Below are 117,275 nucleotides of genomic sequence, written 5' to 3'. Positions count from 1 at the left end.
TGATGTGAACAGCAACCACAAACTCTACTGCTAAGCCATCTGAAATTTCCAACACGACATTACAGTAGAAGCCCACTGCATCAAGAAGAGTGCAAAAAGCAGAAGGAAACTGTAACATACGTACTTTTGTTTCTTCTATGCTTGGGAGTGGTGAATTCAGAAATTTTTCTGTTAATCTTTTCCAGCTTGCTGCTTTTCCCAGGTCAGAATGAACTATCAATTTTTCATGTATTCTAATAAAAAAAAAAAAAAAAATACAAGTAATGCTTCAAAAAAAATTAACTAATCCATTATTAATCCATAAACACATAACTCACCCTTCTATAGTCCTCTCTACTTTATGACTGTTCACATCAAGAAAACGGTGAAATCTGTATAAGAAATCTGTATTAGAATATGCTTGATAAGGCAACTTACGTCAGAAAGAAAATAAAGTCAATTTACACGATGGCAATTTTTTTTTAATCTTATTTTCTGTTTAACAAAGCCTGCTTAATTCAGCAACATCATTAAACATCAACAAAATTTAATCTCCGTGCCTCTTATCTCAAGGAGGATTAAGGGCAATCAGCCTTAAAGACAGAAAAATGGAACGCAGCTTAAATTTAACCAGCAATTCCAGATGAATGGAAAATTACTGCAGTAACAGCAAAGTAAGTAATTAAAGTATGTCATCAGTTAAGTCAAGCAGAGCAAGGAAATAAAAAAAAGTTACTGTCAAAGTCATCTGTGTCAAACACACAAATTATCTGGGACCTGCACCACAAGCACAGGCAAAACAAACACCCACATGGAAAGGTCTGTAAACCTAAATGAAACTCCTCTGTAAATGGCAAAGGACAGTGCCGAAAAGAAAAGACAACCTCATCCAAACAAACAAAAAGATAAATGACCAAAAGTAGCATGTATAGGGATAAAAAAAACCCCAAACTTGTGAAAGGTACAATAGACTTCGCAGAAGACATCGAAACACAAATAAGATTCCTCAGTTAGGAACAGAGGGAGAAAAAACAGGAAATGGGATGTAACAGCACTGAGCACATGAGCAAGATTCAAGATACCAATAACACAGGCCTGAAAGCTAGCCTAAACTCATATGACTGCAGAAAGAAATGAAAATCATTGCCTCTGAATCAGAGGCAAAAGCCAAGTTTAACCAAGCGAATTTGGAAAAAACAATCTAACGTCACCTCACGGTCAAGGTAATGAGCTAAAAAAATCAAACTGCAAGCCTAATAGCAATGCTTTTTAATAACATCATTGAACAATAAAGACATGCCTGTATTTAGGAAACGAAGATGAACCTTTTTGTTAACCACGGATCTACTCGCCTGATTTTAGCTGCATCTAAGGCTTCGGAATAAATACCAGATAGAACAACTAGAAATGACAGTAAACAGTGGCAAGCACAAGAACTGGAAGACTTAGGGGAAAAAAAGAAAAGAAGAAAAAAAAAAAAAAAAAAATGGCTGGAAAGAAAAATTTAAAAATCTCATCCATGGCAAAGATAAGTTATTAAGGAGAAAGAAAGTTATTAATAAGAATCATCAGAGGTTTTGAGAAACTCTGGGGCCATGAGCGACATTTAGCCTCAGCATGACCACTGTTACAAGCAATGCTTCTGATGCGGCTACATAAGGATTAAATGTAGTACTGTGCTATGTAACACAAAATACTTCTGGTAAATAAAAAAAATCACAACGGGACAGCAGTTACACCATATTCCCACATTCCCAATGCACACAAGTGGCCTGAATATCTATCCAAGCTGAACTTGTCAAGCCTCCGCACTGTTGTCCAACAGCCATTCACTGTTCTGTATAAAATAGCTTTATTTGAGCCTACGAGGTGCTGATTCCCTGCCTCACTCAATGCAACGCAGTAATGCAACTGCTTACTTAAAAACTGGATTTAAATAGCAATAAAGCATGGAGCTTTTTTTTGCATAAAGCTCACCAAGCACATATGGCCCGGCAGTGGCAGCAGCCAACTGGTGGTGAGGGAAACTGGAAATGGGTCATGTCAGGAGTGGCAGCAGACAGTGAAACGGTGGTTGTGATAACTGAAAAAGCAGCGTGGGGACGTTCAGTAGGAACTGCCTTGCACTGTAACACAATGAAAGGGATGCTGCCAACGCAGGAGTACGGGAGGCAGGTTAAAATACACCATGTTTACGACAAGCTCAGATGACATTCGGCATCAGCAACGCTCCAGGCCGGCAGCTCGCTCCCCTGCTCACCACGCACAGCCATTACTCTTCATTCCCCTGCAACCAACAAAACGCTGCCCGCTGAGGCGAGGCCGCCGAAGGGCACCTTCTCCCGCGAACAGCGCAGCAGCGGCTCAGCTCTCCTCCGCAGCCGGCCCATAGCGCAGCCCACAAACGAGCCCCGGGGCCTTGCAGCGGCGCTCCTCAGTCCGCGGGCGCTGACCTGAAGTTGGACCAGGCGAAATTCAGCGCCGTCTGGAACCGGCCGCCGCCCGACTCCTCCTCCTGCTCATCCTCCTCCTCGGGGAGGCCGGTGACGCTGCGGATGAGGGCGCGGACGGTCCGGTCCTGCTCCTGCTCGAAGCGGCTCCGGCGGCCGGGCGAGGCTAGCAGCGGGGCCGCCATCGTCGCGGCGTCGGAACGGGACCTCCGGGAGGCGCCACGGAGCCCTCCTGCCGCACCTCTCGCGAGATTTCGCAGGGACTCCTCACGAGAGCACAAACCCCCCGTCAGTGGGGGGAGGTGGGAGTCAGGCGGGAAGGGAGTGTGCGCATGCGCAGGGCGGGAGGGGAGGGTGAGCGTGGACGTGCTGAGTGGTCGTGTGGAAGTGGGAAGGTTCCGGGGTGTGAAGGGCTCCGGGTATTGTTGCTGAACGGTTCAGCGAGCGTCGGTTGTCTCAGGGTGGTTGCCACCACAACCACAGCTCCGTGGTCGGCGGGTGTCACTTGTTCACAGAAGCATAACACAGGGTGGGTCATTAACTGCTGAGTAGCAATCCTAATAAAGAGTCAGGGCTGGCCCACGTTACATAGTTCATTTCAGTAACCCAAAATTGCACGGATCCATAGGGTTTGGAGGGAGCCTCTGGAGATTGTCCGCTCCAACCCATCTCCTGTTGGGCCTGTTTTGGCAGTGAGGAGGGTCTGAAGTCAGAAAAGCGTGCTCCACCACAGAGGTTTTCCCTAGGGTTTTGTGCACAGCGTCTCATCATCCGCCCTGTTGTCATGAGCAGTAAATTGGATTCCAGCCTTTTCATAACCTCCCGTGTCCCCAGCAGGTCCAGCTGTCAGTGAGCTGTCCGCAAGCAGCTGCATCTGCACCTCCCCAACCAAGCATTGCTTTGCATAACTAGAGAAATCCACTGTGTATATTCTGTAATAGTACAGGGTTATGTGGAAGGAGTGGAGTGATAAATCAGCTTCAGTTTTGTCCTCGTTCTGTGTTAAATGTTCACAGTTATGGCACTGAGCAGCCTACAGCACTTCTGTCCTTCACAGTAGCTTTGTAGCACAGCAACAGCATCCTGAGCATGAGCTTCCTTCTGGAAAGCAATCATCCGAATCAGAGGGAAATGATTACTGACCTTTTACTGCAAGTCCTTCCTTTACTGCAGCTGTCATGCCCCATATCCTTTACCGTTAGATTTTGTTGTGCCTGATTTCACCAACAAATACTGGGTGTAACCTTTCCTCTCTCTCTCTTTGCAGTGAAGAGGAATGACCTTCTTCTTTAGCATTACGACATTGAAACTGGCACAACCAAAGGACCAGCCAGTGGGTCACAGTGAGCAGTAAAAAGGGGCCTTAGAAAGAAGTGTCCCTTTTTAAAATATACACAATTTATCAACAGAGCAGTACAGCTTTTACATTTTGTTGATACATTTAATGTATTTTTAAAAGGGCATTTCTTTCTGGGGTGTTCTCTTTTTGTTTGTTTGTTTTGTTTTGTTTTCCTGTGAAAATACAATAGTCAGTGTAGTTTTATATTCCCGACAACAGGAAAATAAGATTGAAATTCTTACAAGTTATATTAAGGAGCACTGGTGCATTTTTATGTAGATAGGCTAAATCTTATGTTTCAGAGTACGTTTGCAAGGAAGTGATGCTCTCAGTGCACCTACAGGCAGGAAATTTGGCATGAGCCTGAGCTCAGATGGGCTCCAGGGCCTTTCCTGTAAAGCCTTAACTTACCAGATACTCAGAGGAAAATCTATAAAACTTCATTGTTGTTCCTCTTTCTTCTCTGATATTACATTTCTTACTCTACATTAGAAGCAGCATTTTCACTTTCTAGTTGAACAGCATTAGCCAAGCTGTATGCTGAGCCATCATCGTTTGTGCTAGGTCTATGCAGTCAGTGGTGTATATCATAGCAATTAATGGTTGGAATGCTATGAACGGCATTTAAAAAAAGTTATTAGACATTAAAGCTTCAGATGTTCTTTATACAACACTGCTGTGGTTTTTAGCCTATCGCCTACTCCTGTGTGCTTAAACATATCTGTGCCATTGCTTTAGTTGTTGAGAGGGGAAGTTCCAGGCTTTGCAGTGACTGTGGCATGCATGTGTCTTCTGTGCCCTTTGTGGTATGCTACGCTTGGCAGCCACCCACTCGACACACCATCAGAATAAAAGGGATTTTCACGGGGAGATTCCAGATCTTGTTAGATGCCTCATGACAAGCTGAGTCCCACAAAACACAGGCTTTAATAACAACACTGTCTGAAAGATTTCCTGCGTCCCAGCTGCCCTGTACAAGTCCTTTCCCCTCACACCACACCCTCAATTGCGCTGTTTTTGGAGCTTCACAGGGAGCTGCATCAGGGGATTGGTCTCATTTAAAAAATAATCTTGTTCTTGTTTTGCAAGGAGTTTTAACCCAGGCCAAATTGCCAATCCCTTCCATTGGAGGTGTCAAGAAGAGAGGGAAGAACCACACACCCTAAAGCCTCCAGGCAGTAAAACTAAACCCTCAGTAGCTGGTAAATCAGAAATCTGTAGCTGGCTTTCAAAACAGGATACAAGGGCTGGGACAAATGTATAACATCTGTGCTCCCTCAGTCATAAAAGGTTTTAATGCTACTTTTTTTTTTTTTTTTTTCCTTTTTTCTTTTTTTTTCTCATCATAAACCTCATTTTCTATTTTTGACACTTTACAGTAGCAATGCTCGGTGTCTGTTTTCAACTTGGGGAAGGAGTACTGGGCAGAGAGAGGGCATGAAGGCCCTATCTAAAAGAGATTTCAACTTTTTTCTAGTAAGATTTAAAGCTAGGAAGCTTAAGAGCTGTCTGTCCAGATCACACTGCTATGAACTAGAAGTATTTCTTTCAACACTTTCCTTGATCATAGAACTAGGTCATATCTGTGAGGCACATTTCTCCATATAAAGTCATATAAACATCTGTGTCCAGTTACGTGCTGGAGGATGAAAAAGCAAGTTTTAAAAGTTTTTTGCTTTAGAAGCAAGTTTTGTTGAAGGTGGTTTTGTTTTCTTTTAGTGAGATTGTTGTGAGTTCTCCCCTGCTTTTCAACTACAACTGACAAGCTAATTTGTCAAATAGGATTTGAAAGCAAAAGTACTGTATGATATGAACCATAACAGGTGAAATCCTGACTCCAATGGATAATTCATCAGCTCAGCTAAGTGAGGTCCTCAGTTCATCTAGTTCCAATCCCCTGTTGTGGTCAGGTCTGCAATCTAGTTTGCCCAAAGCCCCACTTAGCCTGGCCTTAAACAATTCCCAGGGCAGGGCAGCCAGTTTCTCTGGGCAGCCTGTGCCAGTACTTCACCACCCCCCGAATAAAGAATTTCTTCCTAACATGTAATCCAAACCTGTCCTGGTTTAGTTCAAAACCTCTACCCCTTGTCCTGTCGCTGTACTCCCTGACAGAACCCCCCTCCAGCTTGCCTGTAAGCCACCTTTAGATACTGAAAGGCTGCTATACAGTCACCTTGGAGCCTTCTCCAGATTGGGCAACCCCAGCTCTCTCAGCCTGTCTTTACAGAAGAGGACTTCTGATCATCTTTTTGGCATTCCATATCCTTCTTGTGCTGGGGGCCCGGTCTCCTGCAGTATTCCCAGTGGTGTCTCACAAGGACAGAGTAGAGATGGACAATTACTTCCTTCATCCTGCTGGCTGCTACCAGAAAAATATGCAATGAATTCCAAAGGTCTGAAGGAGAGCATATTTAAAATACTATGTTTAGAGAAGTATTTAATATTTTAAGGTGCTTTTTTTTTTCTTTTCATTCTCAGTGTATGTATAGAAATAATTATTTAATAATTAGTTGGAGGAGGTTAGAGAAAATAGATATTTATCATAAGTAAGATGTGGCTATATTTTCCTTTAATAATAAGCATAGGTAGAATGAGGCTAATCTGAGTGCTGAACTATCATTGTAGAATAAGGTCTGCCTTTACGGTCTTGCAAAAATCAATCTGGATGACTCCTACCAGAGGAGGCTCTAAGCTCTTGGAAATTAGGCAATGATTTGCACCAGAAGCTGCACAAAAAGTATCTCAGAAGAGCAACAGGAAGGTGGTGTACCTGATCTTTATCCTTAACAGGAAGGAGGTCATCTGATAACTTTCCACTACAGTAGTTTTTTAAGCACGCTATAACCTCTTACTCTGAATTCTTCCTCTGGTGGAGTTTCACAACAGAGTAAAATGTAGGACAGATTATCAAAAACTGCTGAAACTTACTTTTAACTCTTGTGATTTACAATTGCTTGTGTTTCCTGTTTAAATAGACATTCCAGGACAGAAGTTAAGCTATCATAAACTACAGATCCAGCAGTCTTTTATGCTAGACTGATAAAGATTTGGTATAAGTCCTAGAGGGGAAAAAAAAAAAAAACAACCTGTAATTTTTAGCAGTCATAAAAAGATGTAGGAGTGCAGATAAGGGTGCTGAACTGACTAACTGGAAAAAAAAAAGACAGTGGGATAGTAGGGCTGATTGGATGAATTTCACATCATGTCAAAGTCTTGCTAATCTTAAGAATCAGTATTTCATATGCAGGTTAAGTTTCCACTCGTCTGTTATTCAAGTTATTCATATTGAAACGGAATGCATACTGCAAGTCTTCTGATTACACTATTAACACCAGCTTCAAAAAGATCATTGTATAGTTCTGATGCACCTAAAGCATTAATTTAACTACACATAGAATAGTAGATAAAATTCTGACTTGGTGTCATTTTTTCTTACAGGTCTTGCAGGACAGTATGGGCCAACAGCCTCCCTTCAGCTATGCACGTTGTTGAAACCAAATCAGACTCATAAGCTTTTCCTTGTCAATTAACCAAAGCACACAAACATGTGACACAGCGGGTGAAGAAAGAGCTAGAAGACTGATACTGTGACTTAAGACTGGGAACCTTAAAGGATGCACCCAGCACACAGAGAAAAAAATAAAGCAAGAAAAGCTGAGCAGAAGACTTCCAAAAAGGGGAAGGGGAAAAAAAGGCTGTAATGCCTTGTGCTGTAAAGTCACAGAAGACAGAAATCACGTTGTATACCAGGTCACTTTGCACTAGCAACAGCAAATCCTTGCTGGAATACTGAAAAACCTCCAGTGTTCCTGAGTAGTTACACTTCAACAGTTACATGGCAGGTTGGTGAAATTTTATTTGGGTGCAATGCATTTTCCTTCACTGATATAATTCCAGAAGGTCACAGAAGCTGCCAGTCCCCACATTTTCTCACCTGTTTGTGAACAAGGTTGAGGAACCATTCTTTAATTTTCTATGGGAACTGCACTTGTTCTTCACAAATATTAACAAGTATTCCAGTTTGTGAAGTTTGTCACAGTCATTTATGTTTTGTTTCTGCGTTCTTCACTTTTCCTATCCATTAAAGCTATCAAGCTTTCTTGGACAATTTTACCATATGCTGCTTTCCTGCTTGCTAAAAAATATACACGTTTTCTCTTCTTTTTACCCTTTCCAACTAAAAATATTTTGTTCTTCTAGATCAGGTTGTTTTTTTTTAATGGTAAATGCACTGATGTAAGTTTCCATCCCTGTCAGGTCCTTCTGGGAGCACGCTGTTATTCTGTTCCTGTGTTCAGTGGTATCAACTTAATGTACCAGTACAGTTGCTTAGTATTGTCTGCTGCAGTAATGTGAAACCTATTTAAGAAAACAAAGCAAGACTGTGATAACAGGTTATTCCCTTGTACAGGACAAATACAACACCCAAACTTTCAAGTTAATCTAAGTATCAGTCCATAGATTTCACTTAAAAACACAGGTGTGAAGGGACATACAAGGAAAACAAGCCAAATGAAGACAAAAGCATCATGCATTATCTTCTCTTCATAACACACAGTAGTTGCCTTACACTTCTTGAAGACCTCTGAAATTTTCTAAACTGTCTTTCCATGGAAAGCACCTCCTCATGCCTCCCTGGAAAAGCCTACATAGTTTTCAGTTATTTCCAGACTTGGAATATCACTTAGATATCACTAATATCACTTAGATGAATCTGTTATTAGTCCTTGGATGTGCGAGTATTCAGCAAATCTGATGTCACTGTATGCTGGAATAAGAAATGCCTGATTAATGCAGAAATACTTCCCACTGCAAGCTGTGGAATCAGCATTGTTGAGGGTGTTTCTTTTTATTCATCTGAGAAATGTAATTGCAGTAGGTAGCTGGGGCTTCTGTGGTGATGGCTTTGAAGCTGATTTCCAAGCATAGCATGGAAGAAATTGAAGAGTTAAATTAAAGAATAAACAAAATATGAGCAATGAATTTCTGTTTGTCCTTGAGCTGAGAATTCCTAATGAACACACAGCAAATGATGTAACTGCTATATAATAAGCTGAATTATGTCAATGCTTTATTAGGAAATCACTAGTAATTGTGTATGATTTCAAGCTGGATTAAAGTAAGTTGATATAATTGGAAGCAACTGTAATTTTACATTTCAGAGAATTACAAGAACACTACAAGTTTCTTTATGTGAGCTGGCAGCAGAGGTTAAGTCAGTGTTCATACCCAAAACACAGGTAATATCTCTGTTTAAAAGAAAGAAAAAGTGACAGCTCAGGAACTACCATGGGCTTTACTAAGGTCTGCAAGGATGAGAGAGAGTTAAGATGGTGAAAGTAGGCAGACCTCAAAACAGTCTAAACAAATACAGCAGCATGATCCTAGGAAAATACATTTTTTGTGGGGTATTTGGTGAAAAGGAGCTTGGTGATGAAAACTGACTTGATTTGTCTGATGTCCAAGAGAGCAGAACTTGCACATTCTTGTTAGTATAGCGAATTGTACTGGAGATGAGGATCCTTCATGATTTTTCTTTTTAGAATCAATCAATCTACATCACATAAGCCTTTTTCACTGGTAGAAATGAAATTGATGGATGCATATGCATCACTATAAAAGTAGTTTTTGCATGAGCTCATGACTGCATTTTTACAGATAAATTAGCATTTGCTTTGTGCCTTACAATATGGTTAGCTTACACATTTTGCTGAGCACAGCAAACATCCCTTTTGACATGCTAAGCAACCATTTGGGAGCTATGTGTTTGCATCCAGCTCATCTAAAACTGAGTCACAAAAAGTAAAAGTGTTAGAGGGCTGTATTCCCGGGGAGAATGTCTATTCAGTTATTTATATGATTTTCCATATGGTTTCACCCACAATGACTTCTCATAGAATTCCTAAAAGGCACGGTCAAAGAGGGATGATTTGGAAGAGTGGTTTTTCAGCCGTTACTTCAAGTGATAAATTCCAGACAACTCTATAGGAGTCTAAAATTTTTTTCCTCACCTAGTGCCTTAGAGGATTTCCCATTGCATTTATGCATTTCCCATTGCACAGAACAAGTCTTAATGCTGAATTACATACTGGGAGCCAAGCTGGCCTCAGCAAGAGATCAGTTTAATCTGAAGAATGTGATGGACTTCTGCCAAAACACAAAAGAAAGCCAGGCACCAAAAATTACCTGTAAAGACCAAGCCAGTAATAAAGATTGAACTTAAGAATGTGAAATTAATGAGGGAAACTGGTAAAATGTCAGGTAAAATAGAAAGCTTTTAACATTCTTAAAACTACTATGAGTAGGTGGCCCAGTTCACGGAAATTACATACGAGGACAAAAATCACTGTTGTCCACTTTCAGAATCTGGCACAACTATCTTAATGCTGTTGGAAGCAGTACAGGCACTGACTCAGAAAGAACTACTAAAGTTTATTGCTAGAAAAGAAAGAAAAGAAAGAAAGGAAGGGAAGGAAGGGAAGGCAGGAAGGAAGGGAAGGAAGGGAAGGAAGGAAAGGAAGGGAAGGAAGGGAGGAAGGGAGGAAGGGAAGGCAGGGAAGGCAGGGAGGAAGGGAAGGAAGGGAAGGAAGGGAAGGAAGGGAAGGCAGGGAGGAAGGGAGGAAGGGAGGGAGGGAGGGAGGGAGGGAGGAAGGGAGGGAGGGAGGGAGGGAGGAAGGGAGGGAGGAAGGGAGGAAGGAAGGAAGGAAGGAAGGAAGGAAGGAAGGAAGGAAGGAAGGAAGGAAGGAAGGAAGGAAGGAAGGAAGGAAGGAAGGAAGGAAGGAAGGAAGGAAGGAAGGAAGGAAGGAAGGAAGGAAGGAAGGAAGGAAGGAAGGAAGGAAGGAAGGAAATAGCAATCAAATGGTATTTTAAGTCTATTAAAAACAAATAAAAACAGGAAAGGTGAAGTTTCTTGTCGCAACTTGCTACAGGAGGCCTTTATAGGGATGACTTCTATTGCTTAGGTAGTGAGTTTAATGCAAAATAACAGTGATCGTTTGTTGTAAATCTTGAGCATGTTTGGACTGGTTTTGTCTAACCAAAACGGTGAATGATTAGGTTGAATTTAGCTTTGTGAATATACAGTTGATTCACGAAAATCTACTTGTAGATAAATAAAACGCAATGAAGCCCTCCAGAACGTGCTGCATTTCTGGAAAATTTAACACTTCTAGGCAAAGTTGAATGCTGTATTGTCTAGCAAGCATGGTCATGACACTAGCATTTAAGTGGAAACTAATTCAAGTGGAGAGAGTGAGTAGACAAGTCTCCAGCAATCCATAAGTAAAAGACAAGCACTCAGAGAATGTTCCAGCTGTAACTGAGAACCCAGTGCAACTGCAAAAAGCCAGTCACTTCGGAAAGCATGAGAGAAACTCTCATGAAATGGGGAGCACATAAGAGCAGTAGTAAAGCAGCTTAACAGGAAGCTGTAGAAGAAAGAAGAACACCAAAACAAACCTTATGAACACAAAGGCAGAAAAAATATCCTGAGCTCTGCAGAGCTGCTAAATAGATGATGAGAAATGGCTGGAAGGTATAGAGCCGCCAGCATGTGCCACTGACGGCCTTCCTAATGTTGAAGTGTGGTGCACATGACCTAACTGCGGTATTATTTCTGCAAGACTAGCCAGAAAGAAGGTAGCCATAGTGAGTGCTCGAATTTCTTTGGATAATTTAATTACTGTGAGTGCTTTGATCTGTTAGAAATATGGAAATCGTGTCTGTTCTTCAATAAAATGTCAAACTATATTGCTACGTGCATTCAAAAATGTCTGAATATACGTATAAAGACAGTATTACTGAAAGAAAATAATGTTACTGATCTGTATAGGCAACGAGCAGTGAGTATCTAAACAATAAATAACCTTCATAAATTAAGAATGTCCCAGAAATACATGGTTTTGATGCTGACATTGTACTTCTTGGGTGTGGGGGCATGGAAAACTGATAGATTTATTCCAAAGTACATACAGGAAATCCTCAGAGAAGAATCATTTTACAGCACCAAGAATTCTAACTAGGACAAGCACACATCAGCATCAAGGATAGCAGGAAGATGTTGACAGACACATTTAGGACACCATCAACATGACTTTCATAACAAGTGGTTATTTGGATGCCATCTGGAAATCACAGAGAGGGAGGTGGATAAGCTTCTGTCAAAGTTGCTGTCTATTTTTCCTGTTATTTTCTGTGTTACTTCCTGACTGTGATTATTTTTATATAATAAGAATTCTTTCAGCCATACATGGTCTTATCACACTCCTAGGTGGAGGAGTTCTGAAAGTGAAGGGCTTTGGGGAAGCGCATGTTTAGTTCTGAAGGCTTTCAGGGAAGGGCTTTGCCACCATTTGTTGGGATGGATCTTAACAATTCTGAACCACCTTTTTTGCTGCCCTTAGCAGTAGAAAAGCTGTAGAAAGGTTGTGGCCTCCAGAGCATATTGCAGTTTGTTCTAATGGTCAAGTATATAGTATATACTATAGTATAGTAGTGCAACTAATATATTGATATTAAGGCAAGTCAATCCTGTCCTGCCTAGTCGTGTAAGTACGACATTCCTTCTGAGCCTGGAACACCTGCATATTTTCATTGCTTTCAGTGGTCTCACTTTTTCTTTATGACACTGAGATGAGAATCCAACCCTTTTAAAGAAGAGCATTTCACGTATTCCCCCCCAGATTCTTGCAGTCCCCTTCAAATTTGTCATCAGTCAGGAAACATGGATCCTGAAAGCAGTAATCAGGATGATCCCCAACTCACCATATTTAGTCTTCATCTGAAGCTGTATTTCTTGATAGCACTGAAATGGTTGTCAAATAAGTAGCTGTTGAGGTCTGCACTACAGAAAATTTATATGCTTGGAGCATCATAAATCTAGCTCTTAATTACCCTATTTGTCAAAAGGGATAGATTTGCACTAGGCGAGTGAACTGCCTATTGACAATTGGTCAATAACAGAACACAGGCCACGTGGCCCTGTCTGACATCTCAGAAGTGCCACAGCAGATCAAAAGCTAATTCTGGCTCAGACCACGCTTCACAAACTGAGGAGCCATAAATTAATGCCCTATTTAAAGGAAGTGTCATGGCCAGAGCATACCGGATGTCTCCAAAAGTGCATTTATATTCAGCAGTTGGCAGCACCTAGAGAAATTCATGAGAAGAGCTTTGCTGTAAACAAGTTTCTAGCACCAGGGGATAGTGCCAGGGCATACAGCTCGTCAAGGGAACCAGCTCTGTGCTCCAACAAGCTGCAGACGTGTCCCATCAGCTCCCAGCTGAACAAAACCCGGAGAGGACTTTGGGAATCAGGCCAGTGACAGACAGCCAGTAAAGTTTGTTGCTGCTTGTTTGCTTTTTATTTGTTTTCCGAATCTACTTCCTAGTTTCTTAATTCATTTTACTTTTCATCTGGTCATCTGGCAAATGTCATCTTGTCTGGAAAATACTTTCAGCATTTGCTGGCAGTAGCTCAAGGTAGCCTGTCTAAGGGGCTGAGGAACAGAACAAAAGTCCACTAAAATTGCACCTTTGTATTAATTTGTATTAAAGCAAATTATGCTTAAATTGTCCTTCTCTTTTCTAGAAGAAAGTAGTAAAGCAGGAACTGTGAAAAGAGAGGAAAAGCTGCCTTCTAAACAAATCAAAGTAGGACAGAAACCAGCCTAATCCTGGCTAAATAAAACGTGAAACAACCAAAAAAAGAGAGAGAAGAGGCAGAAAGTGAAAAACCGGAACAAAGAGCTACGAAATCAATCAGCAATGCCATGAAACTGTTGATGAAGCAAAAGGCAATGCACTGAGGCAGCTTCCAAGAACTGTGAAACCTAAATAAAAATGCCAAACATCAAGAAATGAGATGATTTCACATTTGAAGGCAGAAGTAACTTTTTTCAGGTTACTAGAAACTTGGAGAAGTTCTCATCACAAAAGGGTCACCTGGTCACTTGAAGTTTTAACAAAATACCCAAACTACTATGGTGTTCAAGACAGCAATGCTTATACTAGGATAACAGGAAAAAGGCTGAGGAGTGATTCTCCTTCCTTAAGGCGAGTTTCCACATAAACCAGCAGGAGCTTAGCTCACTAATGAGCAGGCTGAGATGTCCATCTCTCATCTCACCCCTGCTTTCTGTGTGCAGGGGAGTCAGAGAGAGTCTTTCTGGAAGCAAGAGGAGCATCCTGCATCTTTCAGTCTATGGCCATCAACTCAGTGTGAGTCAAAAATACAGGTACTTCCTTGTGTGCATAGAAGATATGCAGAAAGATATTTGGTAAAAAGAAAACAGACACTTAGAAAAGGCTCTTAGAAAATAGTGAAGTGCACAAACTATGTCTAGGTGTATTTAGTAAAACAGGTTTTTTCAAGGAAATACAAATAGAAACAGATTGCTCTGAGTTGAAGGGTACCGAAAGAAGTAGAAGAACTGGACTCCGTTCCTTTGCACTTAGGAAAAAATGTCTTAGCTGGAAGAGGCAAGTGAATGATTGAAGGCTCACTGGAAAATAAGTAGGAAATGGCATACTGGACAGGTGATAAGATCTTTCTTCCTTGCCTACCAAGAGCTTTCTTGGTGTCAGCTGGACTTGTTTTCCTTGACTTGTATATGGGCAATACACAGTACCTGATTGATTTAGTTGGCAACCCTGCTCATGTCAGGTTTGGAACTGGATGATCTTTAAAGTCCCTTCCAATCCAAGCCATTATGTCATTCTATAATTCTATAATTTGATGACCTTTTGATTCTTTAAGGATTCCTAGTAAGTGAACATTGGATCTGAAGATGCATGGAAGAAGGTCTGCCATCATCCCTCAAAAGAGATTTTAAAATACTTACATGAACTAATTCCATTTGTATTCTAAATTCATAGTAAAGGACTATTCAGATTCAACCCAATTTTTGTGGGTGAAATTTTAAAGTTCCACAGCAAGTAGGAAGAACACAAAGAATGCGTAGAACCATTCCAGGACTTTTTAAAAAACAAATGCAATGAACAGACAGTGGGCTAAACGTGCTCAGATTAGATGCTTCCTGTGCGGACATCAGCTTCAGCATTAGTCACCTTGGGTTCTCCTTGAAGCAAATGGAGAACAGCAGATGTTTCTGGGCATGAGTCATCCTATTTGAAAGCTGATATTTGAACTAGATAAAACAAACACCACCTTGATATTGCCAATTTCTCTCTTTTGACTGTAAAGGGTGGACGGGGTGATCAGCTCAGCTGTATATGCTTTCAAAATGGATGAATAAAACCAACTCAGAGAAGTGAGGAATGGACGTCCAGAGGTCTCTTACAGCTTCCATCATCCTGAGATGCTGTGAAGCCCAGGCAAAAGTGTCTACATGTAAAACTGGAGCAGACAAAGGCAGCTATCCCCAAGGCCTGTACCCACACCAGTTGCAAGTCCAGTCTTTTGCACATTTGAAATGGTAACAGGACAATTATGAAGGGTCAGTGATACTACTGCTCCATTTACTCATCTAAGTAAAAAATGCAAGTTTTGACAAAATTGTATGTGCATATGCTCCTTAACAGATTGCCAGGAAAGGAAAACTTACTGAAGGGACTGATTTTATTGATATGAGGATCTTTGTGCTGTCTGCCACTTTAAAGAATGGATAGGCATGAACCTGCAGCCCTTTTTGAGCTGAAGAAAGATTTTACATGATGAGAGTTATCCAGTTACTAAGAAATTGTTTTATTATCCTTGTGTAGACAGAGCAATAGACACTGAACTGTTGTCAGATCTGATGAGGAATGCAAAACGCCTGGGGATGAGCTACATAGGAAAAGGGAAGGATGGAGGCCTGCGACTAAATTGGCCAATTTTTGAGAAGGTTGTGATGGCCAGAGTAGCAACAAGCAATGGAAATGTCACCTTGTTTGCCAGAAAGTCTCATTCTCCCATTAATTACTGAAAATAGATTATCTCGATCGTCATCTCAGTGCTGTTTATGAGTCAGAGATTATAGTGGGCTGGGAGGGTGTGAAGAATTATGGAGGTGTGGAGGAAAAGTGCTCCTCTGTGACTGCTGTCAAATGCAGCCCGTAGCTGCCACACAGATTGCTTGCACAACAGAGGGAAAGAAACTCCCTTTGTAATCATCACACAATTTGTTTTTCAAAAGTCTCCTTCTCTGGAGATATTCAAGTCTTGCCTGGACTCCTACCTGTGTGACCTGGTGTAGGGAACCTGCTTTGGCATGGGGGTTGGTCTTGATGATCTCTAGAGGTCCCTTCCAACCCCTACAATTCTGTGATTCTGTGAAAATTTTTTAGGTTTAGAATTGCCTTGAGCTACGGTTGTCATAAAAAGAAAAAAATAACCAAAAAAACCACAATACCTTAGAATGTAATCCATACTTTTCCAAAACAGCACTAAGTACAAGCAAGCAACCTGGATAGAAGGGCGTCCACGGCAGCATTCATGGCATAGCATCCATAGCATCCTTTGGCTAATGGCTGTGCAGATTAATTTGCTCAAGTAATTGGTGCCGTGAGCATCACTTCTGAGTAATGAGAAGTGAGAGAGGACAGAAGCAAAGCTGGAGGCATCCCATCAGAATAAAAGAATACTGCATCACGAGAAGGGACATGATCACAACTTCACAGCTCAAACCAGAGTGACTGGGAGCTTTCCCTCTGAAGGGTCTACAGCTGAAGAAGGAGGGTTTATACATAGCAGAGTGCAAGGATGGAAGAACAGTTCATAGAATCAAAGTCAAGAATGGCTTGGTTTGGAAGGCACCTTAAGGATCATCTAGTTCCAACACCTTGCCTTGGGTGGGGTTGCCACCCTTTGCCTTTTCAGCACTTTCAGCTGAAAAAATTTTATCAGTAAACATGAGGAAAATGTTCAGGAGTTAAGAGAGAGTACAGAATTTGTTTCTCTAACTCCCTCACCCCCAGCAAATTTACATACCACACTCAAGAGCTGTATCCCTCTCTGGGCTGTGAGGTATGCATTCGTCTCCACAACATGGGTTTTATCTCTAGTGTGGTTAGCATTCTTTTCTAATCCATTTCCCAAAAAATAATATTTTGCTATCTGAGCAAATTTTGTAATGAGGCCAGGAATGTGGCTGAGAGGAAATTGAGGAGAGAAGGAGTAGAAGGGAAAACAAAACATAATTCTGATGATTATTGAAAGCACACATCTACCTCAGGAATGGATAGTGAGAGATGAATGCATTCAGTTGGCACTGACAATTGTATATTTAACCTTTCCATTGCTTTTTGATGTCTTCAGCTCTTGAGGAATCTGATTCTCCAGTACGCTATGCATTTTTAGATCAGAAGCTCACAGAAGGTGACGCGTGAATCTTCCACTGTACTAAATGAAGCAAGCCAGCCTATGAGGCAAAGGAGTGAAAAAATGAAACAGTGCTGTTTGCTCGAACATTTAAGGTTAAGCATGTTTGATTTCTTTGTTCCTCACATAAGTATTTCCTCATGTTTACATCCCAAAGAAATAGAGCTGGTGTGAGCAGGCAGCCGACATGGCCTGTCAGCTCTTCCACGTCCGAGGTGCGAGGTGAGCTGAGGGGCTGCAGCAGGTGGGACTGCATGGGCAACAGGCAGCTCCGAACCAGGAGGAAGATTTAGAAACACACAGTGCTGCACACAGCATCAGCAAGGATGCAGGGAGGAACACCAGTGATGGTGAAACACACTGTCGTGTGCTGCAATGCCTGCAGAATATCTGCCACTGAACAAGCACAGCTTTGTAGTAGTGGCTGGTTTTCCACCTCGTCCAGAAGCACCCCTCTATCCATGTTTAGTGATTTCTCTCCCTCTGGGATTTGCTGTGCTGCTGTCAGCAATTCCATGGCTTGCAGGTGCCACATCACATTCACACATTCTTGGCATTCCAGCCCTTTTCAGATGAATGTGAGGCCTGACCCCTTCTCCCCAGGAACCCTTATGCACACCCCTCCAGACCCACAGAGCTGCTGTCTCCCATCCTCTTGGTTGAGCTCAGATTTACCACTGCAACCCCTTACTTCCAAGCAAGGATTTATTATTATTCTCTCTTTCTGTGCTGGGTGAAGTGGCTTTGGGCTACAGACCCCCATTGCTTATTTAAAAAAAAAAAAAAGTGTTGTTAGGTGCCTGAATGGTGATCCCCTGCCTTTGACACTGCAGTGAGTTCTGCAGAGGTTACCCTGCATGACTGTTGCAGATCAGCAGCAATGGCAGGAGCTGTACAGACCAGCCCTGTTGCCCCGTGACCCATTTTGAACACACAATCACTGATTCATGGCAGCAATCTCATTATGGACTTCTATTTTTTTTGAAGAACTGCTGAGCAGCGGATAACAACATATCTTCAAGTTAAATCCAGTTCAATAAATAGTGCAAAATTAAATCATTCAATGTCTGGTGTGCCTTGAGCTGTACTTAAACTCTGTGCATGATTAACAGATTAGAATGAGAAAAAAAGAAGCTTAATCTGTCTGCTGCAGGGACGCCTCTATTCCCCTGTGCTGCAGATTGCTGCGTCTCTGGATGCTGCACCAGCCAAGGTCTGCCCTTAGGTCTCAGCAGATGGTGTGGCCAGAGGAGCACAGCATTTCCAATTTAGCCTAAGACCTGAGTGTTGTGTGTGTCTTTATAATGAAGCAGTGACACGTGTCCTTTTCAATTCTTCTGAAGAGGTATATCTGACTGTGCTGATTATATTTATTACAACAGTGTTCGGGGTGAAGATCAATATGAACACTGAGAAATAAGGCCAGGAAAATAACCTGTCCCTGGCCATGAAGTACTTCAGTACAAGAGGAATGGCATCCAGATGTCCTGAATCCTATTTGAATGCCTTCCCTGTAACAACACACTGCCCAGAATGTGACTGTAGGTTATCCTTTGAATTAGTGCTCTGTACTGGAACACTTACAAAGCTGGCACTCCCTACATTTGTTTTCTTAAATCAAGCCTTTTGAAAAGGCTTCATAACTGTATGAGTACACCACTGCACATAAAATATAAGTACCTTGATCAGGTTAACAGAAAGCCCAATCCAATTGTGCCTAATTTTCCTGGTGTGGTGGGAGCACATTTCACTTCAGCTGAAGCAGAGAGGGAAGAGTATTTTGTGTTTTGCATGTACTGATATAGCACTGATGGCTGAGAGTATCAGTCACACATTGAGATCATACTCAGAGGTCAGGAATATCACCACGTAATCTTCAGCACCTAAGTAACCAGCACATCACTAGCTCCATTTGCATTTCCTAATAGCAGCTCACAGAAATACAGGGACATATCTGCCAAACAAAAAAACGTGCTGGCTTATTCACATATTTTTAAACACACAGAAAATAAAACACTGCTGTTCAAGGTGTTTTGCAGACTGCTCTGATAGAGAGCCAGTGGGTAGGGAGCAGCTCCAGTTGTCTGTGACTATTGGCACCTTCCAACTGCCTGCAGAACCACGATACGGTTCTGAGCTGTAGGTGGTGCGAGCTCCCATTATCCATATCTGCAGGCACCATGCAATCCCATGTAGGACTGGGACTGGGTACAGATAAGGTCTGTGGTGTGCAGTTCACGTTTCCACATCAGTGAACACCTTCCAAATGCTTGAAGAACCAAGACACGGTACAAGCTAGGACTGTGCGTTTCTCTTTATTCTTTGATGACTGTCATTGTAGAAAATTGCAACGCTATTCAGCTGAGTGATGAGGAAGAAGAGGACAGGAGCATGCCATACATATGGCTGCCACATCACTAGGGCCGGTGCCAGGAGCTGCATGGGGCTGAGCCCTTGGAAATCTCAGGAGAAGGGTGTGGATGACAGAACAGTAGAACAACAGAATGGTGTGGGTTGGAAGAGACCTAAAAGACCATCGCGTTCCAACCCTCTTCCAGAGGAAGGGTTGCCAACCACTAAATGAGGCGCCAGGTCAGGTTGCCCAGGGCCCTTTCCAACTTGGCCTTAATGTCTCTTTTGCTCATGGGTAGTTCTGGGCACCCTGCTCTGGATGGCCCTGCTGCAGGTGGGCCCTGAGGGCTCTGCCAGGCTTTGCCATCCTGTGAGTCTGTGATTCAGGCATTTTCTACCCAAGTGTCAGAACAAATTAGAAAGTTGCCAGCAGAAGGGATTTTTTGAAGGAGCAGCTGTATTTTAATTTAGAAAGTTTAATTTATTTCAGTGTCACGCCCTGAAACACCCATGTGGGCCTAGGAGCCAAGTCAGACTGTGTCCTTGGTACAAAATCCCAGTGGCAATTAGCACACGCCAGCTGCCCAACCAGGGTGGGCTAATGAGCACTGCAACATGGTGGTGGCACATTACTTGCAGCTGCTGAGACACTGAGCAGGCTGCAGCATGGGCCACCAGAAGCTCACAGAACATCAGCAGAGAACATCAGAGAATATCTGGCCAAAGCTGCAGGGAGGTCCCAGCCATGTGAAGTGGCTTTGTTGAGTTGAAAATTGTAGAACTGTGAAAAAAATAGAAGGGTGACACTAACGCCACAAGTGAAGGTGAGAAAAATTCCCCCAGATTTAACATCACTGTAAACCATTTCATAAAGGCAGCCCCTATGCTTTTTGTACATCTAAAATCAACTACAGATCTGAGACTGTCAAGTGCTCTTGTTTAATTAAGGGCTGCAAAGATTGCTACTGAAATGATTTTGGTGTTTGTATTATAAAGGCACTGTGGCAGTAATATGAGAATAACATGAATATCCTGTCATCATAGCAAAAACCCCTCACAGCAAAAACTGAAGGGAGTTCTGTAATTGAGCCTGTGCTTCTGGTGCAAAAAAAAAAAGAATAGTTCTGCTTTTCTGTTCAGCTGCATCTCGTATTTACTCACTAGAATTCTCCAGTCCTAGCCTAGGTTTCTTGATCAAACTCAAAGTCATGTTTAGAGTTTATATAAAGAATGCTAATCTTGGAATTAACTGGTTGGTTTTTGTATTGAATTTACTGCACTGGGGATAGCATAAAAATAATAAAGGAAAAGATATAAGACCTGGCTTCAATTTCATTTGAATTTTAATTGTTTTTATTGCAACTTAGCTTTTATTTTAAGATGCAGCATAGCTTTGGTGCCATCTTTTCATGACTTAATTTTAGTGTACGACAGCCTCTACGTACAGTTTTCTGTATCAGAAATATGTAATAATTCACATTTCTCTCAACAGGTGACGTGTTACATGAGTACAGAAAGGCTGAAGGACAGAAAGACAACAAAGCCATGTAGCTTGGTGTTGATGCCAGTTACTTTCATCATGAGACAGATGGAGGCATCACTAATGAAATCAGGAAAGATGTTACATGCTTTATGCTTTAGCATATCATGGAGAAGAAACTGTGGTCAAGGCAGCAAAATGCCTCAGTCCTGCAAAACGCAAGGTTGGCACTCAGGTCACAGGGAGCTCTTATTTGGGTCACATTGGATGGAAAACAGGTTTCCTAAGACAAACACAGATAATTTTAATTAATTGTTTTTTTCAGGAGCTATTTAAAGAGAGATTCCATTTTTTTCAGGTCTCCCACAGGATAAAGATAAATTAACCAAGTAAATAGATACAGGACATCTTAGACCCCAGGCAGAACATTTAAACAAACTAATCCATTTGACTTCCTTGCAGAGTAAATATCATGTTCCCTAGCCATCATATGGACCCTGTGGAAGGCAGTAAAGCTAAATGACTGAAAAGCCTTGGTTTACAGTGCCCTACAATAGACCTTTTTGTCAGTGCCGTAAGGTGAGATACATCAAAACCCAGAGTACTCCTGGGTGGAGAGAATTGAGGCTGTAAATTAGGGAAGTTAAAAAAAAAAAGTCTTGAAAGAAAAGTGACAAACAAAATAGGTCAAGAAAGGCATGGAAACTAAAGTTTCCCAAAGTGCCAGGCATGGCTCAGAGCAATGCCTGTGATGATTGGCAGTGAGAACTGTTTTTACACCAAGGATGCTAAGAGAAGATACACCCATGTGAATATACACATTCATCAACTGTATACTAACCCTGACAGTAATGCACTGGGCATTTCTGTTCTTTTTGCAGTTATTAGCAAGCACAGGTGGGAGAGCCTAAGCCATAGAGCAGTGAGTCAGCTCAGATGTGAATGGGTATCCAGCATATCCCTCAAAGTGCCTGGTGGCAGAAATGAAAGCCAATAGCACAGAAAAACGTCATTTACCAAGTTCCATACCCTGAGAGCACCCACAGACCTCCCTGTGCCTGCCTGCCCTCCTGCCCAGGGCCCCGCTTCAGCCTAGCCCAGGGCCATCTGTAGGACACATCCAGATCAAAGGCATCCTGCCTGAGCAGCATATAAGAATGCAGATGGATGCTGCTGTGGCAATGATTTCAAATACTTAAAATATTTGATAATTTTATTAACTTTTCAGGCTTAGCAGTGGTCTTACTTTGTTTTCAGGAGGTATTTCTTAGCAGATTGAAGGGGAAATATAAAAAAGAACAAAACAACACGCAAACGAACAGTAAAACCACAAAGCATGGCAATTTGTCAAAACAAGATGTAAAACAGGGGCTTCCTTCCATTTCACCCCAGTATCAAAACAGATGTGGAAAAGCTGCTTTTGGTGGAACAGGGCTCTTTCCTGGGGCTGGGGACTGCATCTTCACCAGGAGGATAAGCAATGTCTGTAGGCGAGAGGGCTAAAGAGAGTGAAGGAACGACAAAGTTTCTTGAATTCAGAACGGAGGCATGGGGAACATTTTAGTATCTGCTTGGCTAATGATTGTCATGGACAGCAAACTGGAGCAGCTGGATTTGACCCATCCGATCCTACTGCCATTAATGCCTACACACTTTTCTGCATATAACCAAGCCCAGCAGCTAATGCATGATGCAGGAAGCCTGCCTGGGTAGAGGATAGTTCCAGAAGCTGCAGAGATCAGGTTTTCCCAGAACGTTTCTTTAGACAACCCAAAAGCGCAATGGGCAGGAATTTATCCTGAGTGAAGAACATGAGGAGCATTGCAGAGATTACACTGAGACCAGCCTGAATATAGGTGATTTTATTTGAGCTGAACAGATCTCATTAATTTGCACAGGAACTCTGCAACTATATGCAACTTTTCTGTCATCGTTGTTCAGCTGGAACATTAGTTGCACCTCATCTGTCAACCAACTACTATATCCTGTAATTATATAATGACCTTTTACTTTGTGGTTTTCTTCTGCTCACCCAGTTGTTCAATGAGTTGAGTTTGTGGGTTTGCTCTTCATTTTTCCGATAGGTATGGTATGAGTGAAGATAATGCGAGAGCAAAAGAGCAGATGACACCTGTACTAATGCTTTAGTAAAATCTGTTAAGACAATTCTCAGTGTTTTGTACAGCCTGAAATTGCATTAAACTGTCTACAGAACTAAAGCAGCATAGAGCCTGACAATTGAAGTTTGCACACAAAGAACTGCCTTGGGCAAATTTAAGAAGTCCATCCTTCACGGCAAATTACAGTAAGCATGTTGTCCTCCTCTGTGTTTTCTGCCAAGGTGCTGATACATACTGCAAGTTTTACTTCTTACTGCCTCTTCAATTCTGACTACACAAAGCGTGGCTATCAAATGCCTGATATATTGTATACTGTCCATGAAAGTGTTGAGTTACAAAGCACAGAAGACCTACACGTATTTTGTAGCAATAGCTGTCAGAGGAATTTTTGGAAAAAAAAAATCCCCTGTTAAAAATAGTCTCAATTTTTTGCTTGACTGAACTGTAAAAGATTAGTTTCCCTAATTATACAGACACAATGGTTTAACTTGAGTTGCAAAAGCTTGCTGTTATTCTTCATCAGCATCTCTAATTCAGCAACAGCATGTCTGCAACATTGAGAGAAAACAGAAAAAGATTTGTGGTTTCTGCCATTATCAGTCATGGTATCAAATCCATGTTAGTGCTGAGGTGAGACCCTAAACATGTTCCTGCTAGAATAACTCTTGTTGAGCAGATACTGCAAACTGTGGGGCACGGAGAGGCTTTCAGGAGCTGCTGGCTATGCATGCAGCAGATGCTGGGCTGCAAGGTTACTCTGTTGCTGTTAATGGGATAATAGGGCATCATGCTCTGCTATGAAGAACCTTAAGTACCTCAAATTAGACTCATTCATGGAAATACTCAAGCTGTATTAGCATTGAGTTTGAGCACAGAATACGTGCTCATTCTTTTTTCATTTCTACTTAACTGGTTTTCCTGAATTTCTACTGTAAGAAATAACAGATTTCTCCTTTGACCTTCCTGTTGAACCTCCACCAATACACATCTTGCTTTGCTTTGCCTTCCACCTCCTGCATTTTCTTGTTCTGTTTTCTAATAGCATCTTCCATCACTTTCAGTGAGGACATAATCTTCCTTCCTTTCTTACAGGAAGAGGAGCTCACAAGATCACTGATGTCAGAAAATGAATAATTATTTTCTTTTTTAAAACTTTCTTTATGACTCTACCAGTTCTCAGCCAGTACCGTAGCCCTTTGCTACAGTCTCTTCACCTTTCTGCTACTCCTTTTCTCTCACTTTCCACTTTCAGCATCTCCTCTAGTTCTCCACCTAGTCTCCCCAACACCCTGCAGTATTTCAGGCCTCCTGCAGACTCTGCCTCTATTCTGCTTCAGGGAAATTCCACTGCAGCAAACCCCCGTGCTGATCCACCTGGCTCTCATGCCACCAGGCATCCTGCTACTCTCATTGCACTCCTTCCTAACCATGACCCATTAGGACTGGTCTTGTATGCAAAGCATGTAGTGCCTCACATGTTGAAACTCCTGATGACAAAGAACCTTCAAAAAAGTAAAAAGAAGTTACACAAAAACATTGTCCTAGCTTGTTGGCTTCCTTAAGCTTTGAAAGCTGTCATTAACTACGGGCTTCCTTTTGGCTAAAGTCTGTAAGTGACAATGTTTGCAAGCATAGTGCTCATTAGCAGCCAGGATGTGTGAGGCCAATGCTCCTCTTGCAAAGCACATTTAATTTTATCAGATAATCAAGCTATTTTTAATCACAAAGTGCTCTTTCAAAATGACAAGAGCATGCATGATCCAAAAAATGAACAGATACAGAGGCAACTAGTTCTATTTTAAAACCTCTGCTGAGAAGATAAAAATGATTCTGGGGCTGAAGTGCTGTGTTCCAACATTTACAGGCTTTCTTGTCAGTTGAAGAGCTGTGGGAGACGGAAGAGCAAAAATCAAGTTAGAGAGATAATACACAGGAAGCCAATGCTACATCAGGTTAAAAACAGACAGCGCTTTCAGTGACAAACTTGGAAACCAGAATGGAAATACTGCTACACTAAACTAGGCAGAACACATCTACTCTGTCCCTCTTTTTCTTTGTAAAATAGCATGAAGCAAAGAATTATCACCAAGAAGTGGCAGAAGTCAGATGCCAGCCAAGCTGCTTCATGTATGAACAAAGAATCTGTCTGCCTTTCTCACACACTGAGTTATCACGCTCTTGGAAGGAAATGAAGATCATCTATTTAAATAGTGTCTGTATGAATCATAGGAAAAAAAAGGTTATTGGGGAAGATCATCCCCCTTATCACCACTATTAGTGTTGAAGACAGAACAAATTCAAGTCAAACTGAAAGCCAAGACAAGCCTGGGCTGACCTCCTCCCAGCTCTCTGAGGTTCTCAAGCTCTTTTAGAATCCTAAGTTTCTTCACCAGAGAGTGGTCAGGTACTGGAACAGTCTTTCTGGGGCAGTGGTCACTGCGCCAAGCTGGAGTTCAAGAAGCATCTGGGCAGTGCTCAGACAGATAGTCTGATTTTTGGGTGGCCTTGTGTGGGGAAAGGAGTTGGACTTGATGATCCTTAAGTATCCCTTCCAACAATACTCTATGATGCTAATTGTGGTGGGATTCCTGCTCTCTCTCCACTCCAAAAAGGCTCAAACCTAAAAGAACTGAAGTGACCATTTTCAGGATGATCCTGCTTCAACACAGGAACCCCTCTATGAAGGCACAGGACAAAGCATTCATTGTGATTCTTTTTTTGGTTTGATAGTCTTTCAAGAACTTCCTATGTTTTTATATTAGTGAAAACGTAGTCTGTGGTAAAGTGATTTGTGCCTTCTGTTTTCCAGAACAGTTGTCACAGACGTTTGTAGTCCATTGTCTGAAAGTTCAGTGCAATGCATGTGTATTTTTATTTCTATGGTCTTTCATAGATCTGGCAGGCCATCTTACTCCTACATGTCCTACAAAGGGCAACTTCAGTAGCTACATTTTTCCATTTTCATCTGCATCTTGGTAATTTCATAAATCCTCCAAAATTATTACCATGCCACACAAGTCAAATGTGCTAGAGCTCCTTGAAATACTAGATGAGCACATTCTTTGCGTAGGTCAAGGTTTTTCAGCAAGTCCATGGCCTAGTATTGACAAAAGTGCTTTTATTCTGTCATCCTCCTGTACTTAAGAAATTCTAAATGAAATTCTGGCTGTAACACAGCAGGAGATGATGCTTAGACTGATTTAGCTTGCTGTTTAAAAAGCCCAAAGCCACAGTGAACCTAAATAGGGAAATATATGTTGGGGCAGAATTTCCTTTCAGATTTTTGTACATTATTCTGCTCTGGAACCCAGGAGTCTTGTTTGGCTCCATCTCCTCACTCAGCACACTATAAACTGTGGGAAGCCAAGTCTTTAACACTTACTTAGCAGAGGAGAGTGTTAGCAGGCAGGTGGCTGGCTCCCCACCTGGGTAGGGCAGACAGACGACTTTTCTTCCGCATCACTTTGTATCCCTCTTATGTAACCCAATAAATCTGAAATAAGGAAGGCCACCAAGATGATCAGAAAGCTGAAGCACCTCTCCTATGAAGAAAGGTTGAGGGAACTGGGTTTGTTTAGCTTGGAGAAGATAAGGCTTTGAGGAGACCTCACTGTGGCCTTCCAGCACTTGAAAGGAGTGGGAATGGCTGTTTACAAGTATGGATAGTGATAGGACAAGGGGAATGGTTTTAAACTAAGACATGGGAGGTTTAGGTTAGATATTAGGAGGAAGTTTTTCACAGAGAGGGTGGTGACCTCTGGAGGCACTGGAACAGGTTGCCCAAGGAGGCTGTGGATGCCCCATGCCTGGAGGCATTCAAGGCCAGGCTGGATGTGGCTCTGGGCAGCCTGGTCTGGTGGTTGGCGACCCTGTACATAGCAGAGGGGTTAAACTAGATGATCATTGTGGTCCTTTTCAACCCAGGTCCTTTCAACTATGATTCTGTGATTCTCAAATACATATATTATACCTACACATGCAGGCAGACAAATGCACAGCAGTTATAAGCTCTGTATCTATACACTTTCACTGTACACAGAGCATTCTTAGAACATTCTTAGAACATTTCAGCCTGGAGAAGATAAGGCTGCGGGGTGACCTCATTGCAGCCTATCAATACCTGAAGGGAACCTACACCCAGGAGGGGAGTAAACTCTTCAAAAGGGCTGACAACAGCAGGACTAGGGGAAATGGATCCAAGTTGAGGGAAGGAAGATTTAGGTTGGATGTTAGGGGGAAGTTCTTTACAGGGAGAGTGGTTAGGCCCTGGAATGGGCTGCCCAGGGAGGTTGTGGATGCCCCGTCCTTGGACGTGTTCAAGGCCAGGTTGGACGGGGTCCTGGGCAACCTGATCTGAATGTGTACGTTTGGTGGCCCTGCTAGGCAGGGGGGTTGGAACTACATGATCCTTGAGGTCCCTTCCAACCCGGGTGATTCTGTGATTCTGTGATTCTGTGATTCTGTGAATATCTATAGGTAAGGTGTCATTTCCACACAGCTATGTGTGACGTTGGTGATTAATGCTATGCCGTGTGCCTCACCACAGGTGAACACACAATGCAGAGACTGCTCTGGAGGTGAAAACATCATGTATGTGAGAGCTGTGTTATTGTGGCTGAATTTCACTGTGTGCCTTGCTTAAATCTTGTTCTTTTTCTGGGACACCATCCACTGCCACGCAGTTGGCAGGACAGGGATGTTACTTTCCTGCCAGATGCTCACCTTAACCAGGAACACGGGATTGGGATCCACCTGTGAGCACCTGCAGGTGTGCTGCACATTTTGATGCCGAGTGTTGGAATTAAAGCACTTGAATCACAGAACTGCAGGGGTTGGAAAGGACCTCTGCAGATCATCTGCTCTGACCCCCAGCTGCATGCAGCAGGTTCCCACGAAGTCAACATCTCATTGACTTCCATCTCGAATGAAGAGATGTATTTAATCTGTTCTTAGCAGCCTAAAAGAGGTGACATCCTAAGCCTGAGGAGGTAGCACCGTGTCCCCGGGTAGTTAACCAGACATGGGTACGAGGGGACACCAGGAGGTCCGGACGTGCCGCGGCGGTGCCCACTTCAGGCACAGACGTCCGCGCTCAGCCGCCGCGAGCACCGAAACAAAAACGCGGCTGAAACTTCTGAGACCCACAGCAGACTGGAAAAGCCGCCTCTCACCCTGTCCCGCCTCTAAATAGGCATTCGCACTCTTCCCATCGCTGCGGCGCGCTCTCTCTGGACAGCTAACAGAGCCCGCAGAACCCAGCCCGCCTCCTCAGCTCCTGCCGACACTCCCCCCGTGCTGAGGAGAGCGCCGCAGCGCTCCTCCCGCCGGACGAACGTTGGGGCAGCGAAGAGGCGGCGAGGAGGCGGCGAGGAGGCACCCCGCGGCTCGGCACAGTCCCGAGGTCGGGGCAGAGCCTCAGGCGGGTCGGCGGGGGCAGGTGCGGCGGTTCCGCGCGGCGCCGTGAGGCGGCGGCCGTGGCCGGCGTGCCCGTGGGCGTGCTCCCGGCGGGAGGGCCGCCCCGAGCCCACACCCCCGCCGCCGAGCGTTCGCCTCCTTCGCCGAGAGCCGGCGCGGCGGTAGCCGCTCGCTCTCGGGCCGCTCCCCCCCGCCATGAAGGGCCGTCGGCGGTGGTGCTGGCGGGGGGAGCACCGCCGCTTGGCGCTGCTGCTGGCGCTCTACACGCTGCTGCTGCTGCTGCTGGTGCCCTACGTGCTGGACTACGGAGCCCGGCGGGCGCGGGCGGACGAGGAGCCGCTGCTGCGGCGCTGCCCCAGCCTGGAGGAGGCGCTGAGCGAGTGGGGCTGGGAGCAGCGCCCGCCGCCGCCCGGCGACGAAGACGACGACGACGAGGAGGCGGCGGCGGCGGGGAACGGCAGCGGGGCGGGCAAGCGGCACATCTACCTGCACGCCACCTGGCGCACGGGCTCGTCCTTCCTGGGGGAGCTGTTCAACCAGCACCCCGACGTCTTCTACCTCTACGAGCCCATGTGGCACCTGTGGCAGGCGCTGTACCCCGGCGACGCGCTCAGTCTGCAGGGCGCCCTGCGCGACATGCTGCGCGCTCTCTTCCGCTGCGACTTCTCCGTGCTGCGCCTCTACGCCGCCCCCCCCGCCCCTCGCGACCCGCTGGGCGCCGCGCCGCCCGCCGCCAACCTGACCACGGCCGGCATCTTCGGCTGGCGGACCAACAAGGTGATCTGCTCGGCGCCGCTCTGCCCCGCCGCGCCGCGGCCGCGCCGCGAGATCGGCCTGGTGGACGGCGCTGCCTGCGAGCAGCGCTGCCCGCCGCGGGCGCTGCGCGAGCTGGAGGCCGAGTGCCGCAAGTACCCGGTGGTGGTCATCAAGGACGTGCGGCTGCTGGAGCTGGGCGCGCTGCTGCCGCTGCTGCGGGAGCCCGGCCTCAACCTGCGCGTGGTGCAGCTTTTCCGCGACCCGCGCGCCGTCCACAACTCGCGCCTGAAGGCCAAGCAAGCGCTGCTCCGCGAGAGCATCCAGGTGCTGCGCAGCCGGCACCGCTCCGAGCCCCGCGGGCCGCCCCGCCCGCAGCAGCCTCCGCTCCCGCCCGGCCTGGGGCTGCTGGGCGCCGGGCGGGCACCCGCGCAGCACCGCGCCGAGTTCTTCCTCGGCGGAGCGCTGGAGGTGATCTGCCAGGCGTGGCTCCGCGACCTGCTGCTGGCCCGCCGCAACCCCGCCGCGCTGCGCCGCCGCTACACGCAGCTGCGCTACGAAGACCTGGTGCGGGAACCCCGCGCGCAGCTGCGCCGCCTGCTGCGCTTCGCCGGCCTGCCCGTGCCTCCCGCCATGGAGGCCTTCGTGGTCAACATGACCCGCGGCGCTGCCTACTCCTCCGAGCGGCCCTTCCTCATCTCCGCCCGCGACGCGCGGGAGGCCGTGCACGCCTGGAGGGAGCGCCTCAGCCGCCAGCAGGTGCGGCAGGTGGAGGCGGCGTGCGGCGAGGCCATGAGCCTGCTCGCGTACCCGCTCAGCGCCGGGGAGCGGCGGTAGAGGATGGATGGAGATCCTCCGGCAGCCAGCGAGGGGCGAGGAGGCCGTGTGTGGCGTGGCCGTCGGGCGGCAAGATCTGAGCGTCTGCTCTGAAGGAGCGTTGGGGACGGCCGCCAAGCTTTGAGGGGGCAGCAGGGATGCGCTTCTGAGAGTTCTGAGGTGTTTGGTAGGAGAGGTCCTCACTGGACGGCTTCGAGCTCCAAGGCCTACTGGACATGAAACTGACGTGCCAAGAGTTGTAAGTTCTTAAAACTTGTATTAAATTGATAAAGACTTTGAGCAAACACTCAGAAAACTCATGCAAGAGCATCGCCCTTTCCAGAGCATAAAACACATCTGGTTACACACTGTTACAACACGTGAAGAAAGTATTTGTGGAACTCCCTGTGGGATTTGGCTGCCCATGCCTGGCAGGAGCCGCTCTGCCTATGGTCTGATTACCCTACAGGCACTGCCCGTACCTCCCTCAGCTCCCACCTGCAGCTGTGCCCTCCGAGCACTGGGAGGAGCAACATGAGCATTTGTCTGCTTCTGTGTCTTGAGGACATCTGTTCCAGAAAGTCTGCACTTTTCTAAACTAGACTGTAATCCTTTTTTAAAGAGAAGTGTTCTAAGAAACTGATAGGTGTGATACCAGTGGCGAACGTGCTTTTTGCAGATTCCTTTAGAAGTGACATTATCTGGGAGGTGAATGCTTGACATTTCCATTTTGTTTTCTCAATCAGCTGAGAGAATGCCTTTCTATCCCAGCTTCCTGGCTGAGACAATGAGCTGCACAGAGCTCCCATGCTCACATCCCCTCCCAGCGATAACATCCTCTCAGCTGTAGCTCTTGCATGTGGACAGAGCAAACGCTGCCACACAAGGCTGAGCAATCCATCCTGGCAAAAGAAGTCCCCAACTAAAAGTCTGTATTTATTAAAAAAAAAAAAAAAAAAAAAAAAGCAACACATCCTTAAGTTTCATTTTGGGTTTCCAGATGTTGTTTTCCTGTAGATGTTCTGGGGTTCGTATGAGGAGGGTGTGCATGTGTGTGCATGCAAGTCTCTTTTTTTCCATTGCTTAATTGGGGACAGAAGGTTGAAGATTTGTGGGCACTCACTGTAACTTTTTAGGAACTGCTCTTGCGTCTGTTCTGATCTGACAGCAGCTAAATGGTACCTTGGGAGTACATAAGGCTGTGGAGATGCTGACATAGAATCCTCGAGCACAAAGTGAGAACATGAGCTTCAGATGGAGGATAATCCAGGCTCAGAACAAAGCTGTGTTTATATAGAGTGCTGGAAACAAAGGCAGAAATCACGTTATCTTACAAGACACGTTTGCATTGCATTGTAGTTTTTCATGCTTTGGGTGTTGCGCTGTAAAACATGTCAGTGTGTTAGGGCCAACTGTAATTTACTGTAGCTCTTTTTCTTCCTTGGCCTTCCCACCCAAGAGCAGTGCCATTAGCATTGACACAGATGCAATCAGGAGCATGCTATTTGTGCTGGTCTGCGTTCAGCAAGTTGCAGCCTAGGAACTGTACGGTGCAGCTGTTAAGCACTCACTTCACTTGGCAGAGAACCTCATCGTGCCAGCTCAGGATGCAGTGGTGTGACACAAGGAGCTGTGGGAAACACAACCTCAGGTTCACTTTTACTGGTTTGTTGTGAGAAGTGTTGTTGTCCAACCAAAATTCATGCTTATTGCTGATAAAATCCACTAATTGTAAACTAGTCTGTTTTCTGAAACAGTTCCCACACTAGACAGATGTGTTTTCTGTATCAAGATTTATTTTTTCTCCACAGAAGTTTCCTGTTCTCTTTGTTAGTGGTTCATTCAGTTTTTTTCTCACCCCAAGCTGTTCTCCTAAGACCCGATCTAGTTCTTGTCTTTTTGTGTGTGTGTGTGTACCATGAGAAGGGATCTGTTCTGCAAAGTGTATAAAAATACAGCAAGTGCAATTTCTGTTTTGTGTTCAGGGCATGAGAGTTTATTAGAAGGCCCTGTAAAAAGATCAGCGGGGAACAAACAAAACTGAAAAATGAAGAAGTAGCAGTGAGAGTGCAGGATGTGCAAGAGCACCAAGGGTTAGACAGCAATTGCTCAATGGCAGATGTTGTGACTGCAGCACTTCAGCCCGGGCAGGACCTGCTGCAGTGCCACCATCCCAGGAGAACAGCTGAGGCTCACCACCTACTTTGCTCCTAAAGCATTGTGATGGATGTTTACAGCACGTCCTTGTTGGCCTGGTAACCTGAACCTTGTAGGAAAAACATTGCAGTGTCAAACAACAGCATCGGTCTGTGCCTGAAAGGACAGAAGAAATGTGTGGGGTTGGGGGTGGGTGCTGGAGCTTTGTGGGAAGAGCTCTCTGGAAGGGCACCCAGCCTGCTGGGTGTTGGGTGCAGGACAGCCAGGGTTAAGCTGCATTTTGGCAGTGGCTGCTCTTCTGTGGCGTGGTTAATGAGCTCTGCTGCTGTGCTGGGCATCTTCTAGAACGCAGGGGACCGGTAAGCATGCTGCAGCTGAGCTGAACTTGGCAGGCTGGGAATCAGTTGGTGCTGGGCTGCAGAGCTTTAGTAGTTTAGACTGAGATTTGGGAACAGTCTATGCTTGTGTCACGTTCCATGTAATGAATTAACAGGTTTAATCTGTTAAGTCGTAGTTGGAACTGGGAACAAAACCGACAAATGCTTACACCATTATTTCTGTCATCTGGTTTTACTTTTTACTTTTTACTGGTTTATTTTTTGATCATGGTGCATTTGCCTTAAGGGAGGTAGAAACTTGAGTCTTCTAATCGTATGTAAAGTGCTTTGCTCTAAGCGAGGTATTTCCATGCTGGAATTGCTAATTGTTCTGTTCCCATCTTATATCTGTACTTAAACTGCTGGGCAACAACTGCAGTGACACGCTTGTGAGAAGCAGTGAAAGCGCAGAGTGAAGAAACACACAGCTCCTTGTGTTACTTACACGTGCTGACACTTCACTTGCAGATCCCCACGCTGTGTGCTCACATACTTTAGATATCATGGAAATGTTTTCGTTGCACTGAGGTGTTTATTTCTTCGGTTTCTATTTGCCTGCACAAAGCTCTCGCTGATGCAGAATCCACCGAGGAATGCTGGAGCGGTCGTGGAGAATGGTGGCAAAGTCACTTATGGAAGAGCTGTGGTGTTGCATTGCTCTGCTTGGTGCTGTCCCCGCTCACTGAATATGGTGAAAAGTTCTGAGTTTCTACATGAAATTCTCTTCACACATCACTACTGCAGCTTTCAGTAAGCCAGATTATGAAAACCAGTGCAGAACTCCTGGGTTTATTACAGTCATGCAATTGGATAACATTTTGGTGAGGAACAGAGCTCTGTAGACCCAAAGGCATTGAAGTGGTGGTTTCTGCAAGCATGGGACTTGAGGTACTGCCTGCCAGTGATGCTGTCTTTGGCACCAGGCAAGTGTGGCTTCCATCACCAAGCTGTTGTGCCCTGCTGATGACCTGCACGCTGTTTCTTGGTGTTAGTGAACAGCAATCAGGGCTTTCCCCGATGCCGCCAAGTTTTTCTCCCTGTTTCTAACTGTCTAACTTTGACAAACTTTAACTGTATTTAGGCTGAGTCTTTTCCTGTTGGGCTCGAGGTTTGATTCTCTTTGGGGAACTTAATTCAGTGGAGTGCATCTTCTTTAAAACCAGGGTTGGGATGTGGTGGTGTCGCACGCACATCCAACTGCTCTCAGAGATGGCTCTGTGAGGTCATTGTGTCACTGTGGCGCTGTGGGAGAAGTTTGGGCTGGGGGAATGACTTCCATGTAAGCAATGCACGTGTTTGGTTTTTACTGTTACTACTCTCAGTTGGCCAAATCTTTGCAAAAAAACTGTTAGCATGTGCTAGTAAAAGTGGTTTTTGTATGTTTACGTGTCTTTATTTTACACCAGAAAACATCTGCATTGGTCTTACCTTCAGTGAATGCTCTCAAACCTCTGTGTTCTCATGAAAAAGGCACATGTATGATGGCAGTGTCTTAATTACCCATGCTCAGGGTGAATTAATTCAGACTTTTAGTAGATACAGAGAAATATCAAGTGCAGTAGAAGCCCTCTACCTTGGAGAAGACAGAGCTGTTCATTCCGTTTAGCCTGAAAGGAAAGATGGAAGGAGGACAGCAGCGTGCAGCAGAATGAATAGCAGAGAGGCGGAGAGGTAGTCATGCCATGGACAGCTTTGGCAGCAGAACAGGGATTTGTACGTGAGGAGTGAATCACTTTAGCCTGGCAGCTGGAAGTGTGGTTCTGGAGCAGGCTTCCAAATGGAGTTTGTTCCGGAATACTCTGTAATAAGTTCACACCATTTAAAAATTCTGGTCATTTTGTCTTTACCACGATTTGAGTACAGTTTACCAGAGCTGTACTATAAATGAAAGTGAGAGCAAAAAGCACATCATTAACTCAGTAATTTTTGCCCTGTTTTCTCAGAAGTCAGGAATGCCCCCAGCAGCCAGGATGCCTGCTGATAAAAGTGCTCTCTGCCATCAGTTAGAATCATTTCTTGCTTTAAGTCTTTTTATTTCTCCCTGTGGGTGCAGAGAACAGTCTGCCACCATTTCCTTCTGGAAACTTTGTCGCTTTGCCTTAGCAGAAGCACATGTTATACGATTGTTTATTACACAACAGCAACAAGAAGCACAAAAAAACTCCATGTTAATCAGCTTTAAAGCTTATTAGCTTCCTGTTCAGACTTCAGTTGTACCATTCTAGTTCCAAAACAGCACTCTGGGGTTCATTCATCCTTTTGCACTGAGCAACTTCCATGCTCCACGTGACTCAAGCCCCAGAACTCCTCCAAGTGCTGCCTTAATGCCGCCGTATCAGATAGCCAGATAAATGTTTGTACAACATCAAATTCATGAAGAGAGGTGTTCTCACCTACCTGTCATGCCTTGGGTTGCTTCTTTCTGATCGAGTCACTGTTATACTCCTGAGGAGTGTAGTATGAATTTCATTTTCCACCATAAATTGTAAATTGGAGCCATAGCTTGCAGCGATTCTTGGTAAATCCTTACCAGAATATTTATGCAGGTGGACTCTTCTGAGAACTTACAATCAAAGCTGCTACATTCACACTGGAAGCATCAAGCTGATTTTACTCACATTTTGTTCCTGGGTTGAAAAGGAGCTAACCTTTATCTTCTGACAAGATTTTATGTGTATTTGTCTTAATACTTCCATGGAGAATAAACCTCTTGCTGCTCTTGGCTCCCTGCTCTAGGTTAATGTGTTCCCTGTAGGCTGGTCATGGTAACCTTGAAGGAAACTCCTAGAAAGCAGTTTTAAAACCGAGCAAACTCAGATAATTTTATAACTGACTTACAGGTGGCTTGCTGTGGAAGCACAGCAGGTGGCTAAAAAACAGTGCAGAGGAAAAGGGTCTGGGAAGTGTTAGTTGACAGCCTTCTGAATAAAAACCAGCAGTGTGCCCAGGTGGCCTAGGGCATCCTGGCTTGTATCAGAAATAATGCAGCCAGCAGGAGCAGAGAGGTGATCATCTTTATACTTGGCCTTGGTGATGATGCACCTTGGGTGCTACATTCAGTTTTGGGCCCCTCACTACAAGAAAGGCATTGAAGCCCTGCAGTGTGTCCAGAGAAGGGCAATGAAGCTGCGAGGGGTCTGGAGCACAAGTCTGATGGGGAGCAGCTGGGGGAACTGGGATTGTCAGCCTGGAGAAGACGAGGCTCAGGGGAGACCTTATTACTCTCTACAGACTCACATCCCCAGAGGTGTTCAAGAACTGTGAGCATGTGGCAGTGAGGGACACGGTTAGCAGGCATGGCGGTGGTGGTGGTTTGATGGTTGGACTAGGTGATTTCAGATGTCTTTTCCAACTTCAGTGATTCTATGATTCTATTGCGTGGAATATGCTTAAATAGGAGATAAGTCTCCTGTGATGTTATGAACAGAATAATTTTGAGGTAAGCATTTGGTTAATACAACTTCTTCCTCTTCTAATGATGCTTTGAAATGGTGAATGCTGAAGCAGTGAGAGGTCCCACAGAGTAATTCCCAAGACCGACTTTTGAATGTCTGCAGGCTTTTATCTACCTGTGAGATGGTAATTCTGCATTTGATGGCTTTAAACCAATGAGGGTAAAAAAAACAATGAGGGAAAGTGGATAGTTCCTCTTTAATGCAGCTGCAGCACTGTAAGCATCTTTAGATCTGAGCACCAATTTAAAAACTACTTTGTAATGTTGTGGCTGCAACTGGTAAGATGCCAGCTTACTATGCTTCCATTGCTCAGAGTAGACATAATCATGTAGCATTTAAATACATTTTCTTGTCCCATAAGAAGAGAAGGAGGCTTGGTTTTAATATTTTTAATAGATGTGAATTTGACAGGCTTATTTCATTAATCAGATGGTTCAGAACACCTAAACAGTGGATTTAAAAAAAGTTACATTTCTAAGCACTGCACAAATCTGAATGTGAATTTTGTTTATGAAAAACAAACAAAACTGAAGAACCTCTTTGCACGGCTTTACACGGCTTCTGGTACTGTGAGTGTGCTGCAGAAGTCAGTGGGTCCTATGTGTGTGGGTTAGCCTGGTGGGAATAACAGCTTTCACTTAGTGATCCCATTCTTGCTTAGGGAAAACAGGAGGTCAATGGATGAACAAAATTCAGTTTCTTTGCAAACACTGAACTTGGTTTAAACACCTATGATATCTTGCAACAGAAAAGCGATATTAGGTTGCAAACACAAACATCTTTATTGTTTATATTAGGGAATACACAGAATGCCCAGGGCAAAGAAAGACATTATCGAACTTCCACAGCTCATCAGGCACAGTTCAGTTCTTATCAGCATCTCATACCACTATTTCCACTCCTCTCCTGTTTGATCTAGTTCAAATATCCAGCTGGTGTTTGCGCACTGAGAACTTACTGAGAACCCTTAAAAAGCCTAACTAGTCACAACTTGAGAAGGATCTTCCCAGCTATCTGAGAAAAACGTAATGGAAAAGAGCAATAGATTATTTGGATTGAAAAAAAAAAAAAAAAAGGACAGAAGATCTGAAAACAAGTAGCATTAAAAGCATCAGTTGCTCATTGTCCTGAACAAAGAAGCCCTGTGGTTGTAGGCAGGAAATAGCTGTAATCTTCTTAGGGCTTTGCTTTCCAATATAACACTTGGTAATGTTGAAGAGGAATTCCTTTCTCATTAAATACCAGATCTGAACTTCATCCCTTACCCGATTACATGGTTTTGCACGTTCACATTTCAAATGCCCAAACCTACTTAACTACAGCAAACCATGACTTCTCACATTCAGATTTACTGCAGAGCTTCCTTCCCTTCCTGAGTGCTGGGTGAACTGGAGCAAGAAGGGTGGCTTGCCCTCACTCAGAGCAGGTAGAGGAACTGCACTACCTTGTCTGGAAGTTCCTGCTGTGCATGTACAGTGTGATATTGGAAAAGTTACACTCCCAAACATAGAGCAGGTGTAGGCTTCAGCCCAACTTCATGATGGAAAGGATCAAGAAAGACTGCTATCTAAAACACGTTCCAGTTCCAACCTCACCATACTACCCTGACTCCAACAACCCTCTGCTAAATCATGTCCCTGAGCACCACATCCAAACAGATTTTAAACACATCCAGGGATGGTGACTCACCCACCTCCCTGGGGAGCCAATTCCAGTGCTTCACAACCCTTTCTGTACAGAAGTGTTTCCTGATATCCAACCTAAACTTACCCTGGTGCAACTTGAGGCCATTTCCTCTTGTCCTGTCACCTGTCACCAGTGAGAAGAGACCAACCCCGCTCTCACTGTAAGCACCTTTCAGGTATTGGAAGAGAGCAGTAAAGGTCTCCCCTCAGCCTCCTCTTCCCCACACTAAACAGTCCCAGTTCCTTCAGTCTCTCCTTGTAGGGCATATTCTCCAAGCCCTTCACAAGCCTTGTTGCCCTCCTTTGGACCTGCTCCAGTGGCAGTCCCCTCTATCACACCCATATTGATGTACATCTACATTTTACTGCTGCTTATAATAATATTTACTGTCAGCTGTTTGTGGCCCTTACTTAAATAATAGGTAATCTGAGCAAGTGTTGAATACTCCTATGAGGGAATCATTAATTACATTTAAGGATGGGAACTCCGGTTCTGCGTTGTGAGGACACAGCTGAGCTGCTGGCATTAACCTCAGAGAACAATCCACCCTCCTGGCTTCTCAGCTGAAGTACAGAACAAGCTGCCACCATCACCAATCAAATCAGAGGTTCGATAGATGACCTGAATCCTGATGGCATGGCCGTGGGTTCTCCTGGTGCAGCACACAGTAACTCCACGTAACTCCAGTGACCTGTACAGAAGCGGTAGGAGCGCATACATACCCGCTACTTCTCAGCAGCTCCAAGGTCTACATTGAGCTGTGAAGACAGCGTGGAAAGTAAAGACAAAGCACTTGGCTGACCTATAACAGGTGTCTGTGTTCACAATGAACCTGAAACTTTTAACAAAGCAGGAGCTCCATGCAACACGCAAGCCTCTCATTTTTGGAAAGGAGTGCAAGGACGAGGAATTAACCCTGTGTTCAAACGTAGCCAGGAGTACCAGCTGTGGAATTCTCTTGAAAAGGCAGGCAGAAGAAAGGGAAAGGCATAATTAGGTAAGGGATGGAAAACAGGACCAGCTGATGATCTGGTAGCAGTTTCCTGCCTTGTTGTCTTGTTTATCCTTTTGGTATATAGCCTGCAGCAATTATGTCACTGAGAGAACCAATAAACCTGATTCTGCCCCTTCCAGTCATGGCCTAAACCGATGTCAAGAGCCCAAGCCAGCAATTTCTGCCTGAATGTACTGCCACTCTGTTGTGTTGTTTCATGTCAAGTCATGCTGCACCAAGACAAAACATGGGGCAGAACTCACAGGTGTGGTTTCATGGCTCTAGGCTTAAGTAAGCAACTCTTGTAGAACCCAGGGGAGGTCTTCCTTGCTTTTCTTTTTTAATGAAGCAATCCACACATAGCTTATCAGACTAACTCCATACAGCAGACACAGGGTGCACTGTAGCAATTAAGTAACAATGCCAGTAGAGACTAGTCACTAACAGAGTATAGAATCATGGAATGTCCTGGGTTGAAAAGGACCACAACAATCACACGGTTCCAACCCCCTGCTATGTGCAGGGTCACCAACCCTGTCTGCACCGACCACTGAACATCAGGTCACATTATCCTCCCCAGCAAGATCTTGAAATCTCCCTTCTTTCCAGGGGATATTGGTTATGGCTCTTTCTCAAAGAATTTGGTCTAATAGTGTGCTTTGAAGGAATGGGCGGACTCCATTACCTGGCAGCTTGTGCAGTGCACTGTGTACTTTTGGGCTTTCCATGAGTTACCTAATGATTCTGTGGGGAGCGGGGGGTGCGTATCATTTGTAGTATGCTTTGCCAGGACTGTTTGTTTGTTAGTGCACATTTGGAATTGTTGTCTGTTGAGCATTTGCTAACTTAAGACCATAATTGCTTAAGGACAATGTATTGTCCAGCGGAGGGCCACGAAGATGGTGAAGGGCCTGGAGCATCTCTCCTATGAGGAAAGGCTGAGTGAACTGGGTCTGTTCAGCCTTGAGAAAAGGAGACTGAGAGGGGACCTGATCCAGGTCTATAAATATCTGAGGTGTGGGGGGCAGAATGGTGAGGCCAGACTGTTTTCAGTGGTGAGTGGAGACAGGACAAGGGGAAACGGCCAGAAACTGCAGCATAGGAAGTTCTGCACAAATGTGTGCAAGAACTTCTTTACAGTGAGGTGACGGAGCACTGGAACAGGCTGCCCAGGGAGGTGGTGGAGTCTCCTTCTCTGGAGATGTTCAAGACCTGCCTGGATGCCGACCTGTGCGACCTGCTGTAGGGAACCTGCTTTGGCAGGGGGGTTGGACTCGATGATCTCTGGAGGTCCCTTCCAACCCCTACAATTCTGTGATTCTGTGATTCAATAAATATATATTTAACCACCTGAGTTGTGGTCAGTGAAGCGTGTTAACTGAAATCTATTCCCCGTCCATCTACTATCCCTAGAACACAGCTTTTACAATACATTTTTATTTTTTCCTCTCTTCTTTTTCTCCTCTGTTTAGTTAAAGAATAACCCATTGCTATTTAACATCATCAAAATACTGTGACCCCTCATGCTGGGAGCTGCTATTTCACCATGGTAATCACCCATCTCCTGGCATCCTGTTTGCTGCAATTACTCTGTGCTGACACCAAGACAAGTCAGGCAATCTGGGACCAAAATTTGGAATCGGTGGATGACAGCTTCTTTGATTAAACTACAAGCCAGAAATAAACTTCATGAATATGCTGTAACACAGGACTGCACGGCCTACTTCTCCCTGCCCCCGCAATAGCAATGTCAGAGACATTATTAGTTACAAATACATTCAATCTATTTATTATAGGCTGAAATCAAATATTTTAACAGTGTAGCAAAATCCTTTTAAGTCAAGCACTCACTTTCTCTGAGGGAACACATTTTTTTTCCTCCAAATAACTACATCAAAGTGGGCTGCAAGTGTAGTATTTCCAATTACTGCTATCTAATTGACCAGATTTCCACAAGCTGCACAGCACAGCTCTGGCATTGTGCTCAGGCATAACAATGAAGCCTGAATACTTCCACCATTTTTTATTTTTATTTTTTTTTAACTTGCATATCAAATGTTCTTATATGGGATGCCTTTGAGTTCAGAAACATTTAAGAAATGCAAGAGACCAAAGGCACCTGAAAATTAAACAAAAAGTATAATGTTACCAAACACTAAAGCTAACCTGAATGTTTGTTTCTCCAGAAATATGACTCTGGGCTCTGCTGCCCATTTACGTGCACCAATACACATCTTCTCCAGCTCTGTACCACAGAATATGGGCCTGGGAGGGCCACTGCCTTTATCCATACCACTGCAACAGGACCTCCCCCCCCCACTGGCACCTATCATAGAATCACCAAGGTTGGAAAAGACCTCCACGATCATCCAGTCCAACCATCCACCTGCCACCAATGTTTCCCCAGTAACCCACATCCTTTAGTACAACATCTGAGTGTTCCTTTTACACATCCAGAGATGGTGACTCCACCAAATCCCTGGGCGTTCCAGCTCCTGACTACTCATAGTAGAAATTTCTCCTAATATCCAAACTGAGTCTCCCATGGTGCAAACCTACTGAAGATGCACTCAATCCCCTCGTTCAGGTCATAAATAATGATCCAGAACAGAACAGGCCCCAGTATCGACCCCTGAGGAACACCACCTGTGCCTGGTCACCAGCTGGATTTAACTCCATTCACCACCCCTCTCTGGACCTGTTCGTGCAGCCAGTTCTTTACCCAGCAAAAAATGTACCTGTCCAAGCCACGGGGAGCCAGTTTCCCCAGGAGAATACTGTGGGAAACAGCATCAAAGGCTTTGCTTAAGTCTAGGTAGACTACATGAACAGCCTTTTCCTCATCCACCTGGTAGGTCACTTGGTCATAGAAGAAGATCAGGTTGGTCAATCAGGACCTGCCTTTTGTGAACCCATGCTGGCTGGGCCTGATCCCCTCCCTGGTTGTCCTGCACATGCCAAGCGATCTCTCTCAAGATGATCTGTATGGCAGTGAGCTCGCCAGCACAGCATGGGAAAAAGCTGGAAAGTCCTTTACTCCAGTATATATTACCATAAACTGCCTGCTAAGTTTCGGTCCCCAGATAAAGCTTCACACTTCAACGGTATTTTGAAAGTCCACAAGCCCACCCAGGTAGGGTGGTGTGTAACAGACCATGATTAAGAAAGTAGCATAAGATAAAGGTGTATCGGATAGAGTATCCAAACCAGATAGTTTATTAACTGAAAATCTGAATTGATCCCAGTACTTAAGCCCTTTTCCTGTCACAAGTACCTAAGTTCGGTGCAAAAGCCTGTACAAATCACATAACAATTCAAGATAGGGCATTTCATCTGGGTCTGCACACAGATTCAACTATGATTGCCTGCACCTACATCTTGTCTGTGTCTATCCATGATTAAGGCACTTTCACATTCATCAGACTGATGTTACCTTAAAAACAACATCCAAACTTACTGATGACTTTTTAGATTCAAGAAAATAGAGTGAAATTATTAAAAAAAAAAAACAAAACCATTAAACATTCCTTACCTTGCCCTAGATTAGAATTGAATCAGGCTTTCCTTATAAAAGCCTTCAAACCTATGATGAATTAGGATAGGGGACAGTTGAATTCCTGCTGAGTTATCCCATCACCCTTTCTTTAGGATAAGTTATGCAGAAATCTGCCAAACTCAGCATTTGGGACTGTAAGATTAACAGCAACAATTGTTTACAGTGCTGTTCCTGCAGTAAAGCTGCCTGTTAAAGCCATTTCCTGGCTCTGAAATTCACTGTTTCCTCCCCTCTTTCCTTCTCTTTCACTTTATGGGCACATTTTTCAGAAGGGCGCTCCCAACATCACAAGCCAAGAGGAATCTGTGGTTTCACACTGCAGTGTGCAAATCTCTTCTCCAAACTTGGGTCACACGACCCTCCTAACTCCACAAGTAAGGTTTGTGTCAGCTGCTGCTTGCAAAGAACAGTTTTCATTGTAAGGACATTTGAAATTGTTACTCAGTGTGTTTTTCTCTTCAGAACACTTTCATGCTACGAAGCAGCTCCATCCTTCTTACTGCCACGCTAGTTAGGACAGATTGCACAAAAGCTGCGTGGGGTATTTACTGCCTTCTCTCCTGCATGATTTCCAGTCATCTCTTACCCTCCCTTGTTATAAGTCTCAGTGGGTCATAAGTTCCATGTTTTGGAGAGGAATGTTCCCTGCTGCTGATGTATCTGCAAGTTCCCTGTTTCTCCTCAAAAAGGTTCTCCCTTCACCCCCATCTTAAAGAAAAGCATACCGAGTTGAAACTATTGAGTACTCAAATTCCATTCCCACACTTGTGCAGAAGCAGAGACCATGTCTGCCAAGCCCGAGGTCAGGCATGTTATTCTTGCAAGCTACTTCAAACAGAGTTAAAAGAAACACTGCACCTCTCCTTAAAAGGCATGCAAAACATATTAGCATTTGGAGCCTTGTTGTTCAGAATTAAGTCTGATCAATACTGCCAGAAGAGAGATTGCAAGCCAAGTTGAATCGAAGTTACACAGGAGAGACCATCATTTCCACACCAACCTACAAATGGTCCTGCTGAATGATTAAAATCACAGGATGTGACCTCCTAGTTATTATAAATCGCTCGGGCTGTTTATTAAGGTGTTGCACTTCCTACTATGAGGTCCTTCCACCTGCCAGGAGTAAAACACGGTGGCCATCATACTGCTGAGCATCACTAGAACCTTTGCTACATACTCACCTCAGATCAGTTCACTGCAAGTCCAGCCAAGAACACTGTTGTGGTTTTCTTTCCTCAGCTTGCATTTTCTGCAGTCCTTTCCCCAAAGGAAATTTCTTCACCGTGAAAAAACATTTTTTGTAGGCCAAAAAATTCATATCCTTGGAATAGAGCCAGACTTCGTCAATTTCCAAGTATTTAACACTTTACCCTTAGAATAGTAGAATCATTAAGGTTGGAAAGACCAACAAGATCTTCTAGACCAACTATCAACCCATGCTTGTGACTTCTCTAGACCAGGTCACTCAGTGCCATATCCATGCTTTTCTTAAAAACATCCACGGATGATGACTCTACCACCTCACTGGGCAGCCAGTTCCAATACATTATTACTCTTTCAGAGATAACATTTTTACTAATATCCAATTTGAACCTCTTCTGGCAACAACATGAGGCTATTGCCACTCATCCTATCGCTGTTACTTGGGAAAACAGGCCAACTCCAACCTCACAACAGCCTCCTTTCAGGTCATTATAGACAGTGATAAGGACTCCTCTTCTACAGACGGAACAATCCCAGTTCCCTCAGCTGCTCCCCATCAGACTTGTGCTCCAGACCCTTCACAGATTCATTGCCCTTCATTTGACACTCTCTAGTTCCTTGATGCCTTTCTTGTAGCGAGGGTCCTAAAACTGAACACAGAACTCAAGGGGTGGCCTCAACAAAAGTAATTACAGGGGGACAATCACCTGCCTGCTCCTACTGGCAATGCTATTTCTGATATCCTTGTTCACTGTTTATTTTCTTTAAATCAGAGAAGGTAGGTTACATTGCTCCTTTCCCCAACACAAGTCAGGTGTCTGCACATCAGACATGGAGCACACAGCAAGGACACACTTGCTCCAGTCTCCCTCTTTTCTGAGGGCTTGACTTGAAGTCAGTGTGTTGGAGCTACTACTGAAGCCCACAGAAGCATTTAAACACCTCTCACAAAAAGCACCTTGTAAATACAAGGTTAAGCCCACATTTGTAACAGGATTGCTCCTATACTGTTCCTTCTACTTACAGAACCCAGTAACAGCTCCTCACCTTTAACAGATGATCTGCCTAGAATCCAACAGAAGGTACAAGAATTGGCTCTTTTGCACAAACACCTGCAGGGTGACTGACACAAAACACCTTTTTTTCTTACCCAGCCAGCAAGATAGGCACAAAAATGCCAATTTTCTACCTATTTTAGTATCTTCTAATTCTGTAAATGAATCTCTAATTCCTCTCCCAAACATTGTAGATGAATGTACAGAAAAGTTCAGGTCACTTCTTAGTCTGCTCAAACATGATGTTAGCATTATGCTTGTGTATTGTTAGAGATTTGAATACAATTAAAGACTTGCTGGCATAAGAAACAACTCCTGCAGACCTGTCTTGTTTTAGTGTCAGGATTTGCTTCTATGAAGTACTGAAAGAAGATCAGGGACGTCATTTTTCCCATCCGCAGGGACTCAAATCAGCAAACTCCTTGGCAACATCAGGTGAAAGTTTTCAGTCTGATTGATGATGCAGAAAGCAAAAATCTGAAGGGAGGAATCTCTCAGTCCCAAGTACAAGGGCAGCCATGTCAGCTGCAACATCTCATGCTACTAAAGCAACACCTCATTCTGCAAGGACCATCTCACACATCCTCTCTTTCCACATGAAGCGTATTTTAGTATGTATTGATTGCCATTCACTGCAATCTTCAACTTTGTTTTCTACTCAAAACCTCACACCAAAGTTGAAAGAAATTACATCTGCTGCACAGACAGGTCAAGCTCTTGCCAGCTTGGCTTCTTCACAGAATGGCCTGGGTTGAAAAGGACCGCAATGATCCTCTGGTTTCAACCCCCCTGCTATGTGCAGGGTCAGCAACCACCAGACCAGGCTGCCCAGAGCCACGTCCAGCCTGGCCTTGAATGCCTCCAGGGATGGGGCATCCACAGCCTCCTTGGGCAACCTGTTCCAGTGTGTCACCACCCTGTGTGAAAAACTTCCTTCTATCTTAATGGAAAGGAACTGAAATGATTTTTTAGAAGACAGACACTAGTTGGTGAAATATACTGTTTCTCCAGGACAAAGAGTTGTTTTTTAATCTGCATTTTCTAATTTTTGTTTTTCTCTCCCTACTTCCTTAATAAAGGAAATGTGGGAGTTCTGAACAAGGACCAGTGAGGTAAGAAGCAGCTAGAATTATAGCTTACCTTTGGCTGACACTGAATTCCAATTTTGGAAGATTTAAAATGAAAAGAATAAATCAAGGAATAAAATTAAGCTTCCATATGTAGGCCTCTTCTCACTATGTCGAAGTGTTTCAAACCATTTTGGAATATAGAAGTTAGGCTCAATTTTGGTTGCCATTTCACAGTCACATTTTAGGCTTACTGGCAAACTTCATTAAGCCATATATCTTTGCACTGGAATTATGAACATGGACACAAAGGAGTCTGTACTGGGATGGTTTACTACTGCTTTCAAAAGCTCAATCTCCCCAGGAAAGCCAACCAAACAATTTTTACTTCCAGAATTTGTACGTGGTCTTTCTCCTAAACAACAGATCTCTGCAGAAGGAGCTGTTTTTCCACTCAGAGTGATTTGATACTCCCCAGCTTATCATCATTTGAATTGGAAGGAACTCTTAAAATATGACTCTAGTCCAACTGCCCCGCAATGAACAGAGATGCCTACAGCTACATCAGGTTGCTCAGAGCCCTGTCCAGCCTGATCTTGAATGTCTCCAGAGGGGGGCCATCCACCAACTCTCTGGGTAACCTTCAAGGTGAATGTAAAGTTTACCTCACTGTATTAAGTCCATTTACTTTAAATAAGTTGTTTTAGTGATTTTGTAACTGCTTTTTCTATTGTTAGCACTTAGAAAAAAAACAAAAACAAGACAAAACCCCATGAAAGCCAAGCTACAAAGAGTATAAATAGAGCATGGATCATTGCCATCTTCGTCTTTCTTGAAACTCAAAGATCTGCTCTGCTCAGAGATCTTTCTTTATCAGGGTTTGTTACTCTTCACCCATTAGGAACAGAACTCAGTTTTCCCATCCCACCAATAAAAAGTTTCTTGTTTCCTCTTTTTTTTTTGTTGTTGTTTTAATGTCAGGCAGTCACTAAAGATCAATGCCCTGTAAAAATGTACGTTGAAGGGACACATACAGGAGGTAGATCACTCATAAGCAAACAGCTGAAAGAAAGTAGACTTGACCATAGGACTGCAGCATTTCTCTGCAGCAGCATGTTGTCATTATTAGCCCAGCATTAAGTTTAATAGTTAAGGAGAAACAGAGTGGGTATTTACTCACACACAATTTTATGAGGAACAACTGAAATGGCAGCAAGAAAGAAACCACACTTCTTAGACAAACCGATATTACATCACATTAGTGGGCCACAGAGTCGTTTTAAAAAAATAAACCTTCTGAGACATGAGAACGACACGACATTTTAGCATGCTTTGAATAGCTGAGCCGCTCTTCAAGGCGCAACAGTTTTCAGCTATCAGCAAAGACAATGATATCGCCTCACCTGGAAAGTAAGAAGCGTTTAGCATCACGTTAAAGCTAGCCTACGTGTGAGTGGGCTAAGTACTAGGCAAAGATTTTCCCTTTTCATACTTAAGATGATACTACAGTTCATCACTTCTGTAGCTTAGACATTATTGTGCAACGCCCCACTCAAGTTTCACATCTACTCTGCAAAAGAGAATAGTGGTAAACACCTTTCTTTTAGGATGGACACAAATGGTAAAGCCAGTATATTTGTCTGTCCTTTTAACTAAATGTTTGCTGTTTATCGCACACAAAAACTGTAAGCAGACTCCATGGACTCTTCTGAGAAATATGAAACTTCTGTGAAAGTTCAGTACTGCTTTTCCCCCCCCCCCCTTTTCCACCTCTTTTTCATTCACTCCTCTTATCAGCTGTTTTCCCAAACCCAAGACATATTTCCATCTTCACCTGATTTTTAGCAACCTTAAAGGGAGAGGAAGTTTTACCTCCTGACTTCTACCTGAGAGCCTGGCTCCAGGCTTGGGTCAGGTCAGCCATATCTCAGACCACAAGAAGTTGGGTGTTATTCTTTTGAGGCAAGAGGAGTTCAGCTAATGGCAGCAGTCAAGGTACCCAAAGCTAAAGGGACAAACAGCTCTCAGTGTCTTCCTATTTAAACACATGGCCAGTAACAAAATCTTATTTTCCCTTTTTTCCCTGAAATTCATTAGGTACAGACTGTAGTAACAGATTCCCCAGTGTTGCATTCATGCATCTGTAGTCCTAAGGCATACTGTCCCATTTTACCTCTGGATTTCTCAGCCTTGCTAGAGAAGTAAATGGATCTCTCCACATTCAGATACATACACATTCCTCTTGATTGCCGTGATCACCACATTTATATTTCTTCTTCCACATTCACAAGCTAAGCCAAGACAAGCTCAGGTCTACGACAACGTTGTCACACACCTCTTCTCACAGAGAGCTGCTGCAGCTGAACAAGACAATCGCAGCATGCCAGTTACGCTTAGATTCAACGCGTGGTGTAAAAGAAGAGAATGACCGGTTCTCATTTGTCTGTTTTCAGGCTTGTAGAAAATCCCCACTGTCAGCATCTTGAGTAAAAAATAGGCGACGTCTTCAGACCTTAGTAAAACCACTTAAACACATTCACTTGCTTCAACAAACACCCCCACCTCAAGTGGCACAGTGAACAGCAGTCTTCCTTGATCCATCCGCAGAGCGAGAGCTGTTTGTACTGAGTCAGTCATCACGCATTGTCTTCCAGAGGAAATACTAGCCGGGTACCCCTGCTTGCAACTTCATGCTCTGCTGCTCCTAAGTCGCGTTCCAGTGCTTCCTCTGAACTACTCTTTGTTCTCCTGCCATCAAGGCTGGTGGTGGCTGTGTGGGGGCCAGAAGAACCGTTCGCGGTTATTGTTGTATCGCCGTATGTCACAGTGAGGTCGCTGTCATTGAGAATAAAATCAGAATCCTCTTCTCTAAGTTGTTCTTGATTCTGGAAAGAAAAAAAAAAGGAAGAATAAGGAAAGCCTTTACACAGCACACAGCATTAGGTCTTCACCAAAAAAATAACTGGATAAGTTCACCTACATGTCAATACAGCAGCAACAGAAGGTAAAATTCCACCATAAGAAGTGTTCAAAATAACCCTGAACCCAGCGTTTGCAAAACAGCTTGCTGTTCTCTGAATAACTACAGCCCTTGTGGGCAGACAAGGGGGATCTGAACTCAAGAATTAGATCTTCAGACAAGTCACTAGTGGTTTTTTAGCACTGGAGGAGTACATGTAATATAGGAAAGAGAAGCTGTCTATCCCATTTTTTATATGACAATTTAGAAGGCTGTTCAGGAAAAACAAAGCCTAAGACTGAGTGCAATTAAGCATTTCAACTACAAAGTCTGAGTTGTATCTTTCACTACCTCGGTAAGTTCAGAAGTAAAAGAACTCATACAAACTAATAAGAATTCACTAAATCCAAATTCTTAACATTCAAGATTTCCTTAGCAGATTACTTTTTAGTTCATAAATTAACTAACTTACGAGATATGGTTTAGTAGCTTGTGGTACTAATAGGAATGGGAGGGTGGTTGGACTAGATGATCTTGCAGGTCGTTTCCAACCTTGCGATTCTATGATTCTATAACTGCTTACAATGTTTACCCAGTACTAAATGGAGAATTAGTTAGCCTAGTTCTTAAGAACACTCTCAATCCAAGAAATTAAGACAGAATTATATAAGAAAATGCTTTCTTCATAATTTTAACTAGTTCTGAAACGTTTTCTTTTCAAAATCATTCCAAATAAATGGCTCATGAAACCCTATGAATTTATTTTGGTAGAGATGGGGTCAAATAGATTGTCAAGGACTAGAAGTTGGTGGAGTAGGTAGTGGCAAGATGAAGGGGAAAGGCTTTAAACTGAAAGAGGGCAGATTTAGACAAGGTATCAGAAAGAAACTCTTTATTGTGAGGGTGGTGAGACACTGGAACGGGTTGCTCAGTGAGGCTGTAAATGCCCACTCCCTGGAAGCATTCAAGGCCAGGCTGGATGGGGCTTTGAGCAACCTGGTCAGTGGGAGGTGTTCCTGCCTATGGAAGGGGGTTGGAACTGGGTGATCTTAAAGGTCACTTCCAACCCAAACCTTTCTGATTCTATGAGTATAACAAAACACTTGAAGTCAGTTTTCCTACACAGCACAACAACAGCAAAACATTAAATTTTATCATGTTTAGCATGATCTTCATAAGAGGCAAAATGCCTGAATTGTGTTTTTCTCATAGTGGAAGAAAACCGTACTATAAAGCTTGCTTTCTCACAACCAAAAGCGAGCATTTCCCCATGCAAATAGTCCATATTGCTCAGCAGGATCTGAAATGTAAGCATGTGTATCACTGTTCTCCTCAGTAGGCTGAATGCTCTCCACACCACACTCTTGAAGTACACCATTTCTTTCTGCTATAGCAAAGGAACGAGGGCGAAGTCCAACTGATACAGGATGCCTATGGTTAGCCTGACCAGAAAACCCTACCTGGATTGCGGAGCAGTAGTTCAGGATAGTTGAGACTGAGAATTCTGACTGATGTCTGATGAAAATCTCTGCACCTAGATAAATAAAGCTTCCTGGAAAAACTTCCTGTTTTTATTTCAGAACGAGAACCAGCCAAAGTAAGGCAGCAGAACCCTCTGGGTGGTAGAGAATGTGTGCTAGTCAGGGCTGAAAGAGGTATCACGAGCTTACCAAAAACACTGCAGTTCAGTGTTAGGTGCAAGACAAGCCCTACTTACACTGAATCTAATTTCTCAGAACCATCATGTCATCCACATTTATCCTTTATTACTGAAAGTTATTGTGATAAAAAGTGCTGTTCTCAAAGAGTAAAATGCAGTTTAAGATCCCTCCTTTCTTTGATTAAAAAAAAAAAAATCACTGAACTAATGCCAGCATCTTCAAGAGAAGGTCAAAATTGAAAGGTTCTGATACAGTGCACAGAAACAACTTTCACAAGCTTTCTATTGAAAAAAAGTCTTGGAAACAAGTCTAAGACAATTCAGAAAGTCACAAGAAAACGAGCTATTTAAAAACATCTGTCATGCTTATATGTACACCATCTTTGAAGAAGAGACATTCAAAGTAAGACAAAAAGCAGAAACACTGAGAAGAACAAAAAGCAGGCAGTTCTTAAAGCAGTATTCAGGCATTAAACCAAAGATGCTGCAAAGCTGTTACCACAAGTTTCTTATCACAGTGTTTGCCCTTGGAGAAGCACTAAGGAAAGACAAGCACACCAAAAGCTCCCAGAGCATCTCCTAGCTCCACAGTGCCATTAAAAGCAAGTTAATGGCAGCAAGGACAGCAGACCCAAACACATTATGCTTGAGCTTCTCCAAAAGGCTGGGCAGCTTTTGGGAGCACAGTGCTGAGTGGAGAGGGGCCCCAAGCCTTATACTGCGTGGGAATTCCTGACTCAGTCCTTTCTGGTTTGTCCCAGGCTGTGCTTGTTCATAAACAGGATCTGTTCCAAAGAAAACAGTGTTCTCACAGTATGGTGAACAAACATGGCCTTGTGCTGGTTGAGATGCTCTTGCTTATTTCAATGAACAACACTGCAAACAGCAGGCAATTAACTTCATACTCTTTCCCACAGAACACACATGACCAAACCCATGTAGTACTTGGATTTGATGCTATGTTTACAAGCAAAGAGAATGTGTGTGTAAACCTACTGTGCTTCATACAGCATGAACAATTCTTTCAAGAAAGACAGGAAATGTATCCAAGTAGATCCCCAGAGACTTGAAATTCTTCCAAGAATAACCCTAAACTGGCCTCTGTAAACCCCTACAATTCTGCAGGAGTAAGTTCAATTCACTCAAGCAGCATAAGTCTGAACTTCACTATTTAAACTCACAAATTATCATGGCTATGTACCTAACTTCAAAACCCTGCAAAAAACTGAAGTTTGTTTTGACTTAAGACACCGTTACCCACTCATCTCAAGGAACTTCACAGCATTCTGTCCATTCATTACAACATTTGGTGGAGATGTCACACAGGTAACAGTGTGTAATCTAGTTGTTAAAGCTTACTAAGAAACCAGTCTTTATTGCTGACAGGCAGTATTTTGACCTCTCACGCTGAATACAGCACAGGCATCACAGGTGGCAAAAGTTACATCAGAAAATTACTCCTCCTAAGACTATGGCATACTGCAAATGGAGTTTCTTTATTGGATTTGCACGTTTAGAAAACTACATTCAATTCTCTGGTACTTTCATACCAAGTGTCACACTGTGCATGATGCAAGGGCCAAACAATCTAGAAATACAGATGGGAGCACATGTAAGACAAAGCACACCCCTCAACCAACAAGCAAAGCCAAAATCCCCAGGAGTGCTTCATCAGGAAGAGTAAGTGATAACACAGATGCTTCATCCAAATGAAGTAGTGGGTAGAAAAGGGAATTACTGCTAGTTTCAAAGGACACATCATAAGTGAATTCAAATCTACCTCCATTACTTTAGGATAAATTGTAAAGCCCTTCCAAGAGGTCACTGAAGTGAAAGACAGGAGGAAAGTTTTACAAGTAATCATTTTAAACATGAACTACAGCAGCCTCTTGTGCTTTTTAGTTCCAACTTTGAAGAAGTAAAAAGCAATCACAGAGTTAGGAAGTCTTGAAAGGAAACTAGAAATTACATCTTGAACTGATAACCCTAATCTTAAGGCAGCAGTGCAACAAAATACAAACAGCAAAAAAAGAATACAATGTGGAAGATCCACATTATGAGTGTTAAAAGTAGCAAGCAGCCTTGTAAGCATTTTTAACATAAATGGCGAGTTATGCAGAGATGAAATTAGCATTGCATCTCAGGTGGTGAGCTGTGACACAGAACTAACCCCATTAAGTAAGTTTCCATGCACAGAATCACAGAATTGCAGGGGTTGGAAGAGACCCCTGTGGATCATCAAGTCCAACCCAAAGCTAAAGCAGTTCCCTAAAGCAGGTTGCACAGGTAGGCATCCAACTGGGACTTGAATATCTTCATAGAAGGAGACTCCACAGCTTCTCTGGGGCAGCCTGTTCCAGTGCTGTCACCCTCACAGTAAAGATGTTCTTGTGTTTATACAGAATGCCCTGTGTTCCACTTTCTGCCCATTGCCCCTTGTTCTACTTTTACTCACAACACAGTAAGTGTTAGAAAAGTACATCACAAATATGGAAGCAACCCAGAATGAGAAGTACTGGGGAAAAAAAAGGGCCAAACTATAAGATAAAATGATAGCCAAAGCCTACATGCTTATTCTGGTTACTTATCCAGTAACTGAGGATCTAATCTTGTAAGATCATACACAGATAGCCACATGGGTAACACACAAGTAGACTAATTGTTCTGATGGATGCCATCCAGCCTAGATCTGTTCTAGGATCTCCAGTGGCACTGCAAAGATGGGAACAAAGCCAATTTCTTGCATTACTAATAGCTCTAAATAAGCATCAGAAGTTTGAAAATTCTTGGAAATTTTACTGTCAGATAAAAGCAAGATTCTAATACAGTAAGAAGTGAGGAGTATTTCAAAGCTCCATGTGGGACTTGAAACTTTCTAGGAAAAAAATAATAGAATTCTGGCCCAAATAATAGAAATCTGGCTATGCTACTTGAACATAGCAAACATGTTACCATCCTGGAGAATGTGCAATTCAGAGCATTCACCCAGTACTAAGACTGTATTTACAAATCAGTTCACAGAAAGTTGTAAGACTTCAGAAGCATTTTACAGATAGGAAGGACATGTATCAGGATCTTGCAAGAGTAACAGGAGAAAGCAGCATTAATTATTGCAAGGCATGGCCACACAGCTAGTATGCTGACCTGTTTAGACTGAGATAAGTAACTGATAAACAGTTTCTGAAATGTCATCTTAAATCTCACTGTGGAAACAATGAAGGGATGTCCTACCAGATTTCCTCCTGGCATGGATAAATATGTCAATGTCATTTCTCAAGGAGACCTCAATACAATCTTAGCAACAGCAGGAAAGGAATCTTGTTCAAAAGTGTCGAGAAGGGACAAAACATGTTGAAGTTATTCATGAACCACTAGTTTACTAATTAGATCTATAATTTTTCAATGCACTTAAATATCATTAAATGGTATTTGAACAACAACAGCATCTGATTTCTACTAACAAAAGTTGTTGCCTCAGGTTGACCATCTTCACTCTGTTCTGCCTAGGACACAGCAGCAGTTACTTACAATAAATTTATCTTACCACCTTTGCCCAAGTAAATTAGTTGCTGATGTCATATACATAAAGAAAACAAAACGCAGAAGTATTGAGTTATTTTACTTACATCATAAACCTGGGGACTTGTCAAGCAGCGGGCTATGAGGCCACACCAGCTGGGCAGAGTCGTGGTCAGTGGAGGGCCACTGTGAGTGAGAATTGGCTTTAAATAACTTAGACTAGTTAAGGAAAACAGAACAGCGCTTGAAAACCACTACTGAAAACAAAAAGACAGTTTCTACATAAGTATAGTTCTGCCTTTGATTGACATGTTGCTCAATAATTGCATAACATCCACTAAACAAATAAATGGAAAGCATCTCCCCTCCCCAGCCCCATGTACCCTTGATCCTTCTAAGGGTGGTTTCTTCATCCGCGTGCTTTCTGCAAAGAGAACTAACTAACTTATGGAAGTTTCATATAGTTGCAATACTTCCAGCTTTTGGGCTTGAGTCAAATGGAGCAAGCAGATACATGTGCTTTAATGTTAATGTGTTGCTGACCTACAGGTGGGAGCAGTTTCATGACTGCAAGCCAGAGGTAGCAAGGTGGTATACCTGCAAGACTCAACAGAGGTAAGTAACAAAATACCAAGTACCCAACATCCTCTAAAGAACACAGTCACCTCATTTGTCCACTCTTGGCTGAGCAGTGAGCCACAGAGGTGTGACCATAGATCTCCATAGCATGGACAAAGCCTAAGGAGACCTAAAAGTAAGAGCTCTCAAAGAAATTATTAATTTCATCTTTCAAAATTCAAGCATGATTTAGAATGGCTCAGTCCACACATGAAGTGTCTTGGACGTCAGAACACCCAAAAGATTACAGCAGTTACTCTGGTAAGGCTCAAAAACATCACTGCTGTGCACACGCACACCACAGGCCCTCAAAAAGGCAGAGGGAAGACTGTATGGCCATAATCACATAGCACAGCATGGAACGAAAGCATTTGCCCAGGCAATGTTGCCAGGATGACAGTAGACATGGGAAAGACCCCAGGTAAATCCATGTTTGTTCATTTCATTACTTCAGACTGATGATATACCCAAATAATAACAATTTTTTAAAAAGCATCCCTGCTACAAAGCAGCATATTGATCTTGTCTGGTACACGAACAGAGCTGGGGGAGAACACCAATACATCCAACGCTGCCGGAAATCAGGACCACAATTCTTCATTTTCCTCCTGACATCAGTTTGACTGTATTAAATATAAGCACATTGCAGGTATTCTAGCCACTTTAAGCCTCTACATTCAGAAAAATCAAGTCTATTTGTGAATTAGTACCATTTCCCTGATTCTAACTCAGCAGAGGAGAGTGTTTAGGAAGGAAAAAAAAAAAAAAAGAGGAGGAAAAAAAAGAAAGACTGTTTAAGCAGAGGTATCTCTCTTCTTCAGCAGAGCCTGGCACAGTGCATTTACTGGAACACATCATGGTATAATTATGCCACAGCAGTTAAGCTTCCTCCTTCCCTCCCCAAGAAGTGTGGCTACACCCAGTCCTGGAAATAAAAACTCTCCCCCAGCCCTCATGCAACCTACAGGCCTATGTGTTTCCCCATGGCAGACAGGCCAGCAGTAAGTATATCACAAAGAAGCAAACTCACTAAGAGACACTTGGTATTTTTTCAGAGTTGCTGTTTCTTTTGCATTTAACGGTTGTGGCTGAGCCCAGAGCACAGCCCACAACACTGAATGAACTCCACATTCCAGAGGAATGAAGATCCCAGTTACTCATCTGCACAGTGCTCTGCATACAACAGCCAGCATTAGCACACTGCCAAATGAATCTTATTCGCATCTTTTTCAAGTCAAATTCCACTGTGAAGAGCAAATCTTGAGACAATCTGCCTTTTTACTCATAAATCATGTGAACACATCAGCAAAAAAAAAATATTTTGACATTTAGATGTAGGTAGAGGTAACAATTCCACAGATCATCCATCCCCTTACGTGCAATTTAAATGCAGCAGATCTTTAGCGGAATGCTTCCTCGCAACAAAAGCAGCAGAATTTTACTGAAGGTACAGCTCTGCCTATGGATGTCAGTTTTGTCAGCCCAAAGTTCACAGAAAGCTTCCCTAATGATTACTAGTTGCCACTAAGAAAGCAAATGTATTATTAGCAGCCTTAACGAAGTTTGTGTGAAACATCTAACTGTAATTTTCACTTAGCTCTCCCCTCCTTGCTGTGGCTGCTGAAGGGAAGTCGGTATTGCCAACTACTCCTGTTATTCATAAGGCACATCCCTTTGTAAAGGGCGGGGGGGAAGGAGAGCTCTGCTTCCTTCAGGGCAGGGGGAATGGCAGTCAGTCACAGCCAGGTCCTTCCTGCTCTTAGCACACAAATTGTTTTTTTTGTTTTGATTTAAATAAAAGCAGGTATTAGAACAAAAATTGACCTAGATAGCGTTGAACGTTAGTCACTACATTCAAAGGGATTGCTTGAAATGACTAACATTTATGAACATTTAAACTAGTACGAGCACACTTCTGAGCTTTGTCCCTTCAGCAGCACATGAGAGTACTGATGACAAACAGATTTTACTCTGAAGTGCTATTAGGATTAAATGCTCCCAACAATATTCCTTGGTTGGTAGATCTTGATGTACAAGGCACGGAAGGAAGCTACTGTGCTCCAAGCAGGCCAACAGTACCCAACCAACCAACAGACAACACCCCGAACCATACAGTCACTTCTCAGGTGCAAGCTGCAACACGATCAAGGCCCTGTCACAGGCATTTAGGTACCTTTAACTGCCTCAGATTACTAGGAATCAAGTACTGAAACATCTAAGTTTCTGGGTAAAGTGACTTGGCAACGCCAAAAGAACTTCCCTGTTTCTTACTAAGTGAGTGTAAGTAGTTGCAGAGGGACACCTGTATGATAAACTCATTAAGAGCACGCTAAGTAGTTAAAAAAAAAAATAAAAAAAAATAAAAAAACTCAAGCACAAAGGACAGGACAGCTGCATGAAAACTGCTGGGAAGTTTAAACAAGGCACAATGACAACTTCAGAGAGGTAGTACAGTACAATACAGACACGAAAGGACACTGTGCATTAACACTCATAGGAAGTTCTGAATATACTGAAGGAAATAAGCTGGATCACATGTATATTTTTAGTGCCAGAACTTCCCACATCAGGGTTCACAAAAAGCAGGTGACTCTTCACCGCAGTGAATTGTGTGTAAGACATGCAAAGTGTGCTAGAAAACTAGTTTGTGCTCTGAACACCAGCAGATTAACAGAACAAATCAGAGGATCTGAAATTCTCAACTGTCTGTGTCACTTCTTATGCAGGTCTTCAACATACAGAACTGACTTTTTTTTTGCCATCTGGCAAGTTTGGCATACCATGCTCTAAATGGAAAGGCCTGTTTTCCAAGTCAGCAAGCTGAAGTTTCAGTGTTGTGCCTTGAACCTGTCAAACACTTGCTCTTTGTCATACCTGACTCTCTCAAGTGCCTAAAGCTACACATGGGTACATGGCAAGGAAAAAAACATCTGAATACTTCACGTCCTGAAGAAACGCTGTTTTTTCAGAAGGATACTTATGGTCAAAGCTGTACCATAACCTGAAGAGCCACGCACTTTCCTGCTTTGTTCTGTTCCTTCTTTCAGAATCAGGACCATCCTAGAAATAAGATAAAATCATACTCAGTATTTCAGGCAGAAAAGCAATTTTTTTTATGATTCTATGACAAATTATACACTCCAGTCATTCGCATTATAGTGTCCTGTGCAACAAAGTCAAAAGATTTCAATATGGTATGTGGATGACAGAACATTATTATTTAGAGACTTGCTTGTACTGAGGTTACTTTCTATAGAAAAAAAAACCTGATATGATTGTGCAGAGAACAAGCAGGCCTTCTTCAACATTCTCAAGTTACCTTAATGATGTAACTTGGCGGCAAGAACCTTAAGCCTTAATGCTTACCACATAGTTAATGCAGTAACAGGGAAGAAAAAAAGTCCAAAACTGATAAATAAGCCTCTCTGCTATCCTGTTACTACTTGTCAAATAAATGAAGTAGGACAGTGCAGACTGTTCATTACTCGGTTGGTCTCCTTAACTCAAGGAGTATGTCATGTACTTTCCCTTAAGCCTACTGCTTCCTTGGAAGAATAAGAGAATTTAGCATGCCTGATAAACTTCTGCAGAACCCATAAAATACATCCCACTTAAAAGAATTACACTTAACAGGGAATATACAATGAAATCACAATTGAGGAAGCTTATAGTGCAAACTTCCTAAGTGCTACATCACACCAGCTCTCAGAAGTGCTAAGTATTAAAATACAGTCCCCTCACTAGCTGTGCAGCAAGTCCTCCCACCAGCTGGGCTGCAGCTGCATTTGTTTTTACTTTTGTTACATTTTTTTTGGCCAGAGGCCAAAGTCAAGCCCAGGGAAACAGATGATGTGAGAACGCCTTGCATGAATCATCTTCTAAACTGCTAGAAAAGAACAGGATAGAGTTGGCCTGGGTATTCCTCATCTGGGGGGGGGGGGGGAGGACACAAAAAAACACCAAAAACAAACAAACAAAAACCCTCAAAACAAAACCACAACACCCTATGATTCATTCACCTAGAGCTAAACCTTCGTTGAAACTCATTGCCTCCCCAACCCAAACAATATATTTTCTTTAACTGTGACTTGCTGCCAATTCTGGTCTTGCGAAAGCCAGAGGAATCCAAAGGGAACTGACTAATGGACTCCATTAGGAATGCAGTGCACAGCTAAAGAAGGAAACAAATGGATAAGTGCTTTATGTTTACATGGGAAAAAAGCAAGCAAGTTATTTCCACACAGACTCTGAATGAGAACAGAATACCCATGTTCTGGCTGGGGCTGCTTCCTGTTAAAGCAATTCCACTGATACTGACAAGCAGTCTAAAAGCCATCATACCACAATACCACTTCCTAACCTTGGTTTTATGCCATAACTTCATTGTAAATGGCATTTTGAGGCCCAGCCTTCTGGTCACTTCCATGCATAAAATTTAGAGAACATACATGCAATCTACAGGAATCTATCATGTGTTGGACTCAGTCTATCACAAAGAACAGAGATGCCTAATGTAGTTTCAGTAATGAAAGAGATGCTTCCTGAGCAGGTAAATATCTGGACGATCTGTGACAAAATGAAAAACAGATGCAAAATCCCACACAAAGTTGGAGATTGCTAATAAGAAAGCTGATCCCAAATGCAGCAAGTATCTCACGCACGTATCATTGGCCAGGCTGAACACCAGCATCACACAATCCAGAGTTTACAAAGCAAAGTTCACATGCTTGCCCCCTATGCATCCTCCGGTCCAGTCATCTACATTTCCTGCCATTCAACTTCATTTTCCTCTTGCTGGCTCCTGAATAATCAACCAGTTGTGCTACTGAACAATTAGTGTCACTGCAGTAGTATACTGTATGGGAGAGTGTAAACTAAGATCTGGACAGAAGAACATGTGATGGAGAGTTGCTTCTACAGAGGAAACTCCCAGTTAAACCTCAGGAAATGTTTTCTTTTCAGACCTTAAACTCCTGTGAACTCAGTCAATTTACAAACAAGGTAAACTGAATAACATCCTTCCAGTAGTCTTGTTTACACACGGTGTATTGTAGGTGAAAAAAGCAGCACTTTGATTGTTACTGATGCATAGAATGCTGCACTAGGGATTCTCTGAAAGTCTGCTGAAGGTAACTGACATCTTTTCAATGCTCCTTTTGCCTCAAAGATGGTGGGCAATAGAAGCAAGATCCAACTGGGTTCCGGTACATTACACAGGAGTTGAAGTTTGACTGAGAATCTTTGATTCTAAGCAAAGTCCAAGTGCTAAAATTTATTATCAACTATAGGACAGAAGCAAGAGGATTATCTGTGTAGGTTTAAGGGGAGACCATTTATGCTGCACAATGTTACAAGCATGCATTCGGCTGGTGGAGGAGGAAAGCACATTGCTATAAAGAGAGCGTATTAGTATGTCTGGGGAGAGGTTTGAGGCCTTATACATACATACAAAAATTTGAAATGCAGGGAGACACCGCAGTGTTACACCTAATGACACAACTGCTTTTGGTGGGCGTTATTTGAATGTTATAAAGTAACATGCATAACTGATTTGCCAGCTAGGAGAGAAAGGTTTCATCCATGCATGTAGCTTCTGCAGTTCATTATCTCAGTATAAAATAAGGATCAGCCTAATAGAGAAGTTATATTAATTACTTACTCCTTGTAAGACTTGGAAGTTGTCATTAGTAGGTGGAGGGTCCTGATCTGGGTCAACCCCAACCCTACAGAAACATTAGGAAAACAAAGCAAGTGGTGTTATTGAGGATTGAAAATGCTGTAAGTTTGGCAGAATGCATTTAAAAGCACCGTAAGCATCCAGCAAAGCTGCATTCAGAGAGATTATGAGAATAGTTTGAAGAAGAGCTGTCCATTATTTCCGTGCAGTCAAACAGCTAAACAAGAGGCTTCGTCATACAAGCAGCAACTACCTGTAGACAACAGCTTTAACTCTACCTCAGCACCAGCTTCAACTGCTTACCTTTGTTGCCAATTCTGCCAGGATACTTGCAAATATTACTTTTGGCCTAAAAAGATGAAACGTGTATGATACCTTCTTCATTGGAGAAGATCCAAAGCAGAAAATCACAGACTAAGGAAAAGTCCAGTCTAAATATTTGACACAGCAAGTAACTCGACTGCCCAATGGGCCTGACAATGGCTCAAAAATACTGTTAAGAAAACAAATGAAACACATACACAGTCTTTTTTCTTTTTTTTTTTTAAAGGCACTGACAGTGTAAAGTGTCAAAAATACTTGCTGAAGATTCATGATGTTTATTTGATGCAAGTTTCATTCACCTAACACATAACAGTCAAAATGGATTATCAAATGGTCTGCATAATCCAGCCACTCATCCAAGGGAGGGTCAGTATGATAAGAATGTGGATGACCATAGAATAATATATTAATAAGAAACTACTTCTTTTTGCACTGTTATCAGGCATTTTATTACCAAACTATCTTTTCACCTGGCTCTTTTATCCAGGACAGGAATTTAATATGATCCTTGTAATTATGTTCTTTTTTTTCCCCAGTCTATTCTTAAGACTTGAGTTGTCCAGCCTCAAATACTAATAATCTTTCAATCTCTGGAAGTCTAAATTCCACAAGAAAGTACAACCTTACATGTAAGGTAAGACTGCCAGTGTCAAATGTTTTGTGTTTCAGTTCTGTGGCATAGCATAAAGACTGGAGAAGGAAGCATTTAGTAACAAAAGCATTGTGTGAAATGGCTCACATTAATTGCCCCAGTTTTAGAAGAAACTGAGCTGATTTAGTATAATTTGTTACCTAGACTCTGTGTACACTTTTTCTAGCCATAGTGCCTACCAAATCTCCCTTCTGAAACAGTAACCAGAAACCAACACAGCATTGCAGGTCCGTCCAGGGGATGTATGCTCATGTAAGGCAATTGATCCAGACACGCTTTACTTTCAGACATAGATTGCATTGATTAAAGTAAAGTGGGATACCACTGAATAGTTTCAGGGCAGAACTCTATAAAAGAGAAGTAGGCATTAAAGCAAATGTTTAACTTATCCTTGAGGACTCAAGGCCAATCCAAAGCCTAACTCAACAGTGTAGTTCAGGGAAAATCCAGGAGGCAGCTCTAAGACAACTGCAGCTACCTCACATTGAGCTTGTGCTGACTTGGTCCTTGGCTTGGATTTTTCCTCTCTCATGTCTCCTCATCCCTTTGTTTTTGCTTTCATAGCAAGAAACAGAGCATCATGTACTGGACAGACTGGGAACCAGACTGTAACGTGCCAGAATGAAATGCCACACTAAAGAGCTCTGCAAGGTTACAAGAGCTGACACATTACTGCTTAGGCCATTGCTAAGCAGTGAAGACAGGACAAGAAGGGTTTCCTGCAGACAAAACTAGTTACCTCACCCAACATCAGGAAACAAGCTCAGTACGGCAACATGTGAGACTGACCATTCCTTCATAGAAACACAATGATAATAAAGATTTGTGGCTTTTCTAGTTCCAACTGCACATCAGGGAGGTCCAACGCACTACAAACAACCACCAGACTTGAGTTAGCTATGCAGCTGGCAACATGGACTGTGAGCCCACAAAACTTGTTCCAGAAGATGAACGTAGCTTGCATTCCCAAAATAATTTTAACTTGCTTCTACCCATTCACTTCATGTTATATAAAAGCATAAACAATCATCTCAGCTTCTATCTGACTAATAAAGCTGTGCCTTTGATTCTTTCTTTGAGACAGTGGAAAGGGGCTAAGAAGACAACCAAAGCAAGATGACCATACTATTTCAGGGAAAAGTAGATCATAGGGTAGGTGTTTGGGTTCACTGTCTTCCTGAAGAGTATGATCCCTTTTCTATATTAAAACATTTCCTGTTTCAGAGAAGGAAAAACGAAAAACAACAACAACAAAAAAAACTACAGAAGTTTCTTTCAAAATTGAAATAACACGTGGACAGATTCATCTTCTTAATGGTTTTCAAAATTATTCTTCAGGGTAACATATTTTGAATTTCTCCAATGAATTCTTTTTACAGCCACTTTATCCCCTCCCTTAACTTCATGTTTCAAAGCTTGTCTCTCAGTTCGCAGATTAACACAAAATACAATACTACTTTGAGTTCCCACAACTACTTTCACTAGTGTACAGTATCTTTCACCAGAGTGAAATGTATAGAAAGCATTTATTATTCAGAGCAAGTCCATCTGGTCAAGTTTCACATTATATACACATAGCTCTCCTAACAAACGCTGTTTTTGTAGACCCTACACCCCCAATTTCCAAGACAGTCTCATTTTTATTACCTGAAACAGAACAACACATGAACAGTCAGGTATCCCCTTAAGCTCCTTTACAAGGAAGAGAGGCTCAGAGAACATTTAGTTACCTCACTCTTAATTGCTTTCATAACTGAAAGTACAAGGAAAGCTGGTGTATGCATGAATAGCTTTCATCATAATTCTTTTCTTATTGTTGAAAGAAAAAAAAGAAAAAAAAGAAAAACTCATCCTGAAGTACATTTAAAAAGCTTCCTATAACTAAAGTGTGCTATAAAAGCCAATGACAGTTTTTCATTTATCTAAACAATCTTCGCATGCAGAAAAATTGTTACTGGGTTGGCTTATGCAAATTCCCTTTCAGAGATCAGAGGCACAGGGTAAGAAGTCTCACTACGGATTGTGGTGTTTTACTCAAATGTTCCACAGCCCACGAGCACAGCTTGGAGCAGGTCACCCCGTGCAGCCACAGAGGAGCCCACAGGGCAGTGGTGGCTGAGGCCTGGAGGAGGGACAGCCTGCTGGTACCCCGTGGAAAGGAGCCTGCATAGGGGCAGGAGGGCTGAGGGAGCTGCCGCCCGCGGGGACCCATGTGGGGCAGTGCCTGAAGGTGGGCCCTGAGCTATGGAGCTGTGTTTGGGGCAGTACTGGGAGTGCTGCAGCCCATGGGAATCAGCTCAGGGTGGATGGCACTGTAGGATGGACTCACGTGAAGCAGGGGCACAGTGATCATGGAGGGATGGAGCATCATGGGCTGGCAGCAGCCTCGAGAAATATACTGGAACACTCAAACACTATGGCTGTGTACAATTCAGCAATTTAAGCAGCATGCTAGGAGATAGTTGATACAAACATGGAAACCAAAAATGTGGAAAGGAACAGTGGGGGGAAAAAAAAAAGCAGGTAAAACTGCTTCAAGTTCTCCACTATGTCAGTTTTCTAAATAGATGGAACAGTTTCTTTTGATATTTCAAAAGCCTTTCCAAGGCCATACAAGACCTGGATGAGAAGTTACCAAAATATAACTATTACATCCTAGCATATGTAGTTGCACTGATGGCCGGGAATGACCACAATAAATAGTACTTCTCACATTTGCTGTATGTGCTGCTTTAATACTAACACAGTGCATCTCTGACAAATTTAGCACTCAACAGAACTTGCACATGTGACAGGCTCTGTGAAAAATTTACCGTTGCTCCACACCAAAAATTTTGTGTGTTGTACATAGTGGCACATACAGATGATAGAAATACAGTGTACTTCAAGGTATTTTCCTTTTTCCTGTCAGTTCTAGAAACAACCAGCTGATTCTCTGTCATCTCCACTCTTATCAGCATCCTGCTACAAAGCAATCTAACAACCTTTACTTTTAAAAAACACATTTCAAAGAGGCTGAGATAAATCATCTGCAGAAGTCCCCTCCTCTTGAACAGCTGTACGTAGTAGCCCCAGAGAATGCCTAAGACTGTCTATGTGATCAAGGATAACAAGATCACATCCATAGTTTTCTCAGCTTTCAAGCCTTCCCAGGCCAAAGACATTCATTTAGTTTCATTAATTACATATAAATGATAGCTAAAGTTACTGGTAGAGTGGTTGGTTGTTGTTGGTTTTTTTTTTTTTGGTTGCATAGTTGTTTGTAAGGCTAAATACTTAATGCTTGATCCATGCTCTCCCACAGTTTACAAGAAGAAATCTAATTCCGAAGTGAGGAATATCTATGGCACTGCAGAAGAGGAGAAGCAGCAGTAGCATGCCATAGTATAGAAGAAGAGTATACAGTGTTACAAAGATAAAGGAAGGCAAGCACCAGGTTAATTTGTTATCAAGGAAAGCACAGTGTCACCTGAAATACAGCCAGCGGCTTTCACTCATCTCTTCCACCGATGGAACATGGTCACCAACTCTGGTACAGTACAAGAATGGAATGTGAGTAACAAAAAGCTCATGAGATGACAGCTTTACAGAACTACCTAGCAAAACAAAACAAAAACCCTTACCCAAACAAAACAGACAAAATACACAAAAATAAGAATGACAGAACAATGGCATAGTGACAAAAATCATAGAAATTAACAATAACAGCTCTTTTTGATGGAGATGTCCAATAACATTCTTCATTTGTTCAGATTCAGGCTAGGAAAAACACCTGAATTCATGACACAGGCTACACATTCATAACTTCTACACTGTAGAAATTATACTCAAGAGCTCTTAAGAGAAATGCTACAGGAAGACAAAGTTGATCAAAGATGATTCCCAGCACTTTGGACTCGTGTATTTTCTGGAGGGGAGAAAGAAAGTAAAGAAAAAGACACAACAGAAATCCATGCATATACCAAAGAGGCTGCCACCACTTACTAGTTTTAGAGCAAATACCGGTAATACATACGTAAAATACTCAACTGGCTTAACTAACAGTAAGCTAACAAAATCCAAGATGATTAATCTTCAGTCACAGTAGAGCACCCTCACCACTTGCTTTGCCTTTTTTCTACTGTACTTAAGAACAAACAAACAAACAAGTCAGAAACAAAACATACTCTAGCACTTTCCAATATAAGTTCCTTAGCAATTCATGGCGTTGTTCCACCCCAACCCTCTCCAAATCTGCATGAAAGCATACAGCATCAATTGTATACTGCCTGTCTGAAATAAAAGCCTAGGTTACCACCAATCCACACAGGTCTTACTTTACAAAGAACAGGTATGCATACTGACTGCAGGCTCATGTTTAAGAACCAAATACTTAAAGCTCACAGCTTGTGCTACTACTACAGGTGTGCAGTAGTCTAAACCTTCAAAGCTAAGGCAAATGCCAGACTTTGGGTAGATTTGGGTTTTGGATTTTTAATTCCCATGCCAACATACATTACAGGTCAGAGTAGTCAGAATTTTAAGTCCAGCACAGAGAAAGGTTTGCATATGCAGGAAAAGCTAAAATTAAAAATTGCCCAGTAACTTCAATTCTGTGACTTCTTTTTGCTGTACCTTTGCCAAGTCAGTATTACAGACATCTGGGAAAACATCAGTATGAGTGAGTGCATTTTTGGAAAAATTTAGCTGTTTTGGAAGAGATCAACTGCTTTGTAGACGGTGGCTGAGGAAGAAGGCAATTCTCATCCTGATATTTTAAATAATAAAAATAAAACTAAAGCTATCACTCAAAAACTCCAGAATTGGATAAGCTGCTGCAGAAGTCAGCTTTAGGGCACCTTTGGTACTACTTTACTTGACCTAACCAAGGTAATGACTCCTGAAACTGCCCATGCAGGCTTGGCAGAGCTCGGTCAGTTAAATTCATATTATCCCATCAACCCAGATCCTACAGATCCTGGGTGTTCCTCACTCTTTTTTTCTCTGGTGGGAATAGCCGTGTTTCAGACCACAAGAACTGCCATGCTTATATCCAGGCATCTAAAGAAGAAGGTGATCCTTCTCCTACCAGGGAAAAATCTCACAGGGCCGGTCCAGCAAGGCTAGAGAACTGATGGCTCTACTGCACTCCCATTAAAAAAGATTCGTGACTGATGACAAGGAATCGAAGAAAGCAGAATATAGAGAAGAGAAATTGAACGTAGATAGAAGACTGGGGAAAACAGTACAAAAATACATGGCAAAAGGAAAGAGGGAAACAGAGGGAAATGGACAATGCACACACTCACCCTATAGAGGCAAAAGAAAGTAGTTAGAAAGCAAGCTTAGAAAATGATAAACCAAATGGTGGATCTGAACTGTAGAAAAATGGAAACAGGGAGGAAAGCAGAAGGGCGTGATCTCTTATTGAACAATTCCCACCTCAGACACAGACACAGTACAAGGCTGGATCCCAGCGTCACTTCTTGTCACTGCAGCACACTGAAACATGGTTTTCAAGAAAGGCATTTTATCCAAAGCCTAATAGCTGGACCACCCTGGTCCAGATTCATCCACACACTGTCATCAAGCTGTTAGTTTCACCTTCAACCCAGATAGGTAGATAGTTCATACAGCAACTATGTGAGACTACTTAGTTTTGTGGGGTTTTTTTTGTTGTTTGCTTATTTAAAGAGGGGGAAAAAAAAAAGAAAAAAAAAGGTATCACTAGATAAAGAGCTCCTTGAAAGATTATATTTGCAAAGTCACGCAGAAGGCACTAAATTCCTAAGCTGACATTGTCCAGGCAGCCTAAGTATATTAAATGGAAAGTTATAATCCTCATGTTTAAGATTCCGAAAAAGGTGGCTTAATATAATTGAAATTACTTCTTTAAGATACACAAATGTTTGAAGCAGCTTATGAAGGAGAAGCAGGCATTAATCTACACATTGCTTCACAGTTAGAACTAGGTCAAAACCTAACAAAAAAAAAGGGAAATATTTTTCTATACAAACACAATAAGTTCCCCTCTTCTTTCTCCTGTAACGAATAAATGAAGCTATATGTCAGCTACTTTTCAGAAAAGAGGAACTTTGCCAGTGGTTTTTGATTTACAGAGCTAATTTACTGGAAATGTTAAAGCTTCACACAGGAAATTGTTTCTTCACTTTAATCTCAACAAAGTAAGAGATTTTCATTTTTAATATTTTAGTAAGTTGTTTTAATTTCTACCAGAAAACACCTACTACTAAAAAAAATCAGTTCATATTCACATACATGAATATGTTCCACAGCCAAGACAGTGCATAAATTCAAATAGAGTTGATGTCATGCCTTTACACTGGATTCTGGTGGTAATTTTTAAACTCACCTAAAATCAAGTGGCAGAAACAAAAAGCACCTGAAGATCCCATTATTTTTGCTGTCACAACCTTACTTTCCCCAACCAGTTAAGCAGCAAATGCCAATGAAGCCTCCACTGCAAACAGCAGGTCCTTGGCTCGGTTGTACATTCAAACTTGACCACGGGAAACTGTTTATATACCTTATCCTTAAAATATAACTGCTCTTCTGATTACTTGAAATATTCAGAACAGAGCACAGCAAGGAATGTGGCATTTTTGTCTATTTTCCTAGAATCATAGAATAGCTCAGTTTGGAGGGGACCTTGGGGACCAGCTCAGGCTTCTCAGAGCCCCATCCAACCTGGTCTGGAACAGCTCCAAGAATGGGTTAACCACAATTTCTCTGGGCAGCCTGTGCAAGAGACTCACTACCTCCTGAGGAAATAACTTCTTCCTAACACCTAACCTAAATTTCCTCTTTCTTAGCTTGAAGCCATTCCCTCCTTGTCTTATCACTATGAGGCCACATAAGAACTCGGTCCCCTTACTGCTTGTAAGCTCCCTTTTGTTCTTTACCAAAACTTAGCTTTCATATTAGCCTCTCCCTCTCACCTACTTTTCTTTTAATATATTTCATATCAAGTTGGAGAAGGGATCACCAGGAGAACAAAGCAAGCAAGCCAACTGCCATTCAAACAACAGGTACATGCCTCCACCTGAGCTACAGCAACTCCGAATCCTTGCATAACCATTGCCTCACACATGCACACAGCTACCTCTGCATGAACACAGTGGTACCAAGCCAGGCTGAAAGTCTTGGCTGCAGCCAGCTCTATGCTACTGTTATATTTAAACTGTGCAGGCTAATTCTTAAAGATCTCATCATTTATGTCTTTCTTAACACCCCAAAAACTGCTGTGAACTTCACAAGAGAGATGGACTTAAGAGTCTGCACAAATCCTGGCATTTAATTCCAGCACACGAGTGGCATTAGATTCCTATTTCTCTCCATTTACTTTCTCCAGAGAACAGTGAACCTTCTATCTTTTTCTCTCTCTTCTTCTAAACAATCCTAGACAGGAGCACTGCTTATTCCCAGCCTCTGGCTCTGTTATCTTACAGTAAGTGCCGGAGCTGAGAAAGCATCCAAAGAAGTGCTGTCTCAGCACTACACAGTGCAGCTGTGTGAGGCACTGGGAAAGAAGAGCACCTTCATCTCCTCCTGCCTACCTCACTCACCGGGGGGAAAGTGATGGAAAAGCAGCACACGTTTAAAATTCAGCTGGAAAGTAATCTGTCGCTTCCCTGCATATGAAAAGTGAGGCGGGACTTCGTGCTTTCCCACAGAAAGGACTTTGTCACAACGCAGAACACCAGAACCCCAGTTTCTAACTCTTCATCAGCTGCACACGGCTGCCACCTCCTGGCACGAATCTGAGGTCATCCCTAGGAAGAGCAGCTTCAGTGATCAACACTGCAGTCTTCAGGGCAGCTGCAGGCAGACCCAAGCAGTTCTCTGCAATACTTCTCTCTTATGTGGAGCTCCCCTGCTGACATGATATCCTTCTCTTCGTAGACAAACTAAACATTTATTTTCTATCAAACATGTCAAACAAGTGATGATTAAAATAATTACTTAAATAAATGTGGTTAACATTTTAAAAAGCTAAACACTCCAGCCCATGGTTCAGCCAACCATCTGTTAGCAGCTGCTCTTCCAGGATGGGAGGCTCCTTGAGCCCAGTTCAATCTTGGTAGATTGCAAAAATGTTTTTACCTATCTACTGCTTGCAAGAACTCATCTCCTGCTCTCTTGTATCCCACGCCCCAGAAAGCTTCTGTACACTGCTGGTGGAGCAGACACCATCCGCCTGATTTGCTGTAATTAGTATGAGAGTTCCTTATATACCACTATTAGCCAGAAATCTGCTTCCATTTCCAGAGGTGCCTAATGGAAAGCTGCACATGGTACCTACTCCAGGCATCTTGTCAGAATCATTAAACAGCTTTCATACGGAAAGAGACACCAGTCAGGCTGAGCTGAGAAGTATCACTCATGGTCACATGATACCACATCAAAAATGACTCAGGAGCTGTGGAATCGTTTTGCTGTTGATCTCAAGACCAGGTATTGCATATGCTGTTGCTAGCAGCATGATTTTCGGTGACCCTGACTACATGGAAGTGATACCTCTTTCTGGAGTGCTAGCTAAACATCTGGAAATTGCATTTAAAGGACAAAAATGACAAAATTGGCACCAAAATATAAAAGGAAACCAGGATTACCAGTGTCTGCTGCTAGACAGAGCTGAGAAATTGTAAATCACTGTTGTAATTTCTCAGGCTGGAAGCATCTGACATTGAACGCAGCTGTCTTCCTGGCACAGAACCGTTCAACTCTGTCAAATACATATCCTTAATGACAGGTTGTCAGGCAGTCTGACATATCACAGTTTTTAGTAAGCTCATCCCATAAACTTCAAAACTTGCTGTTGACATTACTGTATCAGATAGTTTGGCTTCAGCTGATCCATTCATACTTTTTTTTTTCCCCAATCTAGAAAGCACTTGCTACCTATTACTACAAGTAGTTCACTGAAATTTTACAAGAAGAGCAACAATCCTTGAAGATTGTTAGTACTTCCTAAGATGGAAACTATCTTTCTTTTTACTGTTCTAGCACAATACAACAGTAGACATTCTGGTTAGCATAACTAGTCTCCATCATACTTCTCTTCCCTCCCCACACTAACTACCAAAGCTTTCAGATTGCCAACAGAAGTTGTCCTTAAGAATTGAATCATGATTCTTTAGGGCTTCTGTTGATAAGCAGTCTCAAACATTTGCAGCCCTAAAGTGCTAAGTATTGACCAGAATTTACAGACAAGTGGCTATAATTGTGTTGTTTGTCATTTCTCACCTCAAAACAGAGGAAACACTCAGATAAGCAGGTTTCTATTCATCTCAGTTGTTCAGGCTGTTAATTATATTCAGATAAATGATTAAAGTGCATTCAGTACAGCATTAAAATCCCCATCTAACTCGAAAAACAACACAACCATTACCCATAGGCAGAAGATGGGGAAATACAGGATGAGAAGTCAATATGGGAACAGATTGGCAAATTCTTTTTTGTATCTAGCAATGCTATTCCCACATCCTACTGGGCTGACAAGGATCTGTACGCTTACTCACAGACCACTAGGAAGCTTAGGCCAAATACCAGCAACATCTTGTTTTGTTTTTGAACCAGCCTGCACTAACATTAGAATGTTCTAAATACCTAGAGCATATCTAGCAAGCATCAAACAAGTTTACCACCTGAAAAGTGAAGTTTCCCCAGCACACAGCTACATACTGACCTGATGTTCAGCCATGACAGCATGGGAGTTGTGCCTCCACCAACAATCCACACAGTGAAGAAGACAATGAGGAGAGTTGTTGAGAACATCATCTGATGAGCATAGGTAGCAGTATCTCGTATGGCCAGAGCAAAGGCCATGGCTCCCCTGAGACCTATGTGAAAAAAAAAAAATGAAATAGAGCTTCTGAAGTGCAATCACGCCGTCATAATACAGCATCTTTCCTTTCTTTTCCAGACATACAGGCTTAAAGTGATAAGCAGAAAGCAAGGGGTTCAGAGTGATCTCAGAAGAGTTTTAACTCCCTCAGTTTCATTGATAAATTATGCCCTGGGATGACTTAAGACTGTAACTTGCTGAATCCACGAGTGTTAAGAATTATTCATAAATTAATAGGAAAGAAATGCAGAAAAAAAACAAGCTGTGGACAACAGCAAAATAAGTTTTGGAAATGGAGCAGCTCCCTGAATCTAAATGAATACGCACACTTCTTCAACACTTGAACTGAAAATACTCCATTCCCAACATGAGGTGATCATAAGCTGCCAGCAGCTGTCATTTCAAGATGTCACTCTTCTTAGACATTACACTTTCTATGACAGTTGAAAGACACATGAGAGCATGCTACAGCTGCCAAGTCCCCTGTTAAGGAAACCTACACGTTTGCAGAACAATCTCCTGCTTTCATAATCCACACGATTTAAAAAGAATTCTTGCTCTACCCAACGTTTTTGCTCTTTTACCTGAAAACATCATCATGTGTTGAAAATTCCAGCTGATCTTATGCCTTCTGCCCAGATTCAGCAAGAAGGAGAGGGGGTAGATATGTGCAGCTCTTCCCAAAAAGATCGCAATCTGATCACAGCTGAGGGTTAAGGATTTCACCTTCCCAGGATTTCAACACAGTCTTGGGCACCTGGCTCTAACATGAAACTTCTGTTTTAATGAGAAATTCATGCAACAATATCAAGTGTCACACTATTCCTGTCTATACAGAACAGACTTTCACCAAATCTGTGCAGAATGAACTCACTGCGCCGAATGCAGACTATTACAACCATGTGTTTTTAATGAAGTTAAATTACATCTAGTATGAAGACCATCAGCTGTGCAAACAAAAACTTAAAATATCACATTATAAGCAATTACTACCTCCAACATAAGACTGCATTTTAGACCAGCAGAAATGCAGTCCTAGCATTGAAAGAAAGTCAGTATAAAAGACCAGCAAGTGTCCACTATCATCACTCTTACAGAGGCAATGTGACCTACCGGTCAGTGGGCATTTAAATGCTCAGAGAAACTACAAAGATGAATTAAAAAATAATCATCATTACTAGAGTGAGGTTCAAAAATCTTTTAAAAAGTACTGCAGAAATTCATAACCGTAAGTGAAAAGCTCCTGCCCTCCTGCACTCTGGTTCCAATGAATAACCAGAAAGCTGAATAAGTGCTCCACCCACCTAAGGAACACTTTGGTACAAATTAGATCAATAAGCTGAAATCTTATTACACAACAACTCAATACTGTTTATTTGCTGCTAGGATATCAACATTAGAAGAATGAAGCAGCTCTTATGGAAAACAAACAAAAGCATTCATGAAAGAACTCAAGACCTTCTGGGTTGATGTTACACCCAAATACTGAAGTAAAACAATATAGTCCACCTTCACGGAGCGAAGATTTTGATCATTACTTTCACAAAAAGCTTCATGCAGTTATTCCAAGCAATTTTTACTGCAGTTCTTTCGGGCACTGCAGAAGTTACCATCATGACCAACACCTGTAGGAAGAATGAGTAGGATTTTGGTAATGACACAGAGGTCTTAGCTCTGCCTTTGCAGTCCAACCTTTCTCTTTCAACAGTAATGATGTTTACATATCCCCCCAGATCCCACTCCATAAGGCATTAACTCAAGGGGGAAAGCAGCTGCTAAGGCAAAATGTGGGTGCTAGCACCCTTCATCTTCCTCAAAATTTAAAAAAAAAAAAAAAAAAAAAAAAAAACATTACACCAGAGGTAACAAAGGTGAAGTGTTGTAGTACAAAGAGATGTGAAAAATGCAGTAAAAGTAGGTGGGCAGGAAGAGAATAGAACAGAAATTCTGAGGAGAAACAGGACTGATGGCATAGCTTGGACAGAGGACAGATGGGTATAGCAAAAACAAAAAAAATTACAACATTCAGCACCCCAGACAACTATTTCATCTGTATCTTCAACCAGTGGTGACAGGGATCCAGAACATTTGTTAATTCAGAAATAAAAGATGTGAGGATGTGGAACATTTTTGTCAGTGTTTCAGAAAAGTAAATGATCAAAGATAAATAAAGATAAGCGCGATAAATCCCTAGAAGTAGTATAGATATGAGAGAAAGAGTAAGGTGGAGAAAAAATAAACACATTCTAGAATAGGCCGCTTTTATGCTTCCTGAGTTTTTATCTCCATGACAAAGAGACCTACTCCTGCAGTAGGCAGAGAAAAGTGAAGACATGAACCTCCATGTCCATCATTTCAATCACACTCTGAATTGCTCTGAATTTTCAAGCCTCCAGGAATACAGTGAAGGAATAAGTATACAATCTGCTTAGAAAGGAGGAATGAGGAATCTAGCAATTCCCAACTTATCTGAGGGAGACTACCACCAAAGTGCTCGGTTCTGAGGCAGCTGAGAGCCAGGTAACAAGTCAGCCAGTGATGATGGGAACTGGATACCAGTTTGAACAAAAGTTTGAACACAACAGCATTACAAGCACTGCTTGCCATCAACAGCTGAGGCACATATTTTTGTCTTCTCCACTGACAAAAGCAACAGGAACAATTTTTCTTTTGGATCAGACTGGTAAAAAATCACGAAGAAAATTTTAGAAGTCAAAACCTTCTACCTCTACCTTGTTTGCCCTGACAACTTCTGCAATCTCTTACTCACAGAAATCCTAAGCTATTTCTCCATTTACATAAACTGACAAGCTCAAAGTGCTTTCACCTATGCTGCAAACATCTCTAGAGGAAAGACTGGGAAAGAGCAGAGGGATGAACACTTATTATTCCACTTGTTACAAATTACTGTCAAGAATCAAAGAGACTTTGTATATGATTTCTAATGTCATTCTTGGAAAGACTGACATCATGCAAATCCCTCTTAAGGCACTATTACAAAGCTTTCTCCAGCCTTAAGAACTACATATCAATTGTGGGAATGGGAAAAAACAGACTATAATGTAGATTCCTCTCTACGGTAACTCAGGAGCCCTGAAAGTTGAAGATGCATTTCAGCTCATAGCCACAACACCACGCATGCTTAACCTTCATGATGCAACATACTTTTTTGAATCATAAGGTCTGGAGAAGAATAAAAGTTTTGAATCTTCCTTTCCCAAAAGACATTAACACTTGATGTAGATACAGTGAATAACAGACCAATCCAGGCACACATCCCCTCTCCAAAACCTCTCTCCCCTGTATTTCCCCAGCTTCTCTTCTTTTCCACTCCACTCGCTCTCTTAGATTCATCTAGTATAACTTCTTCAGGTGGGCAACACATACATTTGAGATGAGAACAGATGAAAATCAGAGTCCTGAATGTCATCTGTAAATCCCTTACGTCTTAGGAAAAACAGACAAGCAGAAGATATTAAAAACAAACAAAGCAAAACAACTCAAATAATTTGCATTGGTGAACTACTCTTCACCAAGAATTCCCTAGTATGCTCATCCATCACTTTACCTTTAGATTCAATGTTTCTCCATATCTGTGCAGCAGGCACTCGCATTTCCCAAGTAAGCGACTCCCTTTGCCTATGCTGATAAATGTAGCAGTACGCTGCTTCCCCCTTCTGCTGATACTGATGTTTCCTAGCTAGGAAGGAAATCTGCAAATTCAGGTGTTGATAGTTCCTCTGTGCTACGTGGAGGAAAGCATATCCATTTACTGATATGTTGAATATACATGACTTTGTACCCACTCAGGTGCAGAGCCAACAACTTTGTGGCAGAGGCCTCAGGGCTTCGATATAAGGGTTAATTAAATATTTTCTTAGACTTCTTGTGTCTGCAAGACACAGGAATACTCTGGTCAACCACCGTGTCATTTATTTGATGAAGCTAAAATGCACCACCAGTCTACAGGCGCGCATGAAAATAGAGAAGCCTCAGACAAACTGAAAAAGGATACAAAAGCTCCAATGATGAAAACTGGGCTGAATATGTGTTTCTGGAAAGTAAACAGTGCCAAACCCATGTAAGAAAAGATGAAGTTCTCAGCCAGGAAGTGCAATACCTCAAATAGCTAAGGAAAGAAGAAAAAAAATAACATGTTAAAGGCCAAGCAATAAATATGCTTTTCAAAATACCAGTACACAGCACTATAGCAACAAATAGTACAGAAGGTGAAAGGATCTTGCCTGCTTAGTGCGACTTCTTGATTCAACTGACAAGTTATTGTACGTATAATGTGCCTGAGTAATTCCACAGAACAGGACAGCCACTACACCTGTAAACAGAATTACATGTAAAAAATATATCAGTCTGTTTACTATGCAAGCACAAGATATTTTCCCTTCTCAAGTCCTTTTAGGTTACCCTTAACCTTGAGATTTTATGAACCTCATTTTCAAACCAAGGATGGGGCTGGGAATGCTGGGACACAGATGCTTTTAAGCCAAATGAAAGCTGTTCTTAAGAGCTTTTACTGCACAGAGTTCCACCCTCTATGGTATTGTACAGAATATAGAGAAGCTTTAATGCAAACATCATGTTTCTCACAGGAAGGTTTAATGAGAACATGCATACATGGCTAAGACAGGCAGGAATTCTGTCTTAGTGTACTCAAAGCCACCAACTCACCAGTAAATCCACAGGCTTCTGCTAGCAGGAAAGTGCTCCAAGACATTAAGAAGAAGAGAGCCGTTTCCAGCAGAGGGAAGCAGTGTAACTTGGTAAACTTCGTCACGTTAAGTCATTTGTTAAGGGATCACAAATAAAAGAAACCCACTGGTCCTTCAGCTTCTCTCTAACATTTACAAAAAGCGCTTTTATGTGCTAATAACCAATGGTAGTCCAAAAAAAAATTTTTTTGGCATGAAAAACATCAATTCCATCATATTAAGAGTCCCTTTCACGTCATTAATTTTAGATGTGTGCTGCACAGCTGCAGCCTAACTCACCTCTTTCAACTAATAGCTTACTCCATACCACATTTCCCTGCAAAGTACCAGCACACAAGGGATATATACTCAGCGTTCCATTCAGATTGCTTTTTCTTTTTTCCCTCACAGTATATCTTATTTTTAGACAATGATCTGCACACACATACTCACTGGTCACCTTTAGATAAACCATAAAATGCATTCAGAAGTGTTTCATTTACAGGGCTGATCTCAACTACAGAAACCCTGGGATGAAGCACATTTATCAGAATTTTTCCACTCAGATTTGTGGAGAAGTATTTTTCAGCCAGTTTGAATATTTCTGCATTTTTAAGGTAAAACTGATATCCTGCCTACAAGAAGATAGATTTCTTCTCCCTGTGTTGATACATCTTGGATAAAACACCAGCACAACCACAGCAAGCTCAGCATTTTCCATGGGAAGAAAAAACAAATTTATCTTCCAAATGAGAGAACTTGAATGATGTCAAACACACAGAATTAACAGTTCACATAGGTAGCAAATAGTGAAACAAGTTTCAGCTGCCTTAAATACAGCTCTCCACATATTTCAAAATTTTTCTTCCCATTTATGGGATTTTTTTTCCTCCCTTCTCTCACTATTTTGGCAACACGTAAATAGCACAGCTTACTACAGCTCAGGTGTTGATAGCTACACAACTGTACAGGGAGTTATAGAAAGTAATAACGTGCTACAGGAGTGGTAGAGAAACCTCTGTTCCTTCTGAAGGCTGATGGCTGGCAGTCTTTGAAATCCAAGCAGGGCAACAGCAAGAGAACAACAGTATGGAGACTTGGAACAGCAAGATGTAGCACTCTCCCTGTCTACAGGAAGGCAATCAGCACCTTGACAGAGACATCAGGGCTGCACCATCATCCACCACTCCTCTCCACGTATAATATAGCTGCACCCAGGACTTCCTGCGGCATTACACAATCAAAGCTAATGGCAACACAGCTACTTGGGGAGTCATGGTTCAGTACATTAAAAACAATGAGGAGCGCTACTTTCACAGGAAATTCACAGGCCCTGGGAGGTCTGCAGCTCACAACACTCTTTGTGATTCTTGCAAGAAGCATTCAGTTGGCCCACAAGACTCATTGGAAGCAGTCTCCCAAGGGCTTTGTCACAGAATACGGTGTTCACAGCCACAAGTGATTAACACCAGAGGCAAACAGCTGGCAGCATTTCAGTGGTTAGCACAAAGCACTCCTGAGCATGGCTACCTGCTCCCCACCCACACCACTGCTTCCTGTTGGCATTCCGCATGGCTCAGAGAAGGGAAGGGCTCTGAAGCACATATTCCAGATGCAACTTCAAACACAACCCTACTTTGCCAGAAGGCTGAACTCAAAACAAAAGCCCAAATCACGATCAAAATGTCTCCATGACTGCTGGCATTAAACAAAACATAAAACTCAGCATTTTCTAAATAGCTGTTACTCTCCACATGGTCCTTTTCGTACATAATCCATCTCCCTGCCATTTTTGAAGACATACACTTATACTACATGGATCACTCCTACCACCCAACAGACTTATTGTGTAATATCATACTTCTAAAGCAGCAACCACTCGAGCAGTACTTACAACCCATCTTCCACAGAAGACTTAGATAATCCCACTACAAATTTATCCAGTGCCTGACTCAAAAGGAATTCATGTATTTCCTTAGCAACTAGACAGTCACATCTGTTGCTCCATGGGAGAAGAAGAGGTGGAAGGTTGATCTCCTGAAGTCAGAAAAGGAGCCCCATTCGAACCAATTCCTCATTTCCAGTCTTTTCTGGCAGCCTTGTGAATCAAACACTTTATTTCTCTTGCCATTATAATGCAAGCAACATATCAAAGTAATTTACTAAATTCAAAATTAAGACTTGTGGTCATCATTCTGGAGGAAGAGGAGGGTGATAGAAAGGGAAAAAAAAAAAAAATCACTTATTTTATTTATTTTATTTTAATTGACCAAATTGAAGTACTACTTCAAAATAATTACTTGTTTTCCTAATTTGAACATTAAAGCAAAGAGTTTTCTTTCTTTATTTCTTAGCTATAGCATTTTGGCTTCACTTCATTCCAGCCAAGTAGATTCTACAATTCAGAAAGAAAATACTAAATGATGCAATACTTTAAATGTTATTAAAAAATAATAATAATAACCAAAGGCTTTGAGGCCAAGACAGTTCGCTGAAAGCCAGAACAAGTTTCAATATATTGTCTGCAATGCACTTGCAAAATAAGTATTCTGTCTATTTTTAAAGGACAGTGCATGACTGCATGAATGCCCTTTGCTGGTAGAGAGGTATGGTGATGGGTACTTCACAGCTACGACAGAGCTACAGAACATTGCTTGGGAGTAAGGTTCTATTAACTTCACTCATGACTGAAGTTACAGGTTCTAACTAGCAATGACTAAAATGCACATTTACTGTTACTTTCTACATTATTATACACCATTAAGTAGTTTTCCAAAATAAAATAGTTAAAATTGTATAATTAAGCAACAGTTTATGCATTTTTATGCATTTATTTTTAAACCAGAGGCTGTCTTGTGAACAGCATCCTTCCTACTAGTCTCATAGCACCCTCCTGAGCAAAGCATTAGAAACAGCAAGAACCAATTGCTGCTTTAGAACATGATTTTACAAAATGGATTTGAAAGTATTCCAGCTGCAATTAGAAGCAGCTCAGAAAACCAAAACCACAGCAACAGCATTTGAGCAGCTAGACCTATAGGTGGCCAATGGCTTAAAAGCCAGTTTAAGAATCATCATTTTGGGTCACATCAACCGTAGAACAGTGGAACTGGAAGACAAAACACGAAAGCATCACAGCACACATTCATTCCTCCTTATATCTGAAAAGTTTCCATTATGCAGGATACCATTGGGCAAATCTGAGCGGTGTGCCTGTAACTAAATACAGCTGAGGCACTACTGCTTAAGATAAAGAATCACTGGTTCATTATTATTGTGCAAAATATCACATTTTACCCTTTCTTGGTCAGTTTTCAGAAGCCTAGGGAGATCAAAGCAAGCTGAGACACACAGAAATATTGTTATCCTTCTCAGTCTAAAAGCAAAAAAAAAAAAATTGATTCTTTTCCCCTCCAGGAGAAGAACCACAAGCTTAAGATTTACAGCCATAGCCCAAAGCAGAACCCACACAGATTGCTCTCTGAGCGCTTCAGAGTTCTGATCAAACTAAATAAGTGTCAAGAGAGCAGGACAGGTCATGCAAAGCACACAATGTCATGATGTTAACTCTGACAGAGGTACAGTCTTTTCCAAGCTGCATGACAGATTTTCAGCGAAAAAGTTTGAATGAGAAACACTCAGAAAAACCTCATTAGGGTAACAAAAAAAAAAACAAAAAAAAAGCTGAAGACAGAACAAAACACCAGTTATCTTCCAGTTGCCTTAAAAACTACTTTTCATAATTACTAACACTGAATGATAGGCCATCTATTTAGAGCCTCTTATTGACCTTAAACCTTTTGGCAGTACACTGCATGCAGAATTAATAAATTGTTAATACATCTGGTATGGCCGCAGTTATACTGGAAAGAGCCATTTCTGTGGGTATCTTTCTATAGACAGAGTTAAATCTTCACACTCAGGTTGAAATAAGCTAGAGTCACCATTGCTACAGCAGGAAATAGGTGAGCACTGCTCGCACCTGAACGTGGTTTCTCATATGGAGGAGCTTAACATATAAAAGGATATCAGAGCTGTCACTACTCCTGTCACTGCTCCCATCATGAAAGAACCACTGAATATTCCTAGGAAAACACCAACTGACTTGAAAAATGCTGCTGCATCAAAAGCATGGGTGTTTTCACCTGTTGGCTGGTAGGCAACTATGGACCTAGGAAGAGAGTAACACAACAAGAAGTCAGAAGTGGCAGCAGAATGGTTTCAATCCTTAACAGCAGAAAATGAACAACGGAACAGACCAACCCATACTGAAGGCAATTTTTCCTTCTGGTGTGTGTATGCCTGAAGAACCTTGGCAAAGGCTTGTGATATATATTGTCAAGTTCAAGGAAATAGTCTTAATTTAAAACAGCATGTCTGAAATTATTTTTTTCCTCAGAAAAAGCATTTAAAGCAGTTAAGTAATTTCAGAGTAGAAATTCAAGTAGCTACTTACGAAGATAATACAATGGCAACAGCATCATTCAGAACGCTCTCCCCGAACAGAAGAGCATAGAGATCAACATCAGCATGCAGCTCATTAAATATTGCCAGCACGGTAACTGCAGGAAAAAAAAAAAAACAAACAAAAAAACCATACTGGATGACTTCAGGAACAACTGAGAGCTGAGAAAGCAGACTTACCAGCTTGCCTTAAGCAATAAAACACAAGAACTGAAGGATCAAAATCAATCTGGGAAACAAACTAGCCATGTTTATCTTCAGGTAAACAATTCCGCCATCAGTTTTAGGGTAGCCTCTTTAGGCAGGAGCTCTGTGCCCTCCCACATGCACAGCATTTATAGCAAAGCCCCTATGATGCATTGGCACAGTGCAGACAAAATACTTCTGTTATTTCTTGTAGAACGCTCTGCTATTTTTTGTAAAATGTGTTCCATATAAGATAACCAACAAAAATGTTGTGCTGCTCTTGATGTGTGGATTGTTGACATAGCTTTGTTGTTTCAATCATTGCATCAATGGCTGTAAATGTTCCCCAAAGCATACCTTGTGCCTCAGGAGCGTGCATCTGCACAGGATATGAAATGGACAAGACTGCTAAATATTTACAGCAGTCCTTTCAAAAAAGGCTCCAGTCTGACCTGAAAGAATGATTTCAGATGTTCCCATATATAAGCTTCAAAAATCAGATGGCAGTTCTTTGCACAAAGGCCAAAACAGTGTGCAGCCATAGCCTGCTCAGAGCTCAGCTCAATTACAGGAGCTACTTCCCATTTTCACAACACACAACACTGAGCACATCAAATAATCTGTTTTAAATGTCACAATTCATACTTCAGAACACCATCCCCTGGCCCTGCTCTTCCACCAACTCTCCAGACTGACTTGGCAAGCACAGACACCTTTGTGAACGTGCTGGATTTAGAGGGATAACTCAATTTTCTGCCAAAAGCTCAAACTACTTTGCAGAAGAGCATTCTTCTCTTTGAACTTGTATAGTATGAACTTCATTTGAAGAAAAAAAAAAAAACCCTCAAATATAGCTCTGAAAAATATCAAATGTCAGATGCAACAAAGACACAGAAGTCCTGATATCCAATATAATTTATTTTCAGCCCTAAACTTGAAGCATGCTAAAAAAGAGTCCGTTGGGGAAAAATAATTAAAATAATGTATAATGAACAGGAAAGTTGGATTTGCCCTCAAACATACGATCACATAATCACCAAACTGATGGAATAGCTTTCACAGCACCCAGAACATCAGAGATGTTAGAATAACATCAAAGAAAATAAAGAATTATTAATATATTCGTGTTATACAGCCAACAATCCTAGCAACAGGATCATTTTGCAAGGTCATTAAAAATTGCTCAGCAAGCTACCTGGATCAGTGGCAGATATTATCGCTCCAAAGAGGAGGCAATCTGTATAATAGAATTTATCAGAGAGCTGTCCCACCAACTTCATTAGTTTCACAACCCCATACATGAGATTCCTGAAGAGAAAGGATAAAACAGTCCAAGTCAAACAAGTTAGTATATTTCAAACAAGCAAAGGAAAACCAAAAGCAACAATATTTCAGGTGGGCTTTGTTACATTGGAGCTCTGTGGGACAGTGCTGCAGTCTAAGCTCTGAAATTAAGGCCTCCTCTCTTCTCTAGGAACTGAGTCAAGAGTGAGACATGATCCAGCAAACATAAAGCAAGCACAGCATGAATTCTGTTCATACAACCAGCACAAACTCCACAGGCTGCTTCCTTTTTCCACCACAGCAAACATTTTCATGCTCAAAATTCCCCTCGGTAATGCTTCTCCCAACACAGTACAAAGAGAAAAAGCTTTGAACTGAGAATAGCTTTTAAGGTATTTCTGTGTAGTGAAATTGAAAGATGCAAATCGAAGTCACCTATGCAAACTCAGTACTATCCTGTACTTCAGAATATCCATGCACCAAGAACACAATATTATCTGTGTGATTGTATGCAAGTGACTAACATGATTATCTTAAACCGAATGTGCACATATATATAAAGTGATATACATATTCTGATCAGAGAGGGAGAGACAGAATGTGCACATGCAAAATGGAAAGGACATCTCCAGAAATTTGATAGCTAAGACTCTATTACAAGTAGTGCCTACAATTCGGAATAAAGTTAATTCTAACAGAAGTCTAAAAAGGTTTAATTTTGGACTACAACATAAGATCAAAAACTGGACACTGCTCTTTAGTAGTCTGGACTTGTAAAGTGATTCAAACTTGACAGTATTGTTTTGTTATCAGTGTTGCTTAGAAGTCAGATCTCAGCAAAAGTCATGCTTTAATTTTGAGTGGGAGAATCAGAAATAACATTCAAACAGATCACTAAATTAAAGCTATCTGAATGGCTCAATGAACTCAAGGGACAGATATCACAAATTTCACTTACCCAATGATAAAACAAGAGACTGCTGTTCCTAAAAAGGCGTAGGCCAAAATCGACCCCAAATTCCTGAAAAAGTGTCTCTGTATAGAAGAAATGAAAGTTTAAACAAGTTTAAAAAAAAAAAAAAAAAGTTAAAAACACAGTGCATTGCATTGTTACACTTGCATTCATTGCCACATTCTAGAGAAATCCTTCAATTACTGCAATGCAAATTCTGTCCAACGAAATTTTGGTAAGATGTATATACGTAGGATATACAGTAAGTAAGACTTAGTTTCAAAACTAAAAACATACACCACATGAGTAATTTATGTCATCTTCTAGTGAAACAACAATCTGGGTCCTTTCATTATCCAGAGTCTGGAACACCCCTACTGGAGTTGAATTTTGACTCTACTTCTCAATATAATGTACTGCACTTTGGACATTTAACAGTTCATAGCAGCATATCTTTTAGCTCAAATGCAGCTAATGCACAAAGGAAAACAAATTAGCAAGATTAGATAGGGTGCATATACACACACGTGTTTATATCCATGCATATATAAAGTATTTTTTCTTAAAACAGGATGACCTAACCTAATCTGTGAAGGAAATCAAGATTTTTCTTACTGATGTATACAAATGATTGAAATGGAGACTGCTCTCCTGAACAGATCAGTCTCCCGTGAAGATATTTTCCACAGAAGATGATTACACTTACCTTCTTCAGGCTATAACCAGCATGAAAAATAATAGGAGGCAACAGAATGTTGAAAAAAACTTCTGGGTCAAATGTAACCTAAAATAATAAACAAATAAAATGTGAAACAAATTAGGAACAATCACACACTTTATGTCTTTTTCCTCTTTCATTTTTGACACTTACTATTTTTAAGTGTTGAAATAACAGTCAATTGGCCAAGATGACCTTTCAAATTACTGTTTAGCCCTATAAAGACACGACAGCAAAAAACTGCAGCTCTCCATAGGGAACAGCACCTAGGAAAACAACCTTTGCTTTCATCACCAGTGACAGTCCTGCAACACTTCCAAACATGGTCCCTTTTTTGAAATAAAATTAATTCTAATGGAAACGATGCTGGAAAATGTATCTAATTGCACATGACATTCATGTATTTGCAGATGAAATTATATTTAGACATTCATTTGTTGTTTGGTTATTTTTTTTTCCCTGAGTCTAGCCAGCGTACTGTTATTGCCAGCCAGTCAAGTCACGTACAAGTCTGGTTTTCAGGAAGTGGAATCACCATCACTTCTAAGTGTTCCAGTGGATGCTGCAGGTATCCGTGGAAGACTATACTGGACAAAGGAACAAAACCAATCATTTATAATTCAAACAAGACCTGCACATACGTGAGACTAGACCTAGTGAAGACTAATATGAGAGTGTGCACCCAGACTGGGGCTCATATCAGCTCACTTCACCTGTCTATAGCAGACAGGTACACGTATAAACAGCCACCTTCACAGTCATTCAGAGTCATCCTCGTCATAGTTACTGAAAGTATTTTTAAGACACAATCCTGAAGTGTCAATTCTGTACTTAAAAGTCTAGCTTTGCTACACAGCTACACACTGAAGAGATTTAATTCCTGCCACTGAATAAAATAAGAAAGGAAATAGCAGATCTGAGCAACAGTTGATAGATAAGTTTTGTTTCTAATATCAGATTGTTTAATTTGGTGGATTACAGGATGCAACAAGCAACTATTTCCTGAAAGTAAGCAGATTAAAAAAAACCAAGGAAATAACACCAAGAAGCAATGAGTATTCATTTCCTTCTATACCTTACATTACAGAAGGTAGCATCAGGCTCTTCCTGCTCTGCTGGTTTTCATGAATTTTATAGATATTAGAAGTGTACACTAAGACTCCAGCAGCAGCCAAAGGCTTTGGAAAAGTATTACACTGTGGCAACAGAACACAGTTTTGCCAGCATCAACACAGTACAAAAGGTGCTTCTCAGTTAAGCATTGAGGTGCTGTTACCACCAAAAGCACTGACGTTTGATACTACCATTGAAGGGAGTCGTAGATTTAAGAGCATTCAAGAAGGAGAAGCACGCAGCCAAACAGCACACATCCACAAGAACTGGCTCTACCCTCACCTTTCGCAACATGTCATTTTGCTCCACGTTGTGAATCTTCCCAGGACTTATTTCTCCTTTGAGCGTATATTCGAAGAACTTCCCACTGACGTTGACCAGCAGGGTTGTGAATGGCCTGTCCTCCTGTGAGCAGCTCAGCGGTTTATCACGGCCGCTGGAAGAAGGAGTGCCGTATCTCAAGATTACCCCGACAATCAGGCCTGGAAGAAGAGGATTAAAAATCCATGAAGCTGATTTGACACTCCTGTACCAAGCTTCTGAGTTTGGAGTGTCAACTGAGGTGTAACGCAAGAAGCTTACGTATATTTTGCAGTGAATGGCTACTACCAGTTTCCTGCAAAGGAAGAGAAGACCCAAGCAAACATGCTGATACTGATGAATTTGTAAAATCTGGTATCTGCTCAAAGAGACAAACAAAACACTCACTTTCATCTCTCTTCTTCCTCACCCTCATTCACATCTCTCCAAAAACTCCGAATTGTGCTGCAGGCTGACAACTGGGATATAACAAACATTTTACCTCCTTCTGAGCAGAACTGAGTAGGATATAACCAAATAACTACTGAAAATACACAATACTGAATACTGAAAATACACTTCACTGAAACTATTCATTGTAAAATACCACAATACAGCTGCAGCAATAATGCAGCTTTCTGCCTGACAATTCTAAGCAAGCCAACAATGGCAGTTGCACAATCTCCTGTGTATTTGCAAATTTTGCAACTAAAGTTCATACGGTGTGCATAAAGAAGTCAGCTGCGCATCTTTTCACTAAACAGAAATAAAACAAGGTAAAAAAATAAGCAACCACAAGAGGCACGAGACATGCTATTCAGGAATATAAAAATAATTACTCAAGCAGCCTAAAGAAAATCCAGCCAGAAAACACTATCAGTAAGATGAGCATCATTAGCATGAGCAATCAATTAATTAATTAAACACACGTAACCAAGTGAACAATGCCAGGAATCAAAACAAAAAAATATTGAAGAAATATAAGCTTTTAACTGACACTGTTCCTTTTACAACGTACTGTGAAAAACAACTGTCCAGCCCCATAGGAGGAATGGGAACAATAGTCAGAGTAGTTTTGGCCTGAGAAGTACACAGATTGATACCTCCTTTAAGTCTTCCCTGTCATCTTAAGATAATTTGCAATTTAATCCCTGTTGCAGACAGATGAAAGGTGATGATGGGTGACTGTCAATAAAGAAACGGTCCTTCTGTTGGCAGGACAGTAGTTAGAGCTGGTTTTGCTCTGTGACCCCCACTCTGCATCCACAGATCTCTTTCTCCAGATGGTGAATAAAGTTAATAGGTATTAACAAGAAAGAAACCACACATCACCAAAAAATGTAACTTTTTGGTATATATATAAAGAGTAATTGAACTGTAATGAAAAAAAAAAACACCAAACATAAAACAAAAAATACCAACTCCCCATTCTCTTCAGAGTAGAAAAACAGTCTTGATGTAAAAGAAGGTACAATACAATAGCTGTGACACTTGAGTGGGTGGTTATTCTCTGGTCCCCAAGAGAACATAATGGCAACAAGATCATTAAAAAGTAATGAGAAGATTAAGATGTATTTTATTTAGAAAACAGACTATTTATTTACAAAAGTATGTACTCAAGGAGAACACAGGGAAGTAAACTCTTCAGCAAGACAAGACTACTTACTGACATTTCAAAATGTTGACAATTTAAATACAGAGTTTTAAAGAGCATATTCCATACAACCCCAGAGTATTTTACAGCTACACTTATCTGATGCAATAAAAATGCAGCTATGCAGAAAATGACAGGTTATTGCCAGTCAACTTCAAGCCATTTGCAGTGCCAATTATGGCTACAGACATTTTCCACAAACCCCACTAGTCAGATTGACAAAACTTACTTATTGCTCTCACTCCCCTCATCTCTAGAGAGGGCTAGGCTCACATAATACATCAGGAAGATGTTCAGCCTTAGAAATTCAGCTAGCCAGCATCTGCCAAAGCCCTGCAGTAAATCAGAAGCAACAAAGAAAACTCCACAGATTAGTTTATACACAATGGTGGCCCAAAACCAGCTCTGTACTGCTACTAAGCTGAGAACATTGAGGAGGATAGACTTAGCAGCCTAAGGCTCAGAGAGCATCATTCAGTGAATTCATTGCTAAAGCAGATGGGAAACCTTGTTGCCATTGTATTAGGAGGATGCACTACAGAGTAGGATGTGATTATATGATAGAACTGGACATAATTCACTCTTACATTTTCTCCGCTATAATAAAACATAGCTATTATTTTAAGTCTGGATTCAACTACATGACAATTATATCCATAATTCACATTTAATGTTTGAAGTTAAACATACTTTAACCATCAGTATTCCATGGTCTGGCTACAACAGCTGCTGGGAAATATCCTGTTTTGTACCCTTCCTGCTGATAAAATATCAAACTGGACATCCTTCACATCAAGCACCACACAGTTTAGGAACATCCGATCCCTGCTGTCAGGCTGCTATCTTGCAACTCCTCCAACAACTGCAGGAAAAAACATCAGGATGCAGCCGAGACTGAAGTCTGCAGCTACTGCTTTCCTCGGGGTGGCCAACAAGAAGGTAGGAGGCCGTAAGAAGCAGTGGCAGCTAGTCAAGGGAAGGTGCTGCTAGGGCTCAGTCCTGCTTAGAACTGCACAGGGCTCAGTCCAGAAAAAAAATAGGTATGAAAACATGTGGGGCCCAAAATGGCCACACACATCCTACAGCAAGCGTCATCAGAGAAAAAACAACTAGGCAACTGGTTGCTCAGAAGATGAGTCACAAGAGTGGAACAGATCCCTAATCTCACAAAGCACAGGCATGCTGCTATAGTTATCACACAGTCCATAAAGAGCAGGTTCTGAGCATTCAAGTGAAGTGTGCCAGCCAGGCACATTTGACAGAAGTGAGCTGCAGAGAGCCTCGAGTCATTAACATTTTTCTAAACAAGCTCAAAGTCCTTACGGAAAACCGTAGGGAAGCATTTATGGTTCCAATGAACATCTGCTCTTCTACACACTAAAAAGTTCCTGGGCTTGTTAGATCACTTCTACAGACTTTTTTCATCTGATGAAAAGGCTTATATACTTAGCCGTCCCCCAAGGTCCCAAACAACTAAAGACCTAAGAACTAGAGTGCTTTTTAAGCAGACGGAACAGCCTGATTTACAGCTTCAGAAAAGATGCCCTCCTAAGCTGCCTGTCATCATGTGTTATACAGAGGGCAAGTTCATCCTTTATAAATTCTCTCTAGATATTTGACTTCAAGCATCTCTGGAACATTAGAGTCACAGCTGCAGAAAAAGAACAGAAGAGAATAAGACTTGGAACTGCTCAGTGGGCAAACCTAGTGAGGCACTATGCACTTACTTTAGCAGCTATTTCTAGGACAACACAAGCACAAATTTGGTACAGTACTACTGCTTATATAGAGGTGAAAGAAGGGATGGAAGTTAGGAATAAATACAAAAGTATCAGTATGCCAGTCCTGTGCTACCTTCATCTTGCACGGTCTCACTGATGAAGAGTTAATGAAGAATGTGGATCAATAGAGCAAATATTTGAATGCTTGAGAACATTTTAGCTCATCAAGATGGAAATCTGAAGAGACAAACTAAACCAGCACTACCTTTTACTGCAGGAGACAAAGAGCTACAGGTGAGCTATAAATACTGCAAAATTTGTTGTTTTGAGGTTGGAAGGGACCTCAAGGATCATGAATCTCCAACTCCCTGGCCACAGGCAGGGTCACCAACCTCCCCATTTAATACTAGACCAGGCTGCCCAGGGCCTCATCCAATCTGGCCTTGTAAAACTTTAGGGATGGGGCATCCACAGCCTCTCTGGGCAGCCTGTTCCAGCACCTCACCACTCTCTCTGTAAAGAACTTCCCCCTGACATCCAACCTAAATCTTCCCTCCCTCAACTTCAAACCATTCCCCCATTTTTCCCAATTTTAGAAAAGCCATAAGTTGCTTATGGTAACTGCTGCAAGGACAAGTTTGCACCACTGTCCTTAAGGATTCTCAGGAAGACTAATCTCAAAAATTAATACTTAATGCCTTGCCTTCAACGTGTGACTGGCATTCTCACTTTTAACAGGGAAAGTATTTATGCCACTACATTGACTGTACAACCTGCCTGATTGTGCAGCTGGTACATAAAGAACATTGTACTGGGGCATCCAGCACACCTCTGGACAATCTGTGCCAGGACCTTATCTCTCTTATTGTAAAAGCTTCTTTCTTAAGTCCAGTCTAAATCTCTCTCTTTTAGTTTGAAACTACTTCTTCTTGTCCTACAATAACAGACAAAGAATTAGCCCCCTTATTTTTTTTACAGTCCTCGTTAGGCCACTATCAGATCACCCCAGAGACTTGTCTTCAGCAGTTCAGAGAGGCACACATAATCCAGGCCAGAGTTGAGTGGCTCTTCAGCCAAATACCCTGCTGAAGAATTAGCCCTGAGATTTCAGGAAGCTTCAACAGCCGGCAAATTTCAGAACTGGAGGCATCTGCACTCCATGACACACAACTCAATCAGTGGATTCAAACTGTGAATCAGTGAATTGGATCAATGGGTGAACTAAAACCAGCTTAGATACTGTTTCTTTTGTCCTAGAAAAGGCCTGGGCACAGACTGCTATGGCTCTATCCACGTCAAGTACAAGTTGTTATAACTGTATTTCTGCCTGAAGGAGACTCAGTGGAGATCTTACTGCTGTTTACAGCTACCCACTAGGAAAACAGAGAAGAGAGAAACTTCAGAAAACGCATAGAATTAGGATCAACAGCAGCAAATGTATTGCAACACAAAGGAAGAAGAATAAGATTTAAAAAAATATAAAAACCAGCAAAGTGGATAAGCACCAGGATAAGCTGCCCCCAAAGGCTGTATTATCTCTATCCTTGCACGTAGCAAAGCTCACACAAATACACCCTAAGCAACACAGTCTGCAAGGGGCTGCTTTGAGCAAAAGGTTGGATGAGACCCTTGCCAGAGGCCCCCCAGCCTAAACTGCGCTGCAATTTGCACTCTTTCCTACAGACACTAAACCCCTCAGACAAGTACTTTATGCAAAGAGAAAGCACACACTAAGAGCAGCAGTTAAAAAAAAAAAAAAAAAAAAAAAAAAAGCAGCGCCATTGCATTTCAATATCAGCACTAAGCCAAACCATCATCTTGCTGGGTAACACCATCAGCAGAAGGCCCAGTTGCACCTTAGCACGCAGCCTGCTTCCCCTTCACAGCACAGCCAGGCAGGCAGGGCAGTGTATCAGTGTATCTCAGGCACCCCGGCACCACCTTTCTAGTGGACAGAAGTGATGGCAGAAGAAATACTTGAGAGTTAAGGCAAAGATGCAGGAAGGATTTCTCCTCGTATGAAAGTCCAAATTTGGGCCCCTCACTACAAGAAAGACGTTGAGGCCCTCAAACCTAGAGAAGGAGAACGAAGCTGTGAGGGGTCTGGAGCACAAGTCTTATGGGGAGTGGCTGAGGGAGCTGGGATTGTTCAGTCTGGAGAAGAGGAGGCTCAGGGAAGATTGTATCGCACTCTACAATGACCTTAAGGGAGACTGTGGTGAAGTGGAGATTGGCCTTCTTTCCCAGGACAGTAGGTAACAGCTTGAAGTTGTGCCAGGGGAGAGTCAGGTTGAATATTAGGAACAATTTCTTCTCAAGAAGAGTGGTGAGGCACGGGAACAGGCTGCACAGGGAAGTGGTGGAGTCACCGTCCTGGACGGCGTTCAAGAAACACATCAATGCGGCACTGAGAGACATGGTTAGTGGGCACGATGGTGATGGGCCGATGGCTGGACTAGGTGATCTTAGTGGTCTTTTCCAGCCTTAATCATTCTACGATTCTTCCTCCATTCTCCCAAACTGAACTTTTTACCAGCTTGCAGACAAGGATGGAGGAAAACCTGTCAAGAAGGATGGAAGAAAACCCTGCTCACATATCTTCAAAGCAGAAAACCAGGAATACAGAGTATTTATACACAATTTGTATATATATTTATACACAATGTATTTTAATAGAGGATGGTAGTTTGCGTGCATTGAGATGCCACAGTTATTTCAAATAACCCAGAGCACCACCAGAGAAAGTACTTCTCATATAGGGGTAGCCTCCAAACGTGACAAACCACACTTCAAATTTCACAGTGATTTATCAGGAAGTTTCAGAGCTTCTTACAAAGAAAATAATTCAGGCATTGTCTCTGAGTCCTCATTGAATTTCAGTAAAAGAGCATTTTTCAACAGGGAATGGAGGCACATGATACCAGGTCCTGAAACGCGAACAAAACTCCGGGGATACCCAGAATCTGATAGGTTGAACAACAGACTCAAGGTCACGCTTTGTCATTGCTTTAGGATTGTTTTAGATAAGGACATAAAAAGACAGCAAACAATATTAATGGAATAATGTTGCTCTGCACTAATTCTTCCTTCTAGGACATCAAGTATCACACTATCAAGGGCATTTTCCTAATAAGCCAAAGCAAGCATAACTCTGAATTTAAATAAACAAAAGGATTATTCAGAAAAAGTTACTGAGACAGTGCACAGTACCCAAACATCAAATTAACTTGTTGACTTGATGCTGCCAGACAACACACAACATGCATATTGCTGCCTTCTTTAAAACCTTGCTTTCCAGAAAGGCCACAGGAGTGTCAGGTGGCCAAAACTACTGTCTGACTAACTGTTATGTCTGGCTGTTCTGACTTTTTTTATTTATTATTTTTCTAGGATTTTTTTTTTTCAGGTCATGTCATGTTAGTATGATCTACATACTCACGTAGCAACACGGTCGAAAGAATGTGAACTAAAGAAGAAGGCAGATATATTTTATTTAGTGGTGATAATGGGATTAAACAAATTTAAGATAGCAAAAAAAGGTCATTAAAAATATAATTATCAGAAGACAGAAGACCATGTTGGAATTCCAGCACTCCATGATCTGAAATTACTGCATTTCACAGTTCAAAAATCTATACAAGACAGTTATAACTGTAAAAAAAATTTGTGTGTTCCAATTAACTGGAAAGGATGAGTAGGCACTATTAGAAAGACTGTAAACCAGAAATGTGATCCTAAGTACGCAGCAAATAGGTGACTGGAATAGGAATAATGTGTGCAAATAGGAATAATGTGTTGCCTCTCCTTCCTCTTCCCCTTTGGAATCTAACATTCATAAGTACAAACTGAGCAAAACCCATATATTCAACAGCTTACACTGAAAGCTTGGTCATGGAAGAGACTGCTGTCTTGTGGTAAGATCATGTGGCCTCTGGTCCCAGCATGGGACTGAGTCAAGGCTCTTGGCAATTCCCAACTTCAGTAGTGACTCAGTGGAGTCATGGGATGAGCCACAGAGGACAACTTAAAGAGGCACACTCAGCAGAGAAATAAGATACTGCAGCTGTAAAGTATTTGTCCGTTACAGATGGCACAAATATTTGTTAGAGATTATCAGTAAGATAAGAGCCTGCAATTAAGCTCTCCCTGTTTGTGCTTTCAAGTTCACTTACTGCACAACCATTGTTTCAGGTAACATATTTAATAAAGTATTTGCTGCCAGGTATTTTACATACAATATCTTAAGAGATTAGTTGTACTTTCAGAAATGCAAGTATTCTTTCTTAGCTAGAAAGCCCAAAGCAGTGAAAATCATACACATACTAAAGCCACATGCATTCCTATAAGCACAGGCAGCAATGGGCAACCACAGAAACACAGGGTGACTTCAATCACCCTGCAATTGTCTTTCCTGACTCGTGAAGAAATAGCTTTATTATAGAGCACCAGTTAGCAGTCCCAACTCCCTTCTGCAGGAGCAGCGTTGAAGCATCTTTGAACCCAGGCTTCTAAATCAAATGAGGGAAAACTCAAACACTGAGATTTTTTCCTCCAAACATATTTGGGACCAGACAAGCAGGCACCCCAACAAAAACAAACAACATGAACAGCTCTATGGCATCTAACAAAAAACTGTCTACTCAATCATATTTTTTTTACTGCTTTTTTTCCATTTGTGTATATATGCTTGAAATGCTTGGCATAGCTCAAACAGGAGGCCACAAACTCTTCAGAGTCCACAAAAAAAAAAAAACAACAGTAAACTGTTTCCAAAAATTAAAAAAAAAAACTACACAGTATCACCTATCGCAGGCACTAGCAAGAAGTTAAGCTATCCTATAAAAGAAAAAAAACAAAAAGCCCAGATACTTATACTCCCTACACACATCCCAGTATATTACCATAAAGCTTCAGCAGCAAGAGTTATTACTGCACCATGGCAAAGAGTTGGGCTTCCATCTGAAACCTCACAGAAACTTATTAAGTAACAGCAGTCTCCACTGACACTGTCATTTGAGGGTTTGACAGAGGGAGAGGGTAGAGACAGAAGGGGCAGGAAATACAGAATCATAGAATTACCAAGGTTGGAAGAGACCTCCAAGATCATCCAATCCAACCATCCACATATCCCACCCCACCTATTTCCCCACTAAACCATGTCCTTTAGTACAACATCTAAGCATTTCTTGAACACATCCAGGGACTGTGATTCCATCACCTCCCTGGGCACACCTCATGACTTTTAGAGAGTAGAAATTTTTCCTAATATCCAACCTGAGCCTCCCCTGGCACAACTTGAGGCCATTCCCACATCCATTTCTGCATGGCTTTGGTTTCAAAGACTCCTCAATAGCTACAAAGAGAGCTCCTAACTATAATTAAACCTGCATTCTTGCTAAAAACAAAGAGTATATCCCAGCCAGAGGCCTTTGCTCATTTGAAAAAATATTTAAAAGTTTAAAGTGACAGAAGTGTATAGAAGCCTTCATCCTGTAGAACATTTCTGGAAGCTTCTGATTTGAACAGTGGACCAAGCAAAGTCTTAAGAAAAAAACCTGGAAAGATGCATGACCAAGGCAAACAAAGTAAAATCTGCAACAAAAAAGTGTTCAGCTATTTCAAGGAGAGCTATCCAGCACTTGTTTCCCCCCCCCCCCAAGCCTTTTTGCTCCAAGCCACATTCCATCTATTAACAAAATAACCTCCTATCCACAGAACAGAAAGTTGGCAAGCAGACTGAATTTTCAAGGAAATCCCACCCGCTGAGGCAAGCCCCTAGCTGTGGAGCCATGAGTAGAAGGCTGATGGATGCTCGTAAGACTGATGCTTGTGGCTTCCTGGGAAACACACAGCAAGCAGAATATGTAGGAAGCAACAACCCCATGGCTTTCCGTGGACATACAACCATAAAGATCTCTTCTGACCTTAAAGATGATCTAGTTCAACAACCAAACCATCACCACCATGCCCACTAACCATGTCCCTCAGTCCCACATCACAGACGTCTCATTATAACATCCCCTATCCACCTGCAGTCTCAACACAAGATCTATTCCATCTCGTGGAACAGCTTTCTCCATAGAGAGGTCTCCAAGAGCAGAGCTGGGAGTTGTGTGTTCTCTTGGTGTCATCTTTCTGGGTGACTGCCCTGTGTACAAGCACAGTCTGGCCATGGCCTTCCCACAAAGCTCAACTCTCAATCCCATTTGACAGCTACTTAACTTGCTGATTCAGCTACTCTGACATCTCACTTCACATGCTAGAAATCCAAAGGAAAAAAAAAAAAAACTAAGTACTTATGAACAGCTGAACAGAGGATCAAAGACTATTTCTTATTTGTGATTAGCTTTCCTGCTTTCAGCTATAGCAGTCTTCCTCTAACCAAGCTCACCCTTACAGATCCCACTCACCGCCTCCTCAACCTCCTCACTACACATCTGAGACCCAAACAGTATTTGCTTTGTCTCTGCATCCTATCTCAACTCAAACCCTGGCACATCTCACCAGTGAGGAACCTATCAAGTAACATCCCCTTCTAATCCACAAAGTGCCAGCTGAGATTTAGTAAGGTCAGATTTATTTCAGCTGAATAGCAGCCAATCTCTGCTGTGTGTTAAAAAATCTGAGCCACTGACATCCAGGGCATCTACCAACATTACAAGCACCTGCTGCAAGACCACTAGGCATTACAATGGGGAAAAAGTAAATAAATAAATAAAATATTCTTCCCAAAGCTAATCTCACTTAAATGTGCACTTAAATGCGCTTAAACCACAGTGCATTGCAGAAGTCTGCATTTATCCTATCCATTTTATCAGTATATAGCCATTTATGCTGTCTTTTGGCCTTCCATTGTCATTAAAATATGCATCAAACTTTGCTACCTTTCTTCTTGTTACACAATTTTCACCAATACACTCACAAGGGGTTAACTACTTATGACAAGCTTGGTTTTAAAATTGCTGAAGCCAGTGTGATCTTAAAAGCATTAACTGCACACTGTATGTATAAAAAACCTGGCAACTTACATGTTTGTCATCAGAAACCTAAAATCACACCCTCTGCAAAAGTAAAGGACAAGGAACTCACTAGCACCCACATATAAGGTAGTATGGAGGATAATCAGGCCAGGAAACTAAGCACTGCTGCTAACCACATGAGTCTGTCCTTGACCATTTTTGCATACGTGACTCTATTTTAATCAACCAGCCACATTACTTTTCTTTTAAAATTTCCATTCAAGTTTAAAGAAAATTCCAAATTATCTATTTCTGTCTTCACATCACTTTCATTTCTCATTTTCTTAGATTAAATATGCTTGACAGAATAGAACAACTGCCAGTCACAACAACATGCAATACCATTTAATGCATTTTGTCCAGCCTAAAGCTGCCTTCTCAAACCACGAAAACAGTTCCTCATTTAATAGCAATGTGGACTCTGATATCAGATAGTTCTAAGTAACAGAAAAAAAAACCCCAAAATTGGTTTACGTAGATAACTGGTTACACCACTTTACTATTCTGTCATTATTGCTCATAAAGAGAGCTGCCCTCGGAGCACTTGGAATTCTTCACAAAAGCTTCTTGACTTTACAAATCACATGCTGGAATTAGATTATTTGTTTAGGACACAAGATTATCTGAACAACAATGGTGGAAAAACACCCCTTGACAATTTACTTTAAAGAAGTACTTACACCAAGATTGGTCACCATATGAACTTGTATATTAATGACTGTTGTATACATTGATTAGCCATGCTTTTAACGAGACTGCAGATATGCTTCACTGGAGGTAGTTTATCTATGGCAACTCTCTGTAAGCTTTTATTTTGTGTTGTAATGGGCGTAACCGTGCACCTTCACCAAACCTGGATTTGGCACAACCATCCTGAACATCCTGACATGCAGGGAGGCCACAGGGACAAATCATAAAATCACCAAGATTGGAACAGACCTTCACGAGCATCCAGTCTAACCATCCATCACCAATACTTCCCCACTAGAACATCCCTTAGTACAACATCTGAACAGTTCTTAAACGCCTCCAAGGATGCTAACTCAACCACCTCCCTGGGCAGCACCTGACCACTCTTTCTAAGAAGGAATTGTTCTTAACATCCAATCTGAATCTCTCGTGTCACAACTTGAGGCCACTCCCTGTAGTCCTACTGCTAGTTATGAGGGAGAAGAGGCTGACTCCCCACCTCACCACAACCTCCTTCCAAGGAGTTGTAGAGCATGATAAGGTTTTCCCGAGCCTCCTCTGCTCCAAACTGAACAATCCCAGTTCCCTAAGCTGCTCCCCATAAGACCTATGCTCCAGACCCCTCACAGCTTCGTTGGCCTTCTCTGAACAGGCTGCAGGGCCTCCAATGTCTTTTTTGTAGTGAGGAGCCCAAGGCTGAACACAGCATTTGAGATGTGGCCTCACTACAGCTGAGTACAGAGTAGCGATCACTTTGCTGCTCCTGCTGGCAGCACTATTTCTGATACAAGCCAGGATATCACTGGCCTTCTTGGCCACCTGGGCACACTGCTTCATCATGTTTAGCCATGACCAACCAACACCTCCAAGGTCCTTCCACACCATCTTCCAGCCACTCTGCCTCAAGCCAGAAGTGTTGCCTGGGGTTATTGTGGCCACAGTGCAGGACCCATCACTTGGTCTTGTTGAATTTCATCTCACTGACCTCAGCCTGTCCAGATCCCTCTGTAGAGCCCCTGACAGAGTGACATTTCCTCCCAACTTGGTGTCATCTGCAAACTTACTGAGGGTGCACTCAATCCCCTCATCCAGGTAAAATGAATGGCTCTTGCCCAGAGCCAAGTTGATAAGAGTCCTCTCATCTCTTCCCAAGAGCTCAAGCTTACCAGCTACCAGCTAGTGAAAGAAAACAGTCAAACCCTTGACTTGACTGTTCCTCCCATCCCTACTCCAAACCCTAAATCAGAAGGTAATTTCTGCCTTATCTGCGCTCTTGGGGCTTTCCAACCTACAGCAATGGAGCATTTTCAGCCCAACAGGTTACTTCCTACCCCCAGAAGTACATGCTGAGTTTTAACATGCCACAGAGTTATACTCCATAAGCTAACAGTGGATTCCCTTCGTACAATTCACATTTGAAAAAAAGCTCTGCAAAAAAGTACTACAAACATAAGTTCATATTCTACAGACATTGGAATCTCTGATGTACTAAAAAGACTTCTTATTTAATGATTTGCCTTTTAAAAGCCATTAGGAGTTTCTAAGAGCTCTCACATACTCATCTTTCAGGTTGTTCATCAAGATGGGACATTTCACAAAGGCCATGGCTTTGCATTCTTGAACAAGTATTTACAGCTGTGGTTTGCAAAAACACCAGGCTTTCCAAGCTGAAATGATGCTAAAAGCATATTTGGGATCACACTGAGAACAAAATCCCCATCACAGGCATTATAAGATGACAACTGAAAAAGGCTCAGCAAATCTTTTTCATCTTGTTCTTAGTCCCAGTTTCTTACCTGCAAGATGGAGATGCACTGCTCTGCAAACACATCACATGATTTAATAAAGTTCAGCGACTCCCCAGTGACTGGGAATAAGATCTCTAAAGAACAGGAAAAGGAACGAGGAAAACTTCAGTAGGGATGTGTGACATGAGACCTCTACATAACACTCACAAGCTCTTTTCCTGAAGCTAAGAAGGGACTACCACATCAACAAGATAGACCTCTCAAGTCAACAGACTCAAGGAAAAATGCAATTTGACTAGCACAGTTAGCAGCTGACACATAGGCTAGGGGTGAGGCATGCTAATAGGCAGATATTACGTCAATTCCTTAGAATTGACACATGCAGAGCGCAGGCTGATCCAGTACATTTTTGGAATCTGACAGTCATTGCTTTTGCAGTTCCCAAAAGGCCTGATGAAAAAAATCCCAGGAGTCTACATGACTGGGGTATAAGAATACTGGGCACCATAGTTTGATTTTCAGTTCCAGAAGTAGTGTGTTTGGAAGCTAGTTTGCATTTATGTACAATATAGGCGAGTTCCTTTGCTGTGATTTGTCAAACACTTGTCCAACACAAGTTGGAGTCAATGATTCTTGTGGGTCCCTTCTATCTCAGGATATTCTATGATTCTACGACCTACCGAAATTATCAAAAAGAAACACAAAAGGAAAGTTATCTGATGTGAATACAGCAATGTAAATCAGGCCCAACAGATAACAGCTTAGCAACTGATGTCTACAGAAACACAAATATTCAGTTAGCAGCTTTTATCAGCAGTAATGATAGATGGTCTGGTATCAGGAAAGGCAGTCGCATGAACTCCTGCCAAATCAGGGAACACGCATGCATTCACAGAGATCTGCAGAAAAGTACATTGCTGTGCAAGGTGATATCACTGAAAATCTGAATTACAGCAATATTAAAAATGCACACTTGGATGTAGCATATAGCACTGTGTTTTCATCGAGGAAATAAAATCTTTTCCCTAACTTCCTCCCCACAAGTATCTCAATTAGATACTATTTACAAGATCTTAGATTGCTGTTCAAAAAACTCTTTTTACAAGACTTGTAATTAGTAACAAACTGTCATTAGCAAAACACCATTAGCAAAAGGCTGTATGTTTAGGTCTAAGCAGTCTTCAAAAAGCCCCACTAACGTGTTGGTCCACTTCAGTAGGTGTGAGCATCCAAAGGCTCCAGATTTGCTTGTAAACTCAACCAAAACATCTGAAGTGTCTGATTCCGTAAAGAAAATTCAAAAAACCAAAACCAAAATATTCTTCAGATCATTATATTGTTTGTGTGCAATAAATAATTAATATTAACATGAGTGTTATGTTTTGTCTGTGCATTTCCTAAATCACCTCTTGCAATGAAGGCATTGAAAGCCCTAGTCAGAAATACAGATTTACTCTCACCTGCAATCAATGCCTGGCACAATAGTTAACAATACTTTTCATAATGCTTTGCAAAAAACCTCATTCTAATTCTTTTCTTTAAGAGACACTGTACGAGACTTCTAACTTTAAAGTAGTAGTTAAAGTAGATTGCTATACAAAAAGCAATCTGTTAACATGCAATTCTATTTAGTTGATCTGGTATGGGAGCAACTGCAAAACCACTGCATGCTACATAACAGTATAGCAGCTTCCCTGTGACCAGTTACTCCTCATCACCACAGTACCTAGAGGACAATAATATCACTGGGGATAGGACCACTGAAATGCTTCATCAGAACACCATTTACTGGCACCCACCACGACAGAATCTGCAAAGTGAATGCCTAAAGCATGGAACTCTAGGTCGCAGTACTAATTCTACCTGAGAACATGGAGAATGTTTCAGGCTCCAGAATCAATTCAAGCGCTAATCAAAATGACAAGGTTTTCCTTCTCCGCTGTTCCAGGTATGACAAAAATGCAGCATCCCACTCAAAACTGCAAGTAGCTTTTTGGTAAGACTTGTCTGATAAGACAAGCACAGCTAACAACGGAAAGTAGAATTAAGTCTGAAGTTACAAGCTTCAAGTTACAAGTAAGAAATAAACAAATCACACTTGAGTGAAGGATACACTAGTATATCAAATGCTGTCTTAGAATATATTCCCTCTGAGTACTCTTTTATGCTTTTAATAAAACCAGTATGTTCCCCAAAGCTAACGTTTTTGCCAGCCCAAATACATCACAATATACTGCCAACTGAACAAGTGTCTGGGACAATCCAACCATTCATGGCCACCGGAGTTCATCATTCCACTTGTTCCTCATCCTTCACAGATGCAGTAAGCCTTATGAATGCAGGCTTTCTTTAGATTGTAAGGCACAGCAATGGGGCTACAATATAAACCCATCCAAAGAAAATCCAGGCTTTTCAAAGCATCTATTGAAGATTTGCTGATCTACACAAAGGTGCATGCTCTGAAAAAAAAAAAAAACAGGTAGAAGAAATTCAGTAAAAAAGGGTTTACAAAGCACTAGAACACACAGATGCCGTACTTAAAAAGCTGCAATGCTTCTGTATAAATAAAGTTGTCTTGCATCCTTGCTCCCAATTACACAATATGATGATCTTTCCTCACTCATTTCTACCTGGGGGTCAATAACTCACAGAAAAAGGGAATGACAAAAATAGAACCAGATTACTGGTATGCCAAAGTGCTCTTACAGGGTACTGTGGAACATTCTGTTGCTTCTACACACAGTAAGTTCATGTCAGGTCCTGACACTGATATGTTCTGAAACCATAACAATTAAAGTAGCTCTTAAGTTACTGCTGTGATGCCTATTCATGCCAAAGAATTCAACAGAATTTCCACATCAGTGAGCCTTCCCTCAGCAGCAGGCAAACCAGCTGCTACAGTACTTTTGCTGTAACACAATGTGAATAGAATACCATCTCCCAAATCCTAAATATAGATTACACAATAAACCAGTGGATATACATTCAGTGGAGTTCTTATTTTCAAAGCTTTTAATGAGGCTGTATCAGTTTAAGCATAAAAACTTGTTATGAAATATGAACTAGTTAAGTGACAATAAATGGAAGATCAAATTAGGGAGCTGCTTCTTACAGGAACTTCCTTCCTTGTATCTTTTATATATATATAAAAGATCACAAGTGTGAAGGATCAGTTTTCAGATCAGAGCTATTTATCACACCAAAGCAACTGGACTATTTGGACTACCGATATTTATGTCACAATGTCCTGATGTCTTATTTATATAGAAGAAACTATTTAAGATATATAGATATCTTAAAGATATCTATAGATAGATAGATAAGATATAAGATATAAATAAGACTATAGAAGACATCTTATTTATATAGAAGAAACTATTTCAGAAGCAATAGCAGAACATTGAGGAAAGCTACAGTATTGCCATTGTTGCATTCTACAGGATTGTTGTAGCAGCAAAATAGAAAAGGTGTGCCCAGTTACTCATACCAAATGCTGATAGATGGAACTGTAAGATCGTTGGAAAAGCATTCCTCAGATCACAATCAGCCCAGTTTTACACCACAAATGTAGTAATAAAAAAATTTAAAAACAAACAAACAAACACACACAACTAGCAGGTATTGTGTGTATAAAACCTACACAATCAGAACCCAGCATAAAGACTGGTTTTTTTTCCAGGGAAGAGCTATAGTGAAATTTGGGTAAAAGCTAACAGGGTGAACTACGTTTCTCCCATCGCAATAGTAACTAAAATCTTGCACTGAATTAAAAAGAAATAAAAGACTAAGAAAATCTTATAAGATGAGTAATGTACTGATACAGATCGTCAGTTTAGGCTGATGAGCAGCAGTAGCCTAGCCATTCCCTTGTTCCCTGCTATCATGCCATCCCTTCAGGTTTGCTAGGTGTGCTGCGCAGGGTAGATGTATGAAGAAGAAAAAAAAGGAGTGGTGTAAACAGATGAATACAAATATTTTTATGGGCTGAGCAATATAGTCGTGTTAGCTGGGAGGTGGTGCAACTGCTACTATGCTCTAAGGAATTATGACATATAATACTTAAGGCTGGAAATGACCTCTCAGATCGTCTAGTCCAACCATCAGCCCATCCCTACCATGCCCACTAACCATGTCCCTCAGTGCCACATCCACTCCTCCAAGGACGGTGACTTCACCACCTCTCTGGGCAGTCTGGCCACTGCCTCAACACTCCTCCTGAGAAGACCATAAAGCTCCACAGCATAAACCCAGCCTCAGCCAGAAGCCTCTTCCCCATTTAAGCTCCTGAGGAAAAGTGGTGGCCTTTTTTCTCCCCCCAGAATTTTCTATTTATAGCCACAAAGACTTGAGGTTATTGGAACGTGACCCAAGACTATGTAGAAAAGCCTGCCAAATAGCACAGGAACATAACAATGAAAAGCTTAAGCCACTGATATACTATTTTCCTTTTAAGACAACGTCTACCTTTTCAGCCACTGTTTTTGCATCCCCAATAGAAAAATAAAAATACCCTCTCTCCCAGAATACTTGTCTTCTTAGCATCAGCCCATGTCAATAAATCTGACTGAATCTACTGCCTCCTCCTTGGCTAAGTCTTCCCTTGCAGATAAAGCTCAGTCAGTCATTTCTCATTGTTGCTCTTTGTTCAGCAAATTCTTCTGGACAGGGTGGGCAACCTCTTGGTACCAGCTAATCACCTGTTCACTGAAGTGTAACATGAAACTGCTACATCATCAGGCACGTCAAACCACAAATCATAGATTTTTTTCTTGTCAATGCAGCCACTAATCCAGCAGAACACAAATACAACATCGCTAAATCCAGAGAACTACAACAGTTTAAGTTACAGTACAAAAGTGAATTTTTAGCATTTTAGAAACAAGAGGTTTTTTTCCATTTAATTTCCTCAACTTTGAAGGCCAGCAATAAGGAACAGACCTATGGTGGACAGCTGCTACCAAGAATCAGTAATGTCTTCCCAACCCTTCACAGCAGTCCCCACGCACATCTCCTGGGGTCATCACCTCTCTCTGCCCACTCAGGGATTCCTAAGAAATTCAGACTTGTCAACCAGATGCTCTTTCAAGTGTCTTAAACAAATACCACGCAACAGGTAAAATGCCTATAGCAAGAACTGTGAATTTTGGGAGTATAAATAATGATTACCTAAAATGCATCAACTTGAAATAAATTTGTGATCAATGGCAATGTATGATTGATAGATCTTTTTTCCATAACACATAGCCTCTGTTTATTATGTTGCAGAATAATAGGAAGATGGCACTTTAGTCAATGTATGGAATTAGATCAACAATGGAAATGACCATGGTATTAGATCTTCAGTCAATGTTGTAGGGGAAAAAAATACATATATCTAAATGTCTAATTACCTTTATATACCGTCTGCACATTTAAAAGTGTGTTTATCACACTAAATCAAGTACAAAGAAAACACTGTTACCGATCAGCAAAGCATCAGAAAACAGGTTCTGTGTTCAGACACAGTGTTACCCAAGAACGGGCTAATCTGGAAAGAGAGTCATTCAGCTCTGCGGCATGCATGTAGTACGTGGGAGCACACGTAGGTCAGGAATGTGACCAGTTCAAGGATCTCAGCATCAGGAAAACACAATGCAGTCACTGCAGGACTTGGATCCTGGCACTCTGCCATCGCCGCAAAAGCAGCCAGTTCTTGTTTTTAAGTACCGCCTTTTTTCTATTAGGACTCTGAAGATCTCAGTAGAACAGATCCACTAAAACCCTACTTTTACCGATTTCTATTAATCCAGCATTACAAACTGAGTTGATTTCTTCACTCGCCACTTCAAAAGAATTCAATAGCATAACCTTGGTAAAGAGTATTAAGTGGTTTTTGGCCCTGCTCGTGGTGGTGGTGGGGGGTTGGAGCTTCATGATCCTTGAGGTCACTTCCAGCCCAGGCCATTCTGTGGTTCTGTATAAGTTTTCTTCTTACAGCTGAAGAGTTTATACCTTGCCTACAAGCCAAACTTGAAGCCTTCCATGAGTTGAAGGACTAAAACTCTGGTCTTGCTTTTGACATAGCCTATTTGCAAGTTACACTAGAAGATATCAAACAATTACTACAATTAAATATTCCAAGAGACAATTGTAATGGTAAATCACAGAAGCATTGATTCTTACAACACAAATGAAAAATCTATAACAATACCCACAGAACTACAAGGGCAACTGAGAACAGAGGAATAAAATAAAAGAGGATCTAGGAAAAAGAGTTACTTATGATTAACACCGCAGCAAAAGATAAGTCTGAACACAGTCCTCCATCACCTGAATAACATTGAAAAAAAATTAGTGTTGCAATGAAAGCTTGAGCTGTTGTTGTTACATAGTAATAAATGCATATATATAGCTGCCAAGGAAGAACATACAAAGCTTAAATAGTTTGCAGGAGAAGACAAGTACAGATCACATCAGCAGCACTCAAGAAATAAGACAAGACAGACAGACAAGATGGTGGCAGCAGAGGGGTAGAAAAATCACAGAAACACCAAGGTTGGAAAAGACCTACAAGATTATCCAGTCTAACCATCTACCTATCACCAATATTTCTCACTAAGCCATGTCACTCAACACAATATCCAAATGTTCCTTGAACACCTCCAGGGACTCCATCACCTCCCTGGGCAGTGCCTGAGAAGTTGATTTCAACCATTTTGTTCTTGAGCCAATTGCACAGTCACAAGAGGCAGGAAAAATAGCAAAGGTTTTTAGTTTTGGTAGAAAAATTAGGCTTGGTATGCAAACAGGAGTGAAAATAGTCAACATTAAGATATACCATTGGCTACATCTTGGGTAAAAGAGAAAAAAATAAAAATGAAAACAGAACAGACAAGAGTTGAAGGTGATTTCCACAGAAGTAAATAAAATGCTGAAGTATAGTACTTCTTCCAGACCAGGAACAGACAGTCAAACCTAGCGAAGACATCGGAGGGCAAAATTTATCTGTACAGACATCAGCACCTCTTGTGTGAAAATAGAAGGCGTACAGCGGACCACCAAAATCCACCCAGACATCATCCTTCCGGCTTCCAAGACTCCCCAGCTTTTCTCAGAGCTGTGGCAGAGTTAGAACCTAATGCTGAAAAACAGCTTGTCTGGTAGCAGAGAAACTGTGACTGGGGCCAGTGATAGCAACAAACCAAACATTTTAGATGGTTAATTTCCTCTGTGGTTGCTACTGTTTGTTTAATAAAAAGAATACAGCTGTAAGTTTAAGCAGTAGCTGGAAGATTACGGACCTGAACCAGAGCTTTAGCTTCATCAGGAAAGTGTTACTAAACAAAATACATTGTATTTGCACCTCCTGCCTTGACTTTACTGTCTTTGGCACAGTACTTCTGCCATATGTACCCTATAATATCTAATGCAAAGTGTCCTCTAACCCTGATTAAGGTTGACAAAACACAGGTGTTTGCAATGGAAAGCATCTGACACAATGAGAACCTTAATTATTCGTCTGAAGTAGGGAGAAGAAGAAATAACTGTTGTATGTTTTACATTTTGGAAGAGATTTCAAAACCATTAGGGTCTGAAATTGGAAATGTTAAAATAAATATGCTCAAGTATTTGCCAGCAAGAGAAATAAACTTTTTTTTTTAATAGTTCTCTGAAGATAATATATAGGGAAGGAAAGGGGGTATCACCAAGATGTGTGTTGTCAGTATTGTTTCATGAAGGCAAATATAAAAATTGAGTTTGCAGTAATTCTATTTAGTTACTGCAGTTCAGCAAGCAGATCTTCCATAGGAAACCACTCACTAGCTTACTTCAGTCATGTTCTGCTCAAGAAAGATCAATTTTACATCCATAAAGCCCTATAAAAGATGATCAGGAGGATGGTCACCCACGTGTTTTTGAAAGCCCAAGAAACTTCTATGTGTTCTGAAGAGAGTCCTTGTCTGACAGACAGATTTGGAAGCAGCAAACTCCCCGACAGCTTAATAAGCCAGAACTTCAGAGAAAAATTAAAGCTGGTGCAAAAACAGAATCTTTCCATTCCAGCTCCCAAAGTTTGAAGAATGTGTCTGAGACAGAGAACAAACATGCAAATGTGGTTTAAGAGGTATAAAGGTTAAAGGTTTCTAGAGACAAAAATCAACTTCACAATCTGTTTGCCAAGAGATGAAAAACAATAATGCTCAGGCTAAAATTGCACTGATATTCAGTTACTCATTTGAAAGTCTACTGCAGGGTTCAGAATAACTGACTTCCACCATCACGTGTCCAAAACATTTTCTTCCTTCCAAAAATCTACTCCCATTAAATGGTGCCCAATGGGAATATACTCCCTACATTCTGTCCCTTGACAGAAGTGCTTGGAAGGCCTCACATTCTTACTGCTCTCTGCTCTGAATACATGAATATCAGGCAACGCTGGAGGAAAGACAAGAAACCACTTCCACAACACAGAAGCATTTGTTCCAGTTTTCCTCCTCCTGGCTTATTTTTCTATTTCCCAGAACTGCAGAACTCCAATGCAGCCAGTGATACCAACTCCTCACATCATTTCACAGCTCCTGCAAATGCTCCTTCCATCCCATGTAGCACATCCCCGTGGACCAGCCAACGAGCTCTCCACATTTAGCAGTTCAAAATCCATTAAGCCCAACTTCTGAAGACTACTGAATACTAATTCTGGAAGTATTCAGCTCTACAGCAGAAGACATGTAGGCTCACCAAAGTTCAAGCAAGTTCTCCAGTCACAGAAGAAGGCAAATGCTGAGGCTCAACACATTAGTTTGGTCACTGAGAGGACAAATTAAGGAATACAATCACGCTGTCTCACAGATAAGTGTAAGGGAACTACCCCCAGAAGAAATAGAACAGCCAGTAAGCAAATGACATAACATGGAGGGGGCAACAGATAGGACAGATCACGCAGCAGTGAAGCAGCCAAGATGCATGTGACATTTTGAATACAAGTTCCCCTTTCACTGGTCAAGGACTTGATGACATGCTAAGAAGTGTGGGAGGGTGGGGGGGAGGAGAAGAGGGGGGCAGGAAATAATTTATCGCTCCAAATTAGCATGGAAGGAGATAGTACTTATCCTAGTGGATTCAAAGAATGGAAACCAAAATCTAGCCACATCCCTGCAGGACACCTGACACTTGAGTCAAATCTCACACAGGACATTCGGCCATGCAGGACACCTCACTTCAGCAAGCTGCCAATGGAAAGAGCTGCAACGTCATATATTGTCATCTTACACACAGACAAGTTAATTGTATTTTGGAATACATTATACTGTGTTCTTTTGTTTTCACACCTATTTTTGGCTAATAGCCCCCCCACTTTCATGATGAGAGAGCAGGAGAACAAGTAAAAAAGAAAAGAAAAAAAAAGAAAAAAAAAAAAAGAAGAAAAAGGAAAGCTACTACTGAGAATATGTTTTTTTCCCTAAAATGGATGTTCTTTATTTAAGCAGAAGAAAGGCATGCAGACATCTGTAGACACCTGCAGACACTGACAGGACCTTCTGGCCCTGGCAAAGCCAGTAGCTAAGCCAGTAGCTGGGAGATACACCAGGGTCAAGGTGCAATCCTTTTCCATGCTTTCCTCACACCTGCAGAGGTATCAAGAGGAATTCAGAGCTTAAGCTTTGAATTCCTCTATTGAAACTAAACATGAAATGCTACAGCCAGGGAGAAAGCACAGACAGCACATGCCTCCCTCAGCTAAGAGCACAGTTCAGCTTTCTCTGCTCTACTCTAATTGAGGGGGAGTCTTTGACCATCTCTACTCCGATAAAACCCAGCTCCTTCCTCACAGCTTTTAGGGGCCTTCTGGCATTTCTAAGTGAAGTGAATTGTCTGATACCAGGGCATGAACGAAAAAGCAATTTTATATCATTTCTCTTTTATTCGTTCACACTCAGTTAATTGCAGTCTGAAGTGCTTTTTAATAGGGGGGAAAAAGCAGTACATTTGAACTAAATTACCCATCTTCAGCAGAGACAGAAGAGATCTGATCTGCTGAGAACAACTGTGCATTTTTAAAGCACTGGTAAAAACTGTTCAAGATAAATACCCTTCTAAAAAATAATTGCTTGTATCACACTCCTTTCAACAGACACCACTTAGTTTAAAGAAGGAGAAGACTATATTCAGTCATAAATGCTGTGATTCAGGATTAATACTATATAATATATAGCATTAATCCTGAATCACAAATCAGGTCTCACTAAAATACTTAAACACTTATATATATATACATACACCCAAGCCACTATTTCTGTTAAAGTGGACGTAACAGCCTTGAGAGAAATACTGAGGTTTTCTCCTCAGCACACATAAACAGTTCAGTGCAGCAGCAGTCAGCAGTCAGCAAGGAAAGAACACCTATGGTACACAGCAAGCTGTAAAGCTAGATAGCAACTGCATGATCTGTAGGAAGTAGAAAGTGTCCCTTAACACACCGCAACTCTGAGTCTCACCTATTTATTATTTTGGATGGCTGACTTGCAGCTCCTACTACAAATTTCTGCTTTCTAATGAGTGAGAGAAGATAAATCATAGAATCACAGAATAGTGTAGGTTGAAAAAGGACCACAATGATCACTGAGTTTCCAACCCCCTGCTATGTGCAGGGTCACCAACCACCAGACCAGGCTGCCCAGAGCCACATCCAACCTGGCCTTGAATGCCTCCAGGGATGGGGCATCCACAGCCTCCTTGGGCAACCTGTTCAGTACATCACCACCCTCTGTGTGAAAAACCTCCTCCTAATATCCAACCTAAACCTCCTATCTCAGTTTAAAACCATTCCCCCTTGTCTGTCACTCTCCAGCCTTGTAAACAGCCATTCACAAATAAGAAAGTTGTTGCTCAGAGAGCAGGAGTAAGCAGTGGAAATATCTCCCTAACAGAGCAAGAGAAAGGCTTCACCCAACTCTAAGATCTAAGATCTTGGCTCTACAGAGTAGGTTTGGAAAGGAAGCAGCTTTGCCACGAGCAGAGGCTGGGAGCACACCCAGCAGAACCCTGTAGTTTCTACCTATGACAGCGAGCCCAAGTCACACAGTCATGTAGAAAAGAGTTTTGCTGCAGCACCTAGGCACTGCCCCAGACTGGCTGTCAGATGAACCAGAGGCACTTCTGAAAGCACCCCACTGTGCGTCTAATTGCTGCATGTGAAGGTGACTTTGGTGTTATGATGCTTTGGTCTTTCTTTAGCACAAAGTGAGGAAGCGATATAAAAGACACTACAATAGAGGCCACTGTTAAAAATCACTTCAGTCCAGCACATTCATTTTTTAAATTAAATATCAGAAAGACAGAAAGAACAATGTCCAGATTGCTTGTTCTTTGCCTCAGGTTTATGTTAACATTACATTGGCCAATCCAGCACAAGCTTATACACCGCTCACATTATGGCCAAGAAAATGCTTCCTCTTACCCTTCTATTGTTACCCACACAGGAAAGTCCCAGCTCACCATAGCTAAATGAGACAGCTGAAAACCCAGACTTGTTCAGTCACATTCATCTTCTCCCAGAAGCATGGACTTCAATTCTTAAGTAAAGCAGCACTGAGAGGAGGATACCATCAGCACCCAAGAAACATTTCTGGGCAGCCTGTAGGACTTGACTTTTATACATTCACTCATTTTCCCCTTTTCAGTCTTCTCATCTAAAACACACACTGAGGTTTACTGGAACAGCTCTACATTTGCAAAGTCTGAGTTCCTCCATAATCTTTTAAGGAGATTCCTTGGAGGATCTGTTTACAGTTTGATTTCTATTGCAAAGTAGCAAAGAAAAACTGGAAAACATTACAAAAAAAAAAAAAATCTTATGAAATGGACTGAGGAAAGTCTCAGTAACAGTAACTGTAATGTACTATAGAAGAATATGGCTGTCTGACAACAAACCTATGCACCAGACATCAGGTTACCTGTCCCCAGCTCAACACACCATTATCAGCAGAGCCATGCACTGTGCAGACACACATGACACACAAGGCAATCACATGTATGAGCTCTGCAGGATTTGTTTTTCTTCTGCAACAACAGCCTGGTGTTGTAGGGCAGTACTAGCTTTAAAAACCAGTTACCCTACTAGCAAGGATTAGTAAGGATTGATTATACAGAGGAAATACAAGGTCATCATTTCTCTTCTTGTCTCTTACCAGTGATCAGAAAGGTAGACCAGTGCTGATTTGATTGAACATTGGAAAGCTGACATTAACCAATGAATATTAACTGATTTAGATTGACTGCTACTAAAAACACTTTCAAAAAAACATTGTCCTGAGGACTATAACTGAACTGTATCACAAAGAGATTTCGGAAGGCTACTCAATTACCCCACCTGAAAAGCAAAGCTGAAACAGTGGTAGGTTCATAACAGAGATGCAGTGTTTCTGCAATCTTTCAAAGATAAAATGTGAAATTTCACTTGATCACAGACCACAAAGCAAGCTCAGAAACAAGATCTGCAGTACAACTCAGACATCCTGAGCAGACAACAAATGGAGCAAGACTCACTTGGAATGTTTGTATCAATTAATTTAAAAGAACATGCAGGTTGCCAAAGAAAGGACAATGTTCTTGAAATGGAGTGCTTGGAGTTATGCTCCTAAATCTAATATTAGAATGCCTACATAAAAGTGGCTTATTAAATGCCAACATTGCCATTATTTTTTGATGGTCACTGAGGTGCAAGATGTCTCCTCCAGCATGTCTGCAGCTTAGAACTGGTATAGCAAGTGCTGCAGTGCGATGCGATAAGAACAGGCCTTTCTGTATTTGCTCTTCGGATAAGAGAATCTAGTCCAATACTGAGTATTTCAGAATAAATCTAGTATTTTTTTTTTCCTGAACATCTCTCATTTCTCATTTACAAAAGGCAGCTGACATTTCATGACCCTTCACATATTGTTTTTCCTCAAACAGAAGTCCAGTTTGCTTTTATTTTCAGATGTACAGTTTTCATTAGAGGTCTAACAAGTGATCTTGCTACCTCAACTTGCCTGCATGCTACAAAGCCTGGCATTGATGGAATTGTTTGGGCAGCATGTAACCTTTGAAAATAGCAGGGCTGAGAAGGCAGAGGCACACAATATAAGGAGCAGAGGTAAGAACCAGGGCAAGCAGCCAGCCCACAGCGCTGGAAGGTACAGCCTGCACACAGCTCAAGAGCAGCTCTACAGTCCAGCAGGATCAACACCTGTGCTATGTGTGGGCTGCCAGTTGCCTAAGTTGCCACTTACAAAAAGGGACAAGGTAGTTGCCTGATGGCTGCGATACAGCCAGGACATATCCACACCTGGAGAGCTGCTGCCCTGAGAGCAGAACTCCAGCAGCCACCATCATTTGCCCTCACCGAGCTCTTTCCAGTGCTCTCAGGGGATACAGCCCACACCTTGCATTTCCCTAGCATTCCTCATAGAGCAAGGCAAGCCCCCAACACAACAGACTCACACAGCTCAGGGAGGGCACAGGGCAGCACGCCTTACCTTTGGGACTCGGAGCAGTACAAAGTGATCATCACGGCTGCTGTCACAAGTTGGCATACATGTGTCAACAAAGCCTGAAGTCCTTAATTGCTTCATAATGACTTGCATTGCTACTATTGGTCAGGCAGCGACAGAAGAGCAACATTCCTGTTAAAGCTTGAAGACCAGAATTCAATTGTATTTAGCACTTTATAAGCCAAATGCATCTTCTGGAATAACCTGTGCATAAGCACAGTGCAATGACATGGTATGTAATCAATTAAAATCCACATTGAACCTGAACCTGCAGTTTTGGTAAGATCCTTTCCCCTTCCATTTACACAGCTGTGAGGTACGGCACATGCAGCCAACTTGTGGGACTTCCACATTGCCTGATCAAAAATAGGATGTTAAGTTGTACATCACATCAAAAGGCAGCCCTGTAAGTCATTAAGAATTCATGTAAACTTCAGGTTGTTTTACATCTCAACACACATCTCCAGAGGAAGACACTTAGCACGTCAGCATAACACAAGCAGACAACAGTATCTGTCTCTATTGAAGAGGAAGTGACAAAACACAAAACAAGAAACACGGAAAGACTGTTATGATTTTAATGGCCTCAAGAAGCAAAGCAACTCGCCTTACAAATCTGCATAACACAACAAGCCTGGCCACAGAAGCAGCCTCGGTTGCAGCAAGGACTGGGTCATGGACCACCACACTGGTGGTGGTATCAGTTACAGCAGATGCCTCCTGCTCTATGAACAACACAAAGCTCCAAATCTGGAAGAAATGTGAACTTTAGCAGCACCAGCAGCATCGGGGCCACAGTTCCTCTTAGCTGAGTAAAATGCATACTTTCTTTAACAGATGTATGACCAAATCAAAGAAATATCAAAGTGGAACAGGATGTGCTCGTAGCAGGGTTCCCAGAAGAGATAAGTCAGAAACGTTGGTGAGAGGTCTGGCTGGAGGCAGCTGCTCCTCTCACCACCTCAATCCAGCACCATGCCACCCAGCTCCCACTGAGCTCAGAGAAGGATCTCTAAAGGCACGTTGCTATAAGGGAACAGAGCTAGACCAAAAATCCAGCAAGACAATTCTTCCAGGTCATTGTTTCCATGATAAAAATTAACCAGCCCTTAAATGCCAACCTGCATCTCCTGTACACCAAAGACATTTACACGTTGTAAAAACTGCTGTAAGGGAAAACAGCATGCTCTCTGGTATACCAGAGGGGCTCACTGAGAAGGTGTGTGCATCAAGGGATGACCCATGAAAACAAAATGATTTAAATGAGGGCACATCAACAATGTGCAGCAGTTTGAGCCAATCGTTCTGGCAGTGCTGCTTATGGTGCAGAAAGAGCTACAGCACAGTGCCTTCTTGAGAACAGAATTTCAGCATTCATACATCAAACTGGGAATCCAGCATCAATTTCATGGATCAGAAAGTGGAAGTTATAGCAAACTAATTTAGGTTTAATGAGAGGCAGGGATTTTTGACTTGAACAGTTCTTTCCTCACAGCCCACCCAAATGCACACAAATAACAGAGCATCCCAGGCATCTGGGCACTACAGACATCAACTCTCCAGGTACACAGGATTTCTACCACGAAGCACAACACCCAGATCTCTGACATGGCCTTACAGCAGCTCCTGAAGGTGACAATACCAAGGTGATACCTAAATAACACCTTCAACACAGCTTCACTGTGTCACTTCCAATCAGCATTTGCACAGTTAATCTACCACCTCCCGTTCAGCTGCTAAGGATTATTATGCCGGTGCATTATTTACTCATATCTCCAATCTTTAATTTGTCACTTTACAGCAACAAGCATACATGAAACACACAGCAATGCAGCAAAGGTATCAGTGACTAAGAGCAAATTGGGATGGCTTAAATAGAAGCATCAGCAGAGGAAAATTCCACTGCTTTGCAAGCAATCACAGAGATCACAGCAGTACCCATCAGGGAGGAAAACCAGCAGTACCTATCAAGGAGGAAACAACTCCTTTCCCCCTCCCACGAGTGTGGGATCTCTCAGCTGTGGTTACCCCGAGCACGCTCACCCCAACCAACACCAGGGAGGTGTTTCGCACCGTTCGGCAGGAACAGATTTAGCTAATGAACGAGAAGAAGGGCCTCTGGCACCGAGGCAATAACCAATCGCGGGCGGACAAATCATTTTTTAAATGGATGGCTGCTCCTCATCGGTGCCGCTGCGCTCTGCGCACCAAACTAAGCACCAAATACAATTGCATAAGTTGGCAACACAATGCCACGCTCCGGCAGCATCTCAGTGTCATTGACAGGACAGAGCAGTGCTCGGCTGGTGTGGAGCGCCAGCTCCAGAGATCAGCGGAGCGCCTGTGTCCTCCTGCTCAGACACTTCCCTGCGGGCTCGGCGGAATGTAGGCACCTCAGCGCCGACGGGGGTCAGGATGACAGGAGTGCGCCTTCGAGGCTCTCCGATTTCGCAGCAACCGACCGGCAGCCGGCGACGACCCGCACAGCCCAGAGCTTCCAACTGCCGCCAATAGGACCCAGCGAGCGAGGCGGCTCTGCAAAGCGGAGCGGTGCAGGACGCTACGGCCTTCCAGCCACAAAAGCGGAGGATGATGACAGGTCACGGCTCCGCACGCGGCGCCGGCCCTCCTGTCCCTCAGGAACCGAAGGCTGCGTCTCCCCCTCGTCTCCGTGGCACCGGACACCCACCGGGGCTGCGGCACGGGGCGCCCCCAGCCCCGCGGTGCCCCCCGCACCCCCCGCCGCCGCGGTCTCCCCGCGGGCAGGGCGCTCTCCCGGGGCCCGGCCGCGGAGCCAGGCCCGCCGCTCACCGTAGATCATGGCGAGCCCCGTCTCGTGGAGGAAGCGGACGCGGCGGTGCTTGAAGAGCCAGATGGTGAGGATGGTGAGCGTGAGCAGCAGAATGAAGGTGAGGAGGCTCACGCTGTCCTGCCTGTGGCTCTCCTCCGCCTCCTGCTCGGTGGCGAGTTCCTCCATGGCGCTGCTGCTACCGCCGCTCCGCTCGGCCGCCCGCAGCCCGCCGGCTCCTAGCAGGAGGAGCAGCAGCAGCGCCATGGCCGCGGCTCCCGCCCGCGGGCGCTGCCCTCTGCCCAGCCGGCGGCGGAGAGCAGCGGGGGCGGCCCCGGCGAACGGGAACCCGCCCACCGCCCCCACGGTCCCTTAAAGGCGCCGGGCCGGGCAGCGCCGCCTCCTGGTTGCTGTCGCCCGTGGGGTGCCGCGCGTGGGCTCCACGGTTCGAGGCGGCTGAGGGCCGCGTGGGGCGGGCAACGCACCGCCCCCGGCTGGGGCTGGGGCTCGGCGCTGCCGGGCGGAGCCGGCTGAGCTAGGCCGGAGCTGTCTTCTGCGGCACCTGCGAGGCGATGGGTGGCCGTCCCCGTGCGGCGCCTTTTCCGCTTCCGAAAGTTCTGCCGAAAGAAGGCGGAACGCTCGGGTGCTCCTGAAGCGCTGCAGCGTGTCCCCGCGTGGTGGTTCGGTGGGTTTGGTTTCATGGGGAGGAAAAATGACTAAAATGCAGGCTGCTCGCTTGGGATTTCCTGCCCGAAGGAGGCAGGAGTGGGACGGTGGGAAGAAATCAACCGCTCCTCGGTGGTCTTCGTGTGGAATCCCTGCTGGAAAAGCGCGCGTGTGCCTCGGGTTCTGAAACCGACCACGCTTTGGGGCAGGGGAAGAAAAGTCGTTTGGTCGTTTTCACAACCAAGCTAATATTGGAACTTTCTCCTTCAACTTTCTTTTAGTTAAGGGCTGTCCTCTGCCCACATGCTGCTGCACGGCCCTTTCTGTGGCCCTGAACTGTCTCCTCTTGCTTGAGGAACTCGCATCATCTCCTATTGCACACGCTTTCGTTTAGAACCCTTTCAAGGTGACAGCTATGCAAATCCCCATTTTTATTTTAAATGTGTTATTTATACAAACGCTTCCGCCTTCAAAACCCGGTACAGTTGCATACAATTATCTGTAAAGGCTTGACTGCACAACGGTGAAAGTTTATGTCGGTGGTGATCCCATTTGTAAGCCTCTTAAAGATGAAAAGCATTAATTTGCCCTGAAGACCCAGCTCTTAAACCTACACGAACTATTGAAGATTACTGCCTCCAGGCTGCCATATGTTAAATAGCACGTTTAAAATTAACATTGCTGCTACAATGGGAGCATTACACCTCTTAAGTCTTCAGGGTGTGACAGCCTACAGCCTCGCAGCAGCCTACTGTGTGTAGTACAGTGCTAAGCACATGCAATGCCGATGAAGTTGTAAAATAAAAACCTGGATGGCCATAACAGATTCTCTTCTACTTTGTTCTTTATCATTTGCTGCTGAGTAATGCCTGTCCCTCAGTGTAAAGTGGGGCTTAAAAAAAAATTTACATTGATGTCATAACTCCATCTACCTCTCTGCTGACCTGCTGTCAGCATCTTCAGTTGCATATTGCAAAGTCAGTAGTTTGTTGTACCCTTCAACATCAGTGTGGGTCGTATGTACTACGCCTCTTGCCCTCCAGGCAGCAGCAGTAATACCAAGGCAATTCTTTCAATACTTCAATGCAGTAACTCAGTTTTACTCTTCTCTTTTTTTCAGCAGTGTTCATTGTGGAATATAACATTCGTCCATAGTTTGGCATGTCAGTGCTACCATGAGCACAACTTTGCCACACTTACAAGTGCTTGGACTGCTGCACTGTTCTTGTCACTTCTGCCCAGGTATCACCTACGATGAGAAGGAATGGCTTCAAGTTGTGCCAGCGAAGGCTCAGGTTGGAATTAGGAACAATTTCTTCTCGAAAAGTGTAGTGAGGCAGTGGCAGTGCCCAGGGAGGTGGTGCAGTCACTGTCCCTGGAGGTGTTAAAAAACTGTGTGAATGTGACACTGAGGGATGTGGCCAGTGGGCATGGTGGGAGTGGGCTGCTGGTTGGACTGGATGATCTGAGAAGTCATTTTCAAACTATTGTGTGACCTCATCCTAGGGACATTTCCACTGAAAGCAGTACATCACTGGGTACTCTCCCAAAATTCTTTTTATTGCATAAACAATTATGTTCACCACTGGTATGCATAAAATGGGGCATAATTCATTCCTACCCTGAACAACGTGGATGTGACTGAGTGTCAAAAAATTGGTGACAGGAACATGGTTGTCCACTAAGGAGATCAATGTTTAATAGTGATGTAATTAAAGTCTCCTCAACTCTGCGCTTTCTCTAGCAGATCGTTGCTAGGGAATTTGATGCACACTTTCCAGCACAGTATATTTGATTCCTACTGGCTCAAGTTTGCTGTCTTTACTTTCACTGATTGGTATTGTGGTGCTTGAATAGTTTAACTGACTTAAATGGGATCATTTGGGGAGAAATGGTGTTGAATAGCAAAAAGAATTAGGCCAGGTTTCTCTGCACCCCTCTGTGAACCAGGGCTCACTAAGAGAGTTGCGTGGCATAGTCTGCAGCAGATTGGTGTGGTGCTTTTAGTTCATTGCGAACAGCAGCGACATCACCACTAGGTGCGCTTCATTCCCACGGTAACTCTTTGGTGCAGCTGTGTTCTAGACTTCTTGGCAGGTCTCTGCCTGCCTTCCCACACTGTTCTGCGCTGAACCTTCTTCACGTGCCCTACAGATGGCACTAGGACGTTACTTACCTCAGCTTAAAGGCTGCCACATGCACTGCAGAAGTCAGACTGCTCATCTAGCCAAGTGGCCCTTTTGTTTTATTCCTGCTTTCTTCTCTCTTATTCTATTTGTATCTGGTCCCGGTCAAAGATCTTAGTTCTGCTTGCTGCCTGTGAGTTCTCATTTGAGGCAGAAATATATATTTATAGAGATGCAAGGCAATGACCAGGTGGGTTCACAGTGGAGTTGTCATGGTTTTATGATTTTTTGTTATCACTATTCCACATCACAACATTTTGTAGAGCACTGGGAGTTAAAGAGTTAGCGCTCCAGTTTCGTTCCAGGATTGTCTTTATTTCTGGGTACCTGGTTCTCAGAAGAAAAGAACTACATACCCCAGAAGATTTTCAGTGTTCCATTTCCATTTTCCATTCAGAGGGAAAGATAAAACTGGCAGAGGTGATTGCTGAACCGCTTTCTGTCATCTTTGAGAAGTCTTGGAGGACGGGGGAGGTGCCTGAAGACTGGAAGATAGCCAATGTCACCCCGGTCTTCAAAAAAGGCAAGAAGGAAGACCCAGGCAATTATAGGCCAGTCAGCCTCACCTCTGTCCCTGGAAAGGTGATGGAACAGCTTGTATTGGATGTCATCTCCAGACAACTGGAAGAAGAGGAGGTTATCAGGAGTAGCCAGCATGGGTTCACAAGGGGGAGGTCGTGCTTGACCAACCTGGTAGCCTTCTATGATGTTGTCTCTGGCTGGGTGGATAGGGGGAGAGCA

At 42.4% G+C, this 117,275-nt stretch overlaps 3 protein-coding genes across 6 annotated transcripts in view; 1 reads left to right on the top strand and 2 right to left on the bottom strand.

Annotated features, from left to right (window-relative positions):
* TUBGCP5 (tubulin gamma complex associated protein 5) overlaps positions 1 to 2,648 on the bottom strand; it is a 23,650-nt gene extending 21,002 nt beyond the window's left edge. For both annotated transcript variants that reach the window (XM_052664806.1, XM_052664807.1), the window contains exons 1-3: positions 2,433 to 2,648; positions 318 to 371; positions 125 to 233 (exon numbers count right to left, since the gene is read on the bottom strand). In XM_052664806.1, the coding sequence (XP_052520766.1) occupies positions 125 to 233; positions 318 to 371; positions 2,433 to 2,614 (345 nt within the window). In that variant the 5' untranslated portion in view covers positions 2,615 to 2,648. The remainder of the gene's footprint in view (positions 1 to 124; positions 234 to 317; positions 372 to 2,432) is intronic.
* A 25,883-nt stretch (positions 2,649 to 28,531) lies between these two features.
* Positions 28,532 to 33,935, top strand: CHST7 (carbohydrate sulfotransferase 7). The gene has a single exon (XM_052664836.1). The coding sequence runs from the start codon at positions 28,649 to 28,651 to the stop codon at positions 30,041 to 30,043; it is 1,395 nt and encodes a 464-aa protein (XP_052520796.1). The 5' UTR covers positions 28,532 to 28,648; the 3' UTR covers positions 30,044 to 33,935.
* Positions 33,936 to 46,741: 12,806 nt separating this feature from the next.
* Positions 46,742 to 114,025, bottom strand: SLC9A7 (solute carrier family 9 member A7). Of its 3 annotated transcripts, XM_052664822.1 has the most exons (17): positions 113,706 to 114,022; positions 84,534 to 84,733; positions 83,127 to 83,204; positions 82,427 to 82,503; positions 81,380 to 81,492; positions 79,991 to 80,096; positions 79,559 to 79,705; positions 75,515 to 75,615; positions 75,073 to 75,161; positions 74,844 to 74,957; positions 71,413 to 71,524; positions 70,670 to 70,823; positions 64,451 to 64,510; positions 59,988 to 60,051; positions 57,306 to 57,388; positions 53,818 to 53,923; positions 46,742 to 48,457 (listed from the first exon to the last, which is right to left on the bottom strand). In XM_052664822.1, the coding sequence occupies exons 1-17, from the start codon at positions 113,947 to 113,949 to the stop codon at positions 48,209 to 48,211; spliced, it is 2,097 nt and encodes a 698-aa protein (XP_052520782.1). In that variant the 5' UTR covers positions 113,950 to 114,022; the 3' UTR covers positions 46,742 to 48,208. The 3 variants fall into 3 exon arrangements, with proteins under 3 accessions (XP_052520782.1, XP_052520783.1, XP_052520785.1); XM_052664823.1 differs by lacking the exon at positions 64,451 to 64,510; XM_052664825.1 differs by lacking the exons at positions 46,742 to 48,457; positions 59,988 to 60,051 and having other exon boundaries at positions 113,706 to 114,025.
* Positions 114,026 to 117,275: the final 3,250 nt, after the last annotated feature.

Source organism: Tympanuchus pallidicinctus, unplaced genomic scaffold, assembly GCF_026119805.1.
Source record: "Tympanuchus pallidicinctus isolate F22 unplaced genomic scaffold, pur_lepc_1.0 scaffold6, whole genome shotgun sequence".
In the NCBI taxonomy this organism is placed as follows: domain Eukaryota; kingdom Metazoa; phylum Chordata; class Aves; order Galliformes; family Phasianidae; genus Tympanuchus; species Tympanuchus pallidicinctus.
This window is presented reverse-complemented; position numbering and strand designations above follow the sequence as displayed.

Bases quoted from the DNA above. Each gene is read 5' to 3' on its own strand.
- CHST7 (XM_052664836.1), top strand. From the start codon at position 28,649: ATGAAGGGCCGTCGGCGGTGGTGCTGGCGGGGGGAGCACCGCCGCTTG.
- SLC9A7 (XM_052664822.1), bottom strand. From the start codon at position 113,949: ATGGCGCTGCTGCTGCTCCTCCTGCTAGGAGCCGGCGGGCTGCGGGCG. The intron at 71,525-74,843 runs GTATCCTTTTTC...AGCTGTGATCAG, and splicing joins TTTTCATCATTGGAGCTTTT to ATTGCGATCTTTTTGGGAAG. The intron at 48,458-53,817 runs GTAAGTAAAATA...TTTTCTTTCCAG, and splicing joins CAAGTCCCCAGGTTTATGAT to AATCAAGAACAACTTAGAGA.